At 44.1% G+C, this 144179-nt stretch overlaps 5 protein-coding genes and 1 long non-coding RNA gene across 11 annotated transcripts in view; 5 read left to right on the forward strand and 1 right to left on the reverse strand.

Annotated features, from left to right (window-relative positions):
* LOC139572748 (uncharacterized) overlaps positions 1–21599 on the forward strand; it is a 39483-nt gene extending 17884 nt beyond the window's left edge. Inside the window, exons 2-4 of the long non-coding RNA XR_011674474.1 lie at positions 17550–17866; positions 17966–20380; positions 20495–21599. This is a non-coding gene — a long non-coding RNA (uncharacterized lncRNA). The remainder of the gene's footprint in view (positions 1–17549; positions 17867–17965; positions 20381–20494) is intronic.
* Positions 21600–30001: 8402 nt separating this feature from the next.
* On the forward strand, positions 30002–51165 carry LOC139572752 (extracellular matrix protein 1-like). 2 transcript variants are annotated; one of them, XM_071395501.1, is made up of 10 exons: positions 30002–30344; positions 31065–31121; positions 31239–31307; positions 35871–35939; positions 36055–36407; positions 36905–37110; positions 47487–47772; positions 47960–48177; positions 50093–50180; positions 50384–51165. In XM_071395501.1, exons 1-10 carry the CDS (start codon positions 30281–30283, stop codon positions 50564–50566), a joined length of 1593 nt encoding a protein of 530 aa, XP_071251602.1. In that variant the 5' UTR covers positions 30002–30280; the 3' UTR covers positions 50567–51165. The 2 variants fall into 2 exon arrangements, with proteins under 2 accessions (XP_071251602.1, XP_071251603.1); XM_071395502.1 differs by lacking the exon at positions 35871–35939 and having other exon boundaries at positions 30025–30344.
* Positions 51166–53563: 2398 nt separating this feature from the next.
* Positions 53564–76739, forward strand: LOC139572751 (phosphatidylinositol 4-phosphate 5-kinase type-1 alpha-like). 2 transcript variants are annotated; one of them, XM_071395499.1, is made up of 17 exons: positions 53650–53713; positions 57539–57577; positions 63613–63647; positions 64094–64177; positions 64407–64537; positions 65508–65625; positions 65749–65901; positions 70127–70426; positions 70525–70760; positions 70872–70955; positions 71407–71455; positions 71588–71672; positions 71763–71933; positions 72084–72216; positions 72321–72386; positions 72477–72564; positions 72657–76739. In XM_071395499.1, the coding sequence occupies exons 1-17, from the start codon at positions 53668–53670 to the stop codon at positions 72657–72659; spliced, it is 1821 nt and encodes a 606-aa protein (XP_071251600.1). In that variant the 5' UTR covers positions 53650–53667; the 3' UTR covers positions 72660–76739. The 2 variants fall into 2 exon arrangements, with proteins under 2 accessions (XP_071251601.1, XP_071251600.1); XM_071395500.1 differs by lacking the exon at positions 57539–57577 and having other exon boundaries at positions 53564–53713.
* Positions 76740–80328: 3589 nt separating this feature from the next.
* LOC139572754 (26S proteasome non-ATPase regulatory subunit 4-like) lies at positions 80329–84286 on the forward strand. 2 transcript variants are annotated; one of them, XM_071395503.1, is made up of 10 exons: positions 80329–80468; positions 81908–82048; positions 82198–82312; positions 82396–82482; positions 82572–82640; positions 82732–82947; positions 83104–83212; positions 83413–83544; positions 83631–83695; positions 83815–84286. In XM_071395503.1, the coding sequence occupies exons 1-10, from the start codon at positions 80443–80445 to the stop codon at positions 83989–83991; spliced, it is 1137 nt and encodes a 378-aa protein (XP_071251604.1). In that variant the 5' UTR covers positions 80329–80442; the 3' UTR covers positions 83992–84286. The 2 variants fall into 2 exon arrangements, with proteins under 2 accessions (XP_071251604.1, XP_071251605.1); XM_071395504.1 differs by having other exon boundaries at positions 83634–83695.
* A 401-nt stretch (positions 84287–84687) lies between these two features.
* On the forward strand, positions 84688–98227 carry LOC139572749 (zinc finger protein 687a-like). Of its 3 annotated transcripts, none has more exons than XM_071395496.1 (11): positions 84688–84825; positions 85672–87805; positions 88363–88618; positions 89349–89590; positions 89736–89920; positions 93023–93199; positions 94275–94437; positions 94588–94839; positions 95438–95550; positions 95696–95789; positions 95893–98227. In XM_071395496.1, the coding sequence occupies exons 2-11, from the start codon at positions 85688–85690 to the stop codon at positions 96550–96552; spliced, it is 4260 nt and encodes a 1419-aa protein (XP_071251597.1). In that variant the 5' UTR covers positions 84688–84825; positions 85672–85687; the 3' UTR covers positions 96553–98227. The 3 variants fall into 3 exon arrangements, 2 of the variants coding, with proteins under 2 accessions (XP_071251597.1, XP_071251598.1); XM_071395497.1 differs by lacking the exon at positions 84688–84825 and adding an exon at positions 85064–85448; XR_011674475.1 differs by lacking the exons at positions 95696–95789; positions 95893–98227 and adding an exon at positions 94989–95347 and having other exon boundaries at positions 95438–95553.
* A 64-nt stretch (positions 98228–98291) lies between these two features.
* On the reverse strand, positions 98292–114303 carry LOC139572750 (otoancorin-like). The gene is made up of 28 exons (XM_071395498.1): positions 114233–114303; positions 113929–114050; positions 111723–111744; positions 111496–111538; positions 111225–111405; positions 110876–110944; positions 110214–110407; positions 109652–110022; positions 108027–108145; positions 107738–107880; positions 107109–107217; positions 106542–106766; positions 106157–106318; positions 105708–105848; positions 105569–105624; positions 105312–105432; positions 103598–103716; positions 103248–103383; positions 102575–102768; positions 102384–102474; positions 102026–102197; positions 101709–101899; positions 101359–101511; positions 100943–101085; positions 100739–100875; positions 100487–100584; positions 99398–99590; positions 98292–98832 (listed from the first exon to the last, which is right to left on the reverse strand). The coding sequence occupies exons 1-28, from the start codon at positions 114288–114290 to the stop codon at positions 98753–98755; spliced, it is 3843 nt and encodes a 1280-aa protein (XP_071251599.1). The 5' UTR covers positions 114291–114303; the 3' UTR covers positions 98292–98752.
* Between the last annotated feature and the right edge of the window lie 29876 nt (positions 114304–144179).

Below are 144179 nucleotides of genomic sequence, written 5' to 3' on the forward strand. Positions count from 1 at the left end.
GAGCTCATTGAAGTCGCTGACCAAATGAATGTTGAGAGAACTCGGGTGATGAAGATGGAAATATTGATTTCCAAGCAAGCGGAAGAAATATCATCACTGAATCTCTCGCTCCATACTCAGGACCTCTATCTGCAAACCATGACAGATACGTTTGAGACCGAAAGGAGCAAGTGACACTCACGTGTCCAAAATCAGTACTCTAATCTCTCAAGTGGACTCTGCAATGCAGCAGAATACCACCCGTAGGTACCATCTGGAGGAAGTCCAGAATGGTCACGCTCTACAGCGTGACTATCCATCCAAGCAACCGGAGTCCGGTACTCAAAGGAGTGAAGACGATAGGTTTCAGACATTGCCTCCATCAAGTGTCCCTCAGTCTTCTCCTGTTGGCCATTTGGCCCTGAGTAATATGGCGCCTCTTCGCCAACAAAGCCAAAGCTTGGCTTCTCCTCTTGGCCTTTCGGCCCCATTTTCCCCACAGGATGAAGCCAACGCCTGCTTGACGCGGAATACCTTGACAAACTCGTGAAGAATTTCCCCACCTTTGACCCCGTTCCAGGTCAGCCAAACGATACTGAGACGTTCCTAGCTGACAGAGGACGCGTTGGGTGGCTACCTGAATGCTACGGGTTCTGACAGGGTTTACCTGTTGAAGCGAACGTCAAATAGACACGTGACAAGGTTCATTCGCCCACAACAGCAACACGTGCTAAATGACTGCGGTAAACTTGCCACAGCTTTGAAATTAGAATTCAGTGGTTCTGCGACTCGCAAACACGATAGCTCACTGGCTAACACGGTCAAACAAGCTCGGAACGAACATCCACAAGCTTACTATCATAGGCTTCGTTCAGCTTACTATGGCCTACTCACTGAAACAGGAATGGAAGACCTGTTACCATTTAAACAAATGTTTCTGTCGAACATGTATCCCACCTTCATTACCTACTTGGGCCCTGCAGCCCACGTTGGCTTGCCTATCTTACTACTCAGAGAGCTTGCAAGCACAGCTTTTGAGGCATCAAAAGCTCGCAACGCTAAGAGCCCTGACCACTCGGTTTTGAAGTTTGACCAGGAGCACTCACTCCAGTTGGAGGGTGCATTATCAGGTATTGGAGCATTGAGAGATGACGCACAACAACGGTTTCTACCACGAAACCACGAATCCAATAACCACCGCGGTCGAAATAACTGTAAAGTATTTCGCCATCAAAACGACTACCGCTACAATCGACCTGTTTGATACGTTCCTGCACCCAACCCACACAAAGTGTCAGAGCACAAAGGTAACAAAGGGTTGAAGGATGATCAAAACGTAGACCAATGTTCTCCAGAAGTTCCACTACGTGAAGAACTAAAGCGAGAAACATTTGAGAAAAGGGTAAAAGATAAGTCACAAGGACTAGACGGGGAATTACCGGACACCAGGTCCGCAGGAATTAACAGACTTGGGGGTGGGCCAATCCGCTACCGCCCCTACCTTCCTGGAGTCCATTTGGACTCGACCGGGTTCCACTACAAATCCCAGGAATTGTACTCGGGAGGAATGGAATTCACATTTTTCCGGCTTAACGTACAAATGGCTGTCTAGGAGGCGTTTGAGAACTTGTCTGACATGCTTAGTGTGTTCTTGAAGGGAGCTCGAAAAGATGAGGATGTCATCCAAGTAAACGAACACGAAGATGTTAAGCATATCCCTAAGCACATCGTTTATGAGCGCTTGGAACACAGCCGGGGCGTTGGTCAGGCCGAAGGGCATCACCAAGTATTCGTAGTGACCAGTAGGCGTGTTGAAAGCGGTCTTCCACTCGTCACCGGGTCTGATCCGCACAAGATGGTATGCGTTCCGTAGGTCAAGCTTAGTGAAGACAACTGCTTCCTGGAGCAGCTCAAATGCTGTGGCCATAAGTGGTAGCGGGTAGCGGTTACGGACGGTTATGGCATTGAGTCCCTGGTAGTCGATGCAAGGACATAATCCACCGTCTTTTTTGGCCACAAAGAAAAACCCTGCTCCCGCCGGCGAGGTGGACAGACGCATGAGGCCTGCTGCCAGAGCGTCCTTGATGTAGGTATCCATAGCAGCTCGTTCGGGAGGAGATAGGGAAAAGATCCGACCCCTGGGGGGGCAGGTGCCCGGAAACAGGTCGATGGGGCAATCGTAAGGTCTATGGGGTGGTAGCATAGTGGCCCTCTGTTTGTTAAATACCGGTTTGAGGTCATGGTAACACTCGGGAACTCGGGACAGGTCGATGGATTCTAGAGACTCGGGAGGAGAACTCGGGGAACTCGGGAAGATACAAGTGGCTTGGCACGTAGGACCCCACTGCTTGACAGTGCCCACAGACCAGTCGATGTGAAGGTTATGGCTGTGAAGCTAGGGGTAGCCAAGGACGAGAGGGAACTCGGAACAGGGGATCAGATGAAAGTTCATCACTTCCTGGTGTTGGGAAACTGAAAGTCGCAAGGGGGTAGTGACACGAGTGACAAGTCCAGATCCCAGAGGGCTTCCATCCAATGTAGTAACCCTCATGGGGTCCCTTAGAGGTTCAGAGGGAACGCCATTCTCCTTCGCCCAGATACCATCCATGAAGTTTCCTGCAGCTCCAGAGTCTACCAAGGCTTGAAGGGGAAGCTCGTGGTTGTCCCAGGAAAGGGTGACTGGAATGAGCAGACGGGAGTTGGATGGATGGGAGGAGGTTATGTTTCCCGTTACAGGCCTCCCAGGCCTGCACGGGACAGTGCGTTTCCCTGGAGCCCTGGACACGTGGAGTGGAAATGGAACCGGTTTGCCGCAATATAGACAGCATCGCTCCCTCATCCGGCGGTCTCTCTCAGCCTGGGAGATGCGTCCAATCTGCATAGGTTCCGGTGGAGCCAGCGAGGATAAAGGTGGGGACTCGGAGCTGGGACCGATAGGATCTAGGGTGAGAGGTCTACGGTTGAGTTCTCTCTCTCTCAGACGCTGGTCTATGCGCGTGGCCAACTTGATCAGGGACTCGAGGTTGTCCGGTGGTTCCCGACTGGCCAGTTCATCTTGGATGGTGTCGGAAAGACCCTTCAGAAAGCACACTTTGAGCGCCTCGTCGTTCCAGCCACTCGCTGCTGCCACCGTGCGGAACTGGATGGCATAGTCCGTCACGCTGCGCCGACCTTGGCGAAGAGTCAGGACCGCTGGTAGGACCTTGAAACACTCGCTTGAATTCCTCAGCAAAGGCAGAGTAGCTGGCACAGCAGGGACTTTGGGCATCCCACACAGCAGTAGCCCAGGCTAGGGCTTTTTCCGACAGCATGGTGATGATATATGTAATCTTGGACCGGTCGGTGGGAAACGACGAGGGATGCAGCTCGAAGGAGAGGGAACATTGGGTGAAAAAACCTTTTTGGTCACTAGATGCCCCCATTGGGCTTTTTTGACCCTTTTGTTTTCCCTTATTTCCAGTTATTATTTTCACCTGTGCCTCGTTTCCCTTGTATGTATTTAAACCCTTAGTTTTCCTCAGTTCTTTGCTCTGTGTTTGAATGTTAGCACCCAGCCCCAGCCATGCTGTGAACTTTTGTTACTCCAGTTGGATTCTCTTGAGGTACTCTGTTTTTGTTCTCATTTATTTATTTTTTGATTTTTCTTTTGAGGTTTTTTCCCTGCTGTACTTACCACTTTTGTGGATTTACCATGTGACTTGGAGGATATACCTTTTTTCTCTTGGAATTACTTTTGACGTTGTGGATTTATATTTTTGCCTGAAGTACTTTCCTTTTTACTTTATTAAAACACCGTCTCAAGTACTGCTGTGTCTGCCTCATCTTCTGGGTTCTGCCGACTATTAGTGGCTCATTTAGCTAAGTGACTGTTTCTCTCACCGGAGACCCGAGTCCGTAACCAGGTCCTGACAGACATAACAAAAACTTGAGGGGCTTTAACACCAGGTTTACATCCTTTACGTGGTGTAGAAAATATCAAGGATGAAGAGAATGTTTTTGTGATGACAGGATTGTGATTTTAGTTCTCTAATGAGATCATAGTAATTAGGATACTTTGCCTCGTAACTAGCCACGCAACAAGGAAGCACAGAGAGTGTGTCAGCATGATGAAAGCTCACCCCTTTATAAAAATGTTTTTTAAAGGGGTGGATCAGCTTAATATTGCAGAAAGATTGTTGCTTCCATCAATGTAATTGTCTGCATCATTTCCAATCCCCCATATATTTTTTGGGGTAAATATATATAACCATATACATACACATATGCATACATATACACATAATGTACCTATATAGACATACAGTGGGGAGAACAAGTATTTGATACACTGCCGATTTTGCAGGTTTTCCTACTTACAAAGCATGTAGAGGTCTGTAATTATTATCATAGGTACACTTCAACTATGAGAGACGGAATCTAAAACAAAAATCCAGAAAATCACATTGTATGATTTTTAAGTAATTAATTTGCATTTTATTGCATGACATAAGTATTTGATACATCAGAAAAGCAGAACTTAATATTTGGTACAGAAACCTTTGTTTGCAATTACAGAGATCATACGTTTCCTGTAGTTCTTGACTAGGTTTGCACACACTGCAGCAGGGATTTTGGCCCACTCCTCCCTACAGATCTTCTCCAGATCCTTCAGGTTTCGGGGCTGTCGCTGGGCAATACGGACTTTCAGCTCCCTCCAAAGATTTTCTATTGGGTTCAGGTCTGGAGACTGGCTAGGCCACTCCAGGACCTTGAGATGCTTCTTACGGAGCCACTCCTTAGTTGCCATGGCTGTGTGCTTCGTGTCGTTGTCATGCTGGAAGACCCAGCCACGACCCATCTTCAATGCTCTTACTGAGGGAAGGAGGTTGTTGGCCAAGATCTCGCGATACATGGCCCCATCCATCCTCCCCTCAATACGGTGCAGTCGTCCTGTCCCCTTTGCAGAAAAGCATCCCCAAAGAATGATGTTTCCACCTCCGTGCTTCACGGTTGGGATGGTGTTCTTGGGGTTGTACTCATACTTCTTCTTCCTCCAAACACGGCGAGTGGAGTTAGACCAAAAAGCTCTATTTTTGTCTCATCAGACCACATGACCTTCTCCCATTCCTCCTCTGGATCATCCAGATGGTCATTGGCAAACTTCAGACAGGCCTGGACATGCACTGGCTTAAGCAGGGGGACCTTGCGTGCGCTGCAGGATTTTAATCCATGACGGCGTAGTGTGTTACTAATGGTTTTCTTTGAGACTGTGGTCCCAGCTCTCTTCAGGTCATTGACCAGGTCCTGCCGTGTAGTTCTGGGCTGATCCCTCACCTTCCTCATGATCATTGATGCCCCACGAGGTGAAATCTTGCATGGAGCCCCAGACCGAGGGTGATTGACCGTCATCTTGAACTTCTTCCATTTTCTAATAATTGCGCCAACAGTTGTTTCCTTCTCACCAAGCTGCTTGCCTATTGTCCTGTAGCCCATCCCAGCCTTGTGCAGGTCTACAATTTTATCCCTGATGTCCTTACACAGCTCTCTGGTCTTGGCCATTGTGGAGAGGTTGGAATCTGTTTGATTGTGTGTGGACAGGTGTCTTTTATACAGGTAACGAGTTCAAACAGGTGCAGTTAATACAGGTAATGAGTGGAGAACAGGAGGGCTTCTTAAAGAAAAACTAACAGGTCTGTGAGAGCCGGAATTCTTACTGGTTGGTAGGTGATCAAATACTTATGTCATGCAATAAAATGCAAATTAATTATTTAAAAATCATACAATATGATTTTCTGGATTTTTGTTTTAGATTCCGTCTCTCACAGTTGAAGTGTACCTATGATAAAAATTACAGACCTCTACATGCTTTGTAAGTAGGAAAACCTGCAAAATCGGCAGTGTATCAAATACTTGTTCTCCCCACTGTATATACTTCTTTTTAGAATATACCTTTATTATTCCCGCAAACCCTACCACCCTTCCCCCAATTGGAGTAAACTAATAAACAATAACACTTTGGCTTCTACCTTCAGTTTATACATCTTATACACATTTTGCAGACAATATATTTTACAATAGTTATATTTTGTTTGTTTTTAGTCCTTCCTCTATTTCTGATGTCCATCCAATTTGATTTCTATTTGTAACTGCTATTTCACAAAATTCCCGGACCTATATACATTTTACATTGGTTATCTTGTTGTTAGTCCCATCCTTCAGCTCCATTCAACCCCTCCCATCTATCTCTCAACACCATCCATTTTGTATTTCTATTTGGCATATATTTTTCAACTGTGCAGTGATGCTTGACAAAAGTACTGAACCTTTCTATTCTCATAGCTTCTACAGATTGTAAATTTAAAAAAATGTTTTTTTGCTAAAATAATTATAATATTATTGATTGATTGACTATCGCTTTTCAAATCACCCAGTATTGCTATCTGCAGCGTTAGTTCTAGGCAAATGTTGCAATTCTTCAGCCATTCCTGGACCTGTGACCAAAAACGAGACAATACCAAAATAAATGATCTAATGACTCTGTGTCCTCACAGCAAAATCTGCAGAGCTGGGAAGATTGTATCCCCCATATATATATAACATTCTATTGGTTGCAAGAATTTTGTATAGAAATTTAAATTGAAAAATGTGAAGTTTTGAATCCGCCGTTGTTTTGCGTATCAATTCATAAACCATGTGCCATGGAATGGGTACATCGAAAATCTCTTCCCAACTATTTTGCCATTTATATGGCACAGCTGTCAGTTTTTTGGTCCTTAAATGAAATTGGTATATGTTTTTATTTATCACACTTTTCTTTAACCATTTATGTTCTTTAATACAGGGCCGACATACAAGTTCCTTACTTTTTTCCCCTTCTACTTGCCTCTTCCATTTTTGTGGTAATGCTGCAATTAGTTGATGGTAATTTTGGGTAGAGCAGACATTTCCATATGTCTGTGTTAGCTGCATGTGGGACATAACTCCACCAGTCCTATTTATGATATCATTCACTAAAATTATACCTTTTTAAACATTTCTTCGAAAAATATGTTTTTTTATCAATTAGTATATTTGAGTTTAACCACAATATTTGTTGTATTATTTGTTCTGTCTTTTCAGGTGGATTAAATTGAAATTGCAACCAACTTCTAAGGCTTGTTTAAGAAATAAAGATATTTTGGAGATTATTTCCTTTTCAAACAACCGAAAGTGAGCAGGTGTAGTCTGAATAAAGGGAAAAAGGCCATTCTTGAACATAGGATGAGACATTCCTACCAATTTACTAGAGAACCAGTTTGGATTTAAGTGTAACTTTTGTATGACTGATGCCTTTAGTGAGAGGCTTAATGCTTTAATATTTAATAATTTCTGCCCTCCGAATTCATATTCGTTATTTAAATAGGCCCTTTTAATTTTGTCTGGCTTGCCATTCCAAATAAAATTGAATATTTTTTTGTTCATATAATTTAAAAAGCAGGTCACTAGGTGTACACAAAACCATAAGCAAATAGGTAAACTGTGATATGACTAAAGAGTTAATCAGGGTGATTTTTCCACAAATAGACAGGTATTTTCCTTTCCATGGTAGCAAGATCTTATCTATTTTTTGCTAACTTTCTATAAAAATGTATTGGAGTGAGATCATTCCTCTCTTTTGGGATTTGTATACCGAGTATGTCTAAATCTCTGTCAGACCATTTAATTGGTAAACTGCACGGTAATGTAAAATTTGCATTTTTTTGTGATCCAATACGTAATATCATAATTTGGTTTTAATCCAGAGAGGATAGCAAAGGTATCTAGATCCTCTGAGGCCGTGGAGAGATTCTAATTGTGGTTTTAAAAGAAAACATGAATCATCAACGTACAATGACACCTTAGTTTTTAAGCCACGGATTTCTAATCCCTTAATATTATTGTTTGATCTAATTTTAACAGCTCACATTTCGATGGCAATAATAAATTGAAATGCCGATAGTGGACAATCTTGTTTTACTCCTCTCGATAGTAAATAATGGCTACATCTCAGAAAGTTTAAAACTATTTTACACCTAGGGTTACTATACATAACTTTAACACATTTTATAAGAGATTCTCCAAAATTGAAATATTCTAGACATTTATATATAAACTTCAGGCATACTTTATCAAAAGCCTTTTCAAAATCAGCTATGAAAACCAGGCCTGGTGTCCCGGATATTTCATGGTATTCTATTGTTTCCAGTACTTTGTAAAAAACCTGTCTGATTAGGATGAATAATATCTGATGATACTTTTGTAATCCTATGTGCCAAGCATTTTGCTAGGATTTTTGCATCACAACACTGAAGTGTATGTATTTTTTTTAATGGACTGGATCTTTATATATACCACTTGGGTCCTGTTTCAATAATAACGATATCAGACCTTCTTGTTGCGTGTCTGATAATCTACCATTTATATAGGAGTGGTTAAAACATGCTAATAATAGTCCTCTGAGTATATCAAAAAAAGTTTTGTATACTTCCACTGGTATGCCATCCAGCCCTGGAGTTTTCCCAGCCCTAAAGGCTTTAATTGCATCAAGAAGTTCCTCCTCCGTAATTTGGCCTTCACATGAGTCTTTCTGTACAGATGTTAATTTTACATTATTATTAGGGAAAAAATCCATACAATTAGTTTCAGTTAGTTGAGATGGAGGAGACTGAAACGAAAACATATTCTTAAAGTACTTTACTTTCGCTATATAACTTGAATCATGCGTGACTCCATCATTTGTAACAAGTTTCAATACATTTTGTTTTGTAGCTTTTCTATATTGAAGATTGAAAAAGAATTTGGTGCATTTTTCCACATATTCCATCCAGTTCGCTTTATTTTTATAATATATTACACTGGATCTTTCTTGAATAAGTTCCTCCATGTCTTTTTGTTTTTCCTCTAACTTATTCTGTGCCTCTATGGTACAGTTTTTATTGCTATCTAACTGTACTGTTAGTCCTTCCCTTTCCTTTGTTAATATGGACTCTTTTGATCTAAATTGCTTTTGTTTTATAGATGAGTACTGAATTGCATGGCCTCTAAAGGCACACTTAAAAGTGTCCCATACAATACGGGGATCTGCTGTACCTATGTTATGTCTGAAAAAGTCAGTTATAAAATCTTCTGTCCTAGTTCTAAACAATTTATCATCTAGTAGGCTTTGATTAAATTTCCAATATCCTCGCCCACGTGGAAATTCGGTAAGAGTAGTATATATGCCAATTATGTGATGATCCGACCGCATTCTGTCCCCTATCAACACATTTTAAACTTTTGGTGCCAGAGAGAATGGTATAAGAAAGTAGTCAAGACGACTAGCTTGATTAAGCCTCCGCCATGTATATCTCACTAGGTCAGGGTATTTAAGTCTCCATATAGCCACTAACTCCAATATATCCATGACATTCATGATTTCTTTAAGTGCCCGAGGGTGATAGTTTATAGTGTGATTTCCTTTCCGGTCCATAGAGGTATTTAAGACCGTATTAAAATCTCCCACCATAATAATAGAGTCTAGTGTTGCTTGTAGAGTTGATAAATTCTTATATATATTTTCAAAGAAGCTTGGATCATCATTATTTGGACCGTATAGGTTAATAATCCATGTATGTTTATTGTCCAATAACATATTTAAAATAATCCATCTACCTTGATGATCTGTTTGGACAATTTGCACATTTGGATCAAAATTACTGTTAATTAAAACCATCACCCCTTTTGAACTTCTTTGCCCATGGGAGAAATATATTTCGCCCCCCCAGTCCTTTTTCCACAAAACTTCATCTAAAATTGTTGAATGAGTTTCCTGCAAACAATAGATATTATAATCCTTCTCTTTTAGCCAGGCAAATACTGATCGTCTGCTAAGCCATCTGCTAAGCCATTACAGTTGTAACTGGCTATACTTATTTCACCTATTACCATAATGAGACACAACTTTCAATTCTATTTATCAAAATATATGTTTGTAAATGTACCATTAAAAAGTAACATGATGATTGAGTGTCTATATAGCTGTACCATGATATTTGCATTGCTAATAAGTAAAACTCCAATTGGTCCCCACTTTTCCACCCGCTAAAAGCCCTCCTCATGCCAAGTTGGGTTGTCATCCCAATGCCCGGAAGACCACCCCCGACCCCCGTATCCTATAGCCCTGAAAAGACTGGGATCCATCCTTTTAAAAGAGCACACAGTGCCATTTACAGAACAGAAGTAGATCAACCGCCAAATGCATTTCCATCGCCCTCACCTCGATTTGCATTATATATAGCAAAATCCTGTTTCTTAATTTCCATAATTAGCTATTCATATTTGTAGTGATGTAGGCAATTTATGCAAAGGATTTTACCTCTCACCAGTCTCACCATTACCAAAATTACATTATTGCAAGCAATTATTATATTAACAAACAATTATTGTGAATCATCCTATATTGTCCCTATTGTCCCTTAGTTTTTATCAAAGATTCTCTGTAATTAGTATTACGTGATCAAACTGATTAATCATGTAACTGTAATTAACTAGGAAGTCGGGGCACCAAGGAAAATATTCAGATTACAAAGTTATAATTTTCCAATATAACCTTTCAGATATTTTCATATCTGATCAATAGTCTTCTTAATTAATGAATTATTTACTTTACCTCACGTTAGTCTCATTCCAAACGTCGTAAACTGTTGGTTATCTGCACGAACCCAGTCTTCACTATGAGTCATCCATACATCAATTGTCTTAAATAATTTATTTATTACTAACTAAGTAATTCACAGAAATGCATAAACAAACAAACAAAGTAAATATGGTTACAAGAAATTATAGGAGAATGTGCCCTAGTGGGCTAAACCGGCATGGCGGCTTGTTAGACAAAAGAGGGAGAGGGGGTCGACTGAATGTCTTCAGTCGACCCCCTCTCCCTCTTTTGTCTAACAAGCCGCCATGCCGGTTTAGCCCACTAGGGCTATCAACCCACAGTTGATAATTATAACAATTGAAATGCTAATCCTTTGCATATGAATGCTCACTCATTCGGGAACAATTGCAATCAATATATATATTTACGCTCAGTGTATCGTCTTGATCGCTGTTGAAAAGTTAGTTTCCGTTGGAGAGTTTCCGTCCTCTCACTCTCTCTCTGTCGTAGGTAGTTCAGAGTGACATTCATTCGTGTTGTTGTAGAATGGATGTTTCGGCGGTTGTCGTTCTTCGCGTTCAATGATACCGAATTCCTAGCTGCAGACTAGTAATTAATATCAAAGACTTGTTCTTATTCTGTCGGTATCGATAGTCTAAGAGTTTAACCACGTGGTATGGTTAAAAGATTCAGCAGTCTGGTCTCAAACCTTGGCCCTCTCGTTATCGAGGTAAGCTGGTCTCAAACCTTGGCCCTCTCGTTATCGAGGTAAGCTGGTCTACTGAGAATTTCTCAAAGTTGGGTTTTATTCGGAATTGCAGAAAAGGGGCTGTCGCAGAATGCCTGACCCTAACTGGGCTTATGGGCGGTCCTCTGATTTAGTTCAACTCATGAGGGAATTGGAGTTTCCTTCATTAAACAGTCCAAAATCGCATTACACAATTTTACAAACAGTATCATACTCACTCATTCATCTTATACAACAATTAGATGTAAACCTCATATCTGAGTCTATTATATAAGCAGCGTTATGGCAATGTGGCTGCACCGTCTCCCATGAGCTTCCCCAAGTTGTAACAAACGGACCAGTTCGTAGCTGGATTCTTCACCGATCTTTTATACCTTCTCCGGAACGTAAATGTTGTTCGGACCTCAAGTTCTGTGAGGTGGAAGAAATTCCTTTGTTTTCTATGAAAGCTCACTCTGTCTCCTCATGCACACAGTATAGAGACAATCTCTTCCAGGAATGTACGACCTCTCTGACCACAGCAGCCTAGTTGTAGGGGGCAGGGAGCGGCAGGGAGAGGGGGATGGGGCTTGCTGTACCCAAAAAGGCCAACGTCATGACATCCCTAACATCTTTACTCCTTCGCAACAGTTGTGGGATACGCACATACACACTCAACCCTTTCCCCCCACACAACCATAGGCTCACATTCTCAACAGTTGCACCATCCCAGAGCCCAACTCAAGAAAGGTCTCGATTTACGAATGCATATACAGTTGCAGCTGTATGAGAAGGCCTGCAAGACTGTACAAAAAAAATGGGCAGAAATTGAGAGATTTTATTAAGCATTGTCACGTCCTAGATGATGGAGGTCAAATGTACACCTATTCCCTGACACACCCACAACACGGTCCCCGTATTGACCATATTCCCAAGCATCTTGTCACGACTTCCGCACAGGGTTGGTTCCTCTCCTTGTTCGGGCGGCGTTCGGCGGTCGACGTCACCGGTCTTCTAGCCATCGCCGATCCACCTTTCATTTTCCATTTGTTTTGTCTTGTTTTCCCACACACCTGGTTTACATTCCCTCATTACTTGTGTGTGAAATTGTTTGTTGTAAAGAGCTTGTGCACTCTGACTGGTTCGCGACGGGTTATTTTGTACCCATATTTTGTTGTTCCGGGTGCTGTTGGTTTTGCTTATTAAACTGCTACGGTTATTACCCAGTTCTGCTCTCCTGCGCCTGACTTCCATGCAGCCAGTCCCGCACCCCTTACACATCTCCATGCAGCCAGTCACGCACCCCTTATACATCTCCATGCAGCCAGTCACGCACCCCTTATACATCTCCATGCAGTCAGACTTTTGATTTTGTGCCAACAGGGCCACAATAATATACCTCCTCTCTGAATGTCCGAGTGTGACCCCCTCCCCATGGGTTACTGCAGCTAGTTTTGCCAGCACTGCCACTGCCTGGGTGGGGGCACCCCACCGGAATCCCCACCGGCTAGGTACAAGGTTGTCAAGGTTCTCATTAGCAGCTTTGAGAATTTCCTTGTATAGTATGCTCTCCCTTTAGGGTGCTTTGGCTTTGCAGGACCAACCCTGCCAAGCAGGCTCAGAATCTTGAGGGGGCAGTGCTGCTCTAGGTCCCTGACCGCATTTTGGCTGCATACAGACCGCTTACAGCAGGCCCATAAAATAGTTAGGGACTTCTCCTTAGTATCTGGGTCATTCAGGTGGGTGTCTAAGGTATAGGGTTGTGGACAGTTCCCCCATGATAGGACAATAAATAAATAAATATGATGTATAATTCATTATAAAAAGTATATCCATCCTCTGAACAACATCGAAAGCTCTCTCACACCCCGCTCACAGCAATACATTGGTTCTGGGATATGCAACCATTTCCTTTCTCACTCAACGCCACACTTTCCCAAACATAAGAAAAACACACACCATCCACACATACTATGCATTCTGTTTACTGAGTTTTTATCTTCACCATGTTGAATTAGTGCTTTGTGTTCCAATTAGTTATATTTGAAGATATACAGAAAGGCTATATTCTTTATTGTATTATTACAATCCATAACCTGGCTAGAATTGTGTTTCATTATTTTCCTCGTCTATAAGAACTTTGTAATTTTTTAAATAGCCATGGAGTAGTCTTTGTGTCTCTGAACAACTGGTTATCAATATATAGTTTATCGACGACGAGAGCTATTCGTTTCCCTTTAAATCTATTTTCCTTGAAAATTGGATACAGAACTTTACGCTGTTCTGCAATTTCCTTCGGGAACTGGTCATTCATGCCAATTTTGGTCCCAGCAAGTCTTTTACCCAGGCTTTTAACCATTATTTTATCTTTAAGTGAAGCAAATTTGGCAACGATTGGGCGTTCATACCTCTGCCCTCTCTGTCCGAAGCGGTGAACACGTTCGGGAGTTGTATTTTGTCGATAACTTCGCGTGGAATCTGAGGCGCTGTAAAGAGGAACTCTCTAACTACAGATTCAGGAACTTCTCCTTCTTTCTCTTGGATACCTGTAAGTACCAGATTCTCTCTCATGGATCTAGTCTGTATATCAAGTAAGGCTTCTCTCAGAACGGTGTTCTCCTTTTTAAGTTCATTCACTTCGGTTTCAATCTTATTGACTGTCACTTTTAACTTGTTTGTTTCCTTCTCCAATGTCGCAGCTTTTTCATCACTCATTCCGAGGCTTGCCTTCAACTCTTTTATATCCTTACTGACTAATTCAAGTATACCCAGTTTGTCACTTATTGATTTTAACAGATTGGTTTCGACCTTTACCATTCCCGGTGGTGAAAATATGAAATCGTCTGTGTCTGTAGAAGAGTCACGTTTTGAAATCGGTTCGCCTGTCTTACTCTCCTTCATGTTTGGGTGTTGCTTGTTTTTGTAATATTTGTCGATAAATTTCTCTAGTCTTAAGATTTGTTTTATATTATTATCCAGATTGAAGGTTATCACCCACCAGATTGTGTAGTGCTATGATTTAGTCTAACTTGCAGATATTGAATATTCCGTTTTTATCTTGAGGTGCTCTACATAACTACGTTCAATCCACCATTACCTGTCTCAGTCCCGCCCTCTCCCTATTTACCCAAGGGTAGATGTCTGGTAACAGTAATGTCTGGTAACAGTAATGTTAATGGATTACCGTCATGTGTTTTGAAGGACTATGTTGCTGTTTATGACAAAACTGAAATGCTGAATTGTTTCAATGAGCACTTTGTATCATCTGGTAGGCTGTTTGATTCAGTGTCATCTGTCTCTGTACAACCCTGTGTGGATGAACCAGTGAGAGCTTGTCAAACTTTTTGCTTTTTGCCATTCTCAGTGCAGGTGGTACATAAAGCCCTGAAATCCTTAGATCAGAGAAAGCCTGCAGGTCCTGATCTTTTGGATCCCTGCTTTTTAAATCTGGCAGCTGATTTCATAGCTGAACCACTTACATATCTGTTCAATCTAACCCTGGAATGTAATGAAATTCCAAAGATCTGGAAATCAGCATTTGTCCTACCACTTTTAAAAGGGGGAGATCCAACTCTTTTAAATAATTATAGGCCAATCTCAAAGCTGTCACCCCTGGTGAAAATACTTGAAACCCTTGTGAGTGAACAGCTAAAAGAGTATTTATTTACTAACTCTATTTTATCAATGTACCAATCGGGCTTCAGGAAGAAGCATAGCACAATTACAGCAGCCATGAAGGTTTTAAATAATACCACTGAACCCCTTGACAAAAAACGCCACTGTGTCTAACTTTTTATTGATCTCTAAGGCTTTTGATATAGTTGATCATGCTATACTAAGGCAGAGATTGTCGAGTGTAGGTCTTTCAAAGCATGCAGTTGCATGGTTTGCTAACTATCTGTCTGATAGAACTCAGTGCACTCAATTTGATGGGCTTATGTCTGTTAAATTGTCTGTCTTTAATGGTGTGCCCCAAGGCTCTGTACTTGGTCCTCTCTTATTCATTCATATAAATGACTTAGACAAAAATGTCCAAAATGCACAACTTCATTTTTATGCTGATGATACTGTTATTTACTGTTGTGCCTCGTCTCTTACAAAAGCTTTTCAGAACTTGCAAACTGCTTTTTATTCTGTTCAACATACCTTGTGTCAATTGAAGCTTATCCTCAATACTTGCAAAACTAAACTAATGGTGTTTTCTAAAGCAAGAAATAGACCTCTGAACCTTTCACCTATTACTACCTGTCAGGGCAGGGAGATTGAAGTTGTAACCTCATATAAATATCTTGGAATTTTAATTGATGACGGCCTCTCTTTTAAATTGCCTATTCAACAATTTACAAAAAAATTTAAGCTGAAATTGGGATTTTATTTTAGGAATAAGGCCTGTTTTTCTTTTGTAGCCAGAAGGATGCTAGTATCAGCTACATTTATGCCCTTACTAGACTATGGGGATATTTTATATATGAATGCTTCCGCTCAGTGTTTGAGATCAATTGACACCCTTTACCATGGCACTTTGAGATTTATTTTAAACTGCAAAACCCTTACGCACCACTGCACTTTGTATACCAGGGTTGGCTGGCCTTCTAGTTACTCGTAGGTTCAGTCACTGGTATACTTTTATTTACAAACCCATTTTGGGCTTACTACCTTTTTATTTGGGCATTTTTATTGTTCAGAAACGTGGTGGGTACTCTCTTTGTTCGCTGGACTTTATCCTGCTAACTGTTCCAAATGTCCGAACTGAATTTGGTAAAAGGGCTTTTATGTACTCTGTGCCATCGTCTTGGAACGCCTTACTTGTAAACTGGAAGAACTTGTCCCGATTGGTATTTTGAAATCACTGATGAATGATCTTGAGACTGATTCCCTGACCTGTCAATGTTTTTAATTTGCTGTTTTTGATTTTGTTATACTCTTGTGAATTCTATGGTTTTTACTAGATTACTTGTAGTTTTTCATGTTGTTTGTCTGTAATTTTTGTAATGACTTGGTGCTGCCTATCTTGGCCAGGACGCCCTTGAAAACGAGATTTTTAAATCTTAATGAGCCCTTCCTGGTTAAATAAAGGTTAAATAACAAAAAAAAACAAAAAAAAGATTGATTAAGAATTAACACATCAGACTAAACGGACCACAAACTGCAGCTAGGTCTACATTTGTCACAACCCTGAAACACAACACAAGGTTGTAGAAGACAAAGGAACCTCTTAACAATCAATGCTACGGTTGAGTAGCTGTCCTAAGTACTGTATCTATGAATTTAAGTAGGACCATCCTGTTACTCTCTTCAAATCATCATCGCCTACACTGCTCTCATCCCCACTCTGGGGATCATCGACACGGCTGATTAGCAGTCCTCAGAAGACCACTCTTCCAGAACAAGTGCAAGTAAACAGACATGTAAGAAGGACATTGTGACCTCTTATGGACAATCAGAGACTTACACCCGAGAACGAAGGAGAAGGCCATCCAAAGAAAAAGGCCCAATCTAACCCTTCTCACAAAGCGGAACCCATTCCACGAAGGCCTGGGCCCACAGAGATAACCTACGAAGATCTTCGACGCGTAAATACATGCATTACTTCTTACCCAAAAGAACGGCAGTTCGTGGCAAGGTATTAGGGTTACTATGAGCGTAGTTCCCAAATGTATCCAAGTGTTGCTTCTCTTTCTCTCTCGCTTTCTCTCTCTCTTTAACTCTCCATCTTGTGTAACAAGTGTCATATTGTGTTAGTCCGCTAGGGACCCGTTGTCACCGTATAAAGTTTCTAATCAATAACCTATACCGTGTGTATATCCTGTGTTATAATTTAGTTTGTTAGTAAATAAATAATCAAATAAATTTGTGTGGTACGGAATTATTAGTAAGACTCGGGTTTGTGCAGATTCACGAGGTCTGCGACGTTCAAAATGAGACTGATATGAGGAAATTATAAATATATATATATATTCTTGAGTTAATTCGGGTTAATTCAAGTTAATTTGAGTTAATTCGGGAGACGGTAACTCAGTAAACAACTTATCCCGTGGTGCCCCAAATTCCTAATGAGTTAATTGTTACATGATTAATTTAATCCAGTAACAATTAAACATAGTAGGTAATTATTCGATAAATAACAGTCATCACATTAATGAGAGTCACATCACGACACTTTGTATGAGAGTAATTCAACTCCACCACCATCTGTTTTTGTTTCCCCAGCGGCGAAGTTTGGTCGGATGTTGAAACGTGAGCGAGACTCTCTGCGTGCCGAGGTGGAGAGACACCGTCAGCAGCAGCAGCATCTCCAGGCAGAGGCCCCACCCTGCCCTACCCCAGCAAGGCATGCCGTGACCGGTCACCCCACCTGCTCCAGGCCCCGGCTTCGGCCTACTCCTTCCCTGGAGAGCCAGAGCTGCCACCCTGCCCGACAGATGTGCTCCCCTACCTGGTGTGCTCCCCAGGCAAGTCCCAGGCTCCAGGTCTGGCCTAGCATGGCTCCTGTGTGTCTACTGGCAGTGGGCACTTAGAAAAAAGAGGTAAGGGAGTGGACACATACACACACTCAAAACACATAATCAGACTAGCACTGTTTAATATCTATTACCCCTTCCTATTTCTCACTCCCTCTTCTTCAGGGTTCGACTCCAGTCAGCCATCTCCTGACCAGGCGATAGGGATGGGAATTAGATCGTATGACCCAGAAGACCCCTTTTTTTTTTTGCTCCTTTGCACCCCAGTATCTATACTTGCACACTCATCTTCTCCACATCTATCACTCCAGTGTTTTTAATTGCTATATTGTAATTATTTCGCCACTAGGGCCTATTTATTGCCTTACATCCCTTATCCTACCTCATTTGCACACACAGTATATAGACTTTTTCTATTGTATTATTGACTGTATGTTTGTTTATTCCATGTGTAACTCTGTGTTGTTGTTTGTGTCGCACTGCTTTGCTTTATCTTGGCCAGGTCGCAGTTGTAAATGAGAACTTGTTTTCAACTAGCCTACCTGGTTAAATAAAAAAATAAAAAAATATTTAAAAAATAGGCCTATTTCTATTTTGCCCTGTTTATCAAAAGTGTTGGAAAAACTTGTCAGTAATCAACTGACTGGCTTTCTTGATGTCTATAGTATTCTCTCAGGTATGCAATCTGGTTTCTGCTCAGGTTATGGATGTGTCACTGCAACCTTAAAGGTCCTCAATGATGGCACCATTGCCCTTGATTCTAAGCAATATTGTGCTGCTATTTTTATTGACTTGGCCAAAGCTTTTGATACGGTAGACCACTCCATTCTTGTGGGCCAGCTAAGGAGTATTGGTGTCTCGGAGGGGTCTTGGGGCTGGTTTGCTAACTACCTCTCTCAAAGAGTGCAGTGTATAAAGTCAGAAAATCTGCTCTCTCAGCCACTGCCTGTCACCAAGGGAGTACCCCAAGGCTCGATCCTAGGCCCCACACTCTTCTCAATTTGCATCAACAACATAGCTCAGGCAGTAGGAAGCTCTCTCATCCATTTATATGCAGATGATAGTCTTCTACTCAGCTGGCCCCTCCGCAGGTTTTGTATTAAATTCTCTACAACAAAGCTTTCTTAGTGTACGACAAGCTTTCTCCAACATTAACCTGGTTCTGAACACCTCCAAAATTAAGGTCATGTGGTTTGGTAAGAAGAATGCCCCTCCTCCCACAGGTGTTATTACTACCTCTGTGAGGTAGTCACCTCATACAAGTACTTGAGAGTATGTCTAGACGGTGCACTGTCCTTCTCTCAGCACATATCAAAGCTGCAGGCTAAAGTTAAATCTAGACATGGTTTTCTCTATCGTAATCGCTCCTCTTTCACCCCAGCTGCCAAACTAACCCTGATTCAGATGATGATCCTACCCATGCTAGATTACAAAGACATCATTTATAGATCGGCAGGTAATTGTGTTCTCGAGCGGATAGATATTCTGTACCATTCGGCCATCAAATTTGTCACCAGTGCTCCTTATATGACACATCACTGCACTCTATACTCCTCTGTAAACTGGTCATCTCTGTATACCCGTCGCAAGACCCACTGGTTGATGCTTATTTATAAAACCCTCTTAGGCCTCACTCCTCCCCTATCTGAGATATCTACTGCAGCCCTCATCCTCCACATACGACACCCGTTCTGACAGTCATATTCTGTTAACTAATCGAAGGACATCTGGCAGTCCACTGACGCGATGTGAAAAATCTCGCTCATTTTTCAGAATAAAAGCTTGAAACTATGTCTAAAGACTGTTCACACCTTGTAGAAGCCATTGGAAAAGGAATCTGGTTGATATCCCTTTAAATGGAGGAAAGGCAAGCAATGGAACAGGGATTTTTCAAAATAAGAGGCACTTCCTGGTTGGATTTCCTCAGGTTTTCACCTGCAAAATCAGTTATGTTATACTCACAGACAATATTTAGACAGTTTTGGAAACTTTAGAGTGTTTTCTATCCTAATCTGTCAATTATATGCATATTCTAGCATCTGGGCCTGAGAAATAGTCTGTTTACCTTGGGAACGTTATTTTTCCAAACATAAAAATAGTGCCCCCTAGCTTAAAGGTCCCCAAAGCACACACATCCCTGGGTTGCTCCTCTTTTCAGTTTGCTGTAGCTAGCGACTGCAACGAGCTGCAACAAACACTCAAACTGGACAGTTTTATCTCAATCTCTTCATTCAAAGACTCAGTCATGGACACTCTTACTGATAGTCGTGGCTGCTTTGCATGATGTATTGTTGTCTCTACCTTCTTGCCCTTTGTGCTGTTGTCTGTGCCCAATAATGTTTGTACCATGTTTTGTGCTGCTACCATGTTGTGTTGCTACCATGTTGTTGCTATGTTGTGTTGCTACCATACTGTGTTGTCATGTGTTGCTGCCTTGCTATGTTGTTGTCTTAGGTCTCTCATTATGTAGTGTTGTGTTGTCTCTTGTTGTGATGTGTATTTTGTCCTATATTTATATTGTATTTATTTTTTATTTTTTATCCCAGGCCCCCGTCCCCGCAGGAGGCCTTTTGCCTTTCGGTAGGCCGTCATTGTAAATAAGAATTTGTTCTTAACTTAATTGCCTAGTTAAATAAAGGTTAAATAAAAATAAATAGAACTGTCATTGACTAGCTGTGTGTGTGTTGTCCCCAGCTCTACCAGAAGGTGTCAGTGTTGCAGTCTCTGTGCAGTCTTCATGTGGAGAAGCTGCACTGGTTCAGCCAGCGCTACCCGCTCATCGTCCACTCTGTCTTCCCTCCTCTATACAAGGAGCTGTTCACCTCCGACCTGCCTTCTGTGGACTCCCTGTGAACTCCCTCTGAACTGCACTGTACATGTTGACAGATAATTAGACAAAGAAACATGCATACAGTAGTAGACAGACACAAACACACACAGAGACACAGACACACACAGAGACACAGACACACACACATAGAGACAAAGACACACAAACAGACACACAGAAACACACACACACGTGTATACATTGATACATGAGATTATTAACTTGTTGAATAAATATATTTTTTTAATTTCAGAGAGCGAGGAAATTATCTCAGTAGCCTATTAGTGATTGGACATTGAAGCTATTTTCATTCACATTTTTTTGTTTTTGAGATCGTTGTTTTTCCTTTTTGAGAGTGTTATCTGAGTGTATTTCGACCTTGAGATGATGTATGTTATTTTGGGCGGCTGTTGTGACTGTTGAGGCGGCTGTTGTGACTGTATCCAGACCAGTTGCTAGCTGGTATAAATGACCATATTTAGATGATCACTATGAAATCTAATGGGTGTTTTCTGAGTTGTTTTTAAATGTGTGACTTTACAGAGTTGGCAAACCCATCAGACTGAGTACCTGAGCTATAGCCCATGGGCCCCACGGTTCAGGACCCAAACACACAGTCAAGTATATAGCTAGTCTTCTCAATGAACTGTGTGTGGATCGAATTTGACCAACAATCCTATGTGTCTCTATCGAGCTTTAAATGAGGCTGTGTGTTGCATTAAAACAGAGTCAGAAATCCTAGACAGGCAGAAATGTAAATATGAATCATCTAGAACATAAACTTGGATGCTGGGTAATATTGCTGTAGGCCTACAGTATGTAGGCATTTGAATGACTAACTTTGGGCATGACTGTTATTGTAAACGTGTCAGATTTGTTGCTTTAACATGCTCTCTGTTAGTTTGTCTCCTAAGTGTTACCATGGTGATTCCCATGGAAAAGGCATCCAATAAACTGCTGATATGATTTCAAAAAGGACTGGTGTTCCTGTATTGTCTGTTTTCCCAATGTACAAAATAGGATGCAATAATTGTAATGTAATAATCTGTAATAATTGCATACCAGGAAGGGAAAGAGCTTGAAGAAACATAGCAGGGGAGAGCTCAGTGCATGCAGCTGCACACTGGTAGAATTGACATGTTTTAACATCTATGACAAAACACACACAGACATTCCTGCTTTGAGCCGTCCTCAACGGTGTGTGTGTTTGATTCATAGACTATCCAATGAGCTGAGTGTGTTCTATCGACATCTGTGTGTATTTGTGTGTGAGAGAGCGTGGTGAAAGCAAAGTAGACCCCAGCACACTGCTGAATGCTGCGGCTGTTCATCGAGTGCAATGTCCACTTGAATCATCATTTCCACTTGAGTTTCAAATGTAACTTAGTCACGCATTGATGTCATTGAGGGTCAAAATTCAACATAAGTGGGAGTTAAGATTCACCCCTTGATGAACTGCAGAGGCATTCAGCAGTGTGCGGATGTCTGTCTTTCTTTCATGACTTTACCTTCGGTACCTCGTAGCTGAAAGTATCCTAACTGGATGTGGGTACAGAACACCACTTCTTAACTGTGTGTGAGAGTGGCAGTGGCTGACATTCAGCTGAGCTTTGTTGTGTGTATGGGAAGACTTTTGTTCGGTCTAAGAGTTTGTTTGAGAGAACTGAAGAATGTTGTTTACTGAGCTCCCAAGGAGAAGTGACTAAGACCCGGGTGAGTTGTTAGGACATGATTAAGACAACCACTCTCTCTCTCCGCCCTACAACCACAAACGCTTCAAATCCGGTCAGAGAGGTTGCCCAGCGTTCAGGGACTAGGATCAGTCCCACACAGTAACAGTGAGAGGGAGAGTTACATGTGGTCTCTCTCTGAGTTGTTTTTTGCTGTGCTCTCTGGCCTTTCCTGGGGAATGTGTGTTCTGTTCCAGCACAAACACACATTTCTGACTTACTGGTTCTTCTAGACACATCTCAGAACAAAAAGTCTCAGTCAAATCTGGCATACAATCTCTGTACCATCAAAAGTACTAATTCTGTGAGATTAAAGTACCGTTTGAAGATTATCGGTAGATTGTCCCTTGAGTTTTAGTCATATAAGCTATTTTACTCTTCCTCCTCCTCTTAATTCTGCTTTTCCTGGGAAGTTCTAAAGCTGAGAAACACTGCTCAGGGACATTGTGTTTGTGTGTCACCCATGAAGGGGAGGAGGGATGAAGGGACAGAGGGAAAGGAAAGGGGTAAAAGGGTGAGGCAAGGGGGAGCCACAGTCTGTGGATTTACAATGGAATCGTTCAGTGTTAACTCTGCACAGGATTAACTGGGGCGGTAGATAGCCTAGTGGTTAGAGTATTGGGCCAGTAACTGAAAGGTTGCTGGATCGAATCCCCGAGCTGGTAAAAATCTGTCGTTCTGCCCCTGAACAAGGCTGTTCCCCGGGAGGCTGTCATTGTAAATAAGGTTTTGTTCTTAACTGACTTGCCTAGTTAAATCAGATTATTATTATTCTGTGTGTGCACAGTAGCTATGTTTCCAATAACTTGTCCTGTGATTTTTTTTGTAGACATTTAGAACGTTTGTATAGCAATTTGGGGTGTTCCTGCTTGTGGGCATTTCTGCATCTGCCAGAAGCCATGGATTACAGGCAACATCTGTATTGAGCTAAAGGGTAGAGATGGCGCTTTAAAGAGGCGGACAAATAAGAAAATCCAGACAAACCATCAAATAGGCAAAGTTTCAGTACAGGACTAAGATTGAATCCTACTACACCAGCTCTGATGCTCGTCGGATGTGGCAGGGCTTGCAAACTATTACAGACTACAAAGGGAAGCCCAGCCGCGAGCTGCCCAGTGACACGAGCCTACCAGACAAGCTAAATTACTTCTAGGCGCGCTTCGAGGCAAGCAACACTGAAGCATGCTTGAGAGCACCAGCTGTTCTGGATGACTGTGTGATCACGCTCTCCGTAGCCAATGTGAGTAAGAACTTTAAACATTCAGGTCAACATTCACAAGGTCGCAGGGCCAGACGGATTACCAGGACGTGTACTTAGGGCATGCGCTGACATTTTCATCTTGTCCCTGACTGAGTCTGTAATACCTACAGTAACAGTCAAAAGTTTGGACACACCTACTCATTGCAGGGTTTTTCTTTATTTTTACTATTTTCTACATTGTAGAATAATAGTGAAAACATCAAAACTACGAAATAACACATATGGAATCATGTAGTAACCAAAAGAGTGTCACTATATTTCAACTTTATGGATATGTGCCTTGTTAAAAGTTAATTTGTGGAATTTGTTTCCTTCTTAATGCGTTTCAGCCAATCAGTTGTGTTGTGACAAGGTAGGGGTGGTAAACAGAAGATAGCCTTATTTGATTTAAAGACCAAGTCCATAAGATGGTAAGAACACTTCAAATAAGTAAAGAGAAATGACACTCCATCATTACTTTAAGACATGAAAGTCAGTCAATGCGGAACATTTCAACAACTTTGAAAGTTTCTTCAAGTGCAGTCACAAAAACCATAAAGCGCTATGATGAAACTGGCTCTCATGAGGACCGCCACAGGAAAGGAAGACCCAGAGTTACATCTGCTGCAGAGGATAAGTTCATTAGAGTTAACTGCACCTCAGATTACAGCCCAAATAAATGCTTCACAGAGTTCAAGTAACAGACACATCAACATCAACTGTTCAGAGGAGACCACGTGAATCAGGCCTTCATGATTGAATTGCTGCAAAGAAACCACTACTAAAGAACACCAATAAGAAGAAGATACTTGCTTGGGCCAAGAAACACGAGCAATTGGACATTAGACCGGTGGAAATCTGTCCTTTGCTCTGATGAGTCCAAATGTGCAATTTTTGGTTCCAAACGCTGTGTCTTTGTGAGACGCAGAGTTGGTGAAGGGATGATCTCCGCATGTTTGGTTCCCACCATGAAGCATGGAGGATGAGGTGTGATGGTGTGGGGGTGCTTTGCTGGTGACACTGTCTGTGATTTATTTAGAATTCAAGGCACACTTAATAACCATCATGGCTACCACAGCATTCTGCAGCGATACGCCATCCCATTTGGTTTGCGCTTAGTGGGACTATCATTTGTTTTTCAACAGGACAATGACCCAAAACACACCTCCAGGCGGTGTAAGGGCTATTTGACCAAGAAGGAGAGTGATGGAGTGCTGCATCAGATGACCTGGCCTCCACAATCACCCGACCTCAATCCAGTTGAGATGGTTTGAAATGAGTTGGACCGCAGAGTGAAGGAAAAGCAGCCAAGAAGTGCTAAGCGTATCTTGGAACTTCTTCAAGACTGTTGGAAAAGCATTTCAGGTGAAGCTGGTTAGAGAATGCCAAGAGTGTGCAATGCTGTCATCAAGGCAAAGGGTGGATACTTTGAAGAATCTAAAATCTAAAATATATTTTGATTTGTTTAACACTTTTTTGGTTACTACATGATTCCATATGTGTTATGTAATTCCTGACATTTAATCCTAGTAATAATTCCCTGTTTTAGGTCAGTTAGGATCACCACTTTATTTTAAGAATGTGAAATATCAGAATAATAGTAGAGATAATGATTTATTTCAGCTTTTATTTCTTTCATCACATTCCAAGTGGGTCAGAAGTTTACATACATTCAATTAGTATTTGGTAGCATTGCCTTTAAATTGTTTAACTTGGGTCAAAAGTTTTGGGTAACCTTCCACAAGCTTCTTGTTGGGTGAATTTTGGCCCATTTCTCCTGACAGAGCTGGTGGAACTGAATCAGGTTTGTAGGCCTCCTTGCTCGCACACACTTTTTCAGTTCTGCCCACAAATGTTCTATATGATTGAGGTCAGGGCTTTGTGATGGCCACTCCAATACCTTGACTTTGTTGTCCTTAAGCCATGTTACCACTACTTTGGAAGTATGCTTGGGGTCATTGTCCATTTGGAAGACCCATTTGCAACCAAGCTTTAACTTCCTGACTGATGTCTTGAGATGTTGCTTTAATATATCCACATAATTTTCCTTCCTCATGATGCCACCTATTTTGTGAAGTGCACCAGTCCCTCCTGCAGCAAAGCATCCCCACAACATGATGCTGCCACCCACGTGATTCACGGTTGGGATGGTGTTCTTCGGTATGCAAGCCTCCCCCTTTTTTATGGCGGTTTTGGAGCAGTGGCTCTGTCCTTGCTGAGCAGCTTTTCAGGTTATGTCGATATAGGACTTGTTTTTCTGTGGATTTAGATACTTTTGTACCTGTTTCCTCCAGCATCTTCACAGGGTCCTTTGTAGTTGTTCTGGGATTGATTTGCTCTTTTTGCACCAAAGTAGGTTCATCTCTAGGAGACGTCTCCTTCCTGAGCGGTATGACGGCTGCGTGGTCCCATGGTGTTTATACTTGCGTACTATTGTTTGTACAGATGAACGTGGTACCTTCAGGCATTTGGAAATTGCTCCCAAGGATGAACCAGACTTGTGCAAGTCTACCATTTTTTGTCTGAGGTCTTGGCTGATTTCTTTTGATTTTCCCATGGTGTCAAGCAAAGAGGCATTGCGTTTGAAGGTAGGCCTTGAAATATATCCACAGGTACACCTCCAATTGACTCAAATGATGTCAATTAGCCTATCAGAAGCTTCTAAAGCCATGACATCATTTTCTGGAATTTTCCAAGCTGTTTAAAGGCACAGTCAACTTAGTGTATGTAAACTTCGGACCCACTGGAATTGTGATACAGTGAATTATAAGTTAAATAATCTGTCTGTTAACAATTGTTGGAAAAATTACCTGTGGCATGCACAAAGTAGATGTCCTAACCGACTTGCCAAAACTATAGTTTGTTAACAAGACATTTGTGGAGTGGTTGAAAAATGAGTTTTAATGACTCCAACCTAAGTGTATGTAAACTTCCGACTTCAACTGTATGTAAACAACAGCTGATGCACGATATCTAAGGAAATCTCACGGTTTCTAGATATGGTATCTAGATGCTTGAAAGAGGGACAATTTGACCAAGGAACAGTGTGGACCTCAAACTCCCTCTAACCAGCTGAAGTAATGGCTAAAATGTTGTCATGACGTTGCCCTCTTTGGGGATAGCGAGTACCATTCCCCTCTCTCTCTCACCCCCTACCAACAGGCTCTGTTAGGCAGTTCATAAATTCCTTGAGTTCTCTCCTCATGGCCAGAGTATAAGAGAGAGTGAGTTTTCACAGGAAAACAAAGGAACCTCTTTTCCAGTATAGAACTTGAGAACTGAACAATGTATATGTTTTGGAGAAGGTGTACACGGTCGGGAAAGAATCCAGCTACGACCAGTCCATTTCGTTTAATGTTTGTGAAACTTATGAGAGACAATACAGCCACATTACCATAACTCTGTTTATACAAGAGTCTCAGTTATGAGGCTTGCATCTAATTGTTGTATAAAATGAATGAGTAAAGATGAAACTATTTGTGAAATTATGTAATGTGATTTTAAACTGTTTAATGAAAGGGAACCCAATTCCCTTTAAAGTTAACTAAGTCATTGGCCCGCCCAATGAGCACAGACATTGATCTGGCATCATGGGACAGCCTTTTTCTGCTCTTCCGAATACAACCCCCACCTGGAGAATCAACTTTAGACCAGCTTACCTCGATAACCACGAGAGGGCTAAGGTTTCAGACCAGTACCTCATCACAGAGGGAGTTAAGGTTTGAGTAGAATGCTGAATCTTTTAACCATACCACGTGGTTAAACTCTGAGACTATCGACCCGACAGAATAAGAGCTACTCTTCAATACTAATTACTAGTCTGCAGCTAGAAATTATGTACCCGTGAATGCGAAAACCGACAACCGCCGAAACATCTATTCTATAACAACATTGCTGAATGTTACTCTGAACTATCCATTCTAACCACGGTAGAGAGAGAGAGGGCGGACAAACTCTCCAACAGAAACAAACTTTGCAACAGAGATCCCGACGACACACTGAGCGTTAATATATATATTGATTGCAATTATTCCCGAATGAGTGAGCGTTCATGTGCAAAGGATTAGCATTTCAATTGTTATAATTATCAACTTTGTAGTGTCTTTTATCTTTCGCGCCCTTCTCAGTCCCTTTGTCTAACAAGCCGCTATGCCGGTTTAGCCCACTAGGGCACATTCCCCTATCATTTCCTGTAACCATATCTGCTTGTTTGTTTGCGTTTGCATTTCTGTGATTATTTAGTTAGTTAATAAATAAATGATTGAGAAAATTGATGTATGGATGACTCATAGTGAAGACTGGGTTCGTGCAGATAACCAACAATGTACGATGTTTGGAATGAGACTAACGTGAGGTAAAGAATAATTCATTAATTAGAAGACTAATTGATCAGATATTAAAATATCTGAAAGTTAGGAAAATTATAAATTTGTAATCTGAATATTTTCCTTGGTGCCCCGACTTCCTAGTTAATTACATCTACCTGATTAGTTAATCAAGTAATAATAATTACAGAGAATTGATTTGATAAACTAAACAGTCTTCAGTTTAATGATGCCAAAGACATGACAATGGTGTTCAGTATGGTCCTTCACCACTTCTACCTGAGACCTGAGACCTGAGACCTGAGTCCTGAGACCTGAGTCCTGAGTCCTGAGTCCGAACCAGAAACTTGTACACAGCATCCAGTCGAAGCTATCAACTGCCTTTTCTGTCATGCCTTTTCTCTCAAGAGTGCGACATGAGTCCACGTGGAGGGAGCATGGAAAGAGATCCGTTCCAAACGTTTCTCATGTTGCTGGTGTACTGGTTGGCAAACGTTTCTCATGTTGCTGGTGTACTGGTTGGCAAACGTTTCTCATGTTGCTGGTGTACTGGTTGGCAAACGTTTCTCATGTTGCTGGTGTACTGGTTGGCAAACGTTTCTCATGTTGCTGGTGTACTGGTTGGCAAACGTTTCTCATGTTGCTGGTGTACTGGTTGGCAAACGTTTCTCATGTTGCTGGTGTACTGGTTGGCAAATGGACAAGACATAATGGGTGGTAAAGGTGGTGGCGGCCCAAGTGAGACAGTGAAATTGGGACATTATCATGGGCCATCCACTTTGAACTGAAGCTATCTGAAGATGACAACAAAGAATAAGTGCCTGAAGGGGGGGGTTGGTCAACTGTGCCCATAATTGATTTAGGGTTGCCCTAAATTGTTTATTTGGGGTATCAAGTTGATTGTAGAGGTCTACACACTGCAAGAAGTATAGTAATTTAGACTAAGAATGCATTAAGATACTGATCTGTAATTATGACCGTGATGAGAAAAGTTAATACTAGAATTATAAGATGAATATATTGTATGTAAATGTACATTCTGTCAGTGTGTGTTAAGTCGAAGGATTTAACTTTGAGTGATAGAACTAACGTGAATCACTAAGTATTGTAATTCTAAATTTGGGTTGGATTATTAATTGGGTTTTAATTATGATTTGGAAACTGAAAGATTTTTTTTGTAAATAAATAACTATATGAGTGGAGCAATTCATGTATTATGGATTGATTGTTGTTATGCTGATTGTGACTGCCCAACAGCTTTAGTAGAAGTTGTGTGTTGTCACCATGCCCCTGCTGAATGGAGAGGGGGAACCCTCTGATCCTGAGAGTGAATCTGTTCCTAATCTATTTGACCTATATCCCATTGACAAATTACAATTTGATGATAATGATAATACTCAGGAACTATAGCAGATTTGTGCTAATGGCACATAGAGTCCATAGGCATTGCCCTTATAAATAGTGGGATCATGATGCTTGTCCTGGGTCATGTTCATTAGGCACCAAACGGAAGAAATGTTACTTAAACCGGGAGTCACTACCTGGATTTGTCCAACAAGATAATTTGAGTTTCTACAGATGATGTTATAGGAATGGAAATAGTTATTTCCACCATGCTGACCAATTTGAGTATGCTCAGTGTCAACGTGATAATTGTGTTTAGTACTGATGAAAAATGTACTCCGATTTAGATTGCTGAGAATTTCTTAACGATACTTTAATGTTTATATCATTCCTAATGAAGAATATTTTATGTCAAGGTTAAAAAAGTATTATTTTCAGGCTCCTAAACAACTATTGATTTAGAACCACAGAGAGTTACTCAACACTGATTGGCTATGACTTTATACTTGTTTTATCAAGGGAGGGCAAATGCTTGCCTTCTTCCCTTGCATTCGACTCTACACATACAGAGAGGCGTTGTTTCCAATGCTTTCTCTAGTGTGATAAATTCTGCCTCTTGCGAAATGAAGGATAATTATATATTTATTTTATTAGTCCATTTTTGGGAAAAGCCTGGCTTCCTTCCATGAAAACACGCCACTGCTGACTCATGGTGGAAAATATCCCTCCTTCTTTTCCCACCAATCACAAAACAAACATACATGTATCTATGCCCTCTCACAACTCTCATTCTCTATTTCATACCGCTCCAAAAAGACTTAACGGTTTGAAAAGGAAGGACCTTGATTTGACGCTCAAGGGTCGTTTCCTGAACTTGACGTGGCTTTGGAACGACTTTGCGAAACACAGGGAAAGAGAGTGGGGTGGTGAAAAGGGGTGAAACAGAGAGAGTGGAAACAGTCCTGTGAAAGAGGACAAGGATATCAGACACCTCCCGTGTCAGTACTCGAAATGGGTTGGTCTTGGGCTCTAGCCTGCTGGTGTGCATTAGTGCTGGTGTCCGCGGCATCTGAAGGTTTGTAGCCTACGAGGTTTTTGCATGTAATCATCAGTTCTTTCTATCCTTGTTTTATGTACTGGTATGTGTTTATGGCTCCCCTTCTGTTTGTGCATGGTCTGTTAGAAGTGCGCAGAAGAGGCCATTTTTATGCACTATCAAGATCATGAAGAAAAACATTATTTGTTGGACGTGATACATTCCATTCCACCAGTTTAGTGTGGAACAACTTTGTCCAAGTCTACTAACAGTATAACTATTATTTTGGGTGTAACAAACATCTAGACTAAAGAATTCCACCATGTTAATTAAAGGTGCAATATGCAGAAGTGGCCCCGCAATTTCCTGCTTGATCAAATTCAAATTTCAGTTTGTGACAAAACAAGCGTGTAGAGAATCATTGTACCATCTAAACCGCTATGAAATACATTTTCAATAACCAAAATATTTGTATTTTCAGCTGTTTGAAGCTGGTATACAAAACCAGAAGCAAAAATGTAACTTAAGAAATGGGAATGAGAGAAATAGTACACAAAGAACAGATCTTCCGCTTCTTAGACTTGCTTTCAATGAGAATAACATATCTATAGGTCATATTTCTATGTGAAATCTAGGTGGTGGACAACAGTACTGGCATTACATGGTCAGAGTGTGATGGCTTATGTAGTAACCAGTGGACGTGTGTGCCGGTCTCTGTGTTTTTATGTCTGTGTTTACATTCTCTCATCCCTTCCATAGATAAGCCTGACATGTTACAGCGAGAGGCCTCCTTTGACCTAGAGGAGCTCCTGCAAGGTTAGTGTGAAATATAGTGTGTGTGAAATGTAGTGTGTGTGAAATGTAGTGTGTGTGAAATGTAGTGTGTGTGTGTGTTTCAATGCCCTCACAGTGCTGCATGTATATGTCTTCCAGGGGCGAGTCAGCTGGAGCCTGATATGACCCAGAGGGAGGTGGACTTTGGGGGACTCTGGGAGCCCATAGGTGAGTGTGTTCTTACCATAACTAAGTAACCCATAGGTGAGTGTGTTCTAACTGTAACCCATAGGTGAGTGTGTTCTTACCATAACTAAGTAACCCGTAGGTGAGTGTGTTCTTACCATAACTAAGTAACCCGTAGGTGAGTGTGTTCTAACTGTAACCCATAGGTGAGTGTGTTCTTACCATAACTAAGTAACCCATAGGTGAGTGTGTTCTTACCATAACTAAGTAACCCGTAGGTGAGTGTGTTCTAACTGTAACCCATAGGTGAGTGTGTTCTTACCATAACTAAGTAACCCGTAGGTGAGTGTGTTCTAACTGTAACCCATACGTGAGTGTGTTCTAACTGTAACCCATAGGTGAGTGTGTTCTAACTGTAACCCATAGGTGAGTGTGTTCTTACCATAACTAAGTAACCAATAGGTGAGTGTGTTCTAACTGTAACCCATAGGTGAGTGTGTTCTAACTGTAACCCATAGGTGAGTGTGTTCTAACTGTAACCCATAGGTGAGTGTGTTCTAACTGTAACCCATAGGTGAGTGTGTTCTTACCATAACTAAGTAACCCATAGGTGAGTGTGTTCTTACCATAACTAAGTAACCCATAGGTGAGTGTGTTCTTACCATAACTAAGTAACCCATAGGTGAGTGTGTTCTTACCATAACTAAGTAACCCGTAGGTGAGTGTGTTCTAACTGTAACCCATAGGTGAGTGTGTTCTTACCATAACTAAGTAACCCGTAGGTGAGTGTGTTCTAACTGTAACCCATAGGTGAGTGTGTTCTTACCATAACTAAGTAACCCGTAGGTGAGTGTGTTCTAACTGTAACCCATAGGTGAGTGTGTTCTTACCATAACTAAGTAACCCATAGGTGAGTGTGTTCTTACCATAACTAAGTAACCCATAGGTGAGTGTGTTCTTACCATAACTAAGTAACCCATAGGTGAGTGTGTTCTTACCATAACTAAGTAACCCGTAGGTGAGTGTGTTCTAACTGTAACCCATAGGTGAGTGTGTTCTTACCATAACTAAGTAACCCGTAGGTGAGTGTGTTCTAACTGTAACCCATAGGTGAGTGTGTTCTTACCATAACTAAGTAACCAATAGGTGAGTGTGTTCTAACTGTAACCCATAGGTGAGTGTGTTCTAACTGTAACCCATAGGTGAGTGTGTTCTAACTGTAACCCATAGGTGAGTGTGTTCTAACTGTAACCCATAGGTGAGTGTGTTCTAACTGTAACCCATAGGTGAGTGTGTTCTTACCATAACTAAGTAACCCATAGGTGAGTGTGTTCTAACTGTAACCCATAGGTGAGTGTGTTCTAACTGTAACCCATAGGTGAGTGTGTTCTAACTGTAACCCATAGGTGAGTGTGTTCTAACTGTAACCCATAGGTGAGTGTGTTCTAACTGTAACCCATAGGTGAGTGTGTTCTTACCATAACTAAGTAACCCATAGGTGAGTGTGTTCTAACTGTAACCCATAGGTGAGTGTGTTCTAACTGTAACCCATAGGTGAGTGTGTTCTAACCATAACTAAGTAACCCATAGGTGAGTTTTTCTAACTGTAACCCATAGGTGAGTGTGTTCTAACTGTAACCCATAGGTGAGTGTGTTCTAACTGTAACCCATAGGTGAGTGTGTTCTAACTGTAACCCATAGGTGAGTGTGTTCTAACTGTAACCCATAGGTGAGTGTGTTCTAACTGTAACCCATAGGCGAGTGTGTTCTAACTGTAACCCATAGGTGAGTGTGTTCTAACTGTAACCCATAGGTGAGTGTGTTCTAACTGTAACCCATAGGTGAGTGTGTTCTTACCATAACTAAGTAACCCATAGGTGAGTGTGTTCTAACTGTAACCCATAGGTGAGTGTGTTCTAACTGTAACCCATAGGCGAGTGTGTTCTAACTGTAACCCATAGGTGAGTGTGTTCTAACCATAACTAAGTAACCCATAGGTGAGTTTTTCTAACTGTAACCCATAGGTGAGTGTGTTCTAACTGTAACCCATAGGTGAGTGTGTTCTAACTGTAACCCATAGGTGAGTGTGTTCTAACTGTAACCCATAGGTGAGTGTGTTCTTACCATAACTAAGTAACCCATAGGTGAGTGTGTTTTAACTGTAACCCATAGGTGAGTGTGTTCTTACCATAACTAAGTAACCCATAGGTGAGTGTGTTCTTACCATAACTAAGTAACCCATAGGTGAGTTTTTCTAACTGTAACCCATAGGTGAGTGTGTTCTAACTGTAACCCATAGGTGAGTGTGTTCTAACTGTAACCCATAGGTGAGTGTGTTCTTACCATAACTAAGTAACCCATAGGTGAGTGTGTTCTTACCATAACTAAGTAACCCATAGGTGAGTGTGTTCTAACTGTAACCCATAGGTGAGTGTGTTCTAACTGTAACCCATAGGTGAGTGTGTTCTAACTGTAACCCATAGGTGAGTGTGTTCTTACCATAACTAAGTAACCCATAGGTGAGTGTGTTCTTACCATAACTAAGTAACCCATAGGTGAGTGTGTTCTAACTGTAACCCATAGGTGAGTGTGTTCTTACCATAACTAAGTAACCCATAGGTGAGTGTGTTCTAACTGTAACCCATAGGTGAGTGTGTTCTAACTGTAACCCATAGGTGAGTGTGTTCTAACTGTAACCCATAGGTGAGTGTGTTCTTACCATAACTAAGTAACCCATAGGTGAGTGTGTTTTAACTGTAACCCATAGGTGAGTGTGTTCTTACCATAACTAAGTAACCCATAGGTGAGTTTTTCTAACTGTAACCCATAGGTGAGTGTGTTCTAACTGTAACCCATAGGTGAGTGTGTTTTAACTGTAACCCATAGGTGAGTGTGTTCTTACCATAACTAAGTAACCCATAGGTGAGTTTTTCTAACTGTAACCCATAGGTGAGTGTGTTCTAACTGTAACCCATAGGTGAGTGTGTTCTAACTGTAACCCATAGGTGAGTGTGTTCTAACTGTAACCCATACGTGAGTGTGTTCTAACTGTAACCCATAGGTGAGTGTGTTCTTACCATAACTAAGTAACCCATAGGTGAGTTTTTCTAACTGTAACCCATAGGTGAGTGTGTTCTAACTGTAACCCATAGGTGAGTGTGTTTTAACTGTAACCCATAGGTGAGTGTGTTCTTACCATAACTAAGTAACCCATAGGTGAGTTTTTCTAACTGTAACCCATAGGTGAGTGTGTTCTAACTGTAACCCATAGGTGAGTGTGTTCTAACTGTAACCCATAGGTGAGTGTGTTCTTACCATAACTAAGTAACCCATAGGTGAGTGTGTTCTAACTGTAACCCATAGGTGAGTGTGTTCTAACTGTAACCCATAGGTGAGTGTGTTCTAACTGTAACCCATAGGTGAGTGTGTTCTTACCATAACTAAGTAACCCATAGGTGAGTGTGTTCTAACTGTAACCCATAGGTGAGTGTGTTCTAACTGTAACCCATAGGTGAATGTGTTCTAACTGTAACCCATAGGTGAGTATGTTTTAACTGTAACCCATAGGTGAGTGTGTTCTTACCATAACTAAGTAACCCATAGGTGAGTGTGTTCTAACTGTAACCCATAGGTGAGTGTGTTCTTACCATAACTAAGTAACCCATAGGTGAGTGTGTTCTAACTGTAACCCATAGGTGAGTGTGTTCTAACTGTAACCCATAGGTGAGTGTGTTCTAACTGTAACCCATAGGTGAGTGTGTTCTAACTGTAACCCATAGGTGAGTGTGTTCTTACCATAACTAAGTAACCCATAGGTGAGTGTGTTCTAACTGTAACCCATAGGTGAGTGTGTTCTAACTGTAACCCATAGGTGAGTGTGTTCTAACTGTAACCCATAGGTGAGTGTGTTCTAACTGTAACCCATAGGTGAGTGTGTTCTTACCATAACTAAGTAACCCATAGGTGAGTGTGTTCTAACTGTAACCCATAGGTGAGTGTGTTCTAACTGTAACCCATAGGTGAGTGTGTTCTTACCATAACTAAGTAACCCATAGGTGAGTGTGTTCTAACTGTAACCCATAGGTGAGTGTGTTCTAACTGTAACCCATAGGTGAGTGTGTTCTAACTGTAACCCATAGGTGAGTGTGTTCTTACCATAACTAAGTAACCCATAGGTGAGTGTGTTCTAACTGTAACCCATAGGTGAGTGTGTTCTAACTGTAACCCATAGGTGAGTGTGTTCTAACTGTAACCCATAGGTGAGTGTGTTCTAACTGTAACCCATAGGTGAGTGTGTTCTAACTGTAACCCATAGGTGAGTGTGTTCTAACTGTAACCCATAGGTGAGTGTGTTCTAACTGTAACCCATAGGTGAGTGTGTTCTAACTGTAACCCATAGGAGAGGTGGGGTTTGTTCTATCCAGCCTATTCACAGATCTATCAGTGTTAATGAAAGAAAGGAGACGAGAGAAGGAAAGTATTCCAAAGTATTTGGGACACATCCTCTCCTATGCCCATGCCATTCTGCCATGTAATTAATACAGTGTAGGCACATGACATGTTTTTAGCGTATGGCTGTCAGTACTCCTGTCTGTCACTGTGTAGAGTTTCCTGGCATGGAGCAGAGAGAGGTCACCCATGAACATGTGAAGTCTTACCTGCTCAAGGAGAGAGGTGGGTGGCGATGCCTTCCCTGCTGGTATACTTCATATCACACAGCCAATGGAGTATGACGTGTGTGTTGTATCCCGTGTGAGGGAGGTACAGTAACAGAAGTGTGTGTTCCCAGCGGGCTCCAGGGCAGCTGAGGTAGACATGACCCAGAGGGAGATCACCCTGCACCTGGACACAGACTTTACACCTGGAGGTCGGCCGATGGCTGGGCCTCGCTCGTTTGGGGATTCCCACCCCAGTGTCCTCTTCCCCCCCGGTCAGCCATCCCCTAACAACCTCCAGGCCATCTGTCTCCATAGCAGCCGTCGTCCCCGGTACCCTGCCTACTCCTTACCCCAGACAGGCTTTGGCTACCTTCGTCGTCAAGGTGACGCCGTCAACCGGATAGAGTCCTGGTACAGCGCATGTTGCCATAGGAACGGGACACAGCAGGTCCAGGAAGTGATGCTGTGCTGCGTTACACAGGCGGTGAGTGTTTCTGTGGCAACATTGGATTCTGTCCTGTTCCATTCTGTCCTGTCGTGTTGTGTTCAGTTCTGGTCCGTTCACTCCTATTGTACCAACAGAACCGCTTTCTATGTGCACAGATGTAGTATTGATGAGGACAGACGATGGCTAGGGAAGATGAGACAGTGATGAGGATGTCTAGGGAAGATAAGGAAAAGGGGGACACCTAGTCAGTTGTACAACTGAATGCATTCAACTGAAATGTGTCTTCTGCATTTAACCCAACCTGAGACAGTAGTAGTGAAGACAGAGGATGCATAGGGAAGATGAGACTCAGGAGAAGGAAAGCCCATACAGACACAACAGATCAGCCTTGGCGTCTATCTGTATAGCTGTGTAGAGGGGAAGGTGTTCATGAGTCAGGCCCTTGAGGGCTAAAGCTGTACCTTCACCATTTTAGGACTTCTTTTATCTCTATTTCTCATGTGTGAATTGATGTTTGTGTATGTCACTTACAGTGGGAACAGACCCTGTCCACATTCTGTACTGATGAGTTCTTAGTGAAGACACGCCACCACCACTGCTGCCAGAAACAGGGCGGGGCCAGACTGAGCTGTTTCCATAGCCAAACCCCAAACCCCAACTACCTGCCGACCACCCAGGGGGCAGGCTCCTCCCCCATACCTGAACCTGGCTTCACCTTTAACCCCAACACTTGTCACAAGTAAGGAGAGAGAGAGACTGGTTTACTTTAGGTTTAGGGTAGGGCTGTTATGGTGACGGTATTAAGTGACTGTTGTCGTGTCTTTGACTATGCCAGATTAATTGCTATGACATGCTATTCTATAAAATAATTTCTCCGTAATTAATATTACCTGATTGAACTAATCATGTAAATATTAATTAACGAGAGGGACACCACGAAATAATATTTATAGAGCTGTTATCTTCCGAATAAACTCTTAAAGATTTAGTAATATTTTACATCCATAGCAGTCACATTAATCGTCATTTTATTCAGTCTCATCTGAAAGTGGTAAATCCTTGGTTATCTGCAAGAATCCTGGCTAACAAGTTGAATCAGCAATACAAAATTGGGTTTAATTATTTATTTACTAAATACCTAACTAATCACACAGAAACACACATACACAATTAAATCATAACTTGATTGCAAAGTGCCGTCATAAAGAAAACGTCCCTGGCGGGCAGAATAGATATGACAGCTTGTTACACAAAGGGAAGGGGCGGGATTTTAGTGAAAGAGCGGGAGACTGGAACATAGGCGAGCTGTGCTATCGTAAATACAGTATCTTATGCATTCTAAATTACCGCCCATTTGAAAAAGGAAAATGCAATAAATATTTACTCTGAGCTGCGCTTCAGTAGGTTGGTGGTAGATGGAAGACCGTATCGCCAACCCGAGTCCTCTGTCCTTTGAAGAATGTCTCTGGTGGTCACTGGATACGTTGGAGTAACGTCGTGTGTAGTAGACGGGAGACTCTGACTGTCCTTCCTAACCTACGTTTGTAGCAGCTGTTACTAACTCAACGGCTAGGAGGTATCACTTCTGTAGTGAATACGAGTTCAAAGTTCATACCATTTACAACCAAAGTCCATGCTGATGTTGGCTTAGTTCTGTAGTTATTATCTGAACCATTCTGACATCGGATCGTCATCCTAAATGTACCCGGAACAGGAAGTTATATTTTTGTCAATGGCTTTTATAGTGGAGGGAGAGGGGTGTGTCTGAAAAGTTTATAACCCATGTCTCTTCACAGGGGCGGGCCCCTAGTTGAGCAGAAGCCCAAATTTATGAAAATCCAAATCTCTCATTTGGAAGCTAAAATTACATTTAATCTCTTCACAAATAATTTCATATTCAAACATTTGAATTAAACAACAATTCCATGTGAATCCGATACCTCTGACGTTTAGACTTTCCACAGTAGAGTTTATGTCATTCTATCATTGATGAGAATGTGTCAGAGGGCAACCGAACTGACATAATATACCTTAAGTACCACCGCATATGTTCAGTTGGTCGGATTACCAGAATATAGTTCATTTCCCCCCCAACTTCTGATGTTCTCAGAATCTCTATGTTAACCAATGGGTTTTCTTATGTCACATCAGTTATAGTAGGGAGAGAGAAAAAGGGGGAAAGAGGTATTTATGACTGTCATAAACCTACCCCCAACCCAACGTCATGACACTGTTTAGTCACGGTAACTAGGCTTCTCCAAAACTGCGCTCTAATGGTCATTAGTAGAGTACCAAACTTGCTAACAGTCAGTTGCTAATGTGCTGGTACTCAGCACCTTACTGTCTCGCTAATCACTCTGACATCAATAGAAATGTAATCGAAAATCTAATCAAACACTTCGTGAGAACCCATGAGCTCATGTTGCGCAACAGTTCTATAGGCTATGCAATCGACAAAACAATTTTTATGGCCTCTTTTAAAAATAGGATCCCATCAGCTTTCTATAGGCCAGGCCTACTATATTTATTTCTCAACTTTCCAAATATTAAGCACATTGCTTCGATTTACAACAGGAGTATAACCTACCTGGCTGCATGAAAATGAACTATGGGAAAAGCTCCCCTATACCAATAGGTGCATGATAATGGTCCATTCTAAATCACAACACATTTCACACATATATTATTTAGTATGTGTAAAGACAAGATTAAAATAGTCTGATGGGTGACAATATTATCACTTGTGAATGATGTATTATCACTTAATGATTCCCTGCATGTGCAGTTCGGCAAGACACAGCGCGTGCCATTTTTAGTCCTACTTTTTCAAATCGCACGTCATGTAGCCTAGCCCATAGGCCTATATGTTTTGATAAGGTTTGTATCATAACTAACGTGGCCAAATAACTCCAAACACAGCCTGCAGACCTTACCGTGTCCTAAGAGAGCACATAGCCTACAGACCTAGAACCCCTGGGACACGGTAAGAGAGCACATAGCCTACAAACCTAGAACCCCTGGGACACGGTAAGAGAGCACATAGCCTACAGACCTAGAACCCCTGGGACACGGTAAGAGAGCACATAGCCTACAGACCTAGAACACATGGGACACGGTAAGAGAGCACATAGCCTACAGACCTAGAACCCCTGGGACACGGTAAGAGAGCACATAGCCTACAGGTCTAGAACCCCTGGGACACGGTAAGAGAGCACATAGCCTACAGACCTAGAACCCCTGGGACACGGTAAGAGAGCACATAGCCTACAGACCTAGAACCCCTGGGACACGGTAAGAGAGCACATAGCCTACAGACCTAGAACACATGGGACACGGTAAGAGAGCACATAGCCTACAGACCTAGAACCCCTGGGACACGGTAAGAGAGCACATAGCCTACAGACCTAGAACCCCTGGGACACGGTAAGAGAGCACATAGCCTACAGACCTTGAACCCCTGGGACACGGTAAGAGAGCACATAGCCTACAGACCTAGAACCCCTGGGACACGGTAAGAGAGCACATAGCCTACAGACCTAGAACCCCTGGGACACGGTAAGAGAGCACATAGCCTACAGACCTAGAACCCCTGGGACACGGTAAGAGAGCACATAGCCTACAGACCTAGAACCCCTGGGAGACGGTAAGAGAGCACATAGCCTACAGGTCTAGTGAAACATGTGTTCTTATAAACCCAGTCATTGCACAGTTGGGTGTGAAAACATAGTTTTGACTGGCCACTATATAAAAGAGGATCACAGCTTTCTTGTGCTGATATATTTATGTCTCAATTCTTAAAATGAAGCACATTCATCTGCTTTACAACCGGTGTAGCCTAACTGGCATACATAGGCAGTGCATGAGTTTCATATTTGGGGAAGATATGTTTCACCATAAAAATGCACCTTTTATAATAAAGCATTACATGCATATAATGCTGTTTCTTATGTAAAATAGCCTACTATTGGAAATGTAAGTAGATTGGATGGTCATAATTTAGGCTAATAATAGAACTCAATCATTGTTTGCAAAAAAGTGAGCGTGTATAGCTGAGCGTGTATAGCATAGACTAGAGTATGGCTAGGCTGTATCAGATAGGCCTACGTTTATTCTTTCTTTGAACGGGAAAAATGTTGTCTTTTTATAAACACATTTCATGCATTTCTACTAAACTATTTATGACTGGAGACATGAGCAGAATATGTTTTTAATAGGACAAGTTAAAGGGTAGCCTATTCTGCTGACAGTGGCAACAATTTCAATAAAAAACGACACTGTCTATATAATAGGCCTACGAGAAGGGCACAAATAGAATATGACGTCCATCTAAACTGGAAGAGGTGGGCCATTCTAATCAAAAGTAATTCCACACATATTAGTAGGCTATATGTAAAGATCAGATTAAATTAAGAATAGTCTGATGGGTGAGAATATTATCAAGTGCTTGTCACATTGTGAATGATGAAGTGTGTGCAGCCTGCGCAAGAAACAGAGCAGAGCACATGCCTTTCCTGCTTTTTTCAAAAGCATCATCAGTCGCATCATGCAGACTTAGAACCTATTAAATATCAAAACCTATAGCCTAACATTTGTATGACAACTAAAGTTGCATAAATAACTCAGAATTAAGCATATAAAGTGCATTCGGAAGTATTCAGACCCCTTGACTTTTTCCATTCTTTGTTATGTTACAGCCTTATTCTAAACTGGATTAAATCGCTTTTACCCCCTCAATCTACACACAATACCCCATAATGCAAAAACATGTATTTATTTTTATACAGAAATGTGACTTTTACATAAGTATTCAGACCCATTACATTCAGTGCTTAGGGTCGTTGTCCTATAGGAAGGTGAACCTTTGTCCCAGTCTGAGGTCCTGAGTGCTCTGGAGCAGGTTCTCATCAAGGATCTCTGTACTTTGCACCATTCATCTTTCCCTAGACCCTGACTAGTCTTCCAGTCCCTGCCGCTGAAAACCCTCCCCACAGCATGATGCTGCCACCACCATGCTTCACTATAGGGATGGTGCCAGGTTTCTTCCAGACGTGACACTTTGCATTCAGGCCAAAAGTTCAGTTTTGGTTTCATCAGACCAGAGAATCTTGTTTCTCATGATCTGAGATTCCTTTAGGTGCCTTTGGGCAAACTCCAAGCGGAATGTCATGTGCCTTTTACTGAGGAGTGACTTCTGTCTGGCCGCTCTACCGTAAAGGCCTGTTTGGGGGAGTACTGCAGAGACGGGAGAACCTTCCAGAAGGACAACCATCTCCACAGAGGAACTCTGGAGTTCTGTCAGAGTAACCATCGGGTTCTTGGGCACCTCCCTGACCAAGGCCGTTCTCCCCTGATTGCTCAGTTTGGCCCGGATGGCCAGCTCTAGGAAGAGTCTTGGTGGTTCCAAACTTCTTCCATTTAAGAATGATGGAGCCCACTGTGTTCTTGGGGACCTTCAATGCTGCAGAAATGTTTTGGTACCCTTCCCCAGATCTGTCCCTCGACACAATCCTGTCTCGGAGCTCTATGGACAATTCCTTCGAACCCATGGCTTGGATTTTGCTCTGACATGCACTGCCAACTGTGGGACTCACAAACCATAATTTTAATCATTGCAATCAAAACAGGTGTTAGAGAGAGGGTGGACGTAAAGGTAATGGCGGACTGAACGAAGTTATGTAGAGCACCTCAAGATAAAATGTAATATTCAATATCGGCAAGTTAGACTAAAATATCAGCACTACATAATCTGGTGGGTGATAACCTTCAATCTGGATAATAACACAAAACAAATCTTAAGACTAGAGACATTTATCGACAAATATTACGAAAACAAGCAACACCCAAACATGAAGGAGAGTAAGACAGGGGAACCGATTTCAAAACGGAAACGTGACTCTTCTACAGACACAGACAATTTCATATTTTCACCACCGGGAATGGTAAAGGTCGAAACCGATCTGTTAAGGACCAAAAAAGCTGTGCCATATAAATTGCAAAATAGTTGGGAAGAGATTTTCGATGTACCCATTCCATGGCACATGGTTTATGAATTGATACGCAAAACAACGCCGGATTCAAAACTTCACATTTTTCAATTTAAATTACTATACAAAATTCTTGCAACTAATAGAATGTTATATATATGGGGGATACAATCTTCCCAGCTCTGCATATTCTGCTGTGAGGAGGCAGAGTCATTAGATCATTTATTTTGGTATTGTCCATATGTAGCTCGTTTTTGGTCACAGGTCCAGGATTGGCTGTAGAATTGCAACATTTGCCTAGAACTAACGCTGCAGATAGCAATACTGGGTGATTTGAAAAACGATAGTCAATCAATCAATAATATAATAATTATTTTAGCAAAAATGTTTATTATAAAATGTACAATCTGTAGAAGCTATGAGAATAGGAAGGTTCAATTCTTTTGTGAAGCATCACAGCACAGTTGAAAAATATATGGCAAATAGAAAACCCGAAATGGATGGTGTTGGGAGATAGATGGGAGGGGTTGAATGGGGCTGAAGGATGGGACTAACAACAAGATAACCAATGTAGAACATACGGGGTCTGTAAAATGTATATAGGTCCGGGAATTTTGTGAAATAGCAGTTACAAATAGAAATCAAATTGGATGGACATCAGAAATAGAGGAAGGACTAAAAACAAACAAAATATAACTATTGTAAAATAGATTGTCTGCAAAATGTGTATAAGATGTATAAACTGAAGGTAGAAGCCAAAGTGTTATTGTTTATTAGTTTACTCCAATTGGGGGATCGGTGGTAGGGGTTGCTGGGAATATTAATAAAGGTATACTCTAAAAAAAAGTATGTATGTCTATATAGGTATGTGTATGTATATACAGTATGTGTATATGTATGCATGCGTGTATGGATATATATATTTACCCAAACAATATGGGGGATTGGAAATGATGCAGACAATTACATTGATGGAAGCAACATTCCTTCCGCAATATCAAGCTGATCCACCCCTTAAAAAAAAATATATATATAGACATATATAAACAGGTGTGTGCCTTTCCAAATCATGTCCAATCAAATTAATTTACCACAGGTGGATTCCAAGTTGTAGAAACATCTCAAGGATGATCAATGGAAACAGGAAGCACCTGAGCTCAATTTTGAATCTCGTAGCAAAGGGTCAGAATACTTACAGCACCAGTCAAAAGTTTGGACACGCATGCTAAGCATATGTGGGAACTCCTTCAAGACTGTTGGAAAGCATTCCAGGTGAAGCTGGTTGAGAGAATGCTAAGAGTGCATAGCTGTCATCAAGGCAAAGGGTGACTACTTTGAAGAATTTCAAATATAAAATATATTTTGATTTGTTTAACACATTTTTGATTACTACATAATTCCATATGTGTTATTTCATAGTTTTGATGTCTTCACTATTATTCTACAGTGTAGAAAATAGTAAAAATAAAGAAAAATCTTTATGAGTAGGTGTGTCCAAACTTTTGACTGGTACTCTATGTAAATAAGGTATTTATGTTTTTTATTTGTAATAAATTAGCAAAAATGTACAACAACCTGTTTTTGCTTTCTGAATATGGGGTATTGTTTGTAGATTGAGAATGTGTTTTCTTTAATCCATTTTAGAATAAGGCTGTAACGTAACAAAATTTGGAAAAAGTCACCTGTGCTGAATACTTTCCGAATTCACTGTAGGAGGACCTGTTTCTTTGTTAATGAAAAAATAGCTGCATGTGCGCACTTTCTTGGAAATCCTTTGGAGAAAATATATTTTCTATTTTATTTCAGCTATGTTCATTGTGTTCTTTATACTATAAAATAATGCCACGGTATTCTAAGACAATCTTGTCTGCTAAATGAACTAGTGATGCCCACAGCCATATGGCATAGTCTGATCAGGGACTGACATAAGGACAACTGAATATGCTATTCTGTTCTTCTTAAATAGACTACATTTTCTTCATATCATGTTTCTTTAGACCTGTCTAAAATACATTTATTGGATTTATTGTGATGGTGTAGGCCAGGTATTCCCAAACTGGGGTACGCAATGTCGTCGGGAGTACGCCAAATAAAAGTGTGAATCACATTTTTTTATTTTTTTATAATAATACTTAAAAATAAAAAATCCTCACATTTTCAAACAGTCCAACAGTCCATTTTCAAACAGTCCATTTATATTTTTCTCGCCTTAGTAACCTCGTTTCACTGCCAAAAATAAAATGAAACCACCTAGTGTTCAGCGAAATAACAACACAATGTCAAATACAGGTAGCCTAGTCAAATAACTAACATCCAATCACGTTAACCGTTACTCTCTTGTGGGAATTCCACTAACGGTCCTTATGTAGCCAAACGTAGCTGCTGCTTATTCCGTTTGCTCGAAAATTGATAAATGTTTTTTTTTTAAAGGCCCGCGTCCATAGAGACACATACCAGCTCTACTGGTGGTACTGCTACTACCAGCAGTACTGCACCTATTGACGACACATGTTGATCCGCTTCCACGAGCACATCCAATGCTAGCATCAGTAATTCTACATTTGTTCTTAGCCCAGGTAGCATGGACACTGACAGTTGTGAATCTGATGTAGCCGAAGAGCTACTGCCCCCTTACCCGGGAAAGCACCGAACAACAGACAGGGACGTTGGACCATCGAAGAGGTGCAAATATGATGAGAACTACATTGATTTGGGGTTCACTTATATTGGGAGCAGTGCCTTTCCTCAGCCACAGTGTATTATATGTGCAAAAGTACTATCTCACAGCTCGATGAAACCTTACCTCTTGCACAGACATTTAGAAACAAAATAAACCACGGGAGTTTTTTTTGTGAGAATTAAGACGACTTTCGAGTAGTAAGACATGTATAAAAGCAACAGATAGCATTAATAAGAAGGGTCTAGAAGCATCTTATATGGTGAGCTACCGAGTGGCTAGGACAGGCAAGCCCCATACTATTGTGGATCACTTAATTCTTCCTGCTGCCGCGGATATGGCTGGGACAATGCTGGGGGAAAAGGCCAAAAAAACTATACAGACAATGCCTTCATCAAACAACAGTTTCATGACGCATCAGTGACATGGCAGGTGATGTTTTGAAACAATTACTGCTTCGCATACAAGCCAGTGAATTCTATGCGTTACAGCTGGATGAGTCAACAGACGTGGCGGGCCTGGCACAGCTACTGGTATATGTCCGTTACGTTTATGGGGTGTCAATTAAGGAAGACATCCTCTTCTGCAAACCACTGGAAACCAGGACAACAGGAGAGGATATTTTTAAAGTACTGGACAGCTTTGTGACATTAAATGGACTTTGGTGGTCAAGATGTGTTGGTATCTGTACTGATGGTGCAAAATCCATGACAGGGAGACATAGTGGAGTGGTAACGCGCGTGCAAGCAGTTGCTCCTGACGCCACTTGGGTACACTGCAGCATCCACCAAGAGGCTCTTGCTGCCAAGGGAATGCCTGACAGCTTGAAAGATGTTTTGGACACTACAGTGAAAATGGTTAACTTTGTTAAAGCAAGGCCCTTGAATTCTCGTGTATTTTCTGCACTATGCAATGATAAGGGCAGCGACCATGTAACGCTTTTACAAAATACAGAAGTGCGCTGGTTATCAAGAAGCAAAGTATTGACACGTTTTTTTTAATTGAGAGACGAGCTTAAAGTTTACTTTACTGACCATCATTTTCACTTGTCTGACTGCTTGCATGATGCCGAGTTTCTCACACGACTGGCCTATCTGGGTGATGTTTTTTCTCGCCTGAATGATCTGAATCTAGGATTCAAGGGACTCTGCAACTATATTCAATGTGCGGGACAAAATTGAGGCTATGATTAAGAAGTTGGAGCTCTTCTCTGTCTGCATTAACAAGGACAACACACAGGTCTTTCCATTATTGTATGATTTTTTTGTGTGCAAATGAACTCAAGCTGATGGACAATGTCAAATGTGATATAGCGAAGCACCTGAGTGAGTTGGGTGTGCAATTACGCAGGTACTTTCCTGAAATGGATGACACAAACAACTGGATTCGTTATCCCTTTCATGCCCTGCCTCCAGTCCACTTACCGATATCTGAACAAGAGAGCCTCATCGAAGTTGCAACAAACGGTTATGTGAAAATGTAATTTAATCAGAAGCCACTGCCAGATTTCTGGATTGGGCTGCACTCAGAGTATCCTGCCTTGGCAATTTGCACTGTTAAGACACTGATGCCCTTTGCAACCATGTACCTATGTGAGAGTGGATTCTCGGCCCTCACTAGCATGAAGACTAAATACAGGCACAGACTGTGTGTGGAATATGATTTAAGACTGAGACTCTCTCCAAACAAACCCAACATTGCAGAGTTATGTGCATCCTTTCAAGCACACCTTTTTCATTAACCTGTGGTGAGTTATTCACAATTTTCGATTAACAAATAAGGTTTTATATGTAAGATGGTTAAATAAAGAGCAAAATTATTGATTATTATTTTATTATTATTTGTACCCTGGTCCTATAAGAGCTCTTTGTCACTTCCCACGACCCGGGTTGAGACAAACTCACACTCATTCTTATGTTTAATAAATGTATCGTACAGTGTGTGTGTGGCAGGCTTACAATGATGGCAACAACAAAAAACATTTGAGTGTGAGCTGACCCTGGTGCTAGAAGGGGTACACAGCTGGAGGTTGAATGTCTGAAGGGGTACGGGACTATAAAAAGTTTGGGAACCGCTGGTGTAGGCTATATTAAATGGATTTATTAGACTTTTTCAAATGTAGATGTTCCTAAGGTCTGCATCAGTGGCTTGTAGGCTATGGAATGCGTGGAAGTCAGATGCTCAACGTGTTTATGTAGGCCTAATTAACTGTCAATTACCGTGAGACTGACAGTGGCATCAGTGGCTTGTAGGCTATGTGTGGAAGTCAGGAGATTCTAAATGTGTTTATGTAGGCCTAATCAACTTTCAATTACTGTCAAGTTATTTGCATGACAATCACCGGCAGACAACATGTAATGACCTCCACAGCCCTAGTTTAGGGTTAATGTTAAGTTCAAATTGTCCTTTTTTATGGCAACTAATGACTACATGTATTGTGTCCTTTCCTCCCAGGTCCCAGCCCGGTCTGCGTACTATCAGAGGGGAGAAGCCCAAGAAGAGCCCCCAAGGTTCTCCCAGAGACTCTAACATCAGCTTCCCCCCTGGACGCCCCACTTTCGACAACATCGGATTGGTCTGCCGTCTACGCAAGCACCGCCCTCTCTACACCCCCAAGTGCCTGCCACGTACAGGCTTTGGCTGGCTGGCCCGCCAATCAAAAGCCGTGAACCACCTGGAGAGAGGGTTCAAACACTGCTGTAAGGGACAGGAGGACGTGCTACCCTGTGCTGAGGGAAAGGTAAGGAGCAGTGTGTGTGTGTGTGTGTGTGTGTTATGGCCTGCCTACCTGCACTTGGTAACGTGGGAAAAGTAAGGATCCAATTCATACCTACACTGAAGAAGGCTGATAAACCGAAACATGTGTATAAACTATCCTCTATACAGTGAACAATAATATATATTTTTTCATCTCTCTCCTCTCTTAGTGGCGTGAGGTGCTTGACAGGTTCTGTGAGGAAGAGCAGAAGGGGAGACTTCGCAACTCCCCATGTTGTGATGTGGGAGAAGGTGAGGAGAGGTACACCTGTTTCTCCTCCCGCGCCCCTCATCCAGACTATGACCAAAAGCTCGACTCTGCCACTGCAGCACCACAGACTCACACCCTCGGACACATCTGTGAAACATACAAGATCATCAAGAAGAAGTAAGTGTGTTTGTTTAGCATTATTCTGTGTGTGTGTGTGTGTGTGTGTGTGTGTGTGTGTGTGTGTGTGTGTGTGTGTGTGTGTGTGTGTGTGTGTGTGTGTGTGTGTGTGTAATGTGTGTGTGTGTGTAATGTGTGTGTGTGTGTTTAATTTGACCTTTTTCCTCCTCAGTCACATTTTTATGCTGCCCAGCCTGATTGTTTATCTTTCTGGGTGACAGAACCAGAACTTTCAGAAAGGGTACATTTCATTGTAGTAGATGGTGACTGTAGCTAGGTTGGTGACAGATTTTAAATATTGCGGTATGTTTCCACCAAACTGACTTGTTGCTGATTTTTGTAGTGCACACAATGTATTTTTTTCCATTTCCCATTATAAAAATCTAAAGTTCACTGTTTCTATCATATTTCCAACTCTACCGATAGATTTGTCACAGAAACGGTTGTTATAAATAGTAAATGTGCCAACTCTGGTCTTGGCACATGTGCTCTAGCAGATACAGTGTGGGTAGGCTAGTCTACATTATGAGATTTATTATGGATAACAGCGACCAATATTTACATTTTTCAAATGGCAGTCAATCATCAATCACCATGTCACCAGAATAAGACCCTTAATATTTATTGGAAAGGAACATCAAGCTCATCACTGTGCACTTTCACTACCCTGTAGTGAAAGTGCACTACCCCCACTACCCATCATCATTTATTTAATCTGTAGCCTAATAATCAGCATAGTTTCCTGAGTCGTAGTGGAAGGACAACATCATATTATCACGTGACTACAAGTTTACTTTGCAATGATGGTTATTATATCAATATTTGCACATAAAGCTGTTTCCACCGCCATTTCTCACATAATACATTTTACAGACACAAAAAGATCCCACCATGTCAAACGAACCATTATCTGTTGGCATTTATAACATTTCACCGAAAACTCCTGTTTCCATTACAACTGTCGTGATTTTGTTTTATACGGTATGAGCTAACTCGCATAAAAACTGTGGATGGAAACGTGGTTAATGACATTAAAATTCCAGATTTGTATTGTATCAAAGACGATTACCAAAAGTTTAAAAACAATAGTATACAACAATTAATTGTTTTAATTTTACTAGGCAAGTCAGTTAAGAACAAATTCTTACAACGACAGCTTACAACAACAGCCTAGAACTGCCTTGTTCAGGGGCAGAACGACAGCTCGGGGATTTGATCTTGCAACCTTTTGGTAACTAGTTCAACACACTAACCACTTGTCACGTTCCTGACCTGTTTTCTGTTGTTTTTGTATGTGTTAGTCGGTCAGGGCGTGAGTGTGGGTGGGCATTCTATGTTATGTGTTTCTATGTTGGTTAATGGGTGACCTGATATGGTTCTCAATTAGAGGCAGGTGGTTTTCATCTCCTCTGATTGAGAACCATATTAAGGTAGGTGGTTTCACATTGTTTGTTGTGGGTGGTTGTCTTCCGTGTCTGTGTCTGTTTGCACCACAAGGGACTATTTCGGTTTGTTCGTTCGGTTTTTGTGTAGTCTATTTTCCTGTTCGTGCGTTCTTCGTGTTATGTAAGTTCGTTTGTTCAGGTCTGTTGACTCCGTTTATTATTTTGTAAATTCTCAAGTGTTTTTCGTATTTGTCTTTATTCTTTAATAAATATCATGTCAAATTACTACGCTGCAAATTGGTCCTCCGATCCTTCTCGCCTCTCCTCGTCTGAGGAGGACGAAGTAGAAGAGCGTTACACCACTAGGCTACGCTGCCACCCCTTTCACAAGTATCTTATTACAGCAGCTAGTTTGATCCAGGGACATTTGTACATATCTGTCTAACAAAGCCCTTTGACTGATTTGGTTTGATTATCGAGTTAAACAAAGATGTAGTATACTGAGATGATCTTGCAATCTGGTCTCTCAGGTTCCCTGTGGCTCTTCCTGTCCAGAACTTAGTGGGCCAATGCTGCCCCCTGCCAGCAGACCAGAGAACTGCATGTGTTCAGATACAGGTGAGTTCGACACTTAATAATGCAGGTTGACTCAGACAACCCCATATCTCATATTAACCAGGTTGTCCCAATGGGATAAAATGGACATGATTGGCCATCAAGTGTCTACAGGATCTTAGACTGAAAGTTATATTTTAGGTCTAAGCATATAGCAGGCTTTTTAATACTGTTTTCATAACTTCTCTCTTTGACTGTGAACCCAGCTAGTGACGCTGGCAGAGAGCCGCTGTTCTGCAGAGAAGCCCTCCTCCCCTGCTGTCTTCCAGAAATGCTGCCCTCCCTCCTCCCAGGATGCCCCTAAGTGCCTCTCCGGCCTGCTCATGAATGCCATCACCAAGGCATCCAAGTCCCCACGCCTTAGAAAGAGGAAATGCCCCCTCGCCTGATTTTTGTTTATGTTGATGACTTTTCACGTTTCACTCTGATAGCAGTGGGCCAATCTGAATTGGCGGTCAGGGGATTTGTGCAGTAGTCACTACATGACCATGATAGAATTGGCTAATACAGAAGAACTGTTGAGCAAGTGCATGATTTAGTCAAACAGGAGTTAGGGTGTGGGTAAGAGTAAGCAGAATTTATAGTTAGAAAGTGCCATTTATTCCATATTGTCTAGCATGGCCAGATGACAACCAATTAATGTATGGTATCCGAGTGCACATAATATTTCAGTATTACTGTCAGTGTCTGTCATTAAGAGGGTGTTATAATGATTGAACACCTGGAGAGCTGATATATATGCTTTACTTATTTTTATACTCATGTTTCAGATTTGTTAGTTGTATTTTTCTTATAGCTACAGAACTGCTAGTCCAGTTCTCCTGTTCTAACATTTGAAATAAATTTTTATATTTTCAAAATGTTTCCTGTGCCATGTCTTAATCATTTTGGAGTGAAGCACTGCCAGTTATTGTAAATTGTCATTATCTGTCACATGAACAACATTGAAATGATTATTTTAATAAACTGAAATGTTGATGGAAGTGGACCTTATGTTATAGTGACTGTGTGACTGACATTTATCCACTAAGTTAGTGTAGTAGAACTTGCATTAATAGAGACAGACAGGGTCCTCACTAGCTGTCACAGCCACGGAGTTTAGCCCAAAGCCTGGCAGATGGCGATATTGAGTCATTTCATCTTTTCGTCCAAAGGCATTGTATGAAGCCGGTTATATACACTTGTAGCCCCGGTGGACCGGTTCTTACATGAAACATTCTCCATTCAGGCTGCAAAGGCATCGATTTCCTCCGTAATTGGATTTAGTGGCGAGAAGGCAGAAAAAAACTGGGAAAATATGTGCTTTCTTTATGAAACACTATTTTCCCACCACCATGCTAGAGTGGCTAAGAATGTTAGTCCCAGATGTTGCATATTGTGTTCAGCCAGTCAGGTTGCAGAAGTCTGTATACCCCACCCAGAGCAGCGTTGGCGGATGTTTCTGGTTTTCAGGGACACAGTATTTTTTAACTAACTTATGTTTCCCCTGAAAAACAGAAGTGGGGACTCCGCTCAGGCTTCTTTCTATGCCTGCTATGTTAGTTTACCCCTGGCTGAACTGGAAGGGCAACATCAGGGAAGAGCGCGCTTGTATCTTTTGATAAAGAACATCAAGATGAAGATTGTGGAGATTGTGACAGCCGGCTAAATGGCATCCCTTGAGAATGCAAAAACAAGATGTATGTCAGGAGAAGTGCAGTATTATCATAAGGAGATGTATATTTGGAATACGGAAGAGGAATGGAGGGAAAAGAGAGGCAGAGGAGGTCTAAGAGAGAGAGGAAGGAAGAGGCTGAGCTTGAGTTGGTTAAAAATGGCGGAAAAAAGGGAGATCATTTGTTAAAGAAGAATTGTAGAAAGTGTAAGCAGATTGAGCTGAAGACAGGAGGAGAAATGGAAGTGAATGAGGTTGAAGTATCGGAGGTGGTAGGTGTGGTGAAGTTCTCGGAGCCCGAGGGTCAGGATAAAGAGGAGTGTGTAGGAGTGAAGTTTTGGGGAAAACTGGACCCCTGCCTTTTGGCTGATCCATTTGTGGTTTCAGGCTGGGTTAAAACAGAGATGGGTGCTGTGGAATCGGTGAGGGTAACCAGAAGTGGTCTTGTGATAATTGTTTGTGTTTCTGCTGGTCAGAGGGAGAAGGCACTCCACGTTAAACGTATGGGGGCAAGAAATGTGAATTGTTTTGCTCTCAAGAAAATGGCACCCGGTGTTTTTGATGCTCGTCATTTGGTGCGACGCAGACAACGCTGCAAGTTTTGAAACAGAAGAGTCATTGTCTGTTCTTTTGAGTTTTGATGTTGAGTCTTTGCCCAACAAAGTGATGTGAGGATATTTAAGTTATCCTGTACGAGATTTTGTGCCAAATACATTACGTTGTTACAGGTGTCAAGCTTTTGGGCATGTGGCAGCAGTGTGTTGGAGGGAGGTTCCTAGTTGTGAGAAGTGTGCAGAAGGGCATGAGACAAAGGAATGTGTAGCATTGGGGAAGGTAGGGGTGCCGATGGAATGTGTTAGTTGTAGGGGTGCCGATGGGGCTGAGGATAAAAAATGTCCAGTGCAAGAGAGGCAGGTTGAGGTTTCCAGGGTTAGAGTAGTGCAGAAGTTGCCATATGCTGAGGCAGTGAAGAAAGTAGAGTAAGATGGGTCAAGGGGAGGGATCCTGAGAGGAGTGGTGTGAGTTGTAGATCTGTACCAGTACAGAGGGATATGCCAACACGTTTCAGGAAGATTGGATTTTGGGCATTTATAGCAATGGTTATCAACTGTACTGCAGGGATGGAACCTAAGTCGCAGAAAATTGAGGTTGTGGTGGCAGCTGCAGAGAGGTATTTGGGTGTGCGGGCTTGACATCAGAAGAATTACAGGATGTGTTAAGGTTGTTGGCCTGAGGTAGGACTAAATAGATTTAAATAGTGGAGTAGGGTGGTGTTAATTTTTATTCATTTTTTTGTAGTGTTAGATGGTAGGATATTTGTTTATTTATTTTTTCAAGCAAAGTATAAGGGAGTTGTACTCCAGTCTAGTAGGTGGCGGTAATGCAAGTGTATTGGATGCCAACCGCCGTTAAACGTCATCGAAGAAGAGCGCAACATCAGGAACTAGCATTAGCAACTCTATTATGGTGGTGGAAAATGGTGTTTCATAAAGAAAGTATGCATATTATCTCTGTCCCCCCCCGCCCCCTCGCCATTAAATCGATGCCTTTGCAGCCTGAATTAGAATGTTCTACCGGTCTAAGGGAGATACACAAAGTCATAAACCAGCCTATTTCTTCAATTTATCTTCTTACATTTTTATTTTAAATCTAACCAGAACCACACTGCTAACCGTATGTCCAACCATAACCCCAAATTAAGACCAAATAGCACATTTTGGTTTTCATATATTTTTACGATATAGCCAATTTTGACTTTGCCGCTGGCCATCTACTAGCTAGTGGATACCCATACCAAAGATTTGTTATATCTGTTCCGATACCGGCCAATCCAAAATGGCTACCGCCGTTCCAGTTGATTCGGGATTGACTGCTCCGACAGGTATCTATAATAACTAATGTAGGTCTCCGTGTCTCCGTGGAGTAGTTTGCACGAAAATGCAATCTAATTAACGTAGCTACAGATTCAGCACAGCCTGTAGCCGAATATGGTCATTTTGTCTGAATTCAACTGACTCAATTTCTCCTTCTGTCTGAGCTAGCTAACGTTATCACAGTTGCTGTTAGCCAGTTTGCTAACGTCAACAATCGGATCGGATGGATTGCACTATAGCTAGCCAGGCATCTAACGTTACCAGCTAGCGTTACACGCTTGAAATTGGGTCATGTACTTTATGGTGTTTGTAGTAAGGGCTTGGGTTGGGATAGCCGCACACCCGAAAATGTGGTTATTTTCAATCAGATGTAACTTAGCTAGTTAATGTTAGCTCACCCTGAATGGGGCAAATTCTCCAACTTCAGCAATGTTAACTACAGTAGTTGGGCTAATTTACTGCCTCTGTTAACTATTTGCCATGCTCGAAACCAGTGGGCCTTTGTTGATATTTTGTAATATTTGCCGCATATCGTAGTAGGACAAAACACCTGTTAATGGATGTTAGCTGGCTAATTCGCCAGCTAACTAGCCAACCCAACAAACTGAGGCCAGCCAGCAATGTTGGCTAGCTAACTAGGTGTGTGTTGAATATTTACTTGTAATGCCAACACAATTGTTTTCGTGGATAGAATGTGGTGGTCATGTCTATGTTGTTGACACAGTAATGTTGTTCTGTAGCTTTTGGACTCATGACAAAAAAAGGCAGTCACTAATCAATTAGGCTAAGTAACGTTAGTTTAGGGTGGAATGGATACAGATTTCGCTTCCACGGGAGATAATATTTTTTAAATTTAACTAGCCAAGTCAGTTAAGAACAAATTCTTATTTACAATGACAGCCTAGGAACAGTGGGTTTTAACTGCCTTGTTCAGGGGCAGAACGACAGAGTTTTACCTTGTCAGCTCGAGGGATTCGATCTAGCACCCTTTCGGTTACTGGCCCAACGCTCCAACCACTAGGCTACCTGATAATAAGCAATAGTCTGATTAATGTAGGCCTATGTGGTTGAAGAAGAGCCTCCTGCTCTGTCATCATTCCAGCACATTTACAGAGAACTTCACTGGAAGTCACAGAGAGGAAGAGGAATCACGGGGAGTCCTGACTAGAGCTGGGCGATAAGTACATAAATCCATATCGCGTTAAATTGCCTGAATTGATGCGAGAACAATACGTTTATAACATTAATGTTCGCCACAGTTTTAAAAAAATCATCCTTTATACTACTACTGGTTTGATGGTTGTAGTTATCAATTGTCCCATTAACAATCGCCCAAATTAGCCAACTTATTTCATTTCAAACTTCACATTTTTCTAGTATAGGCTATGGATCGAAATGAACAATATCAGCAAAATGCGTGTGATAAGTGATCAGTGTTGATCATTTTTGGTTTATTTCCCCAGGTCTAGTCCTGACTGATTTGGTTTTTGGTTGTGGTCACATTATTCACTTGTTCAGAATCAGTTGATATCAGAGGTTATGATGTGAACAGTAACGCTGGGTCAGGACAGGAGAGTCTTCTCCACCTTTCTAAGCCTGTTATTGTACAGGCTCTTATCAGCTTGACTACGGTGTTTGTTACAGTTGATCTTCCCTTGGTACTGTAGTAGCTAGCCAGTTTGAGTCAGGTCATGAGAATAGACAGGTCTGTTTTGGTCCCGCAATAACAAGCCTGATTGCTTTATGGGGATCTAAGTCTGACTACAGGACTGCGAACTAGGCCAATGAACACACACATACAAATGATACAGGGTGTTCTCACTATATACAGTACCAGTCAAAAGTTTGGACACATATTCATTGCAGAGTTTTTCTTTATTTTTACTATTTTCAACATTGTAGAATAATAGTGAAGACATCAAAACTATGAAATAACACATATGGAATCATGTAGTAACCAATAAAGTGTTAAACAAATCAAAATATATTTTATATTTGAGATTCTTCAAAGTAGCCACCCTTTGCATTGATGACAGCTTTGCACACTCTTGGGGTTCTCTCAACCAGCTTCATGAGGAATGTTTTTTGAAGGAGTTCCCACAAATGCTGACCGCTTGTTGGCTGCTTTTCCTTCACTCTATGGTCCAACTCATCCCAAACCATCTCCATTGGGTTGAGGTCGGCTGATTTTGGAGGCCAGGTCATCTGATGCAGCACTCCATCACTGTCCTTGGTCAAATATCCCTTACACAGCCTGGAGGTGTGTTGGGTCATTTTTCTGTTGAAAAACAAATGATAGTCCCACTAAGCCAAACCAGATGTGTTGGCGTATATCGCTGCAGAATGCTGTGGTAGCCATTCTGGTTAGGTGTGCCTTGTATTCTAAATAAATCACTGACAGTGTCACCAGCAAAGCACCATCACCTCTCCCATGCTTCACGGTGGGAACCACATATGCAGAGATCATCCATTCACCTCCTCTGCGTCTCACAAAGACATGCCGGTTGGAACCAAACATTTCACATTTGGACTCATCAGACCAAAGGACAGATTTCTACCGGTCTAATGTCCATTGGTTGTTTTTCTTGGCTCAAGCAAGTCTCTTCTTCTAAAAGGTGTCCTTTTAGTAGTGATTTGTTTGCAGCAATTCGACCATGAAGGCCTGATTCACGCTGAATTCTCCGCTGAACAGTTGATGTTGAGATGTCTGTTACTTAAACTCTGTGAAGCATTTATTTGGGCTGCAATTTCTGGGGCTGGTAACTCTAATGAACTTATCCTGAACTTGAACTTATGCTGGGGGCGGCAGGTAGCCTAGTGGTTAGAGCGCTGGGCCAGTAACTGGAAGGTTGCTAGATCGAATCTCCGAGCTGACAAGTAAAAATCTGTCGTCCTGCCCCTGAACCCACTGTTCTTAGGCCGTCATTGTAAATAAGAATTTGTTCTTAACTGACTTGCCTAGTTAAACAAAGGTAAAATAAAAATCCTCTGCAGCAGAGGTAACTCTGGGTCTACCTTTCCTGTGGTGGTCCTCATGAGAGCCAGTTTCATCATAGTGCTTGATGGTTTTTGTGACTGCACTTGAATAAACTGATTTGGCTCAAATGCATTAAGAAGGAAAGAAATTCCACAAATTAACTTTTAACAAAGCACACCTGTTAATTGATTTGCATTCCAGGTGACTACCTCATGAAGCTGGTTGAAAGAATGCCAATAGTGCCAAAGCTGTCATCAAGGCAAAGGTGGCTACTTTGAAGAATCTGAAATATATGAAATATTTTCATTTGTTTAGCTTTTTTGGTTACTACATGATTCCATATGTGTTATATCATAGTTTTGATGTCTTCGCTATTATTCTACAATGTCGAAAAAAGTAAAAATAAAAACCCTGGAATGAGTAGTTGTCCATACTTTTGACTGGTACTGTATAAGTTCATAAATTAGGCCAATAACCAGCACATTTACTCTACTCTGTCAGACAAAAATAGGGGAGTGTCCCATATTATTGCTCTACATGCAGGCTACAGTACAGGCTGCTAGCAGGCAAACAGCCAACATGTGTTTTGAACTGAACTGCGCTGGCACTGGGAGATATGTTTAGTATGCACGCACCCTCATTGTAACTGTGGAAATGTTTGGACACAATGTTATTGAAATCCTATTGTAAAAACCAGCTTTCCTTAAATTGAGCACTGCTTGTTTCTAGATCTCTGTAGCATGTGGTCCATTTAGGCTAATTTAGAGGTGAGCAATGTGATTGAAGCCTAATTCGGTTGCATGCATGCCTTGTTCATGTGTAACTGGTTGTGGTTGTTCTGTATCTTCTTCCATAGACATTAGGACTCTGTTCTGGAGGAGAGCCTTGCAGAGAGGTACCTGCATGGGGTTGCAGTGTGTGTTTGTGTGTGAGGGAGCGGCTGAGCGTGTGCTTCGTTCCTGTGAGTGCCTCTTACAGGCATTACAGGGCCTTGTGGCATTTGAGCAAGCTGAGAGCAAGCAAAGGACGAGTGGACCAAATATAGGCTGTTAACTGTTGTTTTCTATTGTGCATGTTTGCTTTCTATTGTGTGCAATGCATTTTGCAGTGAAATCGCTACAACATGGTTTAGCAAGACAAAGTGCCTCTCTACTCCTGAATGAACTAATCCTTGTGGTGTTTGCTCAAGCAATGTGGATTGGTTTAATTGATTGATTTTCATCCATCTCACAATTTGAATAGGCCTAGCCTAATATCACAGACAAATAGCCGTTAGGCTGTTTCCTGTTTCGCTATCAGTACCCCACCTTTCCATTGATATATTTTCAGTAGGTCTCCCTCCTCTCTCCTCACTGTCCTCAACATAACTCTGACCTGCCCACACTATTACAATAACAGCAGACAAGTTTTTTGCCAACTGGTTGTAATATCACTATGTTGAAACTCAGAAATAGCAGTTGATATTGGTTATAGGCCTGAAGTTCAGGATGTCTTGCTCCCAGACAGACTAAATAACTTTTTTGATCGCTTTGAGGACAATACAGTGCCACTGACACGGCCCGCTACCAAAACCTGCGGGCTGTCCTTCACTGCAGCCGAGGTGAGTAAAACATTTAAACGTGTTAACCCTCGCAAGGCTGCAGGCCCAGACGTCATTCCCAGCCGCGTCCTCAGAGCATGCGCAGACCAGCTGGCTGGTGTGTTTACGGACATATTCAATCAATCCTTATCCCAGTCTGCTGTTCCCACATGCTTCAAGAGGGCCACCATTGTTCCTGTTCCCAAGAAAGCTAAGGTAACTGAGCTAAACGACTACCGCCCCGTAGCACTCACTTCCGTCATCATGAAGTGCTTTGAGAGACTAGTCAAGGACCATATCACCTCCACCCTACCTGACACCCTAGACCCACTCCAATTTGCTTACCGACCCAATAGGTCCACAGACGACGCAATCGCAACCACAATGCACACTGCCCTAACCCATCTGGACAAGAGGAATACCTATGTGAGAATGCTGTTCATCGACTACAGCTCAGCATTTAACACCATAGTACCCTCCAAACTCGTCATCAAGCTTGAGACCCTGGGTCTCGACCCGCCCTGTGCAACTGGGTCCTGGACTTCCTGACGGGCCGCCCCCAGGTGGTGAGGGTAGGTAACAACATCTCCACCCCGCTGATCCTCAACACTGGGGCCCCACAAGGGTGCGTTCTGAGCCCTCTCCTGTACTCCCTGTTCACCCACAACTGCGTGGCCATGCACGCCTCCAACTCAATCATCAAGTTTGCGGACGACACTACAGTGGTAGGCTTGATTACCATCAACGACGAGATGGCCTACAGGGAGGCGGTGAGGGCCCTCGGAGTGTGGTGTCAGGAAAATAACCTCACACTCAACGTCAACAAAACAAAGGAGATGATTGTGGACTTCAGGAAACAGCAGAGGGAGCACCCCCCTATCCACATCGACGGGACAGTAGTGGAGAAGGGGGAAAGTTTTAAGTTCCTCGGTGTACACATCACGGACAAACTGAATTGGTCCACCCACACAGACAGCGTTGTGAAGAAGGCGCAGCAGCGCCTCTTCAACCTCAGGAGGCTGAAGAAATTCGGCTTGTCACCAAAAGCACTCATAAACTTCTACAGATGCACAATCGAGAGCATCCTGTCGGGCTGTATCACCGCCTGGTACGGCAACTGCTCCGCCCACAACCGTAAGGCTCTCCAGAGGGTAGTGAGGTCTGCACAACGCATCACCGGGGGCAAACTACCTGCCCTCCAGGACACCTACACCACCCGATGTCACAGGAAGGCCATAAAGATCATCAAGGACAACAACCACCCGAGCCACTGCCTGTTCACCCCGCTATCATCCAGAAGGCGAGGTCAGTACAGGTGCATCAAAGCAGGGACCGAGAGACTGAAAAACAGCTTCTATCTCAAGGCCATCATACTGTTAAACAGCCACCACTAACATTTAGTGGCCGCTGCCAACATACTGACTCAACTCCAGCCACTTTAATAATGGGAATTGATGGAAATTATGTAAAAATGTATCACTGGCCACTTTAAACAATGCCACTTAATATAATGTTTACATATCCTACATTACTCATCTCATATGTATATGCATAGACTGTACACTATACCATCTACTGCATCTTGCCTATGCCGTTCTGTACCATCACTCATTCATATCTTTATGTACATATTCTTTATCCCTTTACACTTGTGTGTATAAGGTAGTAGTTGTGGAATTGTTAGGTTAGATTACTTGTTGGTTATTACTACATTGTCGGAACTAGAAGCACAAGCATTTCGCTACACTCGCATTAACATCTGCTAACCATGTGTATGTGACAAATAAAGATTTGATTTGAGTTCTCATGGAGTGGGTGAGAAGGCGAATCTCACACACACACACCATTTTAAATGGCGAATCCTTTTGTGAGGAGCATATATTTCAAGCATTGTCATGACGATGTGAAAACATTGAGAAAATACCAGACATATTTTGCGTCTAGATTTTTCACCCACGTGTTTGTTGTGTTTCTCTATGTTGGCATGTTTGTCGCAGAAATTGGCAATGTTTTACAATAGGCTATTTAATGTTATCTCTTGGGCTGGATAAAGTTGGGGCTGGGCCTGGGGTCTGCAGGGTTGAATTTATTCTTAGAGAGGATTGGTAATGAGCACATCCCTACCAAAAAGGAAGATGGCAACTCGGTGAGTCACAGGGAAAGTCCCAAGCTAAGTTTGGGTGATGGAAAAAGTTTAGTCATTGCCTGTTGTAGAGGATCCAGTCGTCTAGACACAGTATCAGACTGGGGTTATGTCTGCCAGAGACCTGTGGTAGAGGACCCAGGGGTCTAGACAAAGTATCAGACTGGGGTTATGTCTGCCAGAGACCTGTGGTAGAGGACCCAGTGGTCTAGACACAGTATCAGACTGGGGTTATGTCTGCCAGAGACCTGTGGTAGAGGACCCAGTGGTCTAGACACAGTATCAGACTGGAGTTATGTCTGCCAGAGACCTGTGGTAGAGGACCCAGTGGTCTAGACACAGTATCAGACTGGGGTTATGTCTGCCAGAGACCTGTGGTAGAGGACCCAGTGGTCTAGACACAGTATCAGACTGGGGTTATGTCTGCCAGAGACCTGTGGTAGAGGACCCAGGGGTCTAGACACAGTATCAGACTGGGGTTATGTCTGCCAGAGACCTGTGGTAGAGGACCCAGTGGTCTAGACACAGTATCAGACTGGGGTTATGTCTGCCAGAGACCTGTGGTAGAGGACCCAGGGGTCTAGACACAGTATCAGACTGGGGTTATGTTTTGCAGAGACTGGCGTATGTCCCTGTGTCGATGCCAAGAGTTCTCGTAATTTCCTCCCACCATCCTGATCTTTCCCTGTATCCAGTGTTCCCCATTAAACCTAATACCAGGCTATGTCCACTCATCGCTCTGTATTTTTGTGTGTGTGTGGTGTGTTATGCAGTGAGTGGACAGTTAACTTGTTGCCCTTCCGCTGCTCTATGCTCTCTCACAGTATCTGCTCTGTGGTAGACTGTCTGAGAGGGAATGTCTGCTGTAATACTATACTGTCTGGAGATGGAGAGGCACTAAGTAACAGATAGGCAGTCGGTAAGGGTAGTAACTACAAACTACAACATTTGGTGTTTTAGAATTTAGTGAAAAACGTCATACAAATGCAATGCATCCTGAGCAGTGACTGAAGTACAGGGGTCCCCTGGATTGTTTTAGGCTTGAGGCAAAGGCCCAACCACAACAGCATCCAGGGCAGGCTGACATGGAAGCAGCATTAGAGGGAAAAGTGGGGTTAATCTAGAGCAGAATGTGAATGGGAGCAGCAGTTAGCCTAGGCCATTCCTGTGGCTGTGTAGGTCTAACCATGGCTCGGCATCTGTGGAAAATTACACGTTTGATGGCTGTTTTTGTAATTAACTAAGAGTGGTTTTCAAGCATTTACTGTGACAAATTTCTTCTCAAATCAAAATTACGCTGAAGTTTATTAGGTTTTGTGCATGGAGTGGAAAGACTGCAATGAAGCAATTCGGTCAGACACTAGGGTTGGGCGATTGTACGATTGCATCGTTGATGATGACATCTCGATGTCAAACGATAGTTTAACATATTTGAATTTTACTACACCGCTGGAGTCTTAGCTCACAACAGTGCAGTGAGCACACAGCAGGGCGGCATGCCAAATGGCCTACACCCTAATTGCCGTAGCCTACATTTTCAATACATGTGGTGGTTAGATTATTAACATAATACAAGAGAACAATGTAGAAAGAGCGGAGAGCACCAAAGCAGAGCAAAATGTCAGACCGCGCCTAACGTGTTTTTTATTTCCTATCCCCTCTCCAATCTAGGATGAAAAATAAAGAGTGTCGTTAAATCCCTCTTTGCAAACCAAACAGCCAATAATATAGGCCTACACACAGGCTACTGTCAATAAATTGCAGTAAACGTTACTTTGACAAGTTAAACTAATATTTATAATATTGTCGAAGTGTTTGTTAATGTCCTTGAATTGTGCAACGGACAATCGGGTATAAGCTCCTACAGCAGCACTTTCAATAAGCGGGAACCAAAATAAATGAATGATGAGTCTGTCGGAGTTGTCTCTCAAACAACTTTCTTTTGAATAGCTTACAAATTGTGCATTTATATAATAGTCAACATCAATCAGATTAAATAAATTATTATTTAGCCTTTAACATTCTTTATAACACTTGAATGAACATTGGTTTAGGCTTAAAACGAATAGGCCTTTTATCCTTTAGGCTAAAAATCCTAAATATACAATCAGATAAAACAAATGATTATTTATAACATGGAACACCAGCATGTTCACCCCCGGAGTATCGAACTCAGCAGGATGACGGAGGTTTGTAGTCTGTCCATCCTTTGCCCTGATAATCTTTTAGCATATTCTGCAAGTGCCTTGGGTAAGATCTGCTGGCTCACCTGTATCATATGGCCTGAAATTGAGCAAAAAACTGCCAAACAGGCGAAGACGTGCTTCCCCCCCACTAAAAGTCAGCCATAGGTTTTTTTTCTGATTTAGCATCGTCAGGCTACACTATAGTTACTAAGTGAAATCCACTTTTTGAAACTGGTGGAAAGTAGCCTAATGGAAGAAAGAATGTCACAAATGTGCTTTTCCAGATGATCAAGATGAAATAACAATACACTTGATACGGCTGTAATATTTGTTTTTAAAAGGTCTACTAATATAACTGATATCTGAGTATTTTTATGGACAAGAGACCTTCCTGTTTGAAAATCCTTCTGTAGCCAAGAACAAGAACAATTTTTTAAAGTTGTTGAGGGAGATAAAAGTCTCCAACTTCAGAGATTTTTGCAATTCGTTCCAGTCGCAGGCAGCAGAGAACTGGAAGGAAAGGCGTCCAAATGAGGTTTTGGCTTTAGGGATGATCAGTGAGATACACCTGCTGGAGCGCGTGTTGCAGGTGGGTGTAGCCATCGTGACCAGTGAACTGAGATAAGGCGGCACTTTACCTAGCATAGCCTTGTAGATGACCTGGAGCCAGTGGGTCTATAACCAATGTGTCTTTTTATATTGCGTTCTTCCTGCCAATTGACCCCTCCGTGCGCAATGTATATCAACGACGTTTGGATGGGACGATGTGTCATTCCAGACCGCACAACCCAATCAGACACTTTAATGCGGGTTCCTTCCTCCATAAACGACTATACTATATGACAAGTTCATCACTACAGTTGGCTAGCATGACTCCAGCTCTGTGATATTAGCTAGGTTCTGTCGGTAACTATTAGATTCTAAGAGGACTGAGTTGCACATGGAACATGGAGGAGCCTAACAAAAATAGGCCCATCACTATACTCTCTGATATGTTTTCCTTTTTTCTCTCTCCTCTCAAGGGTCCAGTGCGTCTCGGAAAATGGCATCTCCAGAGGTAAGACAGACCCCATCCCTGACTCACAAAACCACTAATTACAGCACTCTGCTGATAATGCTGGAGCACTGTTGATGAAACTGTGTTTTCCACTACCTTTAGGTTTAGGGAACAGTGTGTGTATTTACACAACATTTATAGACCCTGGTGAAGATGTGTTGTATATCACCTCTCTGTCTAGGGAGAGGACACAGGATATGTGGAAAGGGAGGGGGAACTGGTTTTGATGGTTTCTGTGTGTCAATGGCAGATATTTACCTTTAAGCTGTGTGTCATAAAACCAAACAATGGAGAGAACAGGATGACGCGGAAACTTGTTTTAATGGAGTCAAACATACAACTCTATAGTGCATTTCTTAGTTTAATACCTTTTATTTCTCCCCATGCTCTCTTCCATCTCTCTCTCCCTTTTTCTCTTTCATCCTGTCTCTCTCTCTCTGTCTCAGATGCCTGGATCCAGTCAGAGTATGAAGAAGACCATTGGACACAGAGGAGTTGAGACGAACACTGGAGAGACCACCTATAAGAAGGTCAGCATGGGGTCAACACACACACGCACACACCACGTGTGCTAAAATTACCCGTAGCCTGAAACCCTTCCTCGTCCACACCCAATGATGACTCGCAGAATGTAATGTACACAAGCATTTGAGAGTCATAGATTAATTATAACATGAGAATTCCTCAGACAGAATGAATTTATCAATCTCTCTTGACAAGCCTCCATTTCTCCATTTCTCTCTTCCACTTCCCCTCCAGACCACGTCGTCAGCCCTGAAAGGAGCAATTCAGCTGGGCATCACTCACACTGTGGGCAGCCTGAGTCAGAAGGCTGAGAGGGATGTTCTCATGCAGGACTTTGTGGTGGTCGAGAGCATCTTCTTCCCCAGGTTAGACGTGTGTGTGTGTGTGTCACTGGCGTAGCACACTACCCCGGAGCACCTGCATGAGGAGGTATGGGGGCCCCCCGACTCCCACAAAAATATAGGTTGGGCCCCCCAGATACTATATGAACATGTCATAAACCATTAAGGAAATGTTTATAATTACAGGAAATTGGCTTTAAAACTGAAACATGTTCTCTCAGCCTCATGGCAAAATGTGTAAAACAGCATGAGATTAGCTAGGAAAACTGAAACATGTTCTCTCAGCTTCATGGCAAAATGTAAAACAGCATGAGATTAGCTAGGAAAACTGAAACATGTTCTCTCAGCTTCATGGCAAAATGTAAAACAGCATGAGATTAGCTAGGAAAACTGAAACATGTTCTCTCAGCTTCATGGCAAAATGTAAAACAGCATGAGATTAGCTAGGAAAACTGAAACATGTTCTCTCAGCTTCATGGCAAAATGTAAAACAGCATGAGATTAGCTAGGAAAACTGAAACATGTTCTCTCAGCTTCATGGCAAAATGTAAAACAGAATGAGATTAGCTAGGAAAACTGAAACATGTTCTCTCAGCTTCATGGCAAAATGTAAAACAGCATGAGATTAGCTAGGAAAACTGAAACATGTTCTCTCAGCTTCATGGCAAAATGTAAAACAGAATGAGATTAGCTAGGAAAACTGAAACATGTTCTCTCAGCTTCATGGCAAAATGTAAAACAGCATGAGATTAGCTAGGAAAACTGAAACATGTTCTCTCAGCTTCATGGCAAAATGTAAAACAGCATGAGATTAGCTAGGAAAACTGAAACATGTTCTCTCAGCTTCATGGCAAAATGTAAAACAGCATGAGATTAGCTAGGAAACAGTTTTTTCCTGAACTGCCTACACCACTGGTCTGTGCCCATTTGCATTTATGCTTGAGAGAAGTCTTCCTGTATTCAGCACTCATTAACAGCCTTCTCTCTGTCTCAGTGAAGGCAGTAACCTGACCCCTGCGCACCACTACAGTGATTTCAGGTTTAAGACCTACGCCCCAATCGCCTTCCGCTACTTCAGAGAACTCTTTGGCATCCGGCCAGACGACTACCTGGTCAGTAGACTACAAAAGTTCACTTAATTGAATCTGGTTGATTGGTTGTAGTTCTCTATGGTTAATTGGTTGTGTCTGGTTGTAGTTCTGTGGTCAGGATGCTAACTAACTCCTCTCCTACAGTACTCTCTGTGTAACGATGGCCTGATAGAGCTGTCTAACTCCGGGGCCAGTGGCTCTCTCTTCTACGTGTCCAGTGATGATGAGTTCATTATCAAGACGGTGCAGCACAAAGAGGCTGAGTTTCTCCAGAAGCTACTGCCAGGATACTTCATGGTGAGATATATTGAAGGGGGGGTGGACTTCATGAAGAGATACAGTTGAAGTCGTAAGTTTACATACACCTCAGCCAAATACATTTAAACTCAGTTTTTCACAGTTCCTGACATTTAATCCTAGTAAAAATTCCCTGTCTTAGGTCAGTTAGGATCACCACTTTTATTTTAAGAATGTCAGAATAATAGTAGAGAGAAAGATTTATTTCAGCTTTTATTTCATTCACATTCCCAGTAGGTCAGAAGTTTACACACACTCACTTAGTATTTGGTAGCGCATTGCCTTTATATTGTTTAATTGGGTCAAATGTTTCTGGTAGCCTTCCACAAGCTTCCCACAATAAGTTGGGTGAATTTTGGCCCATTCCTCCTGACAGAGCTGGTGTAACTGAGTCAGGTTTGTTGGCCTCCTTGCTCGCACACGCTTTTTCAGTTCTGCCCACAAATTTTCTATAGGATTGAGGTCAGGGCTTTGTGATTGCCACTCCAATACCTTGACTTTGTTGTCCTTAAGCCATTTTGCCATAACTTTGGAAGTATGCTTGGGGTCCTTGTCCATTTGGAAGACCCATTTGCGACCAAGCTTTAACTTCCTGACTGATGTCTTGATGTTGCTTCAATATATCCACATAATTTCCCTACCTCATAATGTCATCTATTTTTTGAAGTGCACCAGTCCCTCCTGCAGCAAAGCACCCCCACAACATGATGCTGCCACCCCCGTGCTTCACGGTTGGGATGGTGTTCTTCGGTTTGCAATCCTCCCCCTTTTTCCTCCAAACATAACAATGGTCATTACAGCCAAACAGTTATATTTTTGTTTCATCAGACCAGAGGACATTTCTCCAAAAAAGTAAGATCTTTGTCCCCATGTGCAGTTGCAAACCGTAGTCTGGCTTTTTTATGGCGGTTTTTGAGCAGTGGCTCCTTCCTTGCTGAGCGACCTTTCAGGTTATGTCGATATAGGACTCGTTTTACTGTGGATATAGATACTTTTGTACCCGTTTCCTCCAGCATCTTCACAAAGTATTTTGCTGTTCTGGGATTGATTTTCACTTTTCGCACCAAAGTACGTTCATCTCTAGGAGACAGAACACGTCTCTTTCCTGAGCGGTATGACGGCAGCGTGGTCCCATGGTGTTTATACTAGAGGTCGACCGATTTATGATTTTTCAACGCCGATACCGATTATTGGAAGACCCAAAAAAGCCGATACCGATTAATCGGGCGATTTTTTTTTTTTTTTTTTTTTTTTGTAATAATGACAATTACAACAATACTGAATTAACACTTATTTTAACTTAAGATAATACATAAATAAAATCAATTTAGCCTCAAATAAATAATGAAACATGTTCAATTTGGTTTAAATAATGCAACAACACAGTGTTGGAGAAGAAAGTAAAAGTGCAATATGTGCCATGTAAGAAAGCTAACGTTTAAGTTCCTTGCTCAGAACATGAGAACATATGAAAGCTGGTGGTTCCTTTTAAAATGAGTCTTCAATATTCCCAGGTAAGAAGTTTTAGGTTGTAGGAATTATAGGACTATTTCTCTCTATAGCATTTGTATTTCATTAACCTTTGAGTATTGGATGTTCTTAAAGGGAATTTAGTATTAACAGTATAGCTTCCGTCCCTCTCCTCGCTCCTACCTGGGCTCGAACCAGGAACACAATGACAAAAGCCACCCTCGAAGCAGTGTTACCCATGCAGAGCAAGGGGAATAACTACTCCAAGTCTCAGAGCGAGTGAAGTTTGAAACGCTGTTAGCGCGCACCCCGCTAACTAGCTAGCCATTTCACATCGGTTACACCAACCTAATCTCGGGAGTTGATAGGCTTGAAGCACAGCGAAGAGCTTCTTTCAAAACGCACGAAAGTGCTGTTTGAATGAATGCTTACGAGCCTGCTGCTGCCTACCACCGCTCAGTCAAACTGCTCTATCAAATCATAGATTTAGTTATAACATAATAACACACAGAAATACGAGCCTTAGGTCATTAATATAGTCGAATCCGGAAACTATCATCTCGAAAACAAGACGTTTATTCTTTCAGTGAAATACGGAACCGTTCCGTATCTTATCTAACGGGTGGCATCCATAAGTCTAAATATTCCTGTTACATTGCACAACCTTCAATGTTATGTCATAATTACGTAAAATTTTGGCAAATTAGGCGGCCCAAACTGTTGCATATACACTGACTCTGCGTGCAATGAACGCAAGAGAAGTGACACAATTTCACCTGGTTAATATTGCCTGCTAACCTGGATTTCTTTTAGCTAAATATGCAGGTTTAAAAATATATACTTCTGTGTGTTGATTTTAAGAAAGGCATTGATGTTTATGGTTAGGTACACATTGGAGCAACGATACGCACCGCATCGATTATATGCAACGCAGGACACGCTAGATAAACTAGTAATATCATCAACCATGTGTAGTTAACTAGTGATTATGATTGGTTGAGTGATTGTTTTTTAAAAGATACGTTTAATGCTAGCTAGCAACTTACCTTGGCTTCTACTGCATTCGCGTAACAGGCAGGCTCCTCGTGGAGTGCAATGTAATCAGGTGGTTAGAGCGTTGGACTAGTTAACTTTAAGGTTGCAAGATTGAATCGCCCGAGCTGACAAGGTAAAAATCTGTCGTTCTGCCCCTGAACGAGGCAGTTAACCCACCGTTCCTAGGCCGTCATTGAAAATAAGAATGTGTTCTTAACTGACTTGCCTAGTTAAATAAAGATTAAATAAAGGTGTAAAAAAATACCGATTTCCGATCGTTATGAAAACTTGAAATCGGCCCTAATTAATCGGCCATTCCGATTAATCGGTAGACCTCTAGTTTATACTTGCGTACTATTGTTTGTACAGATGAACGTGGTACCTTCAGGCATTTGGAAATTGCTCCCAAGGATGAACCAGACTGATTTATTTTGATTTTCCCATGATGTCAAGCAAAGAGGCACTGAGTTGGAAGGTAGGCCTTGAAAATACATCCACAGGTACACCTCCAATTGACTCAAATGATGTCAATTAGCCTATCAGAAGCTTCTAAAGCCATGACATAATTTTCTGGAATTTTCCAAGCTGTTTAAAGGCACTGTTAACTTAGTGTATGTAAACTTCTGACCCACTGGAATTGTGATACAGTGAATTATAAGTGAAATAATCTGTCTGTAAATAATTGTTGGAAAAATGACTTGTCATGCACAAAGTAGATGTCCTAACCGACTTGCCAAAACTATAGTTTGTTAACAAGGAAATTGTGGAGTGGTTGAAAAATAAGTTTTAATGACGCCAACCTAAGTGTATGTAAACTTCCGACTTCAACTGTATTGGAGGAGGGGGGGGGGGGAGACTTCATGGAGAGATTTTGAAGGAGGAGGGAGGGGAGAGACTTCATGGAGAGATATTGGGCTAGGAGGTGGGGGGAGACTTCATGGAGAGATATTGAAGGAGGAGGGAGGAGACTTCATCGTGAGATATTGACGGAGGAGGGGGGGGGCTTCGTGAGGAGATATTGAAGGGGGGGGGGGACTTCATGAGGAGATACTTCATGGAGATATGTTGAAGGAGGAGGTACTTCATGGTGAGATGTTGAAGGAGAAGATCCTTCATGGTGAGATGTTGAAGGAGGAGGATATCCTTCATGGCGAGATGTTGAAGGAGGAGGAGATCCTTCATGGCGAGATGTTGAAGGAGGAGGAGATCCTTCATGGCGAGATGTTGAAGTAGGAGGAGATCCTTCATGGCGAGATGTTGAAGGAGGAGGAGATCCTTCATGGCGAGATGTTGAAGGAGGAGGAGATCCTTCATGGCGAGATGTTGAAGTAGGAGGAGATCCTTCATGGCGAGATGTTGAAGGAGGAGGAGATCCTTCATGGCGAGATGTTGGAGGAGGAGATCCTTCATGGCGAGATGTTGAAGGAGGAGGAGATCCTTCATGGCGAGATGTTGAAGAAGGAGGAGATCCTTCATGGCGAGATGTTGAAGGAGAGGGAGATCCTTCATGGCGAGATGTTGAAGGAGGAGGAGATCCTTCATGGCGAGATGTTGAAGGAGGAGGAGGGGGGGGGATTTCATGGCGAAATATTGAAGGAGGAGGGGGGAGATTCTTCGGTGGCCTGTGTTTTAGTCTTTATATAATACCTAGCTGTCTGTGGTGGCCTCTTCTTTTTCACTCTCCTCCTCTCCTTTCTACCTGTCCCTTTCCCCTCTATAGAACCTGAATCAGAACAAACGGACCCTGCTCCCTAAGTTCTACGGTCTGTACTGCATCCAGGCGGGAGGGAAGAACATCCGCCTGGTGGTGATGAACAACCTGCTGCCCCGCGTGGTCCACATGCACCATAAGTACGACATGAAGGGTTCCACCTATAAGAGACGGGCCTCAGCCAAGGAGCGGGACAAGACTTTTCCCACCTTTAAAGACCTGGACTTCATCCAGGACCTGCCTGATGGACTGCTGCTGGAGACGGACAACTACAACGCCCTTAGCAAGACCATCCAGAGAGATTGCCTGGTGAGAGGGAGGGAGAGAGGGTGTGTGTGTGTGTGTTCTGTGTGTGCTGTTTGGGTCTACTGTATAGTAACTCTTATGTGTTTGTGTGTGTGCTCCAGCTCCTGCAGAGTTTTAAAATCATGGACTACAGTCTACTGGTGGGGATCCATAACCTGGAGCAGGCTAATAGAGAGAGGGAGAGAGGTGGGGGGCAGATGGGGGACAGTGGGGGGTCAGAGGGGGCAGTGACCCCAGACCAGCGCCGACCCCAGGCCCAGAAAAGTCTATACTGCACAGCCATGGAGTCTATACAGGGAGAGGCCCGCGGGAAGGGAGCCCTGGAGTCTGAGGACCAGTGAGTCAATCAATACATCACACAATATTACCTTGGGAAAAGTGCAAACTGTCACGTAAATCTGAATTTGTTGATGGTGATTGGTTGGTGTGGCGTATGATGTCATTTCAGTATGGGCGGGATCCCAGCCAGGAACTCTAAAGGAGAGAGGTTGCTGGTCTTTATCGGCATCATCGACATTCTGCAGTCCTACAGGTAGGTGCTTGTGTTTCTTTGTGTGTGTGCGTTCTTGTGTACAGACTACATACAATTTCACATAGTAATATGATGACACAGTACTCAAAGTATTGGGAAAGTGACACATTTTTTGCTTTACTCCAGCATTTTGGATTTGAAATGATACACTGACCTGGTATGGATGAAAATACACTCAAATCAAAGCTTGACAGTCTGCACTTTAACCTCATAGTCATTGTATCATTTTAAATCCAAAAAGTGCTGGGGTACAGAGCCAAAACAACAACAAATGTGTCACTGTCCCAATACTTTGGAGCTCACTGTATATACCATTTAGCAGATGCTTTTATCCAAAGCAACTTAGTCATGCGTGCTTATATTTTACGTATGGATGGTCCCGGGAGTCGAACCCACTATCCTGGCGCCATGCTTTACCTACTGAGCTACGTTCACTGAGACTGTTTTTCAGGTTCATCAAGAAGTTGGAACACTCGTGGAAGGCCCTCGTCCATGATGGGGTAAGATACTACACACACACACATTACCTGTAGTACATTATGAAAGAAGCCACAGATGCATGTGTCAGATCTGCCACTGCGTATGTCAGGCCTATATCAGGTTATAACTGGTTTATTCCTTTTCCTCTGTAGGATACAGTGTCGGTGCACAGACCAGGCTTCTACGCTGAGCGCTTCCAACAATTCATGTGTAACACAGTGTTCAAGAAGATCCCATGTAAGACTGCTGTGTGTGTGTGTCTTCTGTTTCAATATTTACTTTTATGATATAACGTGCTGTCGTTATTTTGTTTTCCCCACCCCTCAGTGAAGCTCTCCCCATCCAAGAAGTCTCGTGGTGGGGGTCCGGGGGGTCTGAGGAGAGCTCCTACCCTGGGAGGCCCCACCCCCCTCTCCCACGCTGCTGGACAGTCTGTAGTGGACTCCCGACTCGTCTACCAATCCCACTTCAACAGGGCTGACGCAGAGGGAGACAGCGGTGAGTGAACAGTTAACACAAACATTGATTGTATGTTTGATCAGAGGTCAAGGTGGACCAGAGCTACATGAAGTGCCTATGGACAAGGGATTAGGGGTGGACTTGGAATTGTGCCATTAGTTCCCCTCTTTACTCCCTCTTTCTGTTCAGGCATGCAGTCGGGCAGGCCAGACCTGGTGCCAAGGACCCCTCCCCTGGCGGGAGGGTCAGGGGATGCAGAGGCCAACTTTTCCACGTCCTCATTAGGAAGCACAGGACTCACCTCCTCCTCTCCTCCGCTACAGTAACACATCCCTCCATCCCCTCTCCTCCAAAGTCAGTCCTCCTCTTCAAGTCATCCAGTTCTCATGTGTTTCTCGCCCTCTCTCTCTCTCGCTCTCTCTCTAGGTCAGTAGGGGTTGAGGTGCATAGAGCAGTAACAAGCACAGACCAAGACCACGGTGTCTCCCACAGGTACACAAATGAATTACAGCACTGACTCATGTATTCCCACTTACATGAACACACACACACCCTTATCAGTCTTCTCTCTCTGTCTCTCAGTATGGGTGTGGAAGCGTCAGGTGATCAGTCAGGTAATGAAGATGCCATCTCACTATCCGACATCGTCCCAGAGACTAACATCTGCTTTGTAAGTCTGGCCCAATCCTTTTCCTCCTCTTCTTAAGATCTTCACTATGGTGTTTCCCATGGCTCACTGGCCTCCCTGTGTGTCCCCCACAGTAACAACTGATCTGGAGTCATCTGAGGAAAAGGTGATTCTGGAACCAAGGAGGTGGGTGGAAGAGTGAGGGGGGGAGAGTAGTCTTGCATCCTCCATCCTCACTCTTTCGATCCATCCCTCCTTTTCTGCGGGGGAGGTTTGGAACATACTTCAGGCTGACTGAACGGGATGGGGGGATTGGGAAGTGAAAGAGAGGGAGAGTGTGACTGGGTGCCAGAGAGAGGAACAAAGAGGGAGAGAGGTGTGTATCTATGTGTGATGGTGGTGGCTGTCTAAAGGCTTGGTCAGCCAGACAGACACACGGGTATGCTGCTAGAAACCCTTCTCCAACTAAGTTACAGGAGTCTCTGTGTCACGGAACCCACTTACACTGTCCCACCTATCACAAAGCCTGAAGGGGAGAGGGATGTGGGCTTAGACACCCCTGCATCAACAGTGTGGAGGAGGAACACCATGCTCTATATCACTCTCTGTTCTGTTAATTTGTGCATTCCTTCTTGTGGACAGTCTAAGTGGGTTTAGTTTTCAGTGACTCTGAGCATAATATCTCATATGTTATCATTCTACATCTCTCCACCCCTTTCTCCCTCCACACAGCCAGGAGATGGGAGGGACACAGGAGAATCATCTCTATATGTAGTGTTTTTTTATAATTTTTATTATGACCACAGTTTTACTGATGTGGACAGAACATATGACTTCATCACACAGACCTTCTATTCTTTTAGATTATGGATGTATACAGTAGCTGACTGACTGGATTTGGGGGCAGGAATGTACAGGCCAGAGCTATACTGCCCTACCAAGAAAAAGGCAGTAACTGCTCATAGCGTGGAAATGAGAAAAATGACTTTTATTTACCTTAGTTTCACAGTTACCTAGTGGAGTTACTGCTAATATGACCCCCATTTTCTCAAACACAATACGAGGCAGGATACTTGCCCACGTGATTAAGTCATTTTTGCTACATTAAATACATGTTAACTCATTTTTGACCAAATGAGCGGTTACTGCCTTTTTTCTTGGTAGGGCAGTATGGGTAGGCTATATACCACAGGAGGTTGGTGGCACCTTAATTGGGGAGGATGGGCTCGTGGTAATGTCTTGAGTGGAATGGTATAAAATACATCAAACACATGGTTTAATGCCATTCCATTTGCACTGTTCCAGTCATTATTATGAGCTGTCCTCCCCTCAACAGCCTCCACTGCTATACACAGTGTTACCGGCTCTGTCTGTCACTCTCCATGGTTATCCTGGAATCTTCCTCTCTGATGAGACCACATGTGCTATATTGATCTAGGAGTGAGAGACCAGAACATAGTAATGGCCGCTACCTCCATGCCCTTAAAATAGAGCTGGGTTCCCCAACTTGCGGTCTGCGGATGCAAATTTTCAAATTGGTGGACATTAAAGGTAAACACCAGCAAATCAGCTCCAAATGATTTCAATTTAAGAAATCTGTTCTAAAGTATTCCTATGCAAAATAGACATGTGTGATTTGTAAGCAAGTTTTGAAATTGTTTGTCAAATATTATCTGTTTGGGCTTTCGTGCGGTCAATTTGCAGTCTACAAATTATTTGTAATTATGTTCCGGCCCCCTGACCATCCGCTCAAGAAAAAAAATCCCCCCACGGCTGAATCTAGTTGATGATCCTTCGAATGGAGGTTCACCAGAGAAGAGACAAAGAGGAGCAGTAAGAGGACAGGACAGTGACCTGACCACACTAACGCTAGCTGCCTGTCACTTACGCTCTTCCTTTTTATATCTGTGCCTTTGTGTCTGTCTGGTGCTAGTCTTGCTGAGCTGTGTCTCTCATATTTTTGTTTCTTTAATGTCCCGTTACACATACATTCAAACTCTTGTTTGAGTCTGATGTTTTTATATTCTCACTACCAATCAAAAGTATCTTTGAAAGAAAATTGACCAATCAACCGGCAGGGTTGAAAGGAATGAGCCAGTCAAAATTCAGAGCGAGCGTTTAACACACACTCTACACATGCCTTTTTCGGTCTTCGTATGGCAGTTCAGTTTCATCACATTCATTCACATCCAACCATTTAGACTGTTTTGTACACAAAGATTATAAGTGTTCTTCAAGCAATGGTAATTCTACCACTGTCATTCAAGCACTTTGATACTTTTATCTGACCTGACTTTCATTAATAAGCAACAAGGGATTTCTGCTGGCTACAGAAATGGCTGCTTCACCCCACTGAGTTTGAGACTCACCACATTGTGTGAATGACTTTGTTTACGTCTCTGTAGTACACCTCTTATACATTAACGTTTATATAAACATGGGTTTGTTATTTTTTTCCCATTTGCTCAGTCATTGTGTAGAATACTAACACAAGCGCTGGGTGGCCGCTCATACTATTTATCCTGTAGTAGGATATTTCAGACACAGGGATACATATCACTGCCTAGTGGTTATGCTAGAGCTTGTATTTCACACCAACACAGTGTGATTTAAAGGGCCACCATGGCCTGATTGTGAGGACACATTTCTAAGTAGATGGGAGTGCACATGTGGTCCAAAGCAGATGGGAAGAGATGGACAGACTGACAAACTGGGGATATCAGCCTGTGGTGGAAATGATTCATGTTCATCGATGCACTGTGAGACAATAGGGAATGTTTAAAGGGAATGGGGGAGTACAAGAACACAGCCATGCCCTGAAGAAACTAGAGGCTGGAAGTGGAGCTCTTTCTGATCAACTGTCATGACAAATTGGAAAAGCAATCAAAATGGTATGGACTTGAACATGGATGAACTCACTGCATATGGAAACTACATGGAGGAGACCTATACTTCAGAACTTGAGTTTTGATGAACTTGATGTTTTCCTAACAGATCTGAGTTTAATGACCCTTCAAACAGAGTTGCAGCGCTCACCGTTTGAGAGGAGCTGTTCTGCATGATAACTATACATATTTTAAAGCACACAGGAAGGAAGGGCACAAGAGAGGGTGGTATTGGTTCCAAATGAGTTATTTACACAAATAACTTACTGCATGGTTTGATTCATTTCAAGTTCTTGCGTCTCTACTTTTCCTGGCGAACCCACCCTCTTTCTAAACGGCTCATATGGTATTCCTGGTTAATTTATTTCCAAACATGGCCCTCAATTAAAAGTTGTGGTCTTTTGAATGTTTTGACCTTTGACCCTGATAACCCTGCTCAGCTTCCCCATCATTTCAAAGAGCTCAGTTCAGTCTTGTGCTTTTTGTTTGAGAACAGTTGGCCACCAAAGAAAACACTCCAAGCCCCATGTTCCCAAGTTTTGAATCACATTTTCAATAGATGGTATTGTGTCTTATAACAAGGGCCTTAGTGTGACAACAGGGTCTGGATTTGACTCCATGAACACTGATCATGACTTTTAGCGTATGCTTAACTTTACAAACTAACATCTGACAGTCAGAACAATGTTTTAAAGCCTGTGTGCTTCTTTGTAGATGCTGGATTAAACGTGTTGCAGTGTCTGGTGACTTGACTTGACCACAGCACAACAGACACCTCACCCTTTGGTGCTCAAAGGGCGGTACACTTGCAACACAGACACTACAGAACATATGAACTAATGCAATATGAACAAGTCTGCCATCTTAAAGTTTCAAGAACTGTATTTATTGTATTTGTATTATGACCTTGTAGCCTGAAATTATTCATAAGTTGTACATGTACTGTAGATGATTGTACGTATAATAATGTATTATTCTGATAGGAAATGTCAGAGACTTAAGTAGTGTATTGCATATGGGAGGGGATTATTTGACAATTTCACTTTTTATATTTCATGTTTGATTTTGATAGTGATATATTCTCCATTGTTCTGGGGCACGGATGTCCCATGCTTTTCTACGTTGAATGTTTCACACAGCCTCCGAGCCAATGTTGCTGGTTACCGTCTATGCTTCAATTACTCTATTTTTACTCTGCCTGTATAAAATGTGTATATGTATATAGTAGTCACGAAAATGCCTTCTCATGCTGCCTGTTCCTTCTACCATCTTTCAGTGATGTGATGTTTTTCATATTGGCTCTCTGATTTTAGAATAAACTTATTTTCTAAATGTTGGTTCTTGTCCTTATTCCTGAACATGATACAACTGTTTAGGGATTGGAAGGGTAGCTCTACAGTAGATCAACAAACTCACATCACTTTATTTGTGAGTGGGGGAGTCTTGTCCTTGACACAGGGGCGAAAATCTGATATCAACCTTGGAGGGGACAATTACATTACATTTTCTCAAGAGCAATTCCTGAGGGGGACACCAAAAGTAGTGCTGTAACACATAGCCTACGTTGTAATATGTTAAATGTATATTGAGGAACCATAATTCCTACAACTGAATAATTGATAGGTACAGTAGTTAACTGAAGGGTTTAACCAACTTGTTCAAATGTTTAAATCATTATAATACTACTACTAATAATAGTTATAGCAGTGCTCCTTACCAGTCCAGTATGTATGCAGGTATTCGTACTTACAACTAGCAATATCAAGAAAGGCCAGTAGGTAGCAATGGTACTGTACACTGTATGGGTGTAGTTTTCATAAATACAATGAACATGGTGTGATCTCATCTAAAATAATCTCCATTGAGAACCATCACAAAGTTAGTCTCTGTATTGAATTGACCTTTTAATTTGACTTTTTCTGATACATTTATATAGTCATTAAATGTGCCACTGGCCTGAGTCTACTACAATATCTTTACAAGAACAAAAAGCTTAAAATAAGTACAGTTCTAAAAGCAAAATAACTACTTCAATGAAAAACCCAAATAAATCAAACAAAATATCCTTCAGTCGGTGTCTCAACTCTTCAAACACCAGCTATGGACAAGTATGTCGCACAAAGTATGCAATTTTAAATAAAATAACATGAAATAAATAATTTGTAAGTGTACTGTCATGTACTAAAAACTACTCTCCTCTAGGCTGCTTAGTACCCGCTCATACTGCCCTAGCACAGCTCTAATAGCAGTATTCCGCACAGTCCACCTTGTTGGACATAGGGGTTTCCGGGTGGGCAGATGTGTTTCTTTGGACGTGGCAATTGATTCAAACATGCTCTTAAACTTTCCTGACTGGCCATAGAGGACACCTAACTGATGGACCCAAGAAAGGGAATCCCGGATCAGTGGGGAGGCTGAGCAGCCAGCCTGTGTATTCAGATTTACACAGTGTGCTCCACAATGGACATAGAGGGCTAATGGCTGCTGCCTTCTCACAATTGCCTGTGCACCTGTGTATTTTCCTGCCATGTTTGAGGCACCATCGTAACTCTGCCCACGTAAGCCAGACATGGGCAAATTGAGCCTCAACAACACTTCAGTTGCCACTTTCGCAATGCCCTCGTCTGTTGTCTCCGACACCCTGTATAGCCCAATAAACTCCTCGTGAGGGACAAGGTCATGGTCAACATAATGCAAAAAGACACTCTCCTGTTCAGCACCAGAGACATCTTGAGTACCATCAACAATTAATGAAAATTGTACAATCGGAAGAGACCTAATCTCAGCTGCAATGCCTCGAATGATTGTAATGGCCATGATGTTCAGAATTTCATTCTGTGCTTTGGGGCCTCTTGAAACGTCAACACTCTGTTGGCAAGAGTTTGCGGTTCAAAAATTGTGGGTGTGGCTGATATGGTTTTGTGCCATCACTGAGGTAACTGGACAATGCTGTGCCACTGTCCCCTATACTGGTGCTGCTGGCAACAAGGGTGACACCTGGTCCTGCCGTGGCTGTGACATTGTTCTCTGAAGTCTCTCTCCCTGGCTCTTTCCCTTTCACCACCCTCACTGACTCAGTCTGTCTCCTAGAAAAGAAATAAGGTGTTTGCCGTACTCCTAACTACCGGTACCCAAAACTACACAATTAATCACAACAGCAATACCACTGCCATAAACAAATCTTAGTTTAGTCATCAGTTTAAGTTGAGAGCGGGGGTATCCATGGCATTTTCCAATTATGTCCCTATTTTACAAGTTAAAAAAATTGAGAACCTTTCATAATGTTGCCAAACAAAGACTCAACAAACTTACCTGAGACTCCCTGTCCCTGCCTATCTGTCCCCAGCTCTGCTGTCTGTGTGCCATCTGTTGCCTGCTCTGCCATCTGTTGCCTGCTCTGCCTAATGACATCATTGTGAAACATTCCATTAGCATTTCACTTCTTTCTTATGAACATTTTATCAACTCGTCTTTGAGATATTAGGCTACTAGAGTTCTTACTTTGCGTTTTGGTGTACTGAAAAATACTCTGATGTCCGTCTTTTTACTTTTTTCTGCCATTTTTCTACCTGGCTGGCTGGCTGGCCGGTCTAGCTGCACACACACACATTTACACAACATATGCTACAACCTTTTCTAATTTTAATATAGTTTGTTTCATATTGGCTGGCTTCCAACAATAGCTGAATTTGTAAAGCTAGCGAGCACCAATTCCGTTTCTGTGGTGTTTGCTATAATCAAAAAAAAAAAAAAAAAAGGTGAAATAAAATAAATTTTAAAAAGTTCACTAGCGACAATTTAGCTTTTGCAACGAGACCATTAAATATATTTAAGACAATGGTATAAGAGAGTGTAGTTCTGTTCAGTTTGGACTTCAGTTTATCGCTAACCTTATCACAGGGACTTTGAAGCACTACAGCTGCATGCTGATCTTGGAATAAACTAACGATAGCAAAGATTCCATCTTTGACGACGCCACATTAATGGAATAGGTACTAGCTAGCTTGTTAATGTTTGCTTTAGTTTGCGCGCTAGCTCTGCAAATTCAGCTAGTGTGTGAACCCTGCCAACATAAAAATTTAAACATTGCTATGGCGCGATTGACTGGATTAACCTCACGTCAGTTACGTACATGTGCCTTTCGGACAGTAGATACGAACCCTCTATTACCTTGCCAGCTAAAGAACTGGCAGTGGATCAAACCATTGTGAGGCAAAGGGCGGGGTGGTCGCAATCTTTTGAAACTTAAAAAGGCGCTATTAAGTGTCTATAATCAGCACAACTGCTTTCATTGCGTATTATTAATATTATTGAAATTACATAGTTATGTTTACAGTGATAGATTGGGGGGGACAAATCATATTTTTCCCAGGATGGGGGGGTCGTGTCCCCCCCGTCCCCCCTGGGATTTCCGCCTATGCCTTGACATGGCATTTTACAGTATATTGACTTTTAGGTTTTTGTTTGCAGGAGAGGCAAAGAAGGCCTTAAGCAGGGCCCCAAAAATGTAATATTAGGTGTTCTTGCGTTCACTACTTTTCTCCCTAACCCACCCTCTTTGTAAAAAGCTCATAATGTATTCCTGGTTAATGTTATTTCCAACCATGGCCCTCAAGTTGTGCTCTTTTGAATGTTTTGACCTTTGACCCTGATAACCCTGCTCAGCTTCCCTGCTCAGTAAACCAAACCAAAATGTGGATTGCAGTCACTCTTGGTCCATAACGTATGTCAGTGGAGGCTACTCATAATGGCTGGAAAGGAAGGAAGGGCACATGAGAGGGTGGTATTGGTTCCACAATGAGTTACTTACACTAATTACTGAATTACTACATGGTTTGATGTATTTGATACCATTCCACTAATTCTGCTCCAGCCATTACCATCAGCCCGTCCTCCCCAATTAAGGTGCCACCATTCTCCTGTGGTGTACGTGTAAGTCATTGTCAACAAATATTTGCGCAGGTATTTTGGAAAATCTGCATTTCCCATCGACCATCAGTTCTGGTGACGTAGACGGCAACAAAAAGATTCCAAGATGGGGCTCGAAAGTACTATGGTCTGGTAAGGGAAAGGAAAAATAAATTGTCATATGTATTATTCTTTAAACTAAGAGGAAGAATTTGTTTAGTTTAATGTGAACCGGCGTCTTTTTTTAAAATTTTTATCATGAAATGGCCGCTAACATGAGTTATGTAAACACGTCCGGCTAGCAACCTATCCATTTTCCTGAGTCATTTTTGGCTTGCTAATGCTAGCTTCGCTATGACATGCAACGGTTATGATTGCAATAAAACACTTCAGAGAATTTAGAGCAGTTTAGTTAGCTAGCAAGATGTTCGCCGATAAGTTGTTTCAAGTAAGGTCGTGATGGATTTTGCCAATGTAGCAATCATTACATCCCTAAACTGTTATCGTTAGTTAGCTAGTATTCTTTGTTATTTGGTTAACAAGGCAGTGGTTTAAACATAAGTTTCGGTAAACGATTACCTCAGTCTTTGTTTCTGCCTACTGTAAGCTGCTCTGGATAAGAGCTTCCTATGTCAACATCGACAACATTCGCAAGTTAGGCACTTCAATATGTCCCCTACCATCAGTCTGTCTAGGGATTAGCAGTAGTATGGGAGAAGGGGGTAAAATGGAGAGTCCTGGTTGGGGAAAACGTTTGGCAGAATGTTACTGTTGCCAGTTAAAGGGCACACTTAGATGCACGTTGCAGAAATGGTTCCGCCATTTCCTGGTTGATAAAATTCTAACAGTTATATTTGTTTGTGACAAAAAAAGCAAGTATAGTGTAGAGCATCATTGTACCATCTAAACCACTGCGAAATATCTTTTCCATAACCACAAAGTGTATTTTCAGTTGTGTTGAAGCTGGTGTACAAAACCAAACGTAAAATACTTGCTTTCAATGAGAATTACATAACTCACATTTCTATGTGAATTTGGTCTGTGTGCCCAAAAACATACAAATGGCAGCATGAACTAATTTATGCAACACTGTTCTAAAGATAGATATAATACCATCCACCTTGTCACTGTGCTCTAATACAGGATTTCCCAAACTCAGGCCTGGTGCACGTTTAGTTTTTTTGCCCTAGCACTACACAGCTGATTCAAATGATGAACTCATCAAGCTTTGGTGGTTTGAATCAGCTGTGTAGTGTTAGGGCAAAAACCTAAATGTGCACACAAGGAGGGGCCCCAGGACCGAGTTTGGGAAACCCTGCTCTAGTGGGCCTACATCAGGGATGGGCAACTCCAGTCCTCGGGAGCCTAGTTGGTGTCACACTTTTGCTCCAGCTAACACACCTGACTCCAATAATCAACTAATCATGATCTTCAGTTTAGAATGCAATTAGTTTAAATCAGCTGTGTTTGATAGGGATGGAGGGGGAAAGGTGTGACACAACTCTGGCCCCTGAGGACTGGAGTTGCCCCTGCCTGGCCTACATGCTACACTGTGTAACGTATGTATGTACTGTGTTGTCTGTGCGCCTCAGTGTGGACAACAGTGAGTATATGAGGAATGGAGACTTCCTCCCCACCAGACTTCAGGCCCAGCAAGATGCTGTCAACATTGTGTGTCACTCCAAGACGCGCAGCAACCCCGAGAACAATGTGGGCCTCATCACCATGGCCAAGTAAGGAGCTGTGTCTTTGTGCTTGTCCCATGGTCGCAACAAAAAATTTAAACATTCATCATTTAGATATTACAGGATGCCTGGATACTTGTGATTATTTTTAGTGATTGAGTGTAAGAAATGTGTAGTAACTATTGTTCTCTGCGCAGTAACTGTGAGGTGCTGACCACGTTGACTGCAGACGCGGGGAGGATACTCTCTAAACTGCACGCTGTCCAGCCCCGTGGAAACATCAGCTTCTGCACAGGCATCAGAGTGGCACATGTATGTATACTACACAATAATACAATAAAACTTCATCTTATTGTATGTCACGACACTGAACCCTGTGTCCTCTCCTCTCCCAGTTGGCTCTGAAGCACAGACAGGGGAAGAACCACAAGATGCGTATAATTGCCTTTGTGGGCAGCCCAGTGGAGGACAACGAGAAGGATGTGAGTGTTCTATTAATGCAGTGTGTGGCGTGTGTTGATAACTGCATGCATGTCCCCTCTGACATAATTTCCTGTCACATTCTCTCTAGCTGGTGAAAATGGCAAAGCGTCTAAAGAAAGAGAAAGTCAGTGTGGACATCATTAACTTTGGAGAGGAGGTACCAAATATCTTACCTAATATTTATCTGGTCTCATTATTTCTTTATAGCCATGACTGTCTCCCTTATATAAACTCCTTTTGGTCTCCAGGAGGTGAACACAGAAAAGCTGACGGCCTTCATCAACACTCTGAATGGGAAGGAAGGAGCAGGGTCCCACCTTGTGACAGTGCCTCCAGGCCCCAGTCTGGCTGATGCCCTGCTGTCCTCTCCTATCCTTGCTGGGGAGGGAGGAGCCATGCTGGGCCTGGGGTCCAGTGACTTTGAGTTTGGAGTGGACCCCAGTGCAGACCCAGAGCTGGCACTGGTGAGAGAGGGAGGACTAGATGGGTTGATCATTCTCTCTCACTCTTGTTTTTACGCTTTCTAGTTCTCTCTCTCATTGCCTCTTTTTTGGATGATTATTATCGTATGCTACAATCTTCCTCCTTTGAACCTTTTCTGCACTTTGTGCCTTCTCCAGGCTCTGAGGGTATCTATGGAGGAGCAGAGACAGAGGCAGGAGGATGAGACTCGCAGGGCAGCAGTGGTGTCTGCTGCTGAGGCCGGGGTTCCCTCGCCTACCGCTGACGGTGAGACAAATACACAACTCTCCATCTACACCCTGTACACATAACTATAACCCTCCACCTACAAACTAATCACTCATCTATAACTGGCAACCAACCAATGCCCATACACCATTATCTCTCTCCCTTCTCTATACTTGGATCTTCCCTGGAGGGAGGCACTGCATATGGGGGACTAAACTGTTAACCTCCTCCTGTTCCAGAGTCAGACGAAGCTCTGCTGAAGATGTCAGTCCCCCAGGCTGACACGGCCACGCCCGCTATGCCCGACTTCAGCCGCATGACAGAGGACGAGCAGATTGCCTACGCCCTACAGATGTCCATGCAGGGTGGAGGTCAGTGACATACACCTGTTATAACCAGCCATAGCCAGTTATAACATGGCACAGTCAGTCTGTAACATCTGTCCTATCCTACCCAGCAGAGTTTGGTGCAGAGTCAATGGACATGGACACAGGAGCCCCTGTAGACTCAGAGGGTGCTAAGGTACGGCCAACTCTCACACACCACTGAGATGAAAGTGTACATGTGTAGCGGACATACCTGCTTGTTACACATGCTCAAAGGCTCTTGTTTTTCTAGCGTATGTTAATCTCTCTCTGCAGGATGAGGAGGACTATGATGTGATGCAGGACCCAGAGTTCCTCCAGAGTGTCCTGGAGAACCTACCGGGTGTCGACCCCAACAACGAGGCCATCCGGAATGCCATGGGCTCGCTGGCCTCACAGACAGGATCCAAACCTGACAGCAAGAAAGACAAAGATGATGAGAAGAAGAAATGAACATTTACACAGTAAACATAATAGATACCCTGGCGTTGACCTGTTGTCAATGGCTCCTTTAATATAATAGTTGTGCAAAATGTAACCTCAAATGACCTCTAGGTTTTTTTGTATCGCCATACTCAAACAGTTGAACAGGGCTTTCTTTATCTTTGTTGTGTCAAGGTTAATGATGCATGTTGCCTTTAGTACAAACTTCTTCTTTTTTTAAGTGGGACCTTATATCAACCCAAGCACATTCAGTAAGTGTACATTTATGTGCTGATAATAAATACATTTACATAATTCAAGAGAACACCTCGGCTGGTTGTTGTGGAATTTTGTGCCAATGTTGACATGCTGTACACATACTCCTTCCAAAGAGGGGATTGATGACTACACAACAGATGTGGTGGAATATGGACTTGACTTTTAGTATAAAAATGTCAGATACACAGGGATAGTTTGTAATAAAATCAATGTTTAACTAGGTCTTTCTGAAAAGCCATGCTTTGTGAAACACAAGATGCATTGTCTAAATTTTGTCCCTGCAACACCACAAATGCAACAAAAGCATGCCCTTGGCTTTGGAGGACATTGTGCCATAAAGGTTATTTGATTGTACCACTGCCATTTTCAGGAAATGATAGCCAACACTCGCCAGAGCAAGAACAGCAAGAACATTACAATATAACACGTATGTACGTCAGGAGTGTGGAAAACTGCTGGCAAATTGCATACACATCAGCTTCCAAAGTTGACACGTTATGAACCTGGCAGGACCTATCTCCCCCGTCGTTTCTGGTGACGAACAACTCATGCGTCAAAAAGGAAAGTCGGGAACCGAAGAGCCAGGTAAACAAACCACATTTCCTTCACATTTAAAACTCCATTAAAACTAGATATACATTTCTGCTTGTCACATACCCGTATAAACCACTTATTCAAATGAATGTCCTTAAATAATTTCCAATTGTATGGTTTAAATACCTGAAAGGCAGGCGTTAAAAGGCTTCCTTACGTTGACGACGACGACGTAGAAAATTCTAGCTAGCTAAGTAATGTTAGCTACGCTAGCTGATCGGCGCAATGCTAGAAGGGAACGTAACTAGTTAGTGTATGTGTGCCGAGGTGGTTGACAGCTCCGTGTGGTAGTTAGCTACATAGCTAAATACACATTCTGTCTGATAACGATAAAATATCCACATTTTGTGTTCTCGCAAACTCAGCGAGAATAGCTAGCTAGCTAGTACAGTTGCACTGCATGAAGCATGTGCAACAAGGGGGGAAAAACGCTGTCTGAAAACTAGGCCTAGCTATCGGTCTTGCTAGCTGCCTTTGCTGTACTAACTTGCTAACATTAGCTCAGTGGCCAGTTCACACGAGGGCAGTAGGGGAACTTGAACTTTAAAAAAAGTTTCTAACTTCCAAAAAGAGTGGTTGCTTCTAACTGCTAACTCATTCAACAAGTTTGCCAGGTTTGAGGCTTATTGGGTTCTAGTAATTTACTTACATAGCTACCTGAAATATAGGCTATTCAACATTGCAATTCAACATTATGATGATGCACGTTCAAAACAGGAAGTCACATCTACGTTTGTCATGAATTATCAAGATTCATAGTATTCGGTCCTGCCTCAGGCTTTGGTTGGGTTGGGGACAACAGTGTTTATTTCTCTCTCCTGTGTGTCCATTCTGCAGGTTTTGTAATCCGGGAATGGGGGACATGAAAACCCCAGATTTCGACGACTTGTTGGCAGCCTTCGACATTCCAGACATCGATGCCAAAGAGGCCATCCAGTCTGCGCCGGAAGAGGGTGGGGAGGGGTCAGGGAAGGTCGGGGGCAGCGTGTCGGGGGCCGGGGGTCCCTCGCCAAGACCTTCCAGCCCCACTGACTCCCCTCCCAACTCCCAAAGTGAGCCTCCAGTGGTCAGTGTGATTGTTAAGAACAGGGTGAGGCCTGACTCCTATGAAGAGACTGAGGGGTCAGATGAAGAGGATGGGGACAGCCCTGGGGGCAGTGGGACAGACCCTGAGGTGGAGACTGGGATGGGAGTCAAGGGGTGCCTGCTGAATTCACAACTGGCTCCTAGGATGCCTGGTCTGGTCTCCTCAGAACCTCTCCTCCAGAATGGGTTTGAGGGGTCCACAGTCACGCTGGAGCCCAGTGTGAGAGGCCAGGGGCTGGGCCAGGCGTTGGGCCATGCCAACGGGGAGCTCTGGTCAACCTGCTCCCCTCCTACTGCGAGTGAAGGAGGGGGCAGCATTGGAGGCGCAGGGGGGTCGGCCTGCACAACCAAACATACAGTTAATATTCTCAACAGACGGAAACCTCTCTCCTCTCATACCTCTGCTGGTCCTATAACCTCCACATCCTCCTCATCATCATCGTCATCCTCACTCTCTGTCAACCCACACCTCTCTCCTCCCTCCATGCTGAGTGAGGACACTCTGTGCCCTCCCGGGCCTCTTCCCCCCCCCCCTCCCTCCAATGGAAGCCTGAGAGTGGGGGTGAGGCGCATCATGGACTCAGATGAGGACGACTCTGAACCGGATTTGGGAAGCCCGCTAGTGATCCAAGAGAGCCCAGATTCTCCCATGTGCTCCCCTCCCAAATTTCCACGCAGACACCGCCAAGTGTCCTCTTCAGAGCTGTTCAGCTCCCCAACTCCCTCCTCTCCTCCTCTCCTCTCTTGCCCTCCTCCTCTCTCCTCCAAACCCCCTCCCTCCATCTCTCAGACATCCTCCAGCTCTAAACCCCCCCCTCCAGATGAAGTACCCTCCACCCCCAGGTCTCCCTCCCCTCCTCCTGCCCAGCCCCAGGCCCGTCAGTCCTGGCTGGCTGCCGCCCTCAGTAACCCCAGACCCATCTCTAGCCCAGTGATGGAGGAAAGAAACCCGGAACATGTGATCGAGGAGAGGGACTCACCAGAAAGCCCCCCGCCTGACCAGACAGGTTCTGCTATGTCCACTGTGTCCAAGAGGAGCTCCAGCCCTGCACCAACCTCAGCATCAACTCCACAGGGGGCTAGAGGGGGAGAGGAGCCCATGGAGAGTGAGCCTAGCCTGGGGTGCAGGTCAGACAACAGTGAGAAGATGGAGGTTGTGGATGGAAGACAAACAGGAGACACGGAGACGGCTCCGGCCAATTCTACGACAACACCAACAGCCCCCGTTCGCCCACTCAAAGTCCGAATCAAAACAGTCAAGACCCCTACAGGCAGCATCACCAGGACAGTGACGCGAGTAGCATCCAAAGGAGCGGGGGGGACCCCCTCAAAAGGCGCAGATGGCTCCAAACCCTCCCCGGGGGGTCGTAAGGTCCTCAGCCGGCCCAAGAGGGTGGCATCTCAGCAGCCTCCTCAGCAGAAGTCAAAGGGTGGCAGCCTCCTGCCTGTGTCTACACTCCAGGATGCAAGTACCGCCATGTTGATGGCCGCCAGCAAGGCCCAAAACAAGATGGCCGCCGACAGCAACAAGCCCAAAGTGTCGGCTACGGCTGTCAGCATCACCAAGTCAGCAGCCCTCCCCTCTGTCTCTCCCGCCTCTTCCTCCTCCCCCAGATTCAGTCCAGGGGGGGCCGGTGTGCGCAGCCTGGGCCAGAAGACCCTGAATGGGGGTGTGTCTGTGTCCCACTCCCCCCTCCTCACCCCTCAGGGGGGCAGTAGACCAGCCTCCATAGTGAACAGTACAGGAGCCATTATCTCCAGGAGCCAGTCCAGTCTGGTGGAGGCCTTCAACAAGATCCTCAACAGCAAGAACCTGCTGCCCAGCTACAGACCAGACCTCTGTACACCACTACCACCGGAGTGGGACCTGCCTCTGCCTGCACAGGTAACAGACCTAGGTCTATATCAGGGGTATTCAACTCTTACCCCATGAGGTCCGGAGCCTGCTGCTTTTCTGTTCTACCTGATAATGAATTGCACCCACCTGGTGTCCCAGGTCTAAATCAGTCCCTCATTAGAGGGAAACAATGAAACAAAGCAGTGGAACTGGCTTTGAGGTCCAGAGTTGAGTTTGATGGGTTTATATCAGCATGGATTCAATATTGCACTAGTAGTGGTTGGGGTAAAAGCGGACGTCCAATTTCTGTAAGACCTTGTGTTCAGTAGACCAATAAATCGCTCTTGTTTATGTTGTGTTTTTTTTATGGTCACACACCAGATAGGTGCAGTGAAATGTGTTGTTTTACAGGGTCAGCCATAGTACTACGGCACCCCTGGAGCAAATTGGGGTTAAGTGCCTCGCTCAAGGGCACATATTAATCCCCAAAGGGAAAATTTGATTGCGCCAGCCAATACATACAAGACCAATGAATATGCATTGTATCTAGAGACATGTCATCGACATAGGTATCGTATTCATGTTGTTCTTCCTTTGCGTCGCAGGGCTACCGCTGTCTGGAGTGTGGCGATGCGTTTGCCCTGGAGCGCAGCCTGGCCCGCCACTACGACCGGCGGTCCCTGAGGATCGAGGTGACCTGTAACCACTGTGCCAAGCGGCTGGCATTCTTCAACAAGTGCAGCCTGCTGCTCCACGCCAGGGAACACAAGGAGAGGGGACTGGTCATGCAGTGTTCCCACCTGGTCATGAGACCTGTCAGTGTAGAGCAGATGATAGGCCAACAGGACACCACTCCCATCGGTGAGAGAGACTGTGTGCTATTACCTTCATATCTCACCTAGGACTGTATACATACAGTGCATTTGGAAAGTATTCAGACCCCTTGACTTTTTCCCAATTTTTTTTTAGTTTACAGCCTTATTCTAAAATGGATTAAATAGTTTTTACGCCTCAATCTACACACAATACCCCATAATGACAAAGTAAAAATGTTTGCAAATGTATAAAAAAGAAAATAATGAAATATCACATTTACATAAGTATTCAGACCCTTTACTTTGTCGAAGCACCTTTGGCAGCGATTACATAATTATTTGCAATTATTTCTAAAAACCTTTTTTCACCTCGTCATTATGGGGTATTGTGTGTAGATTGATGAGGGGGGGAAATAATGCCTAATCAATTTTAGAATAAGGCTGTAACGTAACAAAATGTGGAAAAAGTCAAGTGGTCTGAATACTTTCTGAATGCACTGTAAAGCATCTCAGAGTAGCAGTGCTGATCTAGGATCAGATTTGACTTTGAGATCATGATGAATATTATATAACCGGGGGGACCTGATCCTAGATCAGCACTCCTACTCTGAGACGCTTTATGAATACTAGTGCAGCGCTGTTTATCAGTACTTATCTACCCCACCTCTCTTTTCCTCTCACTCTCTTTCACTCCCCTTCCCCTATATTCCCCCATCTATCATCCCTTATCTATATTCCCCCATCTATCTCAACGTCTCTCTCTATGCCTCCTTCAGGCATGCTCTCTCCCTCCCTCTCCACCTCCTCTGTCCCAGCGTCCTCTGCTCCGGCTGTGACTTCAGCAGTGACCCTGGCAACCCTGAGCCCCGCCCCCCAGCTGCAGCAGCCAATCATCAGTAAGAAGGCGACAGAGCCGGTGCTGTACACCAATAACAAGTGTCCTGAGTGTAAGGTGCAGTTCTGCAGCAAGGCTGAGGTGGCTGCCCACTTCCAAGAGGTCAAACCAGCCCTTAACACTGTGAGTAGAGCAGTGTGTGTGTTCAAAAATCCACAGAACTTTTTCAGTCTAGACACTGTATGTAATAGCTTGTTTCATGGCTTTAGGAGTACCTGCCTTACTGACGTGTGCACCCTCCTTTCCCCATCTGTCTCTCTCCCTCCAGTCCTGTACGGAGTGTTCTCCTCCCATGCTCCTTCCTAACGGCTGCAGTGCCTCTGCTCACGCTCGCATCCACAACCCCCGCCCCCCCTACGTCTGCCCAGAGTGTGGGGGTGTGGCCAAGCAGCCAGCCTTTCAATCCCATTTGGAGGAGGCCTGTCTCCATTTCACACGACGCATCGGATACAGGTGACCTTTCACCCCTCACTCCCTCTGTGGTTGAAACAAACCTAGTTACTCCCGTAGACACTGATCTAGGATCAGATTACCTTACCACCAAATAGGGCTGTAGCGGTCATGAAATTTTGCAAAAGTCTGCCGGTCTCAAGGAGTTTGACCGTTAATTAACGTAAACATGTGCACCTTTGGAACGTCAATATATAAACAAGTATAATACATCTATGTAATGTATGTAATGTACACCATCACAATAAATGTATTATTTATTTTAGTCAGGTCTAAAACATTTTGATATGAAGAAAATGTATTTCAGAAGAATAACATTTGAGTTGGGCTACTGTAGGCCTATGTTATCTGGCTATGCCATAGGCTGTAGGCTTGTTAATTTAGCATTTAGCTGACAATATATGCCTTTTATTTTATGATTTTATAGTAAGAACAGTATAATTTAACTTAGCTGGGGGGAATAAATCCCATTACAGAGTGTGTTCGCGTATGAAGTAGCTATGTTGAGCATAAAAGTGATAATTTGAAACGGGTCCTATATTCTAGATTTTGAGTTATTTGAGAAATTTAGTTGTGAATGATACAAACATGTCTTAGAAATCCAAACATATGGGCTGCATGGTGTGACTATAGGCTATTGATGATTTGAGAAAGGTAGCAAAAAAAGCTTGCGCTCTGTTCCTTGCCTCGGGCTGCACAGCTGTTCTCTCATCAAGTGATCATATTTTCACCCATCAGACTATTCTCAATTTAATATTCTCTTTACTAATATGTACAATTTATTTTGATTTAGAATGGCTCATTTTCACAGGGGCAGGGGAAAAAGACATGTCATCTGTGTGCACTCCAATAGTGAATGGAGGCTGTGCACTTTCCCGCAGGTCCGTTTTGTAGGCTACTTGGGTTTTATAGCAGAGCATGTGCTTAATATGAGCAGCTGAGAAATAAATATAACACTTATTTCACTCCACACAGGAGCATGTTCTGGCTGTTCTGGCTGCCCTACAGGCATGTTCTGGCTGCCCTACAGGCATGTTCTGGCTGCCCTACAGGCATGTTCTGGCTGCCCTACAGGCATGTTCTGGCTGCCCTACAGGCATGTTCTGGCTGCAATGCAGGCATGTTCTGGCTGCCCTACAGGCATGTTCTGGCTGCCCTACAGGCATGTTCCGGCTGCCCTACAGTCCTGCTCCGGCTGCCCTACAGGCGTGCTCCGTCCGACTGCCCCTACAGGCGTGCTCCGTCCGACTGCCCCTACAGGCGTGCTCCGTCCGACTGCCCCTACAGGCGTGCTCCGTCCGACTGCCCCTACAGGCGTGCTCCGTCCGACTGCCCCTACAGGCGTGCTCCGTCCGACTGCCCCTACAGGCGTGCTCCGTCCGGCTGCCCCTACAGGCGTGCTCCGTCCGGCTGCCCCTACAGGCGTGCTCCGTCCGGCTGCCCCTACAGGCGTGCTCCGTCCGGCTGCCCCTACAGGCGTGCTCCGTCCGGCTGCCCCTACAGGCGTGCTCCGTCTGGAGAGGGGGGAGGAGATGGAAACGCATGGTAGTGAGATATTCTGTATAGCTAAAGGTAATGTGTCACCCAATTAATTATGAAAATATAAAAAATGCCCTATTACTAGGCTATTCAAAATCAAATTCACTGTAAGCTGCCCTGCACGATAAATGACGCAACAGCATCACTTAGGGCCTATAGGTTCTCTCCCAGACTCATGGATAGAAATGTTGGAGCGTAGCATAAGGTAACCAGTCCATCCACTATCCATAATAATACAGCCCACACTGAAAGGACATTACTAGAATTCATTTCATTTTGGAGTATAGGCTAGACCAATTATGTACCAAAGACATCTTAAATCAGTTTTGTTTTATGTTTTTCTACCGTGCATAATATGCTGTATGCTATGTATTGTATAACCTTAGAAAGCGCTGTCCATTTCGTTGTTAGGCTTTGAAACAACATCCACAACGACCATATTTTGCACTGGTTCAACCTGCTGTTGAACTTCTTTCTTCAAATTGTTTATCACAGTGAGTTTTAAAAGTACGATAGTCCTACTGTTTTGATGATTAGTGTTTGATTATATTTTCCATTGATGTCAGAGTGGTTAGAGGGACGATGGAGCCCTGAGTACCAGGCCATTAGGACCTGATGGGGGGACAATAGAGCCCTGAGTACCAGGCCATTAGGACCTGATGGGGGGACAATAGAGCCCTGAGTACCAGGCCATTAGGACCTAATGGGGGGACAATAGAGCCCTGAGTACCAGGCCATTAGGACCTGATGGGGGGACAATAGAGCCCTGAGTACCAGGCCATTAGGACCTGATGGGGGGACAATAGAGCCCTGAGTACCAGGCCATTAGAACCTAATGGGGGGACAGTAGAACCCTGGGTAACAGGCCATTAGGACCTAATGGGGGGACAATAGAGCCCTGAGTACCAGGCCATTAGGACCTAATGGAGGGACCGTAGAGTCCTAAATACCAGGCCATTAGGACCTAATGGAGGGACAGTAGAGCCCTGGGTAACAGGCCATTAGGACCTGATGGGGGGACAATAGAGCCCTGAGTACCAGGCCATTAGGACCTAATGGAGGGACAGTAGAGCCTTGGGTAACAGGCCATTAGGACCAAATGGAGGGACAGTAGAGTCCTAAATACCAGGCCATTAGGACCTAATGGAGGGACAGTAGAGTCCTAAATACCAGGCCATTAGGACCTAATGGGGGGACAGTAGACCCTGGGTAACAGGCCATTAGGACCTAATGGGGGGACAGTAGAACCCTGGGTAACAGGCCATTAGGACCTAATGGGGGGACAATAGAGCCCTGAGTACCAGGCCATTAGGACCTGATGGTAGTTAGCGACTTGAGTACTACTAACACAAGTCCAGAGTGCATAAGAGGAGATTACCATGACTCAACAATTACGTGGAATTTTACTGTGGTCATGACTCGTGACTGCCAGTGTGTCGGTAATATGGTCACCGCAACAGCCCTACCACCAACCCATGCTTTAACCATTAGGAGGATGAATAAATATCTGACCCTGAATCAGTGTTTAGGGACAACATCTACAATGATATTTCTCTCTGTCTGCAGGTGTTCTAGTTGTCAGGTGGTGTTTGGAGGGTTAAACTCGGTCAAGTCCCATATCCAGACGGCCCACTGTGAGGTGTTCCATAAGTGTCCCAGCTGCCCGATGGCCTTCAAGTCCTCCCCCAGCGCCCAGAGCCACATCAACACCCAGCACCCCACACTCACTGGAGGACAGGCCAAGTATGTACACACACACACTGGTTGTGGTCTCAGATTTTTTTATTTCACCTTTATTTAACCAGGTAGGCCAGTTGAGAACAAGTTCTCATTTACAACTGCGACCTGGCCAAGATAAAGCAAAGCAGTGCGACACAAACAACAAACACAAAGTTACACATGGAATAAACAAACCGAGTCAATAACACAATAGAAAAAGTCTATATACAGTGTGTGCAAATGGAGTAAGGAGGTAAGGCAATAAATAGGCCATAGTAGCGAAGTTATTACAATTTAGCAAATTAACACTGGAGTGATAGATGTGCAAGTAGAATTACTTGTGTGCAAAAAAAGTAAATAAAAACAATATGGGGATGAGGTAGGTTGTTGGATGGGCTATTTATAGATGGGCTGTGTACAGCTGCAGCGATCGGTATGCTGCTCAGATAGCTGGTGCTTAAAGTTAGTGAGGGAGATATAAGTCTCCAACTTCAGCAATTTTTGCAATTTGTTCCAGTCACTGGCAGCAGAGAACTGTAAGGAAAGGCAGCCAACGGAGGTGTTGGCTTTGGGGATGACCAGTGAGATATACCTGCTGGAGCGCGTGCTACGGGTGGGTGTTATGGTGATCAGTGAGCTGAGATAAGGCGGGGCTTTACCTAGCAAAGACTTATAGATGACCTGGAGCCAGTGGGTCTGGCGATGAATATGTAGCGAGGGCCAGCCAACGAGAGCATACAGGTCGCAGTGGTGGGTGGTATAAGGCGCTTGTGATAGACTGCATCCAGTTTGCTGAGTAGAGTGTTGGAGGCTATTTTGTAAATGACATCACCGAAGTCGAGGATTGGTAGGATAGTCAGTTTTACGAGAGTATGTTTGGGAAGGAGAGTTGACAGTCTAGCCAGACACCTAGGTATTTGTAGTTGTCCACGTATTCTAAGTCAGAACCGTCCAGAGTAGTGATGCTAGGCGGGCGGGTGCGGGCAGCGATTGCTTGAAGAACATGCATTTAGTTTTACTAGTGTTTAAGAGCAGTTGGAGGCCACGGAAGGAGTGTTGTATGGCATTGAAGCTTATACCCTTCACTCCTTCCATACAGGATGATCTACAAGTGTGTGATGTGTGACACGGTATTTACCCAAAAGCCACTGCTGTACGTCCACTTTGACACCCACCTAGTCAAGCAGAAGGTGCACGTGTTCAAGTGTCCTGAGTGCCCCAAGCTCTACGCGCAGAGAAGTTCCATGCTGGAGCACATCAAGGTACATCTATGGGTTCCCCTCTCACACAGTCCTTCTCCAGACTGGGTTTGGGTCAGTCAGTTCTGTTGATATGATATGTAGCTTAACTTTCCTCCATCTCCCTATCTGCTGTGTTCCTTTCTCTATTCTCCTCCCCCTTCCCTCGCTCAGACTACTCACAGAGGCCCTGCGGTCAAACAGGAAGTTCCCGTTGCCATGGCGCCCTCCCCTGCTCCTCCCCCCCGGGTGCGGAGCTCGGTGAAGACGGAGAGCTCTGACGGAGAGGAGTGGGGAAGGGAAGAGGAGGAAGAGAGGGATGGAGAGAGCAGTAAGACAAGTCCAGGGTGGAGCTGTGCTCCCTGCCATGCCCGCTACGCTGACAGAGAGGACTACATTACCCATATGGCCGAGCAGCATGGCAAGGTCAGGAACACAGACTGCACATAGATTACACATAAAGACAGTTAAATGTTTCATGCAGTAGTGATATACTGTTTGATGTGCAGTACAGTAGATTGATTCTGAATCGGTTCTAACTGATCAGTGATCCATTGTATCTTCTGACCCTCTAGGTCAGGCCTACTCTACTGCCGGCCCACGGGCCCAGTCCCGCCCAAAATTAATCCCTAACTGGCCCTTAAACGAATCACCTAATCACCACAGGCCCAATCCTCACTTGAGAAAAGTTATGCTTAATACGTCACTTACGTTCTTCCATCAAAATACGATCAGAGTTTATTTATGCTCAACTTTGAGCTCCCCAGGTGTTTCTCAAGTTGGGATTGGGCCCGATCATATAGGTTATAAAGTCATATCATGTATATCTCTAAAGTTCTGGCGCACAGTCACCTCTCACATGAAGTGGAGGGATCCAGGAAAGTTTGCCCTCTTTTTTTTTCTTTGAAGAACAGATTTTCAGCCGTTTTTCTCAGTAAGCATCATTGTCTTTAGTAGCCTTTCTGTTTTTAAACTAGGGAAGCTGAGGGGACTGTTCACTGTAAGGTGCCTGTGTTTTGTGTAGATCCTGAAGAAGTTCCCGTGTAGTCTGTGTGAGAACTCCTTCTCCTCTACGTCCAGCCTCAGACGCCACATCAGAGTCAAACACAAGGGCATCAAACGAGCCTTCCACTGCCGGTGAGTATGCACACAGTCAGAGTCTAAATGAGTCATCCACTGCTACTAAGTATGCACACTACACGCTAACCCCTATACTACCCTACAACAGCTGTATCTCACCTTAACCCCTACACTAAACCCTAACGTGTGTTTGTGTGTGTAGGTTGTGTAGTGAGGGTAAGAGGACGTTCAGCAGTAGACTGGTGTTGGAGAGACATGTCCAGCTGAGACACGGCATGTCAGCTCTGGACACAAAGGTACAGTTCCACTTTCTCTCACAACTACCGACTGAAGCCTTTATATAGGAAGACCGGTTATTAATGCTAAATGTCATTAACTCTAATTCTCTCTGTCTGTCAGCGAGGGAGGGGTGCAGAAGGGGCCGACAGTTCCTCGGAGCAGGACGGAGGCTCCAACCCTCCGTTCACTGTTTCAGCTGAGGAAGACGGAGGAGGAGGGTTGAAGACTGAGGAAGAAGAGGACGATGTGACCGAGGGCATCATCCCTGCTAAGAGACCTCGCGTCACCTCCTCGGCCCCCCCTCCCCAGCCAGAGTCTGGGTTCCACTGTGCTCCGTGTGGCTTCACCACCGAGGACCGCGCCGTCTTCCTGGACCACATCCCCCAGCACCGCTCCGAGGCCCTGGGGGGAGGAGTCAGCCTGCAGTGTCTACAGTGTGGAGCCTGCTTTGCCTCCGCCCCCTCCCTCTCCCGCCACCGCTTCATCAGCCACAGGGTTCGAGACACGCCCCCTGACAACCACAGCCGTCACGGCCATAACGACCGCTTCCTGACATCATCGCTCGGCAACCACGGTGACGGGAGTCCCAGAGGGGGTTCCCTGCCGGGGTCTCCCTCGTCCTCGTCTCACCCCCCCACACCGCTGGGGGAGGACGGGGAGGGCAGGGTGGGGTGTAAGGTGTGTGGGAAACGCTTTGAGAAGGTTTCGGATCTGAACACACACTTCAGGACTCACGGCATGGCCTTCATCACCGCACGCAAGACAGACAAACCTGTCTGAGAGAAAAAAGAGAGAGGGAGGGGAAGGTAGAGAAGGAGGAGAGAGACAGAGAGGAGATAATATTTTGGAGGGAAGGAGGGTGAGCGAGTACTATAAACTGCAGATATTTTAGTAAGAGAGAGGAGGTATGGGAAGGAAAGCTCTTCACTGTAAAGCGTTCTTCAGCAGTGTGTTCCTGTCATCACTTATCCAACACACAAGCACATTGTGATAACCGTTGTTTTCATTCAATTCTTTCTTATTTAATTTTCTGGCACATTTGTCATATGGCAGCCATAACCTGTGTGTGTTTGTCTGAATGATTCTGGACGCAGTACCTCAGGTGCTGTACCTGTCTAAACTGAGGTAGTATTAACATCTCACTGAGTTGTAAACAGTGGAGGCTGCTGAGGGGAGGACGGCTCATAATAATGGCTGGAACGGAGCAAATGGAATGGCATTAAACACATGGTTTCCATGTAGTTGATACCATTCCACTGATTCCACTCCAGCCATTACCACGAGCTCATCCTCCCCAGTTGAGGTGCCACCAACCTCCTTTGGCTGTAAATGAGTTATTAAACGCATTATTACAGGTTATATTACCAAATAACACTTCCATTCAGAAGTGTACTTTTTAAAATGACAGTTAACCACCAGTCAGTCTACAGCTGAGTTCTATTAGGGTTCTGTTGTCCGTCATCAACAGGGAATGTGACTGGTGTTGGAAGAGACTAGTCAACATGGGGGGGTGATTTGCTTATTGATTTGAATGTTTCAGTTTTCTATGGTTTATCCAAGCACAGAATCTCACAGTGGATTGGTGACAGCCACCACTGGGCTTTCTCTGTGTAGAGCCCGTCTTTCTCTGTGTAGAGCCCGTCTTTCTCTGTGTAGAGCCCGTCTTTCTCTGTGTAGAGCCCGTCTTTCGCTGTGTAGAGCCCGTCTTTCTCTGTGTAGAGCCCGTCTTTCTCTGTGTAGAGCCCGTCCCAGTTCTCATTCTCACTGTTGCATTGATTTTCTTATAGTTTGTTCATAGGCTTTGATTTAAGGGGTTGTGTATGTGCAGGTATTTGTTTTTCATTGTAAGCTCTGGATTGGCTTTGTCTCTTGAATGTTCTCCATTCTCATCCCCGTCCGTCTAACCATATAGTATGATCAGGGATGAGATTGGCTCCACAGAGACAGGCAGAGTATTCCTGTTGATCCGGCCTTGTAACATCAGGAATTCCAGATGAATCAGGAAACATCCCATCTCAAGATGACCCTGTATAACCTGGAGGGGTTGGGTTGGACCCTTCCATTACTAAAGTGTGGTTGTACTTGACCACAACTGAACCATAACCATGTAAATATGAGTACTAGACAGCTATCCTCTCTCTCTCTGAGAGGGAGGGAGGGTCCTGGAGGAGAGGTGTGAGGGGTTGAGGACAGTGATTGTATGCTAAAGAAAAGCATGTAAAGCGTGTTGAACTACAGTAAAAAAAAAAAAAAACTTTTTTAACTTAAAGATTAGTCACCCAATCAGCGGTGTTATATCTTCTACTGTTTTGATAAAGGTATTGTGTGTGTGTCTCCAGCTAGAGTTTCTTCAGAGATTACAATGTTAACACAGCCCTCTTTCCCCCTGTAACCCAATTCTATGTTTTCTTTCTTGCGTAGAGCATTTCTAATAAAATACCAAGAGATAAAGTGATTATTATATTCTGAGTCTCATTTGAGCTTCTGTCAGTCGTAACAATCCATAGAGTAAGTGATAGTAGGTTCATAATCTTTATTATTAAGTTAGTCTTCCACTTCCAATCTTGTCAGCACTGGGTTAGCACCCATAATCCTCATCTTATGATCCCAACTCTCAGAAAACAACCCATACAGAACACTGACTCACACATCATTACATGTTCCAGCATTGTCCTACTAGAAGAGACCCACCATTGCAACAAAGATATAGAAAGATATATATTTCTTTAACAAATAGAATAAAAAATATCTTACGTGCTTTTACATTGTCACAGGTATCTGTATCTGCTTTGATGTGCTCAAGGCCTGCTCTGGCTTAATCTAGAATAGGTAATAATTTTAAAAAAGCAGGATATACAAGTTATATTTGTTACTATTAAATGTGTTAAAATATGCCATATTATGAACAATCTCTATTCTTGTTCAACACATGCATGAGTAGTTCCATATGTCATGCGTGTCTATTGGATGTGTAGTTTCACTACAGGACAAACCCCAGCAGTATGAACAAGAAGGGCTGCATAAAGACTCCAACTCCCAGAGTTCCCAGCATAGATGCTCCTGGTGGAGAAAAAAATACATTATACCACTTGACCTCTCTCCTGCCTATCCATCTTCATTTCAGTTTCTTCCTCATAGTCTAATCAACTCTTTATCTTACCTGACCACAGGAGCATTCCTTTATCTCTACCTATCTCCATCTCTCACTCCTGTTGTGTACATAACATCTCGTAAATTTGTATTTACCAGCATATGACTGGGAAATATCCACTTGTCAATAATGGGGCGGCAGGTAGCCTATTGGTTAGAGTGTTGGGCCAGTAACCGAAAGGTTGCTAGATCGAATCCCCGAGCTGACAAGGTCGTTCTGCCCCTGAACAAGGCAGTTAACCCATTGTTCTCCGGTAGGAAGTCATTGTAAATAAGAATTTGTTCTTAACTGACTTACCTAGTTAAATTTAAAAAATACAAATCTGTGAGCTCAGCTTGTTTGCCATCAGCCAATCGGCATTCTCAACTAGTTCAAAGCACTAGAACACTTTACAAGTAGTATTTTCTGAGGTTCCCACTTGTTATGAACGCAGCATTCATCTCTTCCCCTCCCAGTCCTCTCTCTCCTACTCACCTGAGAGTTGGGGCAGGTTTCTGGGTGGGTTTGTAGTTGATTCTGCGCGGTCATAGGCCACTCGGTCGTAGGCCACACCCAGAGCATTGCCAAGAGCGGCCTGTTGTGCCTCCCCCAGCACCGCCCACTGTGCATTGGTTACCATGGCAGCATTGTCAGGACCCAGGGCCTTCAGCTGGCTGGTTGAGAGTGCCTGATCAGAAATCAGAAGAGTATGGAGTGCTGGATTCCAAAGTCACCTATTTTTTTTCTCCATAAACCTAGTAATTAGAAAACCTCAGTGGAACACAGCAGAGATAGAGAAGAGCCCCCTAAGCAAACTGGTTCTGGGGGTCTGTTCACAAACAAACCCCACGACAGCAACACAATTAGACCCAACCAAATCATGAGAAAACAAAGATAATTACATTGGAAAGAATTTACAAAAAAACAGAGCAAACTAGAATGCTATTTGGCCCTAAACAGAGAGTACACAGTGGCGGAATACCTGACCACCGTGACTTACCCAAAATTAAGGAAATCTTTGACTATGTACAGGTACAGACTCAGTGAGCATAGCCTTGCTATTGAGAAAGGCCACCGTAGGCAGACCTGGCTCTCAAGAGGAGACAGGCTATGTGCACACTGCTCACAAAATGAGGTGGAAACTGAGTTGCACTTCCTAACCTGCCAAATGTATGACCATACTAGAGACACACATTTCCCTCAGATTACACAGATGCACGAAGAATTCGAAAGCAAACCCAATTTTGATCAACTCTGTTGCCACAAGAAAAGTGCAACCAGTGAAGAACAAACACCATTGTCAATACAACCCATATTTATTTAATTATTTTCCCTTTTGTACTTTAACTATTGGCATATCATTACAACACTGTATACAGACATAATATGACATTTGAAATGTCTTTATTCTTTTGGAATTTTTGTAAGTGTAGTGTTCACTGTTAATTTTTTATTGTTTATTTCACTATTGTTTATCTATTTCACTTGCTTTGGCAATGTTAACATGTTTCCCATGCCAATAAAACCCTTAATTTGAAATTGAAATTGAATTGATAGAGGGAGGCAGGGAGAGAGTATACTCACAGCGAGGCGGTCTGGGGGGATGAGGGGAACGCTGGTCGGACTGAGGAATGAGAAGGCAGAGGGACTGAGAGACGGAAACTCTGACAAACTCAAACCAGCTGGAGAAAAGTGAGATAAAACAGAGAGAGAGAGAAAGAGAGAGGGGGGAGGAGGGATGAGAAATGGCTTACATTTGAAAATGTATTTCACAAAATAAGAGGGAGCAATAGTGTGAGAGAGAGAGAAAGAGGGGAACAGAGGAGTGTATCTGACCCATGATGTTGCCCAGAGAGTTGACCCGAGCCTCAGTCCATCCCTGTGGTTCTCCAAACACAGCCACGGCACGCTGCTTCAGAAGCTCTGTTACTGCCAGGGGGCACTGCACCTCGCCCACCGACTGTACTGCCTCCCTATAGAGATACATAACACATTATAAAACAAGCTCACGCAAACACACATGCACTGTCCATGTCTAACCTGAAGGCATCAGTGTTGAGTTGACCAGTCTCCTCAGTGTTCAGACCACAGATGAACTGGTCCAGTCCCACCAACTCTACAGCTCCCAGTTCTCCCACTGTCTTATTAATACGCTCCACAAAACCCCTCCACACAGCCTCCCTCTGCCAGGGACCAGACATGATCATCATTAGAGTCTAGTATTTTTGTGTGTGTGTGTGTGTGTGTGTGTGTGTGTGTGTGTGTGTGTGTGTGTGTGTGTGTGTGTGTGTGTGTGTGTGTGTGTGTGTGTGTGTGTGTGTGTGTGTGTGTGTGCGTGCGTGCGTGCGTGCGTGCGTGCGTGCGTGCGTGCGTGCGTGCGTGCGTGCGTGCGTGCGTGCGTGCGTGCGTGCGTGCGTGCGTGCGTGCGTGCGTGCGTGTGTTCATATATACAGTACCTGTGGTTGTGTCCAGGAGCAGCGGGAAAGTGTCTCCAGAGTGTCCAGGGAGGAGAAGGGGAGGCTGGGCAGCTCAGTGAGGTTGAACCCCTGAGAGACACAGCCCAGCTGGAGCACCTGGCTCTCATTCAAACCTGACACTGGACCCCAGGCCTGTAGTACAATATAGTACAGCTCACTCAACAGCAGAACAAAAAAAAGATGCTCACCCCTGCACTCGAGATTCTTCTAACTTCTGTGGAGTTGGATGAAATGACCCCAAGATTTAGACACTAATCTAAGGTATGTTTTGGAACCCCCCGTAGACTTGAAGAGGGTAAACTGATCTGTGCCTGAGCCTGGCCATCTACCTGGATGGCCTTCTCTCTGAGCACCACTAGTTGCTCGGCGCTGTAATCAAGGACCTCCCCGAGCGTTTCCACGGCAGCGGTGATTGTGGCAGCGTCCATCTTGGAGAGCTGGGCTGGGCTCCAGTAGACATTGGCTCCGCCCAGTTCCTCCAACAGAGACACAGTAAGGCCCGCCTCCCCCTGAGGGAGAACTAGAGAGAGAGGGTCCAGGGAGGTTGTGGTAAATGTATTGTAATGTCTTTATTATGTTCATATTCAAAATAATCCCACACACATTCTTATCTGCACCTTAGGTGTGTGTGTTTCTCCTCTCTCACCTGCTCTCCTCCTGCGCATGGGCATTACTTCAGATGTGGAGGTGGAGAGAGAGAAGAGTTTCCATCGCAGGGCTGAGAGGTCCGGACCACTACTAAACTCCTGAGGAGGGTTAGGGACCGGAGGGCTGGGTAGGCTGTCCATCAGGTCAGACAGAGTCTCTTTCAGCCACGACTAGAGGGGGGAAAAGCCAGGGTAGAAAGTAAACGAGCAGAGCTTCATTTTTTTAAATTCAGAGAAACATTCTGGATTGTGAAAGCTTTCTTTATTTCACAAGCGTAGACAACATCAGGGAGAGACTAGTCCAGGGCCTTTCTTATGTGGTTGTCAGGGAGATCATGGTGATAGTGAGCCACTGACCTTAAAGCGCAGTGAGCGGACAGCAGAATCATCCAACAGGAGAAGAGGACCCAGGGATTTGATGGTGTCAGCTGTCCAATCAGACGGGTCACTTTCAGAGGAGAGAAACAATAAAAATGGTATATGTGTCAAATGTTATTTTGGCAGTAGCAGTTCTATCTAGAAAGGTGAGAGGATGTGCTTGTTCGTACCCGTATGTATCATTGAGCAGCTGGAAGAGCGCCCTCCAGTGGCGTGGAGGAATCTGTTTGCAGGAGGCCAGGGCCTGCACGGTGGAGTTGAGGACCTCAGGGGCCAGGAGGGACATCTGAGAGGGGGCCAGCTCACACAGCAGCGACCCCAGACTCAACACTTCCTCACTGGACAACTTTGACATGTTCCTCCCCTGTGGACACAGGGGTGCACCGGGCTCTGTCACTCATTGCAGTATGTGTGTCTGTGTGTGTGTGTGTGTTTGTGATTTACATTAAAGATTAGGGTTAGGGTTGGGGTTGAGGCTAGGGTTATGGTTGAACTAGGATGTGGACATGAAGCTAGGGTTAGGATTAGGGTTAGGATTAAACTGGGATGTGGACATGAAGCTAGGGTTAGGATTAGGGGATGTAGACATGAACCTAGGGTTAGGATTAGGATTGAACTGGGATGTGGACATGAAGCTACACATGTAGGATCTTAATTTGAGCCAGTCTGCTACAGTAGGAGAATAATCCTGCAGCAACAGGAAATGTGATTTATTAAATGGATTATAAATCAATGGAATTTTTAGTAGAAATTATCAACTTAGCATTCCTACGGTCTCAGCAACAATAGTGACCAAATGAAGATCCTACATCTGTAGGGTTATGGTTAGGGTTGTGTGTTTACCAGGCAGTTCAGGGCTCTGTTGGTCAGTGTGGGGCGAGAGCGAGAGGTGAGAGGCAAAGAACTCAGGTTGGCCTCTTTCATCTTCTTCATGAACACAGCACATACAGAGGCAGGTAGACTGGCTATCTTCTCAGCCCTGAGAGAGAGCGAGAGCGAGAGCGAGAGCGAGAGCGAGAGCGAGAGAGTATGTGTGTGTAAGTGTGCGTCGTTCTGAAATATATAGGGGATACACTTAAAAAACACATTTGCATAAAAACAATAGGTCAGTGTGGCCCCCTGGACAGCTGGGGACGATTTCAATTGAAACCCCCGAAACACAGCAAAATCTGCCAGTGTGTGTGTGTAATCACGGCAGGTGAAGCAGCAGCAGGGTGGGGATCTCCTCCAGCTCTGTGTCTGTGATGTTGTTGAAGTAGCCTGCTCTCTTGTTCTCCAAACCTGCAAACAGACTCTGTGCAGTACAGCACACCTGACAGACAAGGTGAGAGGGCGGGAGATAAAAGAGTGTCTCAAAATCAATGTAAAAATAGCCCCTAAGCATGTAATAACCAGCCTGACCTCAGAGCTATATGAAACAAACGTATATGTATTTCTGAGCATCTCGAAGACGTATGCTATCTACTAATGGCCTAGTTACTTTAGACAGAAATTAATTTAGGGAGGTTGGTCGGAGAGGATGAGTGGGTGTAATCCGCGACCATCTAACAATCCAAAGGTAGCGGTGTCGGGGCAATTGTAGCTTTTTATACAACGGATGGGTCTAATCCTGAATGCGATTGGTTAAAATCGCATTCCAACCGGTGTCTATTCCATAAATTACCACCGGCTAAATCTATGAAGTTGAAATGCCTATTTACTCTATTCCATCTGACTGCGCAATCCACTGTCTCATCAGCCCAGCCAGGCAATTTATAAACTTGATCTGCACTATAAAAAAAACTAGATCATTATCTCACATTTCTTTTAGACAGTGTTTAGTTTTCAACAGTGGAGATTTGTATAAACCTTGTCGTCTGTCTCTCCGACATTTGCAGCGTTGTTTCAATATTCAAATTCGACTCCAGCTGTCCCATAGTAATGAAAGTGTTGGGACGAGACAGACAGGCAGGCAGCGTTTCTCAGCCAGTCGAAATCATAAATCAGCTGGCATCATTTTCATGGATATATATAAAGAAATGTAAATTGAAAAAAGGTCAAACGAAATGAAGTGCAGCTAGTTTGCAGTCTTTCCAGCTTCAGTTTGAAGTGATTGTGTTAGCTGTGTTATTGGCTAGCTCCTCTAAGTCCTGACCAGTAAGCACATTTTCTATGCCAGGCGAAGTCGCGCATCATTAGCTCATCATTGTTATGGATGTATCCAAATAAATGTCACAAATAAATGTCACTGGAAAATAGTTTGAACAAATGCAAATGCAGCTACTTTGCTATTATTCTGGCTGCAACCCTAGATTTGTGTCAGAACTATATATTGTTGAAGGATGAAATAGTATGAATAAATTAATCAAAATAACATTTTTAATGAAAATATGTCAATCATTATTTGAAAATGTTGGTAACCCGTTGTATAAAAGTGATAATGCCCTCGAAGCCGGTGTTTGGAGGATATATTAGCACAGTTTGCCGCCCGAGACAAACAACACCCGTGCCAACATATCCTCCAAACACTGTTTCATCAGGCATGATCACTTAATTAGCTAACCCTTCCCCCAACCTTTATTCTAAACTTGACCCAATTCAACTAACAGGTTATCAGGCTATGCAAATTATCCTAACCTTTATTGTTAGTTCACCTAACCACGAACGTAATTCTCCTTCGCTGTTACGACGCAACAAGCAACCTGGTCTCAAAGAAATACATATAAGTCCTCGAAGATGTATAATACATCATCCAATTCGTATGCTATTGTACGACCAGGTAAGATGTATGATACTATATGTCCTCTAATTCATATGATATTCTATGACCGCTACTCCATTCATAATGTAACCTGTCAGTTGTCACAGATTTACATACAGAATAGTAGAAGTTGCAGTCATCACTTGTGTGTATGTGTGTGTGTGTACCTGTGTCTTAGAGAGCCAGCGTGGAGTCTCTGTCACAGCTTGGGCCATCTCCAGGACGCCACTTTCAGCCACCTTTTCAATCATTTCACAGGCCACGCCCTGCATCGCCGAGCCCAGCTTCCTGTCATCATCATCATTTACATTGTAGTCATTAGGCAGACGCTCTTATCCAGAGCGACTTACAGGAGCAACTACCTTGCTTATCATCATCATCCTCATCATTAGTACCATCAGAAACTGTGTGTGTGTGTTCTCACCGCATGTCTGGAAGTGTCATCTTCTTGCCGAGGATATTTCTGACCAGAAAGGCCGACTGCAAGACAGAGAACAGTGTGTAATGTCACACCAGTGGCCGTAGTCCCCAGAGTTGCGTTCAGAAGACACACACACACACACCTGTGCACGTGTCCACTGCTTGCCCTCCAATTGGTCGAGGGAGGTCAGGTTAGCCTTGTCCAGGGTTTTCAGGGATAGGCTGGACAGCAGAGAGGCAGGGACTTTCTGGATTAGCTCTGAGGCATTCACATCCCCAAGCAGCTACACACACACACACAAGCACGCAGACATACAGATTACTTTAGGATCAACCTGAACCATCTTTGCTGCATATCTAATTTTCTTCTATGACTTCTCCCTCTCTTCCCCTCTCACCCCTCCCTTCCCCTCTCACCCCTCCCTCCCTCCCTCTCTTACCCATCCCTTCCCCTCTCACCCCTCCCTTCTCCTCTCACCCCTCCCTTCCGCTCTCACCCCTCCCTTCCGCTCTCACCCCTCCCTTCTCCTTTCACCCCTCCCTTCCCCTCTCACCCCTCCCTTCCCCTCTCACCCCTCCCTCCCTCTCTTACCCCCTCCAGCAATGCTTTTCTCTGTAGACTGGTCATCTTTTGACTCATCATGTCCAGACCCTCATTACCCAGAAGCCCCTGGGATTTGACCTTCCTGAGGACAGAGGAGGCCACGCCCGTCACAGCTGAACCCAGAGACATTAACTCCTTACCAGACACCTCCTGAGAGAGAGATTGAGTGAGAGAGAGAGAGAGAGGGAGGAAGGGTAGAAGGGAGAGTAGAGATACAGAAATTAGAGTTTTTAGAGCTGCTCTCTATTTGACCATTAGTTCCTACCTTGGCCCCTCATACAATAGAAGAGGTTCACCTAAACATTTCAGTTGAGAAGCCTGTTAATAGTACTGACTGAGACAAAGACATATTGATAAGAGTAACACCTCTCACCTGCTTCCCCTGCAGTAGTTTATTGGCCAGTGTTTTGGCCTGGGTCAGACCCCACTTCACCTCTGACCCCAGTGACATCAGGGTGTCCTTGAGGGCGTCGGGGGAGAACTGGGAGAGATGGAAAGGGGAAAGCAGTGTAACACCGGGACCCAGCGCACGCAGCAGCTCAGGACTGGTATCATCCATAGATGATGACATCACAGTGTTGACGAGCTTCTTCTTCAGCTGGAAGCCGGAGGAGGAGGGGAGAGGAAGACGAGGGGAGATGTGGAAGGAAGAGGAGGGTTAAAAATAAACACCACAGATTATTCCCATAATTGTTCTCTGTAAAATCCCTACTTTAGTGATTCCTGAGTTATAAACTATAAACTACAACAACTTTGGAAAGAGTGAGTGAGTGAGAGAGAGAGAGAGAGAGAGAGAGAGAGAGAGAGAGAGAGAGAGAGAGAGAGAGAGAGAGAGAGAGAGAGAGAGAGAGAGAGAGAGAGAGAGAGAGAGAGAGAGAGAGAGAGAGAGAGAGAGAGAGAGAGAGAGAGAGAGAGGGAGAGAGAGAGACTGGGGGGATACCTTGTTGACTCCAGAGTTGCTACAGTCATCAAGTTGAGAGAGGAGGAGCCGGCTCATGGAGGAGTTTAGGGTTGGGGCGTCATCATAGAAACATGCCAGCGAGCCCAGTCTGGATAGGAAAGGGTCAGAGGTCATAGGTCAGAGTTAAGTAAAATACCCTACTGGCTATTCAGTACCGTGTTTGGTAAGTCATCCAACATCTGTTCTGAACTCTCCTCCCTTGTTTGTTTGTCACATTTCTGTGACTAAGCACTCGCTCATGCTCAAGGTAGATGTATGTAGATCTGGCTAATTCAGGAAAAATGCTAATCTAACCGTCAATACCTATTTTGTTTAGTAAAGTAATTATGTAACTACAGGGTGGTCTGAACAATTAGCAAAATGAATGGTAATTTGCATGTCCAGCACAGGAGGTTGGTGGCACCTTATTTGGGGAGGATGGGCTCATAGTAATGGCTGGAATGGAATGAATGGAATGGAATTGAACTCATCAAACACATGGTTTCTATGTGTTTGATTCCATTCCATTCACTCTATTCTAGCTATTATTATCAGCCGTCCTCCCCTCAGCAGCCTCCTGTGATGTCCAGGTGATGCAGCTCCAGTCCTTCTCTCAGGCACGTACAGACCTGTCCAGGTTCTGGACCAAGTCATCTCTCTTCTGGGAGCACTCTCGGATCTTCTGGAGTATCTTTCTGCCCTGGAGAGGAGGGAGCCCCCCCACCCCTCTGAAGGAGGAAGGGAACTGGGGCGAATGGAAGAATTGACACAACTAGGGAAAGAGAGAGATAGTGGGGAAGACAGATATATTAAAATAGCAGTTGTAAAATAGGGGACTGTGATCTGTTTGAGGGCCTCAGTGAGTTTTGATGCGATCCATTAAAAAGCAGAGTGGGGAGAACTACAACAAACAAAGACCTGGTCGTTGGGGATGGTTTGGATGTCGTCCATGGGCAGCCCGGAAAGGAAGGGCCCCATCATCTTCATCACATCCATCTTCAGCCACACCAGCCTGGGAGGACAGGGGCTGGGCATCACTGGAGAGAGAGGAGGGTGGCAAACACACACACACAGTTGGCACACACACATACACTCACACACACAGGGCAGAGTAGTACTTGAACACACACATGATGTCACAACAGTGGTTGTAGTCACCAGAGTTGTGTTCAGTAGACACACGCACATGTGCGCAAACACACACACACACACACACACACACACACACACACACACACACACACACACACACACACACACACACACACACACACACACACACACACACACACACACACACACACACACACACACACACACACACACACACACACACACACCACACACACCACACACACACACAAGCAGGGCCCAGTATTTCTTGAACACACACATGGGTACTTGAACATACACATGCAAATGTAATAAACACATAAACACACTGCAGAGTGAAGATCTGTGTGACACACACGCAAATCAGGTGTTGTGTCTCGAATAAACACACACCTCTCCGCTGTCCTTTGGACACAACTCCCCCTCTCCCTTTTCATAGCCGCGGGAAGTAGTTTTGGGGTGATTTTTGTCGTAACTGAATCAGAATTAGTTAGGTAACATAGATAAATAAGATGTTTTATTTATTTTCATAATATGCAGAATATCAGAAAGGGAGAAGTAAGGTTTGAACATTGTCTTCATATGTGAATGTATCTGTTAAACCATGTGAAGGGCTCCACTATTTCTGTACTCCAGTCACTCCCTCCTTTTCCCATTGGGGGGAGGAGTATGGCAGTGTCTGGAACCATTGTATTACCCCTCTGATGTTGCACTTATCTTTCATAGTATATGACCTAGAGGCTCACTCCCCTCAGGGAGCTTGTCCAGGGGTGGGTTGTATTTGAGATGGGAGTATCTAGAATTGACAATTGATATATGCCATTGGATGAGGTAATGTTTTGGTACTATGAAGTACCAAGAACGAGATTAGAACCTCGTCTTAGAGAGCAAACTTCTCTCCTTCCTCCCTGCTCCTCTCCTCTCCTTTCCAGCTTGTATCCTTCTCTCCTTCCTCCCTGCTCTTCTCCTCTCCTTTCCAGCTTGTATCCTTCTCTCCTTCCTACCTGCTCTTCTCCTCTCCTTTCCAGCTTGTATCCTTCTCTCCTTCCTCCCTGCTCTTCTCCTCTTCCAAGCTTGTTTCCTGTATTTTCTCATAATTTCTTTCCATTTGGTTTTCCTTTAGGAGGTTTCCCACCTTTCAAGGGGTTTCTTTTCATTCTCATTCTCCTCCTCTTTCCTTTCCTCTCTCCCCCTCTTGATTTGGGTCCCTCTCATCCTCTCTATCTTTCTCTTTCTCCGGTTTGACTTGAAGAGATTGATCATTAGTATTTGGGTCATAAGGTATAAAACAAGACTGTTTCTAAGAGCTTGATAAATCAAATGTTGATGTAACATCTAAAATCTCAAATAAACATATTTGTATCAGTATTTAGTTTAATTATAATAATGAATAATGTAACATATTCTGTCTCTGCAGAGGTGGTTCTCACCTGTCATATCAGGCTGTGGTGGTCTAGCAGGCCAGTTCTGTCCTACTTCTGGTCTGAGTGTCTGTCCTGGCTCCTGTTCTGGTTTAGGTGTCTGTCCTGGTTCCTGTGCTGGTCTGTGTGTCTGTCCTGGTTTCTGTTCTGGTCTGTGTGTCTGTCCTGGTTCCTGTTCTGGTCTGTGTGTCTGTCCTGGTTCCTGTTCTGGTCTGTGTGTCTGTCCTGGTTTCTGTTCTTGTATAGGTCTGGGGCGCCAGGCTGCAGCAGTGTGGCTGCAGTTGTAGTTGTTCTGGGCCACCCGCTCCTTGGCCCACTCTCTGATCTGAACACGCTGCTCCTCAGAGAGAGACCCAAACACCTCTCCCAACATCTTCATCCTGGAACCAGACCATACTGTTACCACACACACACACACACACACACACACACACACACACACACACACACACACACACACACACACACACACACACACACACACACACACACACACACACACACACACACACACACACACACACACACACACACACACACACACACACACACACACTCCAGCCCCACTCACATCTTTTCCAGGTGGGGGTTCTGTATCCAGGGAGGCAGGGTCATCTGAGGCGGGGGCATGTTCTGTAGGAGGGGCTTAGCGGCCCACACAAGCCTCCCATAATCCTCTGGTTCCATGTCGTCCCCACCCTTCATCATCAGGGCAACCCAAGAGAGGGGGGCGATGAACGCTCTCAGGAAACACTGGGGACCAGCCTGAGAGAGAGAAAGAAAGATGTTGCATTTGGGAAGTAAACAGGAGCATTGTTGAAGCCAGGTTATAATCTCATGCTAGGGCTTGACCTGTCACGCCCAACGCAGGAGATGAGAAGCAGGTACAGGAAGTGAATCATTTAATATAGACGGACACACAGCGGAACAAGAACAGCGTCTGGACATAGATATGACACGACAAACAGTGCTACTACAGGGAACAACACAGAGGAGCAGACATATATGCAGGGGTAATCAACAAAGTGAGGGAGTCCAGGTGAGTCCAATGAGCGCAGCTGCGTGTAATGATGGCAACAGTTGCGTAAAATGACGGGTAGCCTGGCGCCCTCGAGAGCCAGGAAGGGGGAGCGGGAGCAGGCGTGACAAAACCACGACTAGTGGGAGGGCTGAAGATGCAGTATTGTTGAAAAACAGCTGGTAATTGGCTGAGAGGGCTTGAGTGACACTGACCGAAGAGTTCCTCATGTGCTCAATGAAGCTTGGTAGACTGGAACAGTTCCACATCCTCTCTGTCACGTTCTAGAAAGAGAGCGAGAGTGAGAGAAAGGGAGAGATAGAGGAACATTTATTAAAAATGTCATTATCTTATACCTTATAGTTTAATAAACAGGTTATAAACACCACTATAAAACTGTATATAAAACAAGACCAAATATGGCCTTTGTGTCTAAAATGGATACAATCCCCATTATGTAAATAGTTGTTTACAACACTCCTGGTGTATGACTAGAGTACTGTCAGTGTATTTGCATATTTTGAATATATCTGGCTATGTAAATGAAGATGAATGTTGAGGTACCCATTCACGGTCAGAGTCAGGGTATTTCATGGTGCTATTGGGCTGGAAATAGAAGTGGGAAGCAGAGTCCATGTCTGTGTCTGAGTAGGTATCTGTTTCCTCAGCAGGGAGGGAGGTGAGGAGTGAGTGGAAGTGGGAGAGAGGGTTGGGACTAGACATGCTGTCTTCCATTTGCACCCCACTGATGGAGAGAGAAAGAGAGAGAGCGTGAGGGGGGGCTAACTTGTAGATCCATTACTTTGCACACACACACACACACGGGTCACCTTACCTGTTGTTAAAGGGGTTGTCCATCGTCATGGGTACCAGGTGTCCTGTAACATAGCAACCACGCATTAAGAAAAACACAGGAAAAACTAAGATGATGTAATAAGCATCAAACTGTTTTAATGTGGTGCTGTTTCCAGCATGTTGTTCATAAGCAATATTATTACAATGATACATTAGTGATACTCTCTGTGTTTACTAGGATAGAGGATGTATGTGCTGTGTCCTCACCCATTTGCAGGCATCTCATCATCTGTGGGGACAGAGGGACACCAGAATGAACTACATGACTGTTACTTTTACTGATGGCTTTCTACCTGTTGTCTCTTCATTGACTATCTACAAGTAACCTACAGTACAAACTGAGGTATAATGTCATACCACTTTACAGTGAGGTGTGAGACAGCCGCGCCAGTCAGCCATCTAGGGTGTCACAATACACATAGCAGGTGAAGGAGTCTGTGTGGGGCTTAAACTACAGCTGGGGATGGTGTAACTGTAACATCAACATAGGCCAACTGTGTGTGTACTGATCAGTACTGTAGTAACATCACCCAGAGGTGTGTGTACTGATCAGTACTGTAGTAACATCACCCAGAGGTGTGTGTACTGATCAGTACTGTAGTAACATCACCCAGAGGTGTGTGTACTGATCAGTACTGTAGTAACATCACCCAGAGGTGTGTGTACTGATCAGTACTGTAGTAACATCACCCAGAGGTGTGTGTACTGATCAGTACTGTAGTAACATCACCCAGAGGTGTGTGTACTGATCAGTACTGTAGTAACATCACCCAGAGGTGTGTGTACTGATCAGTACTGTAGTAACATCACCCAGAGGTGTGTGTTTGATCAGTACTGTAGTAACATCACCCAGAGGTGTGTGTACTGATCAGTACTGTAGTAACATCACCCAGAGGTGTGTGTTTGATCAGTACTGTAGTAACATCACCCAGAGGTGTGTGTACTGATCAGTACTGTAGTAACATCACCCAGAGGTGTGTGTACTGATCAGTACTGTAGTAACATCACCCAGAGGTGTGTGTACTGATCAGTACTGTAGTAACATCACCCAGAGGTGTGTGTACTGATCAGTACTGTAGTAACATCACCCAGAGGTGTGTGTACTGATCAGTACTGTAGTAACATCACCCAGAGGTGTGTGTACTGATCAGTACTGTAGTAACATCACCCAGAGGTGTGTGTACTGATCAGTACTGTAGTAACATCACCCAGAGGTGTGTGTTTGATCAGTACTGTAGTAACATCACCCAGAGGTGTGTGTACTGATCAGTACTGTAGTAACATCACCCAGAGGTGTGTGTTTGATCAGTACTGTAGTAACATCACCCAGAGGTGTGTGTACTGATCAGTACTGTAGTAACATCACCCAGAGGTGTGTGTTTGATCAGTACTGTAGTAACATCACCCAGAGGTGTGTGTACTGATCAGTACTGTAGTAACATCACCCAGAGGTGTGTGTACTGATCAGTACTGTAGTAACATCACCCAGAGGTGTGTGTACTGATCAGTACTGTAGTAACATCACCCAGAGGTGTGTGTACTGATCAGTACTGTAGTAACATCACCCAGAGGTGTGTGTACTGATCAGTACTGTAGTAACATCACCCAGAGGTGTGTGTACTGATCAGTACTGTAGTAACATCACCCAGAGGTGTGTGTACTGATCAGTACTGTAGTAACATCACCCAGAGGTGTGTGTTTGATCAGTACTGTAGTAACATCACCCAGAGGTGTGTGTACTGATCAGTACTGTAGTAACATCACCCAGAGGTGTGTGTTTGATCAGTACTGTAGTAACATCACCCAGAGGTGTGTGTACTGATCAGTACTGTAGTAACATCACCCAGAGGTGTGTGTACTGATCAGTACTGTAGTAACATCACCCAGAGGTGTGTGTACTGATCAGTACTGTAGTAACATCACCCAGAGGTGTGTGTACTGATCAGTACTGTAGTAACATCACCCAGAGGTGTGTGTACTGATCAGTACTGTAGTAACATCACCCAGAGGTGTGTGTACTGATCAGTACTGTAGTAACATCACCCAGAGGTGTGTGTACTGATCAGTACTGTAGTAACATCACCCAGAGGTGTGTGTACTGATCAGTACTGTAGTAACATCACCCAGAGGTGTGTGTACTGATCAGTACTGTAGTAACATCACCCAGAGGTGTGTGTACTGATCAGTACTGTAGTAACATCACCCAGAAGTGTGTGGTTGATCAAGGTGGAGGGAGTAGTATGTGTCCTTCAGGGGAAAGCAGGGAAATAGATCCCCCAGTCACATGGTTCTGTGTATTGTGGTCACAGTTTACTGACACCTCTGGTGAGGGAGGTCACACCTGGTCAGGTAAGGCAGACCATAGACTATTGATTGATTGATTGGTTGATTGACTGATTGTTTGATTGATTACCAATTTCTTGGCCATGTCTTGGAAGCGAGCGGGCGGAGATGGGAAGCCTGAGGTCGCGGGGTCAGGATCAAGCATCATGGGAGACATGGGAGACATGGGTGACATTGTATCTGGGTAGAGGGCTGAGAGGGACATATTGCATACACAGAAACACACATGAGCACGAACACGCACACGTCCACAAATTGTCAACATGTTATGTGTGTATGCTACACTTGTTTCCTGTTTGCATCTAACTGTAATTTAGGAATGATCCACTGTTGCAAAATGGAAGAGGGTTAGGCCTGGTGCGTTTGCTGCTTACCTGAGACTGCATGGACTAGGAAGAGGAGGAGGAGAGCCTTCTCCCCTGGTGAAGCCATGGTGGAACTGTCCACCTCTGCTGTAAAGAGGAGGAGAGAGGTGATGTCAGCCATTGTAAACATCAATTCTAAACGTGGAATCATTCTAATTTCCCACCTTTCACTAACCGTAATTCTAATATTGTTTCTATCTATCGTGCATCCCTTCGTTCTCAGTAAAAGACTACTTTTATTGTCGGAAAAATGTCAGTTGTACAACGTGTCTCCATGTGAGCCAGGTCTCAGGGATACTAGGGTATATTCTTTAATGCTTCCTCCTCTGAGGCTGTTAGCTCACAGCTGCCTAGCTACCGCCCTAGTTACCCACCTAGTTACCTGCCCCATGGAGTAAGCCCACTGGGGGTAAAGGAGAACATGCTGTGAAAAACATGCACTTTAATTAATATGTTATGTCACGCTCTTTCTCCATCTATCTTTCTCTCGGTTATATTTGCCTTTCTACCGTACTCTTTTCCTCCTCTCTCTCCACCTACTCTCTCTCCCTCTTCTCTCTCCCTCTCCCTCCTCCTCTCTTTCCATGTCTCTCTTTCAAAACCACTGCTTTCCTATCATCGCTTCTGTAAAAGACTTTCCTCTCTAAGTCATTTGCATGGCTTCCGAAGATTTGACTTCTCATTTGGGTTTGGCCTTGAGGTGTGTCATGCAATCTGCCTGTCTGAGTGTGGTGATTCTGGGGTTTATGGTCATAATCACCAATCACAGAATTATTTGACTATATGAATATACATTGGTTACAAATTCCTGGGACTGTCTCCTCTAAATACACTCCTGTCTATTCTGAATATCTTATTCATTTGAATTAGTTCATTAGTCAATTTTTAATACTCTGTCCTTGCACATTAGTGATGCATTTTTAATAGATTAACTATTCATAGATTGAAAATGGTGGCTTTTTTAAAGTATTATAAATATTATTCTGTGAGACAGATCATTGTTTACTTCAAAATGTAAAAAGCAACACACTGTCAATCCTTATTAGATAATGATGTAATAGACAGAGCAACAACACACAACCAACACAGTTCTAACCATTATGGAGGCCACAACCAACACAGTTCTAACCATTATGGAGGCCACAACCAACACAGTTCTAACCATTATGGAGGCCACAACCAACACAGTTCTAACCATTATGGAGGCCACAACCAACACAGTTCTAACCATTATGGAGGCCACAACCAACACAGTTCTAACCATTATGGAGGCCACAACCAACACAGTTCTAACCATTATGGAGGCCACAACCAACACAGTTCTAACCATTATGGAGGCCACAACCAACACAGTTCTAACCATTATGGAGGCCACAACCAACACAGTTCTAACCATTATGGAGGCCACAACCAACACAGTTCTAACCATTATGGAGGCCACAACCAACACAGTTCTAACCACAACCAAACCAAAGATAAACGTACTTACTGAATTGTGTTTTCTTTTTGGATGTGGAGTAGAGTATGTAACAGCAGTATGTTCAGCAGGAGAAGAGTGTATGTGTCCTCTCTCTCTCCCTCCCTCCCTCTCTCCCTCCCTCCCTCCTGGGAGGTTACCTGTACAGGTGTCAGACCAGGTGCATACGCTCTGCGTGTGTGTGTCTCATACAAGCCCAGAGTATTGTGTGTGGGAATGCTATGTTGGCCATGTTACAGTAATCAGGCCTTAGTTCACAGTAATTTTATGTAAAAGATAATCATTATCATACTACAGTCGTGGCCAAAAGTTTTGAGAATGACACAAATATTAATTTCCACAAAGTCTGCTGCCTCAGTGTCTTTAGATATTTTTGTCAGATGTTACTATGGAATACTGAAGTATAATTACAAGCATTTCATAAGTGTCAAAGGCTTTTATTGACAATTACATGAAGTTGATGCAAAGAGTCAATATTTGCAGTGTTGACCCTTCTTTTTCAAGACCTCTGCAATCCACCCTGGCATGCTGTCAATGAACTTCTGGGCCACATCCTGACTGATGGCAGCCCATTCTTGCATAATCAATGCTTGGAGTTTGTCAGAATGTGTGGGTTTTTGTTTGTCCACCCGCCTCTTGAGGATTGACCACAAGTTCTCAATGGGATTAAGGTCTGGGGAGTTTCCTGGCCATGGACCCAAAATATTGATGTTTTGTTCCCCGAGCCACTTAGTTATCACTTTTGCCTTATGGCAAGGTGCTCCATCATGCTGGAAAAGGCATTGTTCATCACCAAACTGTTCCTGGATGGTTGGGAGAAGTTGCTCTCGGAGGATGTGTTGGTACCATTCTTTATTCATGGCTGTGTTCTTAGGTAAAATTGTGAGTGAGCCCACTCCCTTGGCTGAGAAGCATCCTCACACATGAATGGTCTCAGAATGCTTTACTGTTGGCATGACACAGGACTGATGGTAGCGCTCACCTTGTCTTCTTTTTGTTTGGGGCATCTTTTCCGGATGCCCCAAACAATCGGAAAGGGGATTCATCAGAGAAAATAACTTTACCCCAGTCCTCAGCAGTCCAATCCCTGTACCTTTTTCAGAATATCAGTCTGTCCCTGATGTTTTTCCTGGAGAGAAGTGGCTTCTTTGCTGCCCATCTTGACACCAGGCCATCCTCCAAAAGTCTTCGCCTCACTGTGCGTGCAGATGCACTCACACCTGCCTGCTGCCATTCCTGAGCAAGCTCTGTACTGGTGGTGCCCCGATCCCGCAGCTGAATCAACTTTAGGAGACGGTCCTGGCGCTTGCTGGACTTTCTTGGACGCCCTGAAGCCTTCTTCACAACAATTGAACCGCTCTCCTTGAAGTTCTTGATGATCCGGTAAATGGTTGATTTAGGTGCAATCTTACTGGCAGCAATATCCTTGCCTGTGAAGCCCTTTTTGTGCAAAGCAATGATGACAGCACATGTTTCCTTGCAGGTAACCATGGTTGACAGAGGAAGAACAATGATTCCAAGCACTACCCTCCTTTTGAAGATTCCAGTATGTTGTTCGAACTCAATCAGCATGACAGAGTGATCTCCAGCCTTGTCCTCGTCAACACTCACACCTATGTTAACGAGAGAATCACTGACATGATGTCAGCTGGTCCTTTTGTGGCAGTGCTGAAATGCAGTGGAAATGTTTTGGGGGGGATTCAGTTCATTTGCATGGCAAAGAGGGACTTTGCAATTAATTACAATTCATCTGATCACTCTTCATAACATTCTGGAGTATATGCAAATTGCCATCATACAAACTGAGGCAGGAGACTGTCAAAATGTATATTTGTGTCATTCTCAAAACTTTTGGCCACGACTGTATATCAGAGAGAAATACATTCTCAGAGAAGAAATGTTTTGTGTCTTGGAAAAAATCTCTTTTACGTAATCTTTTCAAATGACTCAAACACAGGTGAACTTTCAAATACACGTTAACATGAAAACATCAAACCCTGAACCAGTGATTAGTTGCAACTTGTACCTACTCAAACATGAGAGACATGATATTTGTATATATATATTTTTTAATTGTTTAAATGTAACCTTTATTTAACTAGGCAAGTCAGTTAAGAACAAATTCTTATTTACAATGACAGCATACCCCGGCCAAACCTGGACGATGCTGGGCCACTTGTGCACTGCCCTATGGGACTTCCAATCACAGCCAGGTGTGATGCAGCCTGGATTCAAACCAGGTACTACAGTGACACCTCTTGCACTGAGATGCAATGCCTTAGACCTCTGCGCCACTCGGGAGCATATCTGTGAGTGGGCACACCAATCAAGGCCCTGTGGATCTTGTTATTGTACGTCCATTCCACACAATGACCTTTAACTGACCTTTATGGACGTTTAGATCCTTGGGATTACCCTATGGCATCATATCAACTTTGTAACATGGTAAAAAAACAACCTTGTAGTGAGGTTTAGTCCTGTTTCATATCTTTGTGATTATCAAAGACTACATAGGGCAGAAGCTCTCTCCATTCAGTCTTCTCTACATTCAGTGAGGTAGTGGAATGTTTGCACAAATGACAATAAGAGTGAGATGCAGGTAAACAAATATTTGTATTTCTGAAGATGAAGAGATTGGGCAATGGGTGGGAACGTCAGAATGACTAGGCCCTATATTCAATCAAGTATCCTCACAGTAATATAAGTAATGCTACCATCTTTCCCTGTGACAGTGTGGCAGGCCGAAAGACACAGGATGACTGGACCTTTGGGAAACAGCCGCGGCCATATTTGACTAAACATTACATAACAATATGAACACAATGGCATATTAATAACAAAGAGATCAAACGTTGTTCCACACTGCATTAACTAACAATGTCCTTGTTAAAAATATGACACAGGCTGAAAATGTTGACTTTATAAACTGGTCCTGAACATTTTACCTTTAGTTGATGATCCATACAGAATTGTGTACCAGAGGGTTGAGTTCCCCCAGACAGAGCCTCAACCATTACTGTATACAAAAAGAAAAACGTATAGAGATTGGAAACTCACATAAAACATCTATCTATGAGGAACTCTTTCGGAGTGGTGGGTGATGAACCTCAACCAATGGAAAGGTCAACAGACACAGTGGATCCAGATAGTGACACTGTTATGTACACAGCATGAGACCAGTACGTTCCAGAAACATCTAGCACGGCCTGCCATCAATAGGAGAAGGAGATTCCTACCCTATAGGGCTGGGGTGAAATCTGAGCAGCTCAATATCAACACACAGCAGCCAAATTCAACAGGCTACCATCAATAGGAGAAGGAGATTCTTACCCTATAGGGCTGGGGTGAAATCTGAGCAGCTCAATATCAACACACAGCAGCCAAATTCAACAGGCTACCATCAATGGGAGAAGGAGATTCCTACCCTATAGGGCTGGGGTGAAATCTGAGCAGCTCAATATCAACACACAGCAGCCAAATTCAACAGGCTACCATCAATAGGAGAAGGAGATTCCTACCCTATAGGGCTGGGGTGAAATCTGAGCAGCTCAATATCAACACACAGCAGCCAAATTCAACAGGCTACCATCAATAGGAGAAGGAGATTCCTACCCTATAGGGCTGGGGTGAAATCTGAGCAGCTCAATATCAACACACAGCAGCCAAATTCAACAGGCTACCATCAATAGGAGAAGGAGATTCCTACCCTATAGGGCTGGGGTGAAATCTGAGCAGCTCAATATCAACACACAGCAGCCAAATTCAACAGGCTGTCAAGTGTTCACAATGTTTACTCTGAAAACACTGAGGGGAGTCTTTGATTTTAGCATGATTATTTTTGTATACTACTGTGTATACTACTGAAATGTGAGTAATTGAATTGGACCTCTATTGAGTTTGCCAATGGCATTATTTGAGATGAACTGGGCACACAACGACAATAAAAGCCAACTACTATCTCAAATATATATTTAAATGTAACCTTTATTTAACTAGGCAAGTCAGTTAAGAACACATTCTTATTTACAATGACGGCGTACCACAGCCAAACCCTCCCCTAACCCGGCCAATTGTGTGCCGCCCTATGGGACTCCCGATCACGGCCGGTTGTGATACAGCCTGGGATCAAACCCGGGTCTGTAGTGACGCCTCTAGCACTGCGATGCACTGCCTTAGACCGCTGCGCCACTCAGGATCCCATAAATATAATCATCATGGTTGGACATTAGGTGTACCATCAACTTTGACACAATAGTACTTCCCCTGCCTCCCAGTTACATATGGCTACACACACAGCAGACTATGGTACTGTAGGTTACCACACAGAGAGGCCAATTGTAAGGTTCTGTTCCTAAACCTAGCAGCAGATACAGTGGCCTACCCTCCCCATGGAGCAGGCTGCCTGTTAAACAACAAGCCAGCTCACTGCAATCCCCCAGGACTCATCTCTAATTAGCAGTAATAATGACACTCATTGGGAAGAGAAACAGTACCTGTAGCACATTTACCAACTTGTTACTGCTTTAAAGACTTATTTGGCATTGTCATGCATGATGAGTTGCTGGCTAAAGCAGAAACGCTATGGTTACCAAGCTACTTGCAAGGTGCAGTAGCCTGCTTCTGAACATGGACAACAATAGTTGAGTATCCATACAATGTAGCTAAATAAGTGGTGCATACTACAGAGTCTGCAGCAATGACATTACAGGACAACTCACCACTTTCAGCCAGAGCCAGGGCCAGGGCCAGAAAGAGCCAAGACATCAGTTTACTTTTCCAACGCTCGACTGACCAGAAGGTGGCAGCAGAACCAAAGAAGCTAAAACTAACTGTCAGGTGTCCTGAGCTATGCAGCTGCTGCTGTTAGATCTCACCCTGGAGCATTTGGTGCTATAAAACATGTGTGAAACGCAAACGAACCCAGGCTGAAACAAATCCTGGACCTGCATGAGTAGTAGTAGATACAGTCCAAAGAAGAAGCCTGAAGGAGGAGAGATTGCTAGAAATGAACTCGGTTTAACGTTACCCTTTTATCTGTGGATTAATTGTCGGGTAGAGGACCTTGTGCATTTCAGATAAAATAACAACCCAATGTTTATATCCCAGGACAAATTGGCTAGCAACAGAAAGCTAGCTATTGCCATAAATGTTTAATACTTTTCGACCTGTCCCCAAATTAATATAAGTGGTTCAGAGTTTGTTTTTATATGTCAACTCGCGTGTCCTGAGCGGAGTGGATGGACAAAAAGCACGCGTGCGGTCTGTTCAGCATGTAATTTGAAGTAGGCTAGAGGCGGAGAGGGTAGGTAGTAAGTAGGGCTGCTCGCACCGTTAGATAACAGTAGCCAGAAAATACTGGGCCGGTACCAAAGGATACAGACCGCAAGGTGAGTTTATTTTCATTGTATCGGTTGGGTCGTTGAATGTTGTTATAGAGTACCGCTGTCTTTCATGGTGTTTCTAGACCTTGTTATGGAATTGTATCACATGTCAAGGTCGGCCACGCTTGTAGACGTAGACTATATCATTTTATTTTGCATGGAATATAACCGGAAATATCAGAGCCATATTGAGCCTATATAGCCTATTTATTTGGATATATCGTACTGTTCTGATAGCCTCTAGATTGTTTTTGGCCAGACCATCGTCTGATCCAACTCGATAACCTTGTTGCGGTTTCAGAGTATACGCGCCAGGATAGGGAGCAGGTTGACGTTTGTCATGAATCTTGCCCTGTATGCAGAACTGAGCGATTTCTTCTCGGCCAGCGGTTTTTGGTCTTCATTTAACGTTCGATTTAGGCATTAGGGTTAGCAGTGTGGTTAAGGTTAGGTTTAAAATCAGATTTTATGACTTTGTGGCTGGCATCTCTGCAGAACTGCCTCCAAGGTAAGATTCATGACAATAAATGCCAACCTGCAGATAGATACTGGAATGCTTCGAACCACATGTTCCGGGGTTGTGCCGAGAATCCCCCCCTGCCAGAATCCCCCCCTTTGCGTTATTCTTTGCTGCGACTTGCTAGTTGAGATTTCTGCTCTTCACTCCGTTGTCAGTTTAACCCACTGATCTTAGTAGAAGATAGCATTTTTGTCTGCAGTTTTCGGTTTGACTATTTGTTTCAAGTGTATGTGGCGGTTCTAGCTTGTATGGCGCCCTGGGCGAACCCCCCCACACAAAATACTTTGCCAAAATTCGTCATCTCTCCAATGTCTTATTCGACTAGTATTTTTGAAAGTGTAAGGATAATAATTCAGCCATAGTTGTTCTGAAATGTTTATTGCTTGCCAACATTTTACTCCCTCCTCTGTTTAATATAACACATATACATTAATTATTCATTTCGGTTGCCTATCCTGGCGTGAAGTTTGATCTATAGAAAGTATTTCACAAGTATTTGACTCTAGCCACAAAATTAAGGAAATTAGAAGGGAGGGGGGAGAATTCTAGCAGGTAGCCTGCAGAGATCCTACGCCGCAGACAAACGGAGAGACCGTCATGCTGTTTGTTGTGTTCCTTGCTAGACTGAAATTATTATATTATCTCATGCTGTCCTTCAAATGCAAAAGGTCAGTAAAAACAGGAACAGGAATATTCCTTCTTTCCTGTTAGGAATTTCATAAAGTTAATTAAGAATGTCCTAAAACTCATACTCGAAGAGATGGTATGACAAATGATTGCAGGAATTTGTAGTGTTTGAGTTAGACTAATATTCCTGGTCCATTATTTCACAGGTTGGATTCGAAAAAGGTAGGTATGTTAACACACTCTCTGTCATTCATCAGTATTAATGCCTCACATTAGAAACATGTCAACCCCCCCCCCCCCCCCCCCCCCAGCTATAGAATGATCTTTACATTGAACAACCTAATGTATATAGGTATGTATGTGTGATTAAAACCAAAGTTAACATGATACTGGTAATACTTTGTCTCTATTCCACTGGATGGCCGATGAGTTGTCTGTTCTGGCCAACAGTGTAATCCTCCTCTGCCTGTTTGAATACATCTCACTGTTTCTCTCAGTTGCAATGAAGGACATGTGTTTCCGGTGTAACGACACAAAGTGCCCAGAGGTGACGAAATGTTTTGATCTGAATGGTGACCTGAACCAGAATCTGCTGATGGTGCCAGGTCCTTTCCAGAAATGCACATCCACCCCCTATCCTCCTTCTGGGAGGTGCACCATGTGTAGTCTGGATTATTATTACACTGTGTGCAGAAATGTCTCAGAGAGCATCCAGCCTGCCCTGGAGGCCAACAGCACAGCCATTACCAACTATGAACAAGCCAGTGAGTGTCTCTGTGAAGGCCCAAGATAGTACAACGTGAATGAAATGCTAATGGTTAGAGTGAACAAATCGATGGTCCTGGGTGTCTATAATCCCAGGGGGCTATAGGAAGTTACCAGTAGCCTATATTATAGAGTATGAAAAAAAATCTATCATCAAACCAAAAACACATTTCCATATGTGATCCGTCTGTCAATTGTTGCATGTAGGCCAATCAGCTCTGTTCTGCTATTTCAGATTGCCCTGTCATCGGCATCGCATCAACTACTGTGAATGGTGAGTCATTCATTCAAACATTCTGTATTATTTTCACAAACTGGCTGTAGAGAATCTTATGGTAATTTTACACAGCACTATTTATGCAGTGTCCCTTGCTGAATTGAACACTAAGGCCAGGATTCAGTCTGATTGAGCTTTGCCCACAATGCACGTTTTAAAGGCAATGTTTCTGCCTTGGTGAAGATCACATTCATGGTGGCTCAATTGAAAATTACCTTAAAATGGAGCATTGTCCAAATTGACACTCGGATTGATTCCTATCCTAGCTTTGTTAGTGAGACTTAATTGTCCTGTGTACAGTTGAGTGAATCCCTAACAAAGACATCTGCAGTCTGGCTGTTGAGTTATTTGTCTTGGTGGCAGGTTCAGACTTCACTGGAGCTGCTGCTCAATATGGACATCCTGGTGAGTGCAGAAATACACAGCGCAGCAATGCTGCTCCACTCTGACAGACTAATATACTCCTCAGTGGCTTTGCAAATGTTACCGTCTCCCTTTTGTAATTTTATTAATCCGTTGATTGTTTAATGCTTTATGATTCCTCCTCATTGTAAATAATTAGTCCTCCAATTGTAATATGATACATACTTATTCAATAATTTAGTGTTTTTATCTGTTGTTCTTAAGGGGGTGAACTGTGGTGGTGTTTACTGCTCTCTGTCCTGGTCGTTGTTTGCATTGGCATCATTGCTTACAGGTGTATCAAGAAGCGCAAAATAGAAAACCATGTCATATAAGGGTGAGTGTGTTCTCTATCAGGCTGTAACAACAGACTTGCCTATAGCTTATGATTATAATGTCACTGAGGACCTGACCACCAGACATTCATAGATACTGTGATTATGATGTCACTGAGGACCTGACCACCAGACATTCGTAGATACTGTGATTATGATGTCACTGAGGACCTGACCACCAGACATTTGTAGATACTGTGATTATGATGTCACTGAGGACCTGACCACCAGACATTCGTAGATACTGTGATTATGATGTCACTGAGGACCTAAACACCAGACATTTGTAGATACTGTGATTATGATGTCACTGAGGACCTGACCACCAGACATTCGTAGATACTGTGATTATGATGTCACTGAGGACCTAAACACCAGACATTTGTAGATACTGTGATTATGATGTCACTGAGGACCTGACCACCAGACATTCGTAGATACTGTGATTATGATGTCACTGAGGACCTGACCACCAGACATTCGTAGATACTGTGATTATGATGTCACTGAGGACCTAAACACCAGACATTTGTAGATACTGTGATTATGATGTCACTGAGGACCTGACCACCAGACATTCGTAGATACTGTGATTATGATGTCACTGAGGACCTAAACACCAGACATTTGTAGATACTGCTTGCTACATCCTTTTCATTCTCTCTTCCCTGTCTCTTTCCTTTTTTGGGACAGCACTCAGGACTACCCATCCCTTAACCAAGCTATTTGGACCCAACCACCAGAGAAAGTGACAGGGACAGCACTCAGGACTACTCAAACCCCCAGATCAGCATGCTGCTGCATTATCTCTGCCTTAATTCCATCACTTTAACTCTTCTTCTTAAAGTTGTAATCTTTTAATACATTTTCATATTCAGATTCTTGTAAATCAGTACCGTTAAACCAGTGCCTTGGATCATTTTTGGTCCTCTAATACTGACACCAGCCGGCTAAAGCCTACTCGTATTCTTAGGAATAAGTATGGAAATACAAATGTTTTACCCATAACGCATCTACCAGGGTATTTTGAATGGGGCAAAAAGGGAAAATATGGCCAGTTATTAATCAAGCAGAGATACGCTTATTCAGAAGTTGATGCACTTTAACCCACCAATTAATTATAATTTACACATGTTCTATAACACCCATTACACCTTTGAAACTTCATATGAGTCTGGTCTGCACATGGCTGAGGGAGGAATGTAGTGATTTATAATACAAGTTATTACCATCAAGATGATGGTACAGGACCCCACTACTGAAAATCAACCTGGGTTCGTAAATGATTTGTGCCATCCATCTCCCTAATGAAAAGGATTTATCCTAGCCTTCACCACCACTGTACTGTATGTAAAAGCATTATGTTGTACTGTGCTATTTGTCTATGTCAATACTGTATTTCTAATGCTAGTGTTTGTGAGATGCAGTAAGTCTGTTTACAAGTATATTTATGCTGTAAAGCAGGGTTTCCCAAACTCATTCAAATAACGAATTTAAATCAGCTGTGTAGTGCTAGGGCAAACATTATATACAGTATGCACCCAGGGTGGGCCCCAGAACCGAGTTTGGGGAACCCTGCTGTACATTATGAGGCTGTAATACTCTATTCTATACCAGTACTCAAGTGTTGGAGAAAAGGATCATGAAATATTTACTTCTCTTTTTTTAACTTTCTCAAATAAATCTTTATATAAATTAATTTATATTTTGTGTTGCATTTATTGGCACCTTTCTGGTGTCACATGTATCTGGGTATATACATTTTGTATCTGTCATGTGTGATACTCTACTTCCAATGAAACAATGAGTATCCATGAACACCAGTGAAATGGTTTATTACACATTCCCTAGAACAGTGGTTCCCAACCTGGTGTACTAGGACCCCCAGGGGTACTTGGTCTGTCCACAGGGGGTTCTTGAGAACACGCATGAGACCATAGGCCTACTGGTAAAATGCACATGAGGGGGTACTTCAGATGGACTCCGGGCAGAGCAAAATTCAGTTGGTGGCACAGTACCTGAAAAAGGTGGAGAACCACTGGCCTAAAGAACTACATTTCTCCTTCATAGACCTGTGTGTCAGGGCATGGATTTACATTATTCAGTGGTCTGAATAATATAAATCCAGGTATGTTGGCCTGGTAAACTTGCCTTTTCAAGTGCTTTGCATCCTCAGTTCTGATACTAAATGACTATGAATGATATGACAGAACACAATAGTTCCAGTAACAACATTAATGCCAGTTTATGTAGTATTAACTAAGGGACTCAAACTTCAACTCATGATTGAAATAGGATCCTAAGCCACTAAGGGCAGTTTACCAGGCCAACAGACCACAAATGGCATAGAAGGTAAGCCACAGCCTTCCCACTCTGTGATCCAAATCCTCAGTGAATTTCAGAAATAAAAAAATTGTGAAACATCTAAAAAGGTATCCTTTCAAGATAAAACTATACTAAATATATTAGCTTCGGGGGGAAGCTGGTTTCGCCATTGGGGTGCCAGGACAGAGAAGAGCGTTGACTGGGCTGAGCGGGAGCTGCCCTCCTGTAAGGGTGGGAGGGTCAAGAGACCTGAGGTGGCAGAATGGAGTGCTTGGGTTGGGTTGTAGGGTTTGAGCATAGCCTGAAGGTACGGAGAGACAGTTCCTCTTGCTGCCCCGTAGACAAGTACCATGGTCTTGTAGTGGATGCAAGCTTTGACTGCAAGCCAGTGGAGTGTGCGGAGGAGCAGGGTGACATGAGAGAACCTGGGAAGGTTGAAAACCAGGCGTGCTGCAGCATTCTGGATAAATTGCAGGGGTTTGATGGCACAAGCGGGGAGCCCATCCAACAGCGAGCTGTAGTAGTCCAGATGGGAGATGACAAGTGCCTGGATTAGGACCTGTGCCGCTTCCTGCGTAAGGTAGGGTCATACTCTATGGAGGTTGTAGAGCATGAACCTGCAGGAGAAGGTCACTGCTTTGATGTTTGCAGAGAATGACATGGTGTTGTCCAGGGTCACGCCAAGGTTCTTTGCACTGTGGATGGGCGACACTGTGGAGTTGTCAACCGTGATGGAGAGGTCTTTGAGCAGGCAGGCCTTCCCCTGGAGGAAGAGCAGTTCCGTCTTGTTGAGGTGGTGGGCTGACATTCAAGCTGAGATATCTGCCAGGCACACAGAGATGAGTGTCGCCACCTGGGTGTCAAAGGGGGGAAGGAGAAAAGTGGTTGAGTGTCATCCGCATAGCAATGATAGGAGAGACCATCTGAAGATATGATGGACCCGAGTGACTTGGTGTATAGAGAAGAGGAGATGGCCTAGAACCGAGCCCTAGGGGACACTAGTAGTGAGAGTACGTGGTGCAGACACAGATCCTCTCCACGTCACCTGGTAGGAGCAGCCTGCCAGGTAGGATACAATCCAAGAGCGTGCAGAGCCTGAGACTCCCAGCCCTGAGAGGGTGGAGAGGAGGATCTGATGATTCACCGTGTCGAAGGCAGTGGATAGATCTAAGAGGATGAAAACAGAGGAGAGAGAGTCCGCTTTGGCAGTGCGGAGAGCCTCCGTAACCCAAAGAAGAGCAGTCTCGGGCCTTGACTCAAAGAGAGAAAAAGACAATAGTTGAACAGTTTTGACATTTCTCCAAAATGGAGAAACAATAGAGAGAGAGAGAGAGCTAGCTACTGTATATTTCATAGTATATATTTTTTTCACTTTCACTTATTTAGCTAGCTTCGAATGCAGCTAACTAGTTTAACCTACTCAAATTCCCGGCTTAAACAGAGAAAGATGCTATGTTAGCTAGGTGGCTATGGATAACCAACACTGGAACTCTTCCAAGTCAAGGTAAGCTTTTGGTTTTATTAATTTGTTGCCACCAGGGGCCGTTATTAATTTGTTGCCACCGGGGGCTGCCGGTGTAACTGCTAAACTGCTTTCTGCTGACTGTACACTGTACTGCATGATTGTAGAGGGTTTACTAATGCGTTAGTTCTAGTAGCTATGTAGACTATGACTTGACAATGATGTAGGCTGTGTGTAGCGGTTAGCGGTCATTGTGTATAAGTTTGGCTTGGAAAGACTAATGATTACACCCTAGATCAGCTAGATGCAGGCAAGGGGTAAGGTGACTATGCATAGATAATAAACAGCGAGTGGCAGCAGTGTATAAACAAGGGTGGGGTTGATGCAATTAGTCCGGGTGGCCTTTTGATTAATTGTTCAGCAGTCTTATGGCTTGTTGGTAGAAGCTGTTAAAACCTCTACGGACCCCCCATCCCGGATCCGTGATCATCCTCATCAAAAAAGCTGACTAGCATAGCCTAGCCTAGCGCCACAGGGATATCATATAATATAATTTCATGAAATCACAAGTCCAATACAGCAAATGAAAGATAAACATCTTGTGAATCCAGCCATCATTTCCGATTTTTTTAATGTTTTACAGCGAAAACACAATATATATTTATGTTAGCTCACCACAATAGCCAAACACACAACGCCATGTTTCCACCGCAAAGGTAGCTTTCACAAAACCCACAAATAGAGATAAAATTAATCACTAACCTTTGAACAACTTCATCAGATGACAGTCTTATAACATCATGTTATACAATACATTTATGTTTTGTTCGAAAATGTGCATATTTATAGGTATAAATCGTAGTTTTACATTGCAGCCACCGTCACAAATAGCACCAAAACAGCCAGAATAATTACAGAGAGCAACGTGAAATACATAAATACTCATCATAAAACTTTTATGAAAAATACATGTTGTACAGCAAATGAAAGATAAACATCTTGTGAATCCAGACAATATTTCCGATTTTTTAAGTGTTTTACAGCGAAAACACAATATATATTTATATTAGCTCACCACAATAGCCAAACACACAACGCCTTTTTTTCACCGCTAACATAGCTTTCACAAAACCCACAAATAGAGGTAATATTAATCACTAACCTTTGAACAACTTCATCAGATGACAGTCTTATAACATCATGTTATACAATACATTTATGTTTTGTTCGAAAATGTGCATATTTATAGCTACAAATCCTGGTTTTACATTGTGAATATGTCGCCATAATGCACCAAATTGTCCGGAGAAATTTTGGACAGTCACGTAATTTAACCAAAAAACTCATCATAAACTTTACTAAAAAATACATGTTGTACAGCAAATGAAAGATACACTGGTTCTTAATGCAACCGCTGTGTTAGATTTAAAAAAAATAACTTTAGTACAAAGTACAGCATGCAATATTGTGAGACAGCGCCCACCAATTCTCCGCCTTGTTGGAGCCAACATATACCACAAAAATACGAAATAACATCATAAATATTCTCTTACCTTTGATGATCTTCCATCAGAATGTCGTGCAAGGAGTCCTAGTTCCACAATAAATCGTTGTTTTGTTTTAGAATGTCCATTTCTTCTGTCGAATTAGCAACTTTGGCTAGCATTGTGGAGAGCACATGTCCATAAACTCTTCATCATAAATATTCTCTTACCTTTGATGATCTTCCATCAGAATGTCGTGCAAGGAGTCCTAGTTCCACAATAAATCGTTGTTTTGTTTTAGAATGTCCATTTCTTCTGTCGAATTAGCAACTTTGGCTAGCATTGTGGAGAGCACATGTCCATAAACTCTTGGCGCATGGAACGCAAAATTCCAAAATTCACAATAAACGTTGAATAAACTGGTCAAACTCGGTTGAAAATCCATCTTTATGATGTTTTTGTCATATGTATCCAATAAAGTCCGAGCCGGGGCATTTCGTCGTGCATTTCAGAAGACAATGTGGGGTTCCCTGGTGCGCAGTTGAATACTGCCAATAGGGCGGACCTGTCACTCCAAAAGCTCTCATTCGGTCTCACATCAAGCTAGACACCCCATTCAACATTCTACTGCCTGTTGACATCTAGTGGAAGGCTATTAAGTTCATACAGATCCATAAATATAAGGCAATTGAATAGGCAAGCCCTGACACAGAGCCCCACTTTCAGAATTTTCACTTCCTGTTTGGAAGTTTGCTGCCAAATGAGTTCTGTTTTACTCACAGATATAATTCAAACAGTTTTAGAAACTTCAGAGTGGTTTCTATCCAATAGTAATAATAATATGCATATTGTATGATCTAGAACAGAGTACGAGGCCGTTTAATTTGGGCACGATTTTTTCCCAAAGTGAAAACAGGGCCCCCTATTTCCAAGAGGTTTTAAGGAGCCTTCTGGACCTAGACTTGGCACTCCGGTACCACTTGCCGTGCGGTAGCAGAGGGAACAGTCTATGACTTCGGTGACTGGAGTCTTTGACAATTTTTTGGGCCTTCCTCTGACACTGCCTAGTATATACAGTTGAAGTCGGAAGTTTACATACACCTTAGCCAAATACATTTAAACTCATTTTTTCACAATTCCTGACATAATTCCTCGTAAAATTTCCCTGTCTTAGGTCAGTTAGGATCACCACTTTATTTTAAGAATGTGAAATGTCAGAATAATAGTAGAGAGAATGATTTATTTCAGCTTCTATTTCTTTCATCACATTCCCAGTGGGTCAGAAGTTTATATACACTCAATTCATATTTGATAGCATTGCCTTTAAATTGTTTAACTTTGGTCAAACGTTTCAAGTAGCCTTCCACAAGCTCCCCACAATAGGTCGGGTGAATATTGGCCAATTCCTCATGACAGAGCTGGTGTCAACTGAATAAGGTTTGTAGGCCTCCTTGCTCGCACACGCTTATCAGTTCCGCCTACACATTTTTGATAGGATTGAGGTCAGGGCTTTGTGATGGCCACTCCAATACCTTGACTTTGTTGTCCTTAAGCCATTTTGCCACAACTTTGGAAGTATGCTTGGGGTCATTGTCCATTTGGAAGACCCATTTGCAACCAAGCTTTAACTTCCTGTCACGATCGTCGTATTGTGGAAGAGAGGAGGACCAAGGCGCAGCGTGATAACAATACATCTTCTTTTATTGAAGACGAAAACGAAACGAAGAACACTATACAAACTATACAAAACAATAAAACGACGAACGTGAAGCTATAGAACAAATAGTGCTGACACTAAACACTACACATAGACAATCACCCACGAACTACCTAATGAATATGGCTGCCTAAATATGGTTCCCAATCAGAGACAACAATAGACAGCTTTCTCTAATTGAGAACCAATCTAGGCAACCATAGACATACATACACCTAGACTAGACACTTTAACCAACTAAACCACAGCACCCATAAACATACAAACCCCCCTAGACAATACAAAACACATACATCCCCCATGTCACACCCTGACCTAACTAAAATAATAAAGAAAACAAAGATAACTAAGGCCAGGGCGTGACAGTACCCCCCCCCCCCCCCCCCCCCCCCCCAAGGTGAGCACTCTGGCCGCAAAACCTGACACAGAAGGGGAGGGTCCGGGTGGGCCTTCTCACGGCGGCAGCTCAGGTGCGGGACGTGGACCCCACTCCACCATAGTCAATACCTGCTTTGGTGGTGCCTCTGGAGCGGGGACCCTTACAGCGAGTCCCGGACTGAAGACCATCCTAGAGGGCGCCACTGGACGGAGGGGCAGCTCCGGACTGAGGGGCAGCGCCGGACTGAGGGGCAGCTCCGGACTGAGGGGCAGCTCCGGACTGAGGGGCAGCTCCGGACTGAGGGGCAGCGCCGGACTGAGGGGCAGCGCCGGACTGAGGGGCAGCGCCGGACTGAGGGGCAGCGCCGGACTGAGGGGTAGCTCCGGACTGAGGGGCAGCTCCGGACTGAGGGGCAGCTCTGGCAGCTCCTGACTGGCGGGCGGCTCTGGCAGCTCCTGACTGGCGGGCGGCTCTGGCGGCTCCTGACTGGCGGGCGGCTCTGGCGGCTCCTGACTGGCGGGCGGCTCTGGCGGATCCTGACTGACGGACGGCTCTAGCGGCTCAGGACAGACGGGCGGCTTTGACGGCTCAGGACAGACGGGCGGCTCTGACGGCTCCGGACAGACAGGCAGCGCAGGCGGCGCTGGGCAGACGGGCAGCGCAGGCGGCGCTGGGCAGACAGCAGATTCTGGCCTGCTGAGCCGCACAGTAGGCCTGGTGCGTGGTGCCGGAACTGGTGATACCGGGCTGGAGACACGCACCACAGGGTGAGTGCGTGGAGGAGGAACAGGGCTCTGGAGACGCACTGGAAGCCTGGTGCGTGGTGTTGGCACTGGTGGTAATGGGCTGGGGCGAGGAGGTGGCACCGGATAGACCGGACCGTGAAGGCGTACTGGAGCTCTTGAGCACCGAGTCTGCCCAACCTTACCTGGTTGAATGCTCCCCGTAGCCAGGCAATTCCAACAATTGTTGGAAAAACTACTTGTGTCATGCACAAAGTAGATGTCCTAACCGACTTGCCAAAACTATAGTTTGTTAACAAGAAATTTGTGGAGTGGTTGAAAAACGAGTTTTAATGACTCCAACCTAAGTGCATGTAAACTTCCGACTTCAACTGTAGGTCCTGGATGGCAGGAAACTTGGCCCCAGTGATGTACTGGGCCGTATGCACTACCCTCTGTAGCACCTTAGGGTCGAATGCCGAGCAATTGCCATACCAGGTGGTGATGCAACCGGTCAGGATGCTCTCGATGGTGCAGCTGTATAACCTTTTGAGTATCTAGGGACCCGTGCCAAATCTTTTCAGTCTCCTGAGGGGGAAAGGTGTGCCCTCTTCACAACTGTCTTGGTGTGTTTGGACCACGATAGTTAGTTGGTGATGTGGACACCAAGGAACATGAAACTCTCGAGCCGCTCCACTACAGCCCCGTCGATGTTAATGGGGGCCTGTTCAGCCCTCCTTTTCCTGTATTCCACGATCAGCCCCTTTGTCTTGCTCACGTTGAGGGAGAGGTTGTTGTCCTGGCACCACTCTGCAATGTCTTTGACCTCCTTCCTATAGGCTGTCTCATCGATGTCGGTGATCAGGCCTATCACCGTTGTGTCGTCAGAAAACTTAATGATGGTGTTGGAGTCATGCTTGGCCATGCAGTCATGGGTGAACAGGGAGTACATGAGGGGACTAAGCATGCACCCCTGAGGGGCCCCCATGTTGAGGATCAGGGTGGCAGATGTGTTGTTGCGTACCCTTACCACCTGGGGGCAGCCCGTCAGGAAGTCCAGAATCCAGTTGCAGAGGGAAGTGTTTAGTCTCAGGGTCCTTAGCTTAGTGATGAGCTTTGTGGGCACCATGGTGTTGAACGCTGAGCTGTAACATACACGGGCTGATTAGGTAAACGATCTATAACACAACTATTTCAACTAATCAACTGACTGTTAATGGTCTTCAATCTAGACCATGATTAGTTTGAAGCAGTGTTTTACCATAAAGCTGGACTGTAACAAAAGTGTGCTGTCTTGCTATAGATAACCAATAAGTGATGAAGATACTCCACAACAGCAACCAGAAACATTACCCTCAACACCATAAAGAGTAGAATACAATGAGCATGTACATTATGATTAAGAACCCCCCCCCCAATGCTGTCCCTCTCTGACACCAGTCTGAAACATGACACCTCACTGTACCTACAGTCTGAGCTATATGCATAATAATTACTAATGAAGAATAAGCACACTTCACAACTCTAATCTTTAACATTAGATTCACAACTTTCACTTTGCCAGAGACTTTGGATAACAATGAGCACATAGCTGTGGATAACAGACTACTGTTAGATATCAGGTCAAATGCCTCCCGAGTGGCGCAGTGGTCTAAGGCACTGCATCGCAGTGCTAGCTGTGCCACTAGAGATGCTGGGTTCAAGTCCAGGCTCTGTCGCGGCCGGCCATGACCAGGAGACCCATGGGGCGGTGCACAATTGGCCCAGCGTCGTCCGGGTTAGGGGAAGGATTGACCGGCAGGGATGTCCTTGTCCCAACGCACACTAGCGACTCCTGTGGCGGGCACGTAGCCAGCTGTACGGTGTTTCCTCCAACACATTGGTGTGGCTGACTTCCGGGTTAGGTGGGAATTGTGTCAAGAAGCAGTGCGGCTTGGTTGGGTTGTGTTTTGAAGGACTCTCGACCTTCGCCTCTCCCGAGTCTATTTTTGTTCATGTTCGACATTTTTTATATTTTTTTATACCCCCTTTTATCCCCAATTTTCGTGGTATCCAATTTCTAGTTACAGTCTTGTCCCTGCAACTCCCATACAAAAAAATATTTAAAAAAAGAAAATGAATTAAAAAAATAAAAAAATAAATCATGTCCGATAAACGGGGTTATAGCCTGAATATTTAGCCTGTAAGTTTTCTACTACTACGTATTAAGAGGAGCATCTTAAAGCATCTAGAGAAAATAAAGCATATCCAGCCCTCCTCACAGGAAAACCCCTACAGAGAGAGAGAGAGAGAGAGAGAGAGAGAGAGAGAGAGAGAGAGAGAGAGAGAGAGAGAGAGAGAGAGAGAGAGAGAGAGAGAGAGAGAGAGAGAGAGAGAGAGAGAGAGAGAGAGAGAGAGAGAGAGAGAGAGAGAGAGAGAGAGAGAGAGAGAGAGAGAGAGAGAGAGAGAGATGCAATGGAAAACTACCCAGTTATGCTCATTGGTTGTGGTAAGGATTTGGTAGGGTCAGCGGGTCTGGACAGGACTGGGTGTGAGGTTGTTGAGACGGTACGCTGAAATGTGTTGTCAGAAATGAACATAACACATCAACAAGACAGATGAAGCAGTAACTTAAGTCTAGGTTCAACAATCACAGTTTGAATTGGAGTGACACAGTGAACAAGTGGGTTCTTTACTTCCCCATTCAGTTCAAACATTTCTCAGAAACAGACAGTATATCAGACCAGTTAAGTAAAGCAGACTGAATATTATAGTACTTCCAGAGAGAGAGGTGAAGTGTCTTCAAGACAACACCCTAACACAACCCCCTGCCCCCCTCCTTGTGAACTTCTCAGCAGTGACACCACACTCTCAGCCCCCCCCCCCCCCCCAAAAAAAGTTATGGAAACTATTAACTTCATCTGATCATTCTATCCTGTACCTTTACAGCTCACATAAAAGCCACAGTGACCAGATCATTATGCATAACAAGTCAACCACACCAGACTGTTGAGTTAAGTAGAAGGTTCTGATCACAATGCTGTCCCTCTCTGACACCAGTCTGAAACATGACACCTCACCTACAGTCTGAGCTAAATGCATAAGAACTACTAATGAAGAATAAACACACTTCACTACTATAATCTAAAACATTAGATTAATATCTTTCACTTTGCCAACTCTGTGGACAGCAGACTACTGTTAGATATCAGGGCTAATAAACAGGTTATAGCCTGACAGGGTAGCCTATGAGGAGGGTTAGGAGTGTCTGACAAGTTGTAATAAAAATATTAAATAAACCTCCAGGGAATGATTAAATAAACAGCAATGCAACTAAACCAGTTCCCCCTTGGGATACTAGTTTTCTACTATTGCATATTAAGAGGAGCATCTTCAAGCATGTCAAGCAAATAAGCTCTGACAACACAAATATGTCAAAAGCAAAACCACCCTCTGTGGCACGTAAACATTCCATTAACCAAACAAAATAAAGAGTTTTCCTCAGGTTACATTACATCTCCACCTCCAGCTGGTCAGTTAAACAATCTGTGCAGGAGAAGAAGAATACTGATGCTACCTCTCCTTCCAACCAAGGTGCAGGAAGAGAAGAGCAACCCCCCCTCTTCTCAACAGTCACACCACACTCTCAGCCCCCCCCCGCTCTTCTCAACAGTCACACCACACTCTCAGCCCCCCCCCCTCTTCTCAACAGTCACACCACACTCTCAGCCCCCCCCCCTCTTCTCAGCAGTCAAACCACACTCTCAGCACCCCCCCCCCCTCTTCTCATCTTCTCAACAGTCACACCACACTCTCAGCCCCCCCCCCTCTTCTCAACAGTCACACCATACTCTCAGCCCCCCCCTCTTCTCAACAGTCACACCACACTCTCAGCCCCCCCCTCTTCTCAACAGTCACACCACACTCTCAGCCCCCCCTCTTCTCAACAGTCACACCACACTCTCAGCCCCCCCCTCTTCTCAACAGTCACACCACACTCTCAGCCCCCCCCCTCTTCTCAACAGTCACACCACACTCTCAGCCCCCCCCCCTCTTCTCAGCAGTCATACCACACTCTCAGCCCCCCCCTCTTCTCAACAGTCACACCACACTCTCAGCCCCCCCCCCTCTTCTCAACAGTCACACCACACTCTCAGCCCCCCCCTCTTCTCAACAGTCACACCACACTCTCAGCCCCCCCCCCCTCTTCTCAGCAGTCACACCACACTCTCAGCCCCCCCCCCTCTTCTCAACAGTCACACCACACTCTAAGCCCCCCCCCCCCCATTCTCAGAAGTCTCACCACACTCTCAGCCTCCCCCTCCCACACACACCCCACAAAAGATGATATACCAGACTGTTTAGTTACATAGAAGGTTCTGGATCACAATGCTGTCCCTCTCTGACACCAGTCTGAAACATGATACCTCACAGTACCTACAGTCTGAGCTAAATGCATAAGAACTACTAAAGAATAATTAACACTCTTCAAGACTATAATCTAAAACAGGACTCTCCAACCCTGTTCCTGGAGAGCTACCCTCCTGTAGATTTCACTCCAACCCCAGTTGTAACTAACCTGATTCAGTTTATCAAGCAGATAATTATAAAAATTTGTAGGGGGTGCGTAGGGAGAGCAAAAACTGATTTACAACAGCGCAGTTTAATAAACAAAACCACCGTAAACAGAACAATAAATCAATGGGTAAACAAAACCCGTTACACACCAGCATAACGTGCACAAGCACTACAATAAACAATTCCGGACAAGGACATGGGGGGAACAGAGGGTTAAATACACAACATGTAATGATGGAATTGAGACCAGGTGTGTGGGAAGACAAGACAAAACAAATGGGAAATTAAAGGTGGATCGGCGATGGCTAGAAGACGTGGGGCGGAAGATCCACGTAAGATCCGTGGGGCGACGCACAATTGGCATAGCGTCGTCCGGGTTAGGGAGGGTTTGGCCGGTAGGGAGGGTTTGGCCGGTAGGGATATCCTTGTCTCAGTATGTAAAAATGTAATAAAATGTATGCACTCTACTGTAAGTCGCTCTGGATAAGAGCGTCTGCTAAATGACTAAAATGTAAAATGTAAATGTAAGACCGGTGACGTCGACCGCCGAACGCCGCCCGAACAAGGAGAGGAACCGACTTCGGCGGAAGTCGTGACAAAATTAGGTGTGCTAGATTAGGGTTGAAGTGACAAGCTACCGGATGGTAGCTCTCCATGAACAGGGTTGGAAAGCCCTACTCTAAAACATTATACTCACAACTTTCATATTGCCAGAGACTTGGAAACAGTGAGCGGATAGCTATGGATAACAGACTTGTGTGAGCTATCAGTGCAAATAACCAGGGTTATAGCCTGAATGTGTAGCCTATAAGGAAGATTGGGGGGGTATTGAAATGTATCTGTTATTCAGCAGGTTACCATGGACACGGAGGGGAGAGAAGAGGAGGAATACAAAAACAGAGACACTATAGTACGTGAGGTACACCAAGAAAAATTAAATATTAACCTACTGATCACACTCGGAACATTTGGGCACAGGGAGTCTTGTTTGACCAAAAATGAGTTTGACAATGAATTTGTTTATCTGCACTCCTTTCCAGGTTGTTTGGCTCACTGGGGAAGGTAAACTATAGTGACCTCAGGACTATATCAGTGATCAGCATATACCAGCTTAACCAATCATAACTGTGTATCAGAGGGGCCCTGTGTTTCTTTAATGCAGAGTGTAGTGACACGCTGCCCTGGTATGCTGTGCTCCCTCTCAAATCAAATCAAATCAAAGTGTATTTGTTACGTGTGCCGAATACAACAGGTGTAGACCTTACAGTGAAATGCTTACTTACAGGGTCTAACCAAAAGTGCAAAAAATGTGTTAGGTGAACAATAGGTAAGTAAAAAAATAAAACAACAGTAAGAAGATAGGCTATATACAGTAGCGAGGCAATGAAAGTAGCGAGGCTACATACAGACACCGGCTAGTCAGGTTGATTGAGGTAGTATGTACATGTAGATATGGTTAAAGTGAGTATGCATATATGATGAACAAAGAGTAGCAGTAGTGTAAAAGAGGGGTTGGCGGGTGGTGGGTGGCGGGTGGCGGGTGGTGGGTAGCGGGACACAATGCAGATAGCCCGGTTAGCCAATGTGCGGGAGCACTGGTTGGTCGGCCCAATTGAGCTAGTATGTACATGACTGTATAGTTAAAGTGACTATGCATATATGATAAACAGAGAGTAGCAGCAGCGTAAAAAGAGGGGTTGGGGGGGCACACAATGCAAATTGTCCGGGTAGCCATTTGATTACCTGTTCAGGAGTCTTATGGCTTGGGGGTAAAAACTGTCGAGAAGCCTTTTTGTCCTAGACTTGGCACTCCGGTACCGCTTGCCATGCGTTTGTAGAGAGAACAGTCTATGACTGGGGTGGCTGGGGTCTTTGACAATTTTTGGGCCTTCCTCTGACACCGCCTGGTGTAGAGGTCCTGGATGGCAGGCAGCTTTGCCTCAGTGATGTACTAGGTAGTACGCACTACCCTCTGTAGTGCCTTGCGGTCAGAGGCCGAGCAATTGCGTACCAGGCAGTGATGCAACCAGTCAGGATTCTCTCGATGTTGCAGCTGTAAAACCTTTTGAGGATCTTAGGACCCATGCCAAATCTTTTTAGTTTCCTGGGGGGGAATAGGCTTTGTCGTGCCCTCTTCAAGACTGTCTTGGTGTGTTTGGACCATTCTAGTTTATTGTTGATGTGGACACCAAGGAACTTGAAGCTCTCAACCTGCTCCACTACAGCCCCGTTGATGAGAATGGGGGCGTGCTCGGTCCTCCTTTCCTGTAGTCCACAATCATCTCCTTAGCCTTGGTTACGTTGAGGGATAGGTTGTTATTCTGGCACCCCCCGGCCAGGTCTCTGACCTCCTCCCTATAGGCTGTCTCGTCATTGTCGGTGATCAGGCCTACCACTGTTGTGTCATCTGCAAACTTAATGATGGTGTTGGAGTCGTGCCTGGCCATGCAGTCGTGGATGAACAGTGAGTACAGGAGGGGACTGAGCATGCACCCCTGTGGAGCTCCAGTGTTGAGGATCAGCGTGGCAGATGTGTTGCTACCTACCCTCACCACCTGGGGGCGGCCCGTCAGGAAGTCCAGGATCCAGTTGCAGAGGGAGGTGTTTAGTCCCAGGATCCCATTAACCCAGAAACCCTAGACCCACTCCAATTTGCATACCGCCCAAACAGATCCACAGATGATGCCATTTCTATTGCACTCCACATTGCTCTTTCCCACCTGGACAAAAGGAACACTTATGTGAGAATGCTATTCATTGACCACAGATCAGCGTTCAACACCATAGTACCCTCAAAGCTCATCACTAAGCTAGGTGTTGATGTGAGCCATTACCAACCTTTCAAAGCACTTCATGGTTACGGACGTGAGAGCTACGGGTCTGTAGTCATTTAGGCCGGGTCTGTAGTCTTTTGAGGTTTGTTTTTTCCCTGCTGTTTTTTACCACTTTGTGGAGTTTCTTTTGTATTTTGGAGGATTTCCATTTTGTGCCTCTTGGCTTTATTTTTGGACATTGTGGATTTAGTTTCTTTGCCTGAAGATTTTGTTCTTTAATTAAACCACCATCTCTAGTACTGCTGTGTCTGCCTCATCTTCTGGGTTCTGACGATTATTAGTGACTGTTTCTCGCACCGGGTCCTGACAGAAACACTGAGCCATTATAATGAACCCAGAGGCAGCCAGTACCCAGGATCTTTTTTCCATGCTGTCCCACCACGAGGGGACTGTCCAACGCCACGAAGCTGCTCTGGTTCAGCAAGAGGCCTTAATGGCTAGACATTCTCAACTTCTGTCAGAGATGCTGACTTCCATAAAGCAGATTTCGGATCGACTTTCCCCGGCAACCGCTTCTGCTCCAGTTCATCAGATTCAAGTGCCCCTGGCAGTTAACCCCCTGGCTGAACCTCGTCTACCGCCTCCCCAACGGTTCTCAGGGGATCCGAGTGTTTGTAAGGGGTTTTTCACCCAATGTTCTCTCTCCTTTGAGCTGCAACCATCGTCGTTTCCCACCGACCGGTCCAAGATAGCATATATCATCACCCTGCTGTCGGAAAAAGCCCTAGCCTGGGCTACTGCTGTGTGGGATGCCCAAAGTCCCTGCTGTGCCAGCTACTCTACTTTTGCTGAAGAATTCAAGCGAGTGTTTCAAGGTCCTACCAACGGCCCTGACTCAGCCAAACAGCTCCTGACTCTCCGCCAAGGTCGGCGCAGCATGACGGACTATGCCATCCAGTTCTGCACTGTGGCAGCAGCAAGTGGCTGGAACGACGAGGCGCTCACAGTGTGTTTTTTGAAGGGTCTTTCTGACACCATCCAAGATGAACTGGCCACTCGGGAACCACCGGACAACCTCGAGTCCCTTATCAAGTTGGCTTCACGCATAGACCAGCGTCTGAGAGAGAGAGAACTCAACCGTAGACCGCTCACCCTAGCTCCTATCGGTTCCAGCTCCGAGTCTCCACCTTTATCCTCGCTGGCTCCACCAGAACCCATGCAGGTTGGACGCATCTCCCAGGCTGAGAGAGACCGCCGGATGAGGGAGCGATGCTGTCTATATTGCGGCAAACCGGGCCATTTCCGCTCCACGTGTCCCGGGCTCCAGGGAAACGCACTCTCCCGTGCAGGCCTGGGAGGACTGTAACGGGAAACATAACCTCCTCCCATCCATCCAACTCCCGCCTGCTCATTCCAGTTACCCTTTCCTGGGACGACCACGAGTTTTCTCTTCAAGCCTTGGTAGACTCTGGAGCCGCAGGTAACTTCATGGATGGGGTCTGGGTGAAAGAGAATGGCGTTCCTTCTGAAACTCTGAGTGACCCCATAAGGGTTACTACGTTGGATAGAAGCCCTTTGGGATCTGGACTTGTTACTCGTGCCACTACCCCCTTGCGACTTTCAGTTTCCCAACACCAGGAAGTGATGAACTTTCATCTGATCTCCTGTTCCGAGTTCCCTCTCGTCCTTGGTTATCCCTGGCTTCACAGCCATAACCCTCACATCGACTGGTCTGTGGGCACTATCAAGCAGTGGGGTCCTACGTGCCAAGCCACTTGTATCTTCCCGAGTTCCCCGAGTTCCCCTTCCGAGTCTCTAGAATCCATCGACCTGTCCCGAGTTCCCGAGTGTTACCATGACCTCAAACTGGTATTTAGCAAACAGAGGGCCACCAAACTACCACCCCATAGACCTTACGATTGCACCATCGACCTGTTTCCGGGGACCTGCCCTCCCAGGGGTCGGATCTTTTCCCTTTCTCCTCCCGAACGAGCTGCTATGGATACCTACATCAAGGACGCTCTGGCAGCAGGCCTCATGCGTCCATCTACCTCGCCGGCGGGAGCAGGGTTTTTCTTTGTGGCCAAGAAAGACGGTGGATTACGACCTTGCATCGACTACCGGGGACTCAATGCCATAACCGTCCGTAACCGCTACCCGCTACCCCTTATGGCCACAGCCTTTGAGCTGCTCCAGGAAGCAGTTGTCTTCACTAAGCTTGACCTGCGGAACGCATACCATCTTGTGCGGCTCAAACCCGGGGACGAGTGGAAGACCGCTTTCAACACGCCTACTGGTCACTACGAATACTCGGTGATGCCCTTCGGCCTGACCAACGCTCCGGCTGTGTTCCAAGCGCTCATAAACGATGTGCTTAGGGATATGCTTAACATCTTCGTGTTTGTTTACTTGGATGACATCCTCATCTTTTCAAGCTCCCTTCAAGAACACACTAAGCATGTCAGACAAGTGCTCAAACGCCTCCTAGACAGCCATTTGTACGTTAAGCCGGAAAAGTGTGAATTCCATTCCTCTCGAGTACAATTCCTGGGATTTATAGTGGAACCCGGTCGAGTCCAGATGGACCCCAAGAAGGTAGGGGCGGTAGCGGATTGGCCCACCCCCAAGTCCGTTAAGGAAGTTCAGAGTTTCCTGGGCTTCACCAACTTTTACCGCAAGTTCATCAAGAACTTCAGCTCGGTGGCAGCCCCTCTCTCAGCTGTAACCAAGGGTGGCAACACAAGGTTTCTGTGGGGAAGAGAAGCTGAGACGGCCTTCCAAGGACTCAAGCAGCGCATCCTCTCTGCTCCCATCCTGACACTACCAACGGCGGATGAACCTTTTGTGGTGGAGGTAGACGCATCAGAGGTTGGGGTTGGAGCTGTCCTGTCTCAGAGGGGTGAAGACAAGAAGCTTCATCCTTGCGCCTTCTTCTCTCACCGGCTTACCCCGGCCGAGAGGAATTACGATGTGGGGGATCGTGAACTCCTAGCGGTTAAGATGGCATTGAAGGAATGGAGACACTGGCTCGAGGGGGCTTCTCAACCGTTTCAAGTGCTTACGGACCACAAAAATCTGGAGTATATCCAGCAGGCGAAGCGGTTGAACTCCAGACAAGCTCGATGGTCTCTTTTCTTCAGCCGATTTCAGTTTATCCTCACCTATAGACCCGGGTCGAAGAATCTCAAACCGGATGCCTTGTCACGAATCTACTCTCCTGCCATTCGAGAAGATACTGACATGACTGTCCTTCCGGCCGCTAAGATCGTGGCTCCGATCTCGTGGCAAGTGGAGGATACCGTGAAACAAGCTCAAGCCATCGAACCGGGCCCTGGAGGAGGTCCTGCTAATCGGTTGTTTGTTCCCAAGGCAGCAAGGTCCCAAGTCCTTCTGTGGGGGCACTCCTCTCGCCTCACCTGTCACCCGGGCGTAGGTCGCACCTTGGAGTTCATCCAGCGTAAGTTCTGGTGGCCCACCATAAAAGAAGACGTTGCCACTTTCGTCAAGGCCTGTTCCGTGTGCTGCCAGGGCAAATCTTCTCACCTCCGCCCTCAAGGACTCCTTCACCCTCTATCTATTCCCCACCGACCCTGGTCCCATATCTCGTTGGACTTTATTACTGGCCTTCCTCCGTCCCATGGTAATACTACGATCCTAGTCATCATCGACAGGTTTTCTAAGGCGGCCAGGTTTGTTCCCTTGACCAAATTACCTTCTGCCAAGGAAACAGCTGAGTTGGTGATTAACCATGTGTTCCGAGTCTTTGGGATTCCGCAAGATATGGTTTCCGACAGAGGTCCCCAGTTCGCCTCAAGGTTTTGGAAGGCCTTCTGCCAACTCATAGGGGCCACGGCCAGTTTATCTTCAGGGTACCATCCGGAGTCCAATGGCCAAACTGAGAGGATGAATCAGGAGCTGGAAACCACCCTCAGATGCATGGTTTCCAACAACCCGTCCACATGGTCATCCTTCATTGTTTTTGGCCGAGTACGCGCACAACACCTTGTGCTCCTCCTCCACTGGTATATCCCCGCATGAGTGTCAGTTTGGCTATGCGCCTCTATTGTTCCCGGACCAGGAGGCAGAAGTCAGAGTGCCTTCAGCCTCGAGGTTCATCAGACGCTGTCGGCTTACGTGGAAGAAGGCACGTCTTAATCTTCTGCGTTCCTCTCAGCAGTACCAACGACAAGCCAACAGACGTCGCCGTCCCGGTCCTACCCTGTACCCCGGCCAGAGAGTATGGCTCTCAACTAAGAACTTACCACTACGGGTGGAGTCTCGCAAGCTGTCCCAGAGGTTCATCGGTCCCTTTAAGATTGCCAGGAGAGTCAATCCCGTTACCTTTCGCCTGCACTTACCCAGATCCCTTAAGATCAATCCAACATTTCACATTTCTTTATTAAAACCTGTTGTTTTTTCTCCCCTTATCCCGGCAGGCAGACCTCCCCCTCCGCCCCGTGTCATCGGTGGCCAGTCGGCTTATACCGTCCACCGGATACTGGATTCCCGCCGGGTGCAGCGGTCCTGGCAGTATCTGGTGGACTGGGAAGGCTACGGTCCCGAGGAGCGCTCCTGGGTTCCTGCCAAGGACATACTGGACCCTGACCTCATTCGTCAGTTCAGGACCCTCCACCCTGAGAAGGCTGGTAGGAACGTCAGGAGCCGTTCCTAGGAGGGGGATTCTGTCAGGTTTTGGCCAAGACTGTTCGGGTTTTGGTCACTAGATGTCCCCATTGCACCTTTTTTGTACCT

Source organism: Salvelinus alpinus, chromosome 4, assembly GCF_045679555.1.
Source record: "Salvelinus alpinus chromosome 4, SLU_Salpinus.1, whole genome shotgun sequence".
In the NCBI taxonomy this organism is placed as follows: Eukaryota; Metazoa; Chordata; class Actinopteri; order Salmoniformes; family Salmonidae; genus Salvelinus; species Salvelinus alpinus.

Bases quoted from the DNA above. Each gene is read 5' to 3' on its own strand.
- LOC139572752 (XM_071395501.1), top strand. From the start codon at position 30,281: ATGGGTTGGTCTTGGGCTCTAGCCTGCTGGTGTGCATTAGTGCTGGTG. The intron at 47,773-47,959 runs GTAAGGAGCAGT...CTCCTCTCTTAG, and splicing joins TACCCTGTGCTGAGGGAAAG to TGGCGTGAGGTGCTTGACAG. The intron at 48,178-50,092 runs GTAAGTGTGTTT...CTGGTCTCTCAG, and splicing joins TACAAGATCATCAAGAAGAA to GTTCCCTGTGGCTCTTCCTG.
- LOC139572751 (XM_071395499.1), top strand. From the start codon at position 53,668: ATGGCTACCGCCGTTCCAGTTGATTCGGGATTGACTGCTCCGACAG. The intron at 63,648-64,093 runs GTAAGACAGACC...TCTCTGTCTCAG, and splicing joins GGAAAATGGCATCTCCAGAG to ATGCCTGGATCCAGTCAGAG. The intron at 71,673-71,762 runs GTAAGACTGCTG...CCCACCCCTCAG, and splicing joins AGTGTTCAAGAAGATCCCAT to TGAAGCTCTCCCCATCCAAG.
- LOC139572754 (XM_071395503.1), top strand. From the start codon at position 80,443: ATGGGGCTCGAAAGTACTATGGTCTG. The intron at 82,313-82,395 runs GTATGTATACTA...CTCCTCTCCCAG, and splicing joins CAGGCATCAGAGTGGCACAT to TTGGCTCTGAAGCACAGACA. The intron at 83,545-83,630 runs GTCAGTGACATA...TATCCTACCCAG, and splicing joins GATGTCCATGCAGGGTGGAG to CAGAGTTTGGTGCAGAGTCA.
- LOC139572749 (XM_071395496.1), top strand. From the start codon at position 85,688: ATGGGGGACATGAAAACCCCAGATTTCGACGACTTGTTGGCAGCCTTC. The intron at 93,200-94,274 runs GTATGTACACAC...CCTTCCATACAG, and splicing joins CTCACTGGAGGACAGGCCAA to GATGATCTACAAGTGTGTGA. The intron at 95,790-95,892 runs GTACAGTTCCAC...TCTGTCTGTCAG, and splicing joins TGTCAGCTCTGGACACAAAG to CGAGGGAGGGGTGCAGAAGG.
- LOC139572750 (XM_071395498.1), bottom strand. From the start codon at position 114,290: ATGGCTTCACCAGGGGAGAAGGCTCTCCTCCTCCTCTTCCTAGTCCAT. The intron at 114,051-114,232 runs GTAAGCAGCAAA...TGTCCCTCTCAG, and splicing joins CCTAGTCCATGCAGTCTCAG to CCCTCTACCCAGATACAATG. The intron at 102,475-102,574 runs GTACGAACAAGC...CTCCTCTGAAAG, and splicing joins CTGCTCAATGATACATACGG to TGACCCGTCTGATTGGACAG.